Genomic DNA, 144,179 nt, shown 5'->3' on the forward strand with positions numbered 1-144,179 from the left:
GGCTCCCTTGGCCTGTAAAGCGAGATGAGCGCCTCAACCCCAGAGTCATCTGCGACTGGACTTAACTGTCAGGGGTCCTTTACCTTTTACACTGTTGTGAGACACACAGAGAGACTGGCTCCATAGCTCTGTCACCACAATCAGGTTTTGTAGCACCCTGCTTGTGGTTAACGCTTAGCTGGAATGAAATATTCAACGCAGCAATAGAGAAATTAAAATAATAATTTATTTGTCAGACAAATAAATGATAGGCACAGTGGTATATGGTTACCAAAGCTCTGCCCACTCCAGCCCTGATGGTCAGCACTTATATTTCCTCAGCCCAGCCCCCTTGCTCCTCCTTGGCTGCCTCTGTCCAATCAGCCTGGTTGAAATTCCTACTGGCTGTTTGCTAGAACCAATCATAAAAGATACACCCATTTCCTATTACCTTTTATGGGGGACAAAGAGCTATATTTCCTTCTATCCATAAATGGCAGACAAGTAGCCATATATCTTACATTTGCCTCGACAAGGCACCTTAATACCAGATCACCTTTTGCCCCTTTTCCCCTCCATTCCAAAACAGATGGCTAAAACAGATGGCTCATGGTCTTACATTTTGTTTAAACAGAGATCTTGGGTTCACATTCTCACACACCATCAATGAAATAAGAATCTAACATAAGAATCTAACATTTCTTACTTTCTAAATCCTTTGCACAATTACATTTAAGCCAACAAATCTCATACATTAACATAGATAGCTTTTTAGAAGAAAAGGCCTTTGCAAAGTAAAACTCTTCAGTTTACACCCCCCTTTCCTGGCCAGCTGCTTTTCCCATTAGCTCTTGCCCTTTAACCTTAGGAAAACGTGGCTAGTCTGATGGGAGGCACATGGTATTATTTTCTGTTAAACAATAAATCTTACTATTTACCAACTTTTAATTAGTGTTTTTGCAGCTTGATTGTATTCTGTAATATGTAGGGTCAGTATAACCTTTGCTCCCAGCCTGTAATTCCCTTTTACAACTTTGAGAATTTTGGCTCCTGCTATAAATCAGGGGGGGGGGCCTTTTTAGGAAGATAAACATCTGCCAAAGTACTTAGCCAGCTGCTTTCCTGCCTGGCATAAAACATTTGCAAATCTTGAAGCTCATTTTAAAATACAGGCCTTGATCAGATGCCTCATTCCCCCCTTTCAAGCTCAAGGACCTTCATCCCAAGTGTCCTTGATAGCTTGACCTTCATCATATTCCTGTGGTAAAGCTCTGTATAGGGCCATGATATGAAGTAGAGTTTCATTTGAAATCATCTTGCTAATTGTACTTCTAAAACATGAAATGATACATGGCACCATACATAAAACCATTACTACTACCGTCAAGAAAAACAAGCAAGACAATAGTATCCCTTTGAGTCCTGCAACATTAGGTAACCAATTGGTGAGCCATCCCATATCCCATCCTTCCCATTTTTGTACTGGGACATGTGCTATACTCTCCATCTTTGTGGCCAGCACACGGATTCCCTCACCATTATCAGAAATGTTAAAGCAACAGGCATTCCCTGTCAAGTTCAAGACTCCACATAGGCCTCCCTGCCTGGCAAGTACATAATCCATTCCCATTTTCAGCTGCAAAATGGTGGCTCTACTTTCATCCAACTGTTGTGCAATAAGTCTCAAACTCTGGGCCGTTGCATTGGTTACAAGTTCCACTACTGCTTGCAATCGAATTATTCTGTTTAGATTATAAATAGGATCCCGTGCCCCTTGTATGAGCTCATCAGGATTCCAGGAGGCAGGATCATAATAGGCTATAATGCGCTCTGGTGGCCAATCATCAGTATCGCTCCAACTTTGCGTACTTCCTCCTGCTATATGAAAAATATCAGCGTTTCTTCGTGTACGCTTGGCCGAGCTAGTGGGCATAATCCACATTGGTGGTAATACCCATCCCAGGAAACAAATCCCCCTCCATTTGGAAGGGAGTTGCTTGTATGCCCATTGTCCACATATCCACCACAACCATCGGGTCTGAGGTTTTTGGTACGTGGAGTGCATAAGGCGAAATATCAAAAGGGGTATAGAGTTCACAGTGCAGTATGTTAGATTGCCTTTTGCTGTCACAGTTATGTTCCACACCATTTTCCATGCATGAATAAAAGGAGGTCACATGGCAAGGTATTTCGAGTTCGATAGGTGGTACCGTTTGCCCAGGTTTGACTACCCTTAATATCATCCCAAGTATAGTGGCAATGAGAAGAGCCTACCATGGTAGAATCAGCTGCATCTAATGATTTACGTACACAGAATTCCCCTTGTACAGGTATAACTCGTATTGGTTTAGTTGAGTTCCATCTGGGGAAATTCTGTACTTCTGTTTGGTGTGGCATTTCGCTTACCATACCAATGGCACTTAATGGTATCGATAATAAGGGCATACCTCCCTCTGAATCATCTGGCCCAAGAGAGCAAACAAGGCAATTGGTCCTATTTGTAACATTGGCTACCATCTCAGCTAAGCCTACCCACATATTGTGGTCTTGGCGGAATCCATATTTAGAAAATTTGGTCAGATTCAAGGACCCTTCCCCTTCCCAAGGGATCAGGATTAATAATAAAATCATGTTGATGTCTAGTATATGCATTCCTTCCACAAAAGATTACCTTATTGTGATAGCAAAAAAATATTAGCCCCAATATAATTCCCCCAGTGACAGATTAGTAATGCATTGTAGAAAGTGTGATTCACTGATAACTATAAGCAGTGCCACCCCATCCAATATGTTGTGACCCCCTGTCTCCCTCCATATGTGTGCATAGTAGCACACTTCCTTTTTCTCCACCCCCATTGTTCAGCTTGGACACTGAGGTCCAGCGCCAAGCGCCTTCTGGCAGTTCCCTCATTGCGAGAAGTGAATTTACAAGGAACCAGGCAGAGGGCCTTCTCAGTAGTGGCGGCCACCCTGTGGAATGCCCTCCCATCAAATGTCAAAGAAATACAGTAAACAACTATCTGACTTTTGGAAGACATCTGAAGGCAGCCTTGTTTAGGGAAGCAGGTTTCCTGACTCCTTTCCCACGGCTTTGCACACTACCACCAATCACCCTGGCAAGCTGATCTTATGAATTTAAGGATACAGGCCCATTGATAGGAACTAGCTGTTAGATAGCTAAAAGCAGCAAAGAAATGCAGTTTGATGGGAGGGTACTAGACAACCCTTTGCAAGCGGTCGTCATACCTAAAATAAATGAACACAACAGCTATTCAAGAGCTGAGGGAGAGGAAATGTGAATTAACTATAAAATCCATGGATTTAAATGAGATAAAACATCCGTAAAATTGACAAAGGACACGAGAAGCTTGATCATCTGTATCATCCAGCCAGGGTTTACAAAGGGTATTGGCCCACATGAGGTATGTAAGATATATGACAGTTTTTAAGCACAATTATGTGTGAGATTAAGGAAAGTGGTTTGGTAGACGCACCCTTAATCTCATGCATAAGTGTGCTCAAAAGCTGTGTCATATATTTAGCTCAGTGTCATTCTCAAGACAGACCTCTGACAATCATGAAGGTGGTGTTTGTTCTCTAAATGAGGAAGCAAGAAAATAAGTCTGGTCTTTGTGCCCTTCCCTTAAGTAGCCCAACAGCCTTAGGATTCCCAGAAAAGATCACTGTGGCACAAACAAACAAACAAAGAAACAAGCCACCCTGAAGCTATACAGACTGCCATATAATAATCAACAACAGAGACTCAATCCCAAGACTTCCAATTAGATTAAATAACAAAGAAAGAGTGTCATAACCTTTGTTCTGCCTGATGCAATTTCAGTTGCGGTCCCCAGGATTAGGCATGGTTTGTACGGCATGGTGTTTAATGTCTCACGCATTAGCTCTTTAAACACTACCTTTCATCTTGAGCCTATCGATTTCAGCAAGTACAAACACACCGTTTCTGAGTCGTCTGCCTACTAGTTCCTGATGAAAAGAGGATGCTGGAATACTCAACAAGAGTGGAGCCGACACAGTATGAAAATAATGCCTCCAGCTTACTGGGTCTCATGTTTTCTCCTACTGCCTTTCAGACCTGCCCCTTTCCTTTACTTTGAGTATGCAAGTGAGGCTTTGACTGCCAAAGGGAATTCTTATTACAGAAGCCTGTATTTCAGAACTGATTAAAAATAAATTCTCCATGCCCTTCTAAAACTTATTCCACAGAGGGCCTTGTTTTGTGTCCATGCAAGTAAGAGGATCTGGTACCCGGTAGTTAATTTGATTCACCTAAGTCTTACCTCAGCAGAGTTAAAACAAATCATAGTAAGGTTTTCATTATATTGCATGCTTTAGCCATTTTGGTAAGTTTCATTGGGAACAAACTACAAGGAGCACAGCTTTGAAGAGTTCCAACACCCCAACCCCTTCCCTCCTTCTTAAGTAAATCAGAAAGATCTTGGAACAGTTATGAGGAAGCTTATCTTTTTAACTGCTTTGTAACATTCAGTGTTTTGTCTCATTCTCCAATGGAAAAATGCTGAGGAGTGTTACAGAGTTTTCAAATTCTAGCTGTCCATGTGGGAATAGATCCTAGGAACCTGGGGGGGAAATGAAAGTTGGCAGAATTTCCATGTGGAAATTCATTTCATCTGTTTTCGTTTTAAGACATCTGTCATGTTGTCTTATCAGTAAATGAAAAAGAAAAGTGAAATTCTGCCATATGCATTCTATAAATTTCAATTTTGCTCTCAGGTGTCACACTTGCCATAACTACGCTATTTGCTGCATTTCAGACAACAGGCATAATCATTCGCTTGTGGTTCTGCATTGTTGCCTAGTGGGACATCATTTATGGAAGCATTTGCGATAAAACTCACTAGCTTCTATATACATAATACGCCTAGCACTTGAAATATAGACAGTGGCATCAACCTCTCTATGGGAAACATATTGTATCAAGTTAATTAATTGGCAAAATTTATACCCTCTGCGCTTCAGCTGACATGTTTTGTGCCTTTAAAATTAACTGCTAAGACGTTTCATAAGAACCCCCACAATACAGTTTATTGTAATTTTACTTTACATTCTGTTGTGCACAGGAATCCTAGACTCTATACTTCATGGTCTTATGAGGACCTCTCTTGATAGTTAAGCACATTGTTTCAATCAAGGACATTGTAAATGAGTGGCTTGCAGATGGGAAGGCAATGCCCAAGCGTTTTGCTGTGAGACCCAAATCACTTCTACCTCCCCCCGCCTTTTAGACTTAAAAAAGGAAAAGGCTTTGCTTGTGGCAGTGGTAGGGAACCTGAGGTCACATTTCCTTCTGAGCACCTTCACCTGGGCCACATACATAGTGGTGGATGTGGCCAGAAGCAAAGGTGGGTGGAGCAATAGATACAAAAAGCTACAATCCAGAATCCAGCCATGCAACAGTCAGTGGTTTCCATCTCGTCTCCATCCAGGCAAATTTAAAACACTCATTTAAACATCCTTAAAATATCAATGACTTCCCTTCTTTTCTTTCCATGGTTCATTTTGCATATCATAAATCCCTGCATATTTTACAAAAACTAAACCATTCAGTATTCCATTATTACATCCATCAAAACTTATGTAGTTATTTACTTACTTACACTGTTGAATTTATCTTAGTGCTGCCAACATTTTCAAGTGTACATAATTTCCCCCCATATATTCAATAAACGTTTTCCAATCTTCTCTAAACATATGTTCTTCTTGTTCTCTTATTCTATATGTTAAGTCTGCAAGCTGCACATATTCTGTCAGTTTAAGTTGCCATTATTCTTTATTTGGGACCTTGCTCATTTTCCATTTGTGGGCTAATGAAACACGGGCTGCAGTAGTAGCTTAAATACCGTATTTTTTGCACCATAACACTCACTTTTTTCCTCCTAGAAAGTAAGGGGAAATGTCTGTGCGTGTTATGGAGGGAATGCCTACGGGTGGCATGCCTACAGATTTTCCTCCTCTAAAAACTACGTGCGTGTTATGGTCGGGTGCGTGTTATAGAGCGAAAAATACGGTAAATAACCTTTCATTTCTTTTCCAGCCAGGCAAAAGCCCTCAAGGTGGGTGTGGAACACAACCTCTCATGGGGTGGGGCCTGAGGCCCTCCAGGGAGGATTGCTACAGCTGGGCCACCTGTACAGCCTCCCCACACAGCCACGGTGGAACAAACAGTTGCGTGTTCAGACCCAGAGACCTCCCCCTAAATAAAGACACAATTGACTCAAATTTTAGTTTTGGTTTTTGGCAGAATTTAGGCCACAACTTTATTGATTACAGATAAGTGATTGGTTGCATGGGCTCTGGTTTGACTAGCTCCCTACACCCTTGCAGGTAGCGCTGAACCAGAGCTCTGTCATAGGTCAGCCAAGGGTGAACACCTGAGGCAGGTGAAAAGCCTGGGAACAGACTCTGTTCACACACACACACACCCGATGCCTTCCTGAACTCAGACATGGGCACAACGCCCTTTCGGGGGTTGACCAAACCAAGTTGAGTACCTGGATTCCTTTAATGGAATACCCTTCACATAGGGATGGCGAGACCGTTTCCCCATCCCTGTCACCTGAACCAGTGCCTATCCGCAACCTTACAAGTTGTGATGAATTGCTACGTAGCAGGCGAAACCCAAATGGCTACAGCCCATCAGCCAAATGGGGAAAATTCTTGCCATGCCCCTGTCCCAATGACAGGATCTCTGAAACTGTTTTCAATACTAAATATTAACATTTTTATGCTCTTCCCTCTGTTAGGAAAAAAAATCTGCTTGTTCAAAGCATGAGAGCAATATGATTAATGGAGCTATTTATGAAAACTTCCTGTGATCTGTAAGCAAAAGAAGAATTGAAGATCAATGAGGACTTTTGACAATTAGCTTTCTGTGCGTATTAGGCTTTATGTGGTTTTAATTGAGTGTCATTGTTTTTATATTTGGATAATGGTTTTATATATATCCCAAATAATCTGTTTTCTGTTTTATTGTTTTATGTGAGCCACTTTGGAGGGCTCTGCCTTCGAAGATGGCATACAAATGTCAGAATGAATAAATAAGCAAACAAAGAAATATCACACAGATAAATATGCGGTAGAATTCTTCTCAAGCCTTGGCAATATTGACCAGACTTCCAAGTGGCTATGTGCACTTTCACTTTCAGTGAATAGTTTTTGCCTATTTTGTATATACAGGACAATGTTCAGAAAGATCCATAAGAGTTTTTTTGCATGATGATTACAAAATATAAGCACCGGGTCTCCATCCCTCTGTGAAATCTAGCCGTTTCCAATAGAAACCGCAAGAAGCACACAAATGAACATCTGTAGGCTTTTCTGTCAAAGTCATATTTTGTATAGCATGGAAAGAATACATAAAGTGAGTGTTGAGAAAAGGCTGAAGACCTTAGCCACTTTTTATATATTTTTACCTCATATCACTTCATTTCGTTTCTCACTATTTCAAATCCCATGTACTTGGTTACCTCATGTCTGACAAAGATAACAACTTTTAAAGGAAGCGTTTGTTTGCTGTAATTCTTGCCAAGATAGGACATATTAGCACTTGTGTGAGAGAGTGTGTGTGCCTGTGTGTGCAATATAAATGTTAAATGGTAGAAGAAGCATAAGCCTTAAGAAATGAATAAATATAAGGACAATGTTAAGTGCCAGCAACCTCTGTTTTTAGTAGATAAAGGGCTCAATCTGGAAACACCTCTGCATGAAAGGGCATGCCAGATGTCTATGGCCATGTGTGGTATTTTGATATGGACACACATTTGCATCTGCATTAAGATGCACGTAGTTATACAGATCCACCTGTGCAATGAGATATACACATACAACAGTGATATCCATACAATACAATGGTGTCCATTTTATTTCTCAGTGTGGAAAAGAACTGCAAATTCACCCTGCCTGTTTCCATGAAATGCATCTAAGACATTCATGCAGTGGCATTCTGTGTGGGTTTCTACATGCAAAAAAGCAGGGCAGCCCTTCTTTTCTTCATGTGGTGGGATCCGATAAAAGGTCTTAGTTCACAAAAGAGATTGCCTCCCAAACAACAACAACAACAACAGAGAGTTAATTTCGGATTTGTGAATATATTATTCCTGGTGTGTGGAAGAACAAGTCTACATCAAAGTATTCCATCTCCACAGGTGAGTTTGCAAGGGAAGTACTTTTATTGGAAGGTAAGAGGTTCTGAGGGACACAGGTGGCGCTGTGGTCTAAACCACAGAGCCTAGGGCTTGCCAATCGGAAGGTCAGCAGTTTGAATCCCTGCAACGGGGTGATCGCCCGTTGTTCCTTCCCAGCTCCTGCCCACCTAGCAGTTCAAAAGCACGTCAAGTGCAAGTAGATTAAAAGGTACTGCTCCGAAGGGAAGGTAAACAGTGTTTCCGTGTGCTGCTCTGGTTCGCCAGAAGCAGCTTTGTTATGCTGGCCACATGACCTGGAAGCTGTCTGTGGACATATGCCGGTTCCCTTGGCCAGTAAAGCGAGATGAGCGCCACAACCCCCAAGTCATTCGCGACTGGACCTAACGGTCAGGGGTACCTTTATCTTTACCTTAAGAGGTTCTGAAGGAATACAGATATTGTTTCACCTTGTTCTCTTTTTCTCACACTCTCCCTAGGAAGCAACTGGCCTTATAACAAGATAATGGATCTGGTTGCTCTTTAAGAAAGGATTGAAGCAGGCCACCTAGCTGAAGTTTTGGTCTTAGGGTCGCCCTGGCCTTCTTTTCCTCAGAGCTCTCCCTGCCTCTGTAGCAAATCCCAACAAATTGCCTCATCCTACCAAGCATGCCAAAGCTTAGTGCTTTCCCTCATGTCTTATCTGAAATCCCATGTTCCTTTTGTGTCACTTCTTTTATATTTGTTGATTGTATGTATGCCTCCTTTGGTTGAATCCCAGGGTAACATTTTCGATAATATGTCTTTATTATTTTTAAATAAATACATTTATAGAAGGGAAAAAGAAAAAACATACATACAAACAAGCAAACAAACAACAATAATAATATAAAAAACAGCAAAATTAATATAACAAACATCATTTATACTCCCAACAATGCAAATAATTATGAAACTTGTAAAGAAGAAAAAATTAAAAGTGACTTCCAATTAGCCTCACTGTACTTTATCTATTGATTACCTTATACCGCACAGTTACTTATTTCTTATATAATTTCTTTTTACATCTCTGCGAACTTATATTTATACAATACAAGGGTCAGTCTAGTTCTGCCAAGAGGTTTCCTTTTATACCATAGTTTTTTTAATATTCTTTAAAAATTCTCCATTCCTTATAGACTATTTGTTTTGTTTGGCCTCTTATCCTTCCTGTCGCCTTTGCTAGCTGCAGGTATTCTACCATTAGGATTTGCCAATCTGCCGTGTTAGGTGTTGTTGTATTGTTCCAATTTCTTGCTACTAAAATTCTGGCCGCCGTTATCCTATACATGAACAATGTTCTTTTTGATTTCCCTATTTCTTTTGGCAATATGCTTAATAGAAATGTTTCTGGCCTTTTTTTGCATGTAAATTTAAATAATTTTTTAAAGTTCTTCATATATAATATTCCAAAATACACAGATGTCTGTACAATTCCACCACATATGCAAGTAAGACCCAGTTTCTCTATGACATCTCTAAACTCCAGAAAAACTTGCTAAAATGTATAAAAATAGATCATCTATATGCCAGGGTAACATTTTCAATACCTACCCTGCACTGATCAGCCATGTAGCATAGGCATAAGCGCCCTTAAATAGGTTTCCTTACTGGTAATGACCACACAATTTATGTATTTATTTAAGCTGTAGAGTCCTTGCTACTATGGAAGCCCATTTTATAGCCCTTGTCCCTGTGTTATGTGGGTGATCTGTGAAGGTAGGTATCAAAAATGTTACCCTGGAATTCAACCCAATTCTACTATGCTATGCCACGAGGCTTTGTTTCTCCTTGTCTGCTCACAGGCACACTGAGGAGCTCTAATTCTTGCCATTTTAGACTTATGAGCTTTATGTACCACCCTTCCTTTGTTTAAAAAAAATGTCTGCTTCACGGAGCTATTCCATACATACAGTATAATGTGTGGGATTCCCAGAATAGCCACTGCATAGCTCTTAAAATCTTTTTTGTTCTACTGATGGCAAGCTTAAAAAGAAAAAGAAAAAAGCACCATATGGCCTATCATTTGCATATAAAATTAAATACTGCCTATTTGTGCTATGTCTCCAGCAAAGCCTAAGTGCCATGTGTCTATTAATAAAGTTGTCATACCAGTCAAGTATTTCTTAAGAGTATATCAGTTACACTCTTAAAAACCAATAAATGTTGTCTGTTAAACCTCAAAGCACCATTCAGTGGGCAGTGCTTGTGCTCAACATCCATTATAGAAAGCATCTCCAGTCACACTCTTAGAGAAGCCTGATTGGTAGTGTATTCTTCTGACTATCCTTAGGCTGCTTAGGTGCAAGTTTCATTACTTTATGGAGTACAGCAGGCATCTTGCAAGCTTCTTTGGTAATCTTAAGGACTTTTTATGTTTGTGTCATTCTTCTTAAATGTGTGCAAACTTCAGTGGCCTAAAAGTAAAATAAAAAAAGTTATTAGTATATTTTCAGGTCTCTGGAAACAAAGCACACTCTTTCTTCAATGCAATTATTCCATCTGATTTCATATTCTACAAAAGCAAGGAACGAACAATGGTTAAGAGCCAGTTGTCATAGGTGTTATAGGGATGCGGGTAGCGGTGTGGTCCAAACCACTGAGCCACTTGGGCTTGCTGATCGGAAGTTTGGCGGTTCAAATCCCTGTGATGGAGTGAGCTCCTGTTGCTCTGTCCCCGCTCCTGCCAATTTAGCAGTTCAAAAACATACCAGTGCAAGTAGATAGATAGGTACCACTGTGGTGGGAAGATAAACAGCGCTTCTGTGCACTCTGGCTTCCATCACAGTATTCCATTGCACCAGAAGCGGTTTAGTCATGCTGGCCACATGACCCAGAAAGCTGTCTGTGAACAAACGCCGGTTCCATTGGCCTGAAAGCGAGATGAGTTCCACAACCCCATAGTCGCCTTTGACTGGACTTCACCATCCAGGGGTCATTTACTTTTCCCTTAACATAGGTGTGCACAGTGCATCTCATTAGGGTGTGCACCTAGCTTTTTAAAAAAAATGTTATTATTTAAATGAAGGAAGAAGGAAGGGGGGGTGACAAGACAAACAAGGAAGGCAGGAAGAAAGATGTAAAAAAGAAAAAAATAATTCACAAAACAACCACAACAGAGGGGATTACGAAGCCAAAATGGGAGAGATTTTCTGCAGAGAAAAAGATTCATGCCAAGCTGACTGCAGGGCTGAAAGCAGGATGTCTCCTCCACTTCCTTCCTTGCCACAAAAGAAGCCCCCTTATCTATCGCCACAATTCTTTGTCCACAGAATCATATGATTCCATGATTAAAGGCCAGTTTAGCTGTGTGGACTATATTGGCTCCACAGAGGGGCACCAGCCTCACCACTGCGCTGCCCTCAGTCATCATGTAACAATGCTGGTGTTGGGAGGGAAACTCTGTGTCCATGCCTCACTGAAGGCTGCTACTGGGGGCAAGACTGCTGCCAGCATCCACACTGGCAAAATGTGGGGGAAATGTAATAGCTTGGTAAAACTCTTTGGGACAGATGTTTAAACCATTTCATTTAGAATTTTGAAGAGATGTTGTTTTGTCTGGCAAGAGATACCCATAGCATAATAATTTATTTCAAATCTATATTTGGAGCTTGTTTTCCTCAAAGGTTTGCAGCAGCATGTCCAAACACTTAAGACAATTTAAATTATGATGACACAGAACCTCTCATTTCCAAGCCATTTTATAACTTTGCACAAAGATCCATGTCAAGGGGATAAAAAAAAACCCAATAACTTTGATTTCTTCTTCTTTGGGGTTAAAGTCAAATAATTCCCATTATTTTAACATTATTGTATATGCATGTGGTAAAAAATAATAGCCTTTCTAGATGGCAATTTTTACACAACGAATTGCTTGAGCAGCACTTGTGGAAAATTAAGCAATATTCCCCATTTCAGCTACACTGACAAAACTTGCATTTTGCAAACAATTTTCTCCCAGTTTCAATGTGTAGGGTCTCAGAACCCATTGATATGCTCATGTTTAAACTGTTAATCACATGCCATGATTTGTCATTATCTTGTGTCAAAGGTCAAATCGCAGCTTGTGTTCATGGGGTATGATCCAGTCAACCCACTCTCCTACGAGATCCAACCTAGCAGTTCGAAAGCATACCAGTGCAAGTAGATAAATAGGTATCACTGCGGTGGGAAGGTAAACAGTGTTTCCGTGTGCTCTGGTTTCCACTGCACCAGAAGCGGTTTAGTCATGCTGGCCACATGACCCGGAAAGCTGTCTGTGGATAAACACTGACTCCCTTGGCCTGAAAAGAGAGATGAGCACCACACTCCATAGTCATTTTGACTGGACCTAACTGTCCGGGGGTCCTTTACCTTTACCCTATGTGATAAAGGTGTGGAAAGGTGTCCAGCCAAATACAGAGTGTTTACATGAACTGATTTCACCAGATAAAAACTTTATCACTCCACCTTCCATTGGAGCCAATAGGGAAATTTCCACTGTTGGTAATGGAGCTTGATAAATTGTGCCCATTGACAATATCAATCCACCAGGTGTGTGAATAGTTCCCTTAGAATGACATTTGAAGCTGAAGTTTCTAATACATTATTTTTCTCCCTATTCTTCCTTGATTATATGAGGCATTGAGGGAAGACCATGAAATTATAATTTAAATATCCTGATAAGAATGGATTAGTTGTGTGCCATTTTTAGCTCTTATTACATTTTTGTCACTAGCCTAAGGCTGCAGATTGCGTATAAAGTATATTGGGCTTTAAATTCAATGATAAGTCATTCTTAGGAGGAAGAATTTTGTGATAACACAGGCACAAGATTAATCCACTCTGATGACAGCCTTACAAGTCTATCAGAAACAGAATAAGGTGTGAGATTTATCCATCCTATTGACAAGGACAGTGAAGGGAAGGGGAAATGGAACAAAATTAGTCTATTTGCATGACAACCTAAGACTATAATCATATGGTTCCACTCAAATCCTACAGTAATGGCCCACAAGGAAGCAGCATAAACAAGGCACATCACTTAAATCTGCAACGTACCCATCAACCTTTCCAGTCTTTCTATAGAAAGTTATCACCAGTGAATAAAAATTAATTGCAACTTTCCCAAATACATGATAAACACAGATGAATGTGTCCTACAACAACATTCTGTCTAGACTTCTTTTTACAAGTTTCAGAAAGGGAAGATCTTTGCAATGTCAGGAGGGAAAAGATGGCACCCTCTTTTCAACGAGCATAAATCAGCTCAACTTAGGAGAGGTTTATCACTCTAACCAGCTTTTGGGAATAGCCCTAAATCTCCCGTAAGAGAAGCTTGAGCTACATGGAAATAAAACAAAGAACTGAGTTTATGAGGGGTATGAGAGAATCTTTCAAATATGAACTAAACAGGTGACAGAAATGCAAACAATTTGAGAAAGTGAGTCTGACAATATGCTCTCCAAATCCCACCAAGCTATCAAGAAGGCTCTTAAATAAGGATAGAAGGGAAATTTGATTTGGTCCATGTTTAAAGACAAACCTATCCAACGCACACTTTCTGAAACAGATGAACTGAAGTACAGCAGGCCTTAGAAATCTGCACTTCTCTGAATTTTGCAATGTGGTTCTCCAGGAAAGTAATGTTTACAGAAATGCATAGACAAGGGTACAGTAGCAAATGTTCATGAAAATAACATAAGAAAATGCATTGCATTAGGGGGAAATTGCTTTACAAAAACGTTTATATTAGGAAAAATTGCATAAAGTTGCTGTTGAATTTTCATTAAGCTTTTTTGCTTTTTGTAAAATAAATAAGTAAAATAAGTCACAAACTGACATGGAAGTGTGGAGATCTGAATTTAAGATTGGAAAAATGAGAAGCTGAGGGAAATAAAAACTGACAGATTGCTCATCCCAAATCTTAAACACTTGGATAGTCCAGCTAATAATAATATCATTACTACTAAAATATGATATAATTGCATTTATAATGCCTTCCTTGCAAGTTAGCATTTGTGATACTTTAAAGAATATGGGAACTTGACACTTGGTCCTCACTGGAGTTACTTGATATCACAAAGAGGCCTCTTAAATGGCTGAAATGGGAAGAGGCAGGAATAAATTAAAGCAGCATGAACAGTGCTCAGTACTAAATTCAGAAATGGAAAACTCAACTCTTATCAGCCAGGACAAATCTAGATGAACATAATTTTGGAGGCAGTGGTGCAGTTAGGTAATAACAGTCTCCGGACTTAATGGTCTCATGGGGGTGGAGATGTTCTCAGATAATTACTTGCATTACTTCACATACTTCAAAATGTGGAAATCCAGCCCAGCTGCATTTGACAGCCCTCCTGCTAATTCTCGTGTGCGGTGCTCCATACCTCTGCCCTGAAAGTCCTGCCACAATGCACACCTGCATGTTTGGGCAGCAGTTTTCCATCCTTGGCTACGGTTGGACTGGGACCATCTTGTTTTCCCTTAAAGCAAAGGGAAGGAAATTGGAGTATCTGGAGAAAGCGCATTCCACATAAAATTGTTTGCCACACCATTTTAAAGTGTGATGGCTGATGAAGAATTTTGTACGCTATACAAATAAGAGTCGTTGTCACTGTTAATAAATACCAATGGCAACAACATATTCAAATGTAATATCACAGTGCAAATAGCTATCAGTGCAAGACTTCAGGAACTGTAAAATCAAAATATGTCTTTATCAGGATCTTTATAAACAGCAGTGCAAGATTGAATCCAGTCAGTAACAGACTATCCCTTGAGTGACTATAGGCTTTAAACTACAATCCTATGCAGTGCTACTTGGGAGTAAGCTTTTGCTGCATATTCTTCAGGTTTGTCTCTCGAGAGGATACATTATTTAATAAGTAAAATTTAATAGCACCTAACACTATTTCTACATGGTTCTGTGCGTCTGTTTGACATTTCCTGTGTTCTTTTGTGGGGAGCTATAGCAACAGGCATGAAAAAGAAATTATTAAAATCACAACTTTTTTCATAAATAGATGCTTATTTAATTTAAAACAGATCTTCTAGCTGAATGTCTATAAGATTTTACAACTTGAATTATAACTTTCTGAAACCTGGAGTTTCTTCTGGAAATGATGGCAGGCGCAACAATGCCAAAATTGTGGGTAATTGTTGTGCAGTTTGAGAGGTCAGAATGGCACAGTTAATAGGGGTAAAGGTAAATATTCCTGACACCTATTCACCTAATCAGTGAGGGGGAAATGGTGAGGTAAATGATGCTTTAAATAGAAAAGTAGTATGTTTGTTGAGAGGCTCTTTATGTGGGCAAGGAGCAATAAAACACAAAAGGGACTTTTAAAAAGCGCAAAAAAATACTGAGGCCTCTTGGATAGTTCACAGAAAACATCAGCTCAATAAGCTGTAGAAGTCGATATGGCAAATGGAATATGACAAACTATTAGAAAAGAAATTCAGAATATATAGCATCACTGTACAAATTTGCAGCTGTGCAAACTGCAAATCCAGTACCAAGTTAGATTGTGGTTGTCTAAATTTAAAGGTATGTGACCCAAGCAAGCTGATTTGCATGTGTATAGTCTCAACACCACTGGATGTACTGGGGGGGGGGGCTCTTGTAAAAAAATCAGTCCCATGCCAACATCTTGTACACAAAAAAGCTAATACATCAAAGAGTAAAAGCTTATTTTAAACAACTAAGTACCACCACTTTTATGCTACATCCTTATGTACACTTGCTTCAAGACTAAGCCCATCAAAACAACTTATATTTACTTCTGAGCAAACATATGTAGGATTATGCTACTAAAGTACTATGAAAGGTACAAGAGTCATGTTTCTCTGGTAAAAATGCCACATAGGGTATGTTTGTAGATGTAAACGAGTTATAATTATGGATCACAGAAATCCATTATGAGTGGTGTCCAATTGGCTTCGCCCTGTCAATAGAAGGCAACAATCAATGGGAAAGTATGGCAGGCAATTTTCAGCAATTCCCCTTCACCCCTGCAACCCTCTATTTAAAAATGATTTCATCAAAGGTTCTTCTCAGAGGCAAGTGACATTAAATCCAGTACAGTCTTTAAACTAAGATCTCTTATACTGCTTTGTCCAAAGTAAACACAGACACTGCACATATAATTTCCTGCTTGTTCTTCTATAGATGTATATCCATGAAAAATGTTATCTATGTTACGAAAAAGGAGCAATGCTGCTGAGTGCTCCAGATGGCTGGAAAGCCAAACAGGATGTTGATGTTATGGGAGTGTACCGTGGGAACAAAGGACAGTCTATTCTGTGCTCTGAGCACCGGATGTTAGCTCAGAGTGTCACATGACCCTGTACCAGAAGTACATGGGTGGAGTTATTCCCTCTCTGCTGCTGATGTGAGAGGGTGCAGACATGTTTCCTCTGCACTGCTAGAAAGACAGAAATAAAGGCATGTAAAGACATTTCTGTCTGTCTCTTTCCCCTCCCTGGGGATGGCAGGGAATGGGGAGGAGTGGCTGTGTTCTTCTCACGTTTGAAGAAGGATCGGCCGATAGAGATCTGGCCTTGTCTTGCCGGGAGCCGAGACGGGGGAGATCAACAAGGAATCAAGCTGGGCACCTGGAGAGTGGCCAAATTCCTCTGATATGGCTTGATTACAACATATGGTAGCAGAGGATGGTTATCTGATCCATGGGAATCAGCATGAGAGGTGAGAGGTTGATGGATCGTGTGCCATCCTCTGCACCAAGGAAAGAAGATAACGTCTGCATTGCAGCCAGAAGCTGAACAGACGGCTGGACACCGAGAGGAGGTGTTTTCCAAGCATCGGAGCCCCAAAAAGGTATGCTGAATATCGGACTAAAAGTGTGAATGCAGAATGATTTATTCTCTGGTTCACGAAAAGCTGCGTTTGGAAATACAGCTCTGAGAGCTAGGCTTGCATACCAGAAATTTTTGTGGTTAGATAACGAAAGAGAAGTATGCACAGTTGCTAAGCAACGACGGTCAGTCGGCTTGGAAAGTTACTGACACCTGGGGCTGGCTCAGTCAGAGCCGGGAAAGCGAAGTTGTTTTGACTGTGAGACAGCTTGGAGATTGCCTGCCTGAGAGAGGCAGAAAGACAGCTCAAAAAGGAGCTTTTGGATTTTACTAGCTCGAGTGTGAGAGCTGAGACTTGGCTTCAAAATGGATGCCAAGAAGGGGGGGCCTTGCCTTACCCGCCTCCCCTCACTAATGACAATTATTCATCTTGGTCTGTAAAGATGAAGGCCCTGCTACAGAATCAGAGGATTTTTGGGGTGATTGAGAACCCCATCCCTCAAGCACCAACCCGAGGTTGGGAATCACAGAATGTGAAGGCCAGGACAGCTATAATTCTGTGTGTCTCGGATGATCAACTTGTGCATATTCAGGATTTGGAATATGCGTGTGAGATTTGGGAAACGCTGCGTAGAACACACCAGAGAGATGCTGGTTCTTCAGCGTTGTTGTATTTTGAGAAGCTGACCAATCTGAGGCTTTCGCCTGATGGAGATGTTCAAGCGCACCTGACGGAAATGAAATATCTGCGCCAACAGATGGTGGAACGCAATTTCCGTCTGCAGGAGGAAGTGTTTTGCTTCATGATGATAAACAGCTTAAATCGGACTTACAAAACGGTTGCCAGTCAGCTGGGTTCCCTTCCGGCGAATGAATTGACCGTGGAGAGGGTGTCTGCCGTTGTTTTGAATGAACACGACAGGCTTGCTGCACTGGAGGTGAAGGACAGGGGGAGGGAAGAACGGAGTTCTAATTCCCCCACTGATGTAGCTACTGGAGAGGATGCTGTAGCTTTGAACGCTGTCCGATGTTACAATTGCGGACAGGCTGGGCATCTTCAGCGGAGCTGCAAGAAGCCACGCCAGCCAAAAGGAGCGAAGGGCCGCTCAGCAAAGCCTGAGGCAGCAGGCAAAGGTCAAACCACGTCTTCGGTGAAACCTGCAAAGGCCCTGATGGCGAAAGGAACCACGCCAGATGTTGGAAATTCATTTGTGATCGATACGGGCTGTAATTTTCATATGTCCCCACACAAGGCGCTCTTTTCAACGTTTCAGAAGCAAAGCTTCGCTGTGGAACAAGCCAACGGTCAGAAGCTGGAAGCGACCGGGGTTGGAACTGTGTATCTTAAGAGTCTGAACCTGACTATACGCAATGTTTACTTAGTTCCTGAATTGAAGTTCAATCTGCTGAGTGTTTCGCAGATTGCAAAGAAAGGACTGAAACTGTCCTATGATGCTGAGAGCTGCAAGATCTTCAAAGATGGAGAGTTGTATCTTTCTGCCAGAGAGAAAGGTGGACTGTATTTGTTGACTTTTAAGCAAAGTGATTACATGGAATGTAATTCTGAGTCTAACTTGATTTCTCTTGCAGGTGTGACCAAAACGAGCGCCAAGAAGGTGGCCAGGGTCGACAGAGCGTTTCAGCGGGTGTATGCTGATGTGATTGGTCCTCTAGAACCATCTAGAGGCAATGCAAGATTTTATCTTGTGTGTGTGGATCATTTCTCTAACTTTGTCTGGGTTTATGTGTTAAAGAGGCCACAGGAAGCCTTGGAAAGGTTTCAGGAGTTTTGTGACAAGGTTAGAAATGTGCATGATGCTAACATTGATTGTCTTTTGACAGATGAGAAGCAGATTTTTCTTTTACAGGATTTCCAGAGGTTCCTGCACAAGAAAGGGATAAGACACAAGGTTGCTGTTTCAGCGGAAGCGTGGAACAGGGGTGTCTGTGTACGGGTGAACAAAGAATTGCAAACGGGGATGAATGCGCAATTGCTTAGTTCACATCTGCCACATGAGTTCTGGGCGGAGTCACTCATGTCGTATTGTCATGCATGGGTGAGAAAGGTTTCGAAAGAGTTGGGAAGTTCTCCTTTTGAGAAACTGTTCCAGAGAAAACCTTCTGTTGCCCATTTCAAGGTTTTTGGGTCTCATGTGAGGACAGAAGCTCCAGGTGGAGTAAAGAATGCCAGAGGCATTTTTGTGGGGTATGAAAAGGGTCTCTACAGAGTAATTTTGTCTGAATCTGGTCAGGTGATTCTCACAAAATTTCTAGAGAGTGTTCCTGAACAGGAGAGAGTGATAGTACACATGTTTCCCACAGAGGACGATTCAGATGATGATGATGATTTCACAGAGTACAGTGGTACTGAGAGTGACAGTGATAGCTCAGACAGCTCTGTTGTCACAGTCATTGAGAGGAAATCTCACACAATGGATAGACCTTCACAAGTGAAGGATGAACCACTGTTTACTGTTGGAACTGGTTCTCCTAAGAGTCCTGAGACAGAACCAGTGAGCAGAGAGGATCAGCACCTCTTACGCAGGTCTGAGAGAGTCACAAAGGGTGAACCACCCAAAAGGTACTCAGAAGAGTTTGCTAACTTAGCTGTTGCATGTGTTGCTGTTGTACACAACCGAGGACAGGTTGGAGCTGTGTCTAAGTCAGAGACAAAGACACAACAGAGAGTTGCTAGCCAAGGTAATGCAGATGCACTCATTCCTTGGAAGCCAGACAACCAGAGAGGTACACTGGGGAAACCAGTGGCGGGTAGTTCCAAGGGTGGAACTGAAACAACAGGGGAGTGTTATGTGTATAACAACTGTTTGTTTTCTTCTCTGGATCACGCTTTGCTTGCCGCAACACGCATTGATTCTTTTGGGGGAGGTTGTTACGAAAAAGGAGCAATGCTGCTGAGTGCTCCAGATGGCTGGAAAGCCAAACAGGATGTTGATGTTATGGGAGTGTACCGTGGGAACAAAGGACAGTCTATTCTGTGCTCTGAGCACCGGATGTTAGCTCAGAGTGTCACATGACCCTGTACCAGAAGTACATGGGTGGAGTTATTCCCTCTCTGCTGCTGATGTGAGAGGGTGCAGACATGTTTCCTCTGCACTGCTAGAAAGACAGAAATAAAGGCATGTAAAGACATTTCTGTCTGTCTCTTTCCCCTCCCTGGGGATGGCAGGGAATGGGGAGGAGTGGCTGTGTTCTTCTCACGTTTGAAGAAGGATCGGCCGATAGAGATCTGGCCTTGTCTTGCCGGGAGCCGAGACGGGGGAGATCAACAAGGAATCAAGCCGGGCACCTGGAGAGTGGCCAAATTCCTCTGATATGGCTTGATTACAACAATCTAGCCTACAGTTTCAATTTCTATAATTCAGCAGTACTAACTGTGCCTTATCCAATAAATACTTATTGCTCTTATTTTTGGTATGAGTCCCTTTGCTCAGTAACGTGTTGTTGAAATTTGGTTCATTTAATATGCAGTTTCCTACATTGCAAAGCTAACGACAACAGCTACCAATGTTCATTCCTGTGTGAACAAAATTGTGGATGTACAAATGTCATTGCAAATTCATGTTTAATTGGTATTTAAAAGTACCTGCTGTAAAAGTGATGTGTAATTCCCCCTTGAATAAAATCAATCAGTAGGGACTAACTTTATTCAAATGTCCAGGCACTCATTAAGAATTTGCTGTACAGTTTTCAGTAGTAAGCCTCTTTGTGATTAATAGGGCTTGCTCCCAGATAAGTAGGTACAGGATAGAAGCTTATTCTTCTTTTTAGGATTGGTATTAGGGAAAACAAGGCTTTTGTGCCTTTAAAAGCTCTATTTCCAAAATCAGGACCACCAGGACATAGCTAACCTACCATGGTAAATATAAAGTTGTTTGGGGACAGCGGGTGAAAAATTGGCAATAACTATATCTGAAACTTTCAGTTGTGTCATTATCCCTGGCAGCCATTTTGTTATGCCATGCTGGGGTTACCACATGTCAGGGAAATCCCAGACATGACCTCTTTTGGGAGGGCAACCTGGCTACTCAAGAGATTTTTTTCATTTTTAACCAAAAGGGGTTTGTTTGTTTGTTTTTAAAAAATGTGTGCAGGCAGCTCGGGCTTGAGAGCAGTGGCTGGGCTCTGACTCTGTATCGGCTCTGTTTTTTTGGTTTTTTTACTTTTTTGGGCACCGGTGTCTTGGGTTTAGGCTTGGGCTTGGGCTCTGTATTGGGCTCTGGTGGCTCCAGTTGTGGGGGGGTTGTGGGAGGGCGACTTGGGTTCAGGCTCTGGCTTGGGAGCAGGTGGTTGGGCTCTGGCTCCATATCATGGTCTGGCGTGGGTGGGTGATCACACAAAAAAAATTCAACAAGTTAGGGGCTCGATAACTGTCTGGATTTTTACGTGTTCAGACCCAGAGACCTCCCCCCTAAATAAATTCACACTTGACTCAAATTCTAGTTGGTTTTTGGCAGAATTTAGGCCACAACTTTATTGATTATAGAAAGTGAGTGGTTGCATAGGCTCCGGTTCGACCAGCTCCCTGCACCCTTGCAGGTAGCAGTGACCGAGGGCTCCAGCATAGGTCAGCCAAGAATGAACACCCGGATAGGCAGAAAGCCGGGAACAGACTATGTCCGCCACCCAGTTATCCCCCTGGACTCAGGCACGGGCACAACCCCCTCTCAGGGGTTGACCAAACCATTTGAGTCCCTGGATTCCTTTAACAGAATACCCTTCACATAGGGATGGTGAGAGTGTTCTCCCATCCCTGTCACCTGAAGCAGAGCCTATCCGCAACCTTACAAATTCTGACAATTTGCTACGCAGCAGGCGAAACCCAAATGGCAACAGGCAATCAGCCAAATGGGGGAAATTCCTGCCGTGCCCCTGTCCCAATGACAGATGACACACAACGGCATAGCAAGGTCAAGCGCAAAAGCCCTAAAAGTAGGGAGAGGTGTTCCGAATGCACGCACCAAAAAAGGAAGTTCTGGGTCACGTGCATGGGTATATATAGGTCCCTTGATCCGTTTGGACTGTGCCCCATTGGCCAGATTGAACCCAACATTGAGGGACCTACCAATCGGGTGTTGTGGCTGACCAATCTTACCCACCCACAACACAAGAGGTCAGTCTCCAGGTCTCACCGCAACACGTGCCCTCTTTGAGGGAGGACACGATTTACTTCTTGAAATATGGCAACCCTATCATGCCTCCATGACAGCCATTTTGTGACTGACTCCCTTTCTCACAATGTACCACCAGGTCCAAAATGGTTGGCAACCCCTGAAATAAACTTATAAATCAATAGAAAGCATAATTGAATGCACTACAAGCAATAACATTAACAACAACACTAACTGATGACAACCCAAAACAGATTGCTATGCTACATAGAGGGATGGACAGCTCTTTTTCTGGTCTATATTTTTACACATGATTCCATTATTTGCTACTTCCAGATTAATCTGCATTAAAAACAACAGCCCTCAAACTACTTTGAAACCCAAATTAAAATGAATTGTGAAGTGTGCATTCTTTCCAAATATATATTCAAATGTGTGTTTTCTCTCAAAATAAAGTTTTAAATTCATCTTTTGATACATTTAGACTGCTGACAACTGTTCTTCAACATTAGCTCAATTAGCTAAGTGCCAATTGACACATTATTCTGAGATGTGTAAATCAGGTAATTTCATATGGGAATTTGCAAAGGCCAGATTCTGCATGTGTTGTGAGCTAAGTGAGTATCTCTCGTTGTTTGATAAATGGGATATAAACTCTCCCTTGAGATTGTGAAATTCAGTTTATTGAAGCCTGGGCTTATTGGACAATCACCATCAAACATTTTCTCCAAGCTGGCCTTACTTTCTGAAGAATCTATACAGAGTCTCAAATTAAAGATAGCAATGAAGTGGGCAAGAGACTAATGTGAATGGATGTTACTTTTGTTTTTCACAGAATTTCTACTGTCTCTGGCAATACAGTTGCCCCTTGCATTTCCTAATATATAATTAACATTGAGACCATTTTTGCAAAAAATTACACAACTCTTGGAAATAACTCTCTTTCTTTCTCTATATACCCATCTCTAAAGTTTTGCAGATTCTGACTGCATCAGGGATTCCCCCCCCCCATCAGCGGCTACTGAGATTTCACAGCAATAAGAAAGTCTTGGCAACATTGCAGATTTCGAAGGCATTTTCTCACATGGTCTACTGTTCCTTCTCATGTGTCACTCCACTCTTTATCCCTATATACTGGTAGATATTATCACTAAATCCAGGTGGTTTTATCTCCCAAATGTCTCTAAAATCTTCCATTTCCTCTTCATTCTCACCACAAAAAATATAAAACTTGTCAAGTCCATCATCCTCTTCATCCTTGATTACTGCGACCTCATTTTCTTCAGGCTCCAGCTGATACCCTCAACATTCAGTTTTACCACTAATCTGTTGTGAAAATAATCCTCCATTAAGATAGTGCTCTGACATTCCCAAAATTGTCATCTCTGCTGGCTCCCCGTTGCCTGCTAACATCTGATGTAAGCTTCTCATATTATCCTTAATGGTTTTATGAGCTGACCCCTTTCCTGCTCCTCTCCGCTTTTCACCTTTCATTCCTACCTTCTCAGCTCATCTAAGCTCCTCATCAAGATCTTCTCTCTTTTTTTTCTCCTTTTCACCTATGAGCTTCTTATGTGCTTTCCTCCTCTTTGTCGGTCCTCAAAAAATACTGTTGAAATACTACTGAAAATACACAGGGAACAGTTCCTGTGCATGTGTATATCTAACCAATATGGTAAGTTTCCCATTGCAAAAGAGATTAGAAATATGTCTGTTATGGAGCACAAGAATACAACGTGATTCCTTGGGGAAATCTTTTTGTGGAGAGACACAAGCCAATTCTTAAACCCAATTCTTAGAAGGCTCGGAACAAGTAGGGTCAAAGTTGATATAGTCTATTGAAATGGCTCATCAGGCTAGTAATAGTGGAGCTGCATGTAGATTGGATATTAGGGCAACACCCACCCAGACAGGAAGCACCTATCAGAAAGTGCTTTTGCCATGGGCCAGCAGTCGGCTTCACCTGCTGAGCAGCAGCCTGAAGGAGCAGAAAGTGAAGTGCCTCCACCTGCTGCTAATCAGTCTTCTTGCTCTTGATGAGAACCAGCTAGCTCCAGCTTTCTTAAGCAGGGTTTCCAACCTCAGTCAGTTGCTGGAAACAACATTTGTCATTCCAGGCCAAACCTTGCTGCTTCTTGCTTCTTGTGATCTTGGCTCCTCAGGTTTTTTTTTGACCCCCGGATCGTCTGGCTACATGAACTGAGATATTCCTGACCTTAGGACTGGACTGAACCTTGTATCCCAGGTGTAGGCAAACTCGGCCCTCCAAATGTTTTCAGACTACAATTCCCATCTTCCCTGACCACTGGTCCTGTTAGCTAGGGATGATGGGAGTTGTAGTCCCAAAACATCTGGAGGACTGAGTTTGCCTATACCTGTTGTATACAGACTCTGCCTCCAGGTGAATACCCCCTGAGACTCGGCTGGTTGGCTGGCTTCTCCCTCCATTGAGCTCTGCTGTGGCTGGCTGCACAGGGCTACAACAGCTTTCATCCCAGAAGTAGAGCTTATTACAAAGAACAACTTCATGTCCTCTAAACTTCCTGGTAAAGTTGAGTCATTTCACTTCACATTTATTTGCTTCTGCAAGTTCCAGACAATCAAGCAAAGCAGGGACGGGAAACTTGGTGCAGAATGATGTCATGTCACATGAGTCACTATAGTCCCATCCTAGATCCCTCACTTGATGAGGAAGAGTTGGGATGAGCACGCTAACTTCATCCTCCCAGGCTGTCTTCATCACCCATCCTGAGGTGTGTTGGGGGGGCAGGTTATGTTCTGTAGATTGGAGGCTGCTTACCTGTGTAGGTTCCCTTTTCAATTTAGGACCATGGAAGATCATGGTTCTAAAATGTGGAAGAAGCTTACACAAGCAGAAAGGCTCCCAACTTTAGAGGTCCCCACCATGGTGAGAAATTTATAATGTCTCAAGGTTTATGTTATGAGAGGGGAAAGGGAAGGTGAGATGTGAAGTTGCTGTTTTCAGCATCCTTCATAACCACACCCATGTACAGTTGAGATATTATGGTTGGGAAGATATTTCACACAATACTTTACACTATTGCCATAATAACTCCCAACAACAACCTTTCTGGTTCTTGGGGAAATAAGAATAGTTCCCAGCTGCATGATGTGAGGACACATTAGTGCCTTGAGGGGGGTAGTGGAAGAGAATTAAGTGCATGACAGCATGCCTAGCACCTGCTCAGTTGTGTGCTGTGGTGCAGAGGGACAACAGTGTGCCACCAGCAGAAGCCGTCCCATCTTCTGGCTAAATAATTCAACCCTGGGTAACATGGCAGGAGTTGCAACCTCAGCAAATGGAAATAGAAATGGCTTCTCTCCACTCTATGCCTGCAGACTACACTGTAGTCTGATGCAGGCAATGAGAGTTTCGCCTTCATAGAAAGAAAGCTGAATTTAAAAACGGAGGGAAATGTGCTTGCGGCCTCCAGCCTACCAAGTAGGTGTGGAAAGCGGAAACACTGTTTTCATATTACTTTCTAATTTTCTCTTGCAAAGAGAGATTTCCTGTCACTGTGGCTCTTGCCTGCTGTTACAGAGTTGGCAAACTTCCACATGTAGTGACAGAATGGCTGCAGTTGTGAGATGTGCTTTGTCTCGCATAGCCTTTCAGAACATCTTTTTTCAGAAAAACAGTAGTGCCCTCCCAAATGGGCTCCTGTCTTCCATAAACGTAGGAGAGAAAGTCATGTAGATGGATCTGAGAGGCCTGAATTCTGTGATGACCAGATGGATATGGCTCTCAGAGATCCAGAAGGAAGAACTCTTTCACCTCATCAGGGAAAACTAACTAGGGATAAGTCAGGTTTAGGGGCATAAACTATGGATGTTAGAGGAGAAAGTGACCCAGCGGATGGAGCCAAGCTTACCAAGACAAGCTGTTAGGTGAAGAGAGCACAGGTGTGGTATTTCAGGGTCTGCCTACCACACCTCACATTCTGCTGCCTGAGGTGCAGATAGCACTGGCAGGCTGTTAGAAGACAGAGCTGTATGTACCATGTAGACCATAGATGCCCCATAAACTAGCCTCCTGCCTTCAGGTGCAATGGAAGGTGAGGTCCGGTAAACAGTGCTGAAAGCCTCCAAAGTCTAAAGCCTGACCTGCCATCAGGACGGGAGCTTCCAGCAGTTCTTTTGGAGTTATAACTAGTGTGGTTTTCACAATGCAAAGTCACCCATGACTGTGAAGCTGGTCCACGCCTAGCACCACACTCAGTTGCTGCCTATCCTCAAAAGAAAAAGTTGTGTGGTTCTATTCTTGGGAACTGTGCACTCCCTGATAATATCATTTATTGACTTCATACACTATTTTCACTTTCGGGTTTTTTTTTTAAATCCAACGCAGTACAGAAAAATTCTGCATGTAGGAAAAAATAGTGTGTGTGTGTGTGTGTGTGTGTGTGTGTGTGTGTGTGTAGACACTCAAGTAATCCTAAAAGTTCTAAGCATTTCTTTTCCACACATCATCTTACCTTGAGCACTGCATGTTTTTGCAGCTGAGTTCCAGTGAAATCAAGGGTACTATAAGATAGCAGCAGCAGCAGCAAGGTCCTTTTCCCGCCATAAACAAGTGGGATAGAAATATATTTTCAATGATAGTAATAATAGAATACAAAATTTGAAAAAGGTATATAGCAGGAAGCAAAATATATCCAAGTGAAAGAGACTGGACGTGTTCTTGCCTGCATTGTGTTGCCATATCCCCCCCCCCCCCCATTCTCTGTTAGGTGTAGCAAAATTCATCTTCTCATTTTTTTTAATTTCTAATTAAATTAGAATTAAATTTCAAATTAGAAACAGAAGTGCTAGAACCTAAAACTAAAATCATGTCAAAAATGTATAACTTGCTGCTGAAATGGAATACACAGGATGAAACAGTTAAGTCAGCCATGATTAAATGGGCACAAGATCTTGGACATAACATCATGTTTGCTGATTGGGAACAGTTATGGACCACAGGTATGAAATTTACGGCATGTAATGCCCTAAGAGAGAATATTATGAAAATGATATATAGGTGGTACATAACCCCAGTCAAGCTCGCAAAAATATATCACTTGCCCGATAATAAATGTTGGAAATGTAAGGATGTTGAAGGTACATTCTTTCACCTTTGGTGGACGTGCCCAAAGATTAAGGCCTTCTGGGAAATGATTTATAATGAAATGAAAAAGATATTTAAGTATACTTTCCTGAAAAAACCAGAGGCTTTTCTCTTGGGTATAGTCGGCCATTTGGTGCCAAAGAAGGACAGAACTTTTTTTATGTATGCTACAACGGCAGCAAGAATATTTATAGCAAAGCACTGGAAGACTCAAGATTTACCCACTCTGGAAGAATGGCAGATGAAGTTGATTGACTGTATGGGACTGGCAGAAATGAGCGGCAGAATCCGCGACCAGGGAGAAAAGTCAGCAGAAGAAGATTGGAAGAAATTTAAGGAATATCTACAGAAATATTATAAAATTAATGAACTTTGAAAAGATGTTGGTTTGAACTTTGGTGGTCTCTAGCTGCTATGATAAAGATAATGGGGATTATAATTGTTTTTGTTATTAAATTTTAAAAAGTTGAGTGGAAAATAAGGTGATATTCTAAAAGGAATGTTAAGAGATTAGGATTTGCTGAATTAACAAATTGAACTAGAGAACAAGAAGGGGAGGTATGAGGAAGTCAAAGAAACATGTGATTGAAAAACTGTTATTGAAACTGAATTGTTTTTAATATTTTTCTTTTTCTTTTTCTTTTTGTGTTTATATAAAATTGAAAAATTTAATAAATATTCATTAAAAAAAAACAAAATTCATCTTCTCCCCACCCCCAATATTCTTTGCCACTTATCCTCTAATTATGATTACATCACCCCTTTAGGGCCTTAACACGTACCTCCCTGCTTTGAGCCTCCCTGCTGGTCCTGAAATTCCTTGCTGCACATTTGGCTTCCTGCCTCCTTCCTCCCATGGCTTTATATCTTTGTTTTCCACACAAAAGAAATCTCAGTGGATTTCCTGTGCCTCCTTCTCATGCTGCTGCTCTTAAAGTGACCGAATTTCAGACTGCGATTGGGACATCTCTGGATAGCCAAGGAAAGCAGTCGACACGGAAGCAAACTACAGATTTCACCAACTCTTTTGGGGCGCTAGAATTCTGATTTGCTCAACCCATGTCAGGCAAGGCTGGTGGGATCCTGGTAACTGTCTCACCATTTCTTAATGCTCATTTTTCATTCCTGGTCTACTCCCCACAGCTTTCCAAGTCCATTGTGATCTCCATCCACTGTGCTATCCTCAGTCTTTGGTTCTATCCCTGTATCTTTCTTAAATCTTCTTGTTAGTCCCTAACGCTCCATCTCCCTAAACTCTGTACTCATGCCTGTCTCCTGCGCCTATCCTCACTCATATTCATTCATCTGTTTGATCAAACTTTCTATACAGTTCCTTTACTTTGCTCTCCAGCTGATTTGCTGTTCAGCATTTTAGCTCACTTCATCCTTCCCTCAAAATATTTGAAGAAGCATACGGACAGGCAAATGGCAGAATAAAGAGCTTTGGCATTTCGCCGTGATCCCCTCTTCTAATGGGCATGTGCAACCCTTTAGCCCACAATCATACATTTTCCAGCAGGACCAGATATTTTGTTACAAAGGGATTCAAGACTGAGCACTTCTTAGAAGCACCACCCATGAAACTTCTACTGGTCCTAGGTAGGTAATTTTATTTCATGAATGGTTAAGTTGGATGTAAGAGACAAAACTGGTGGGCAGGGTGTGGAAATAGGGAAGAGAAAGTTTGGGAGATCCATGTGGGACAACCAAAGCACAGTAATAGAGTGTCCCTGGCATCTTCAAGTAGGACTGGGATGGACCAATGGTCTGAATTTCAAGTAGTTTCTCAGGTCCAGCTTTGGAAGTTGCTAGATTTGTCAAAACCACCTTGGCAAAGAAACTCTAATGTCTGCAGAAGACTGGCATGCATAGAAGTTGACGACAATAATCCCGTGAGCTCAAATGAATTCTGACCTTGAGAAGACAGAAATGCTATTGCATTGGCGGCGGCAGTGGTGAATGTGAATATTATCCAGTTTGTTAAACCAAGGCCACATCTCACAGATGGCCAGATTCAGAAATAATAATAAGAGGTTTTCTGTAGGGAAGAAGCACATAAATAATGCATAATGTAATAGAGGAAGGGAACAGAATTATATATTTACAAAGTTGTATAATCATGACCTTTAAAATGTTTTTGGACATTATTATTCATAGAAAGCTACTTCTTGTTTTTCCTGCAGTAATTAATCTTGGACATAAAGCACTAAGATGGCGATTCAAATATTAGAAAGTAATATTAGGGTTAGGAGAGTATTGTCCAACAACTGCTTACTTTATGAAGTTTAGGCTGCAATCCTAAGCACCCTTAAAAGATAGTAAGCTCCCCTGAAGTTACAGGGATTTCGTCTGAGTAAATGGCTTGGTCTGTGTTGTTTGCATTCTGTTTCCTTTTCCTTTGTGTTAATACATTTATTTATTTATTCAGAAAATAGATTTGCCACTCTTCAGGGGGAGAAAGGGAAGCTCAGAGTGGCTTATGTGAAATAGTAATAAAGGTTGCCATTATGGGGAAATGAATTTATACTTAATGTTTTCAAAAGCAAACTTTCATAATGCTGAAACTCGTTGCAATCACCAGACGTAAGGAGAATTTGAAAATCGGCCTGGGCTCCATTATCACACTCAAGATGAAGCAAATAGCTCAGATAGTCATACTGTAGCCTTGAAAAACAGAGAAAGTGTTCCGAAATGATACTGCTATTGTGTGTAAATGTAATCTTCCATGAAGTTACATAGTTGGACTAGTGCTATTAAAAAGTAATGTTAAAATGCTTGTTGTGGAGAGGGGAGGTGTCCTGCAGATGCACAATGTTTTTTGTCTCCTCTGTTGTGTTCTTTGGACTAAGAACTATTTGCCACTTTTGCCCTGTGCTGGGAAACATGGTAGAATTAAACACTTATAGTTTATTCAAAAATACTGTGGAGCTTTGTTTGATGTGCAATATTTTTGTGTTTACTGAACGCACTTGAAGGCTGACGCTTTTCAAGACAAGTCCACATACCTGAAAGCCTAGATATTTCAGCTTAAATCATTCATTCAGGAGTTATAATTTTGTTTTCGAGCCTTGTTCAACAGGACTCTTTAGCAATAAGATTTTTCAGCTTAATGCCAATTTTATTTTGTCCCAAATGTGTTTGCCTAAAACTGATTTCAGAACTCAACAACTACAAAGGCCAAACTCACATTTCTTTTAAATTCCATTTAGTGTTCACGTCCACGCTGGTGGACAGTAGCTACTCCTCCCAGAACTGTACCATCCCATGTGACGAGCGTGCAAAATGTGAAGTTCGTAATGGACGCCAAGGCTGTTTTTGTAGCCCAGGATTCAGTGGGCCCGGCATAGAGAAACCAGACAGAAATGGATGTTATGGTAAGCAAGCTAATATTCATGGAGTTTCTTACAAATCATTATTTATTTTATTTTACTGGGTTATCTTTAGCAATCTCTTCTTCTGACAACCTTGTCATTCCAGCATGATTTGTAGATGTAGACACAGGAAGGTCGCATGATTATTTTAGACTTTGTTCCTGAGTGCTAACAAGATTGGGACCCAGGTGGGGTCTGTGAAAGAAAAAAGCCAGGGTGGAATGAGCATGCTCTGGGAAACCCTAGGGTTTGCAGAGTATGAGAAAATTTTTAAAATATAATTAAGAGATTAATGTTCACACACATATACACCCAAACAAATCAATGAGGAATTAGCATGCTCAGTGGCCATTGGGGGGGGTAGAGTCATTTGGAAAGGAAAAGCAGAAAAGATGGGTTGGGAATGGAATAGGGTATTCTGGTGTGGGCTCTGGCTAGCTGGCTGGATCCCTGAGGCTAAATGGCTAGGTTGCAATAAAAGTCATGAGACGAAGAAAGTGTGCGGGGGGGGAGGGTTGCACAGCCTCAAAACTGTGCTTTAAAAAACTTTTTTTTTTGCAAATAATTTTTTATTGTTTTCAACATGTAATTCTTTTTCCAACAATTCTTATTGTCACATTATAATCCCTTTGACTCTGCCGAGTCCTGACTTCCCTCCCTCCCGACCGCTGGTATATACATCACATACTTTTTGCGTATATTATTGTCATAACTATACTGTTTTACATTGGAGGTGTTATTCCAGTCCTGCTAGTGTCTTAATATTTTTGTTGTTCTCCTTTATATATTCAATAACTTTAAAAACTTTAAAAAACTTTAACGAATGAAGCCTGGGATAGCTCAGTTGGTAGAGCATGAGACTTTTCATCTCGGAGTCATGGGTTGAAGCCCCACATTCGGTGAAATATTTCTGCATTGCAGCGGGGTGACCCTTGTGGTCTCTTCCAACTCTGATTCTATATACGGTCATACCTTGGAAGTCTAACAGAATCAGTTCCGGAAGTCTAAAACGTTCAGAAACCAACGCACAGCTTCTGATTGGCTGCAGGAAGCTCCCAGAAAAGTGCCCAGCCACAGGAGTCCCATTGGACGTTTTGGTTCCAAAAGAACGTTTGCAAAACAGATCATTCACTTCCGGGTTTGCGACAATTGGGAGCCAAAACGTCTGAGTACCAAGGTGTTCGGGATCCAAGGTATGACTGTAGTTTGTACAAAATACTGAAAGGCTTGATTTATTTCAGCTGAAGATTGCTTCGGATATCCTACCGAGCCAACATCTCTCAAAAGAAATGTGGGGCTTTTTCAGTCTTCTATAATGACTCTCTTATTTGATGAAGTTCGATTGTTGGCATCATTTTGATGCATCTCCTCTTTCTTTGCTTCTTTCGAAGAGAGCCCCGGATCGGAGGACTCAGGTTAGGAAGTCAGGATGATCTCCGACTGTTGGTGTTGATCCCTCTCTCTTTCCCCTCACTTAAAGCATTAATTTTTGAGAGTTTGCCTTCATGTAGAATACCTGAGGGGATTTCACAGGAAGATCAAATGCAATGGATGAAAGTAGCTCACTTTCTTAGAGGGGTCCCACCAGGTTCTCACTGGATTTCACCTAAATAAAAATGGAAAGTGAAAAATGATGAGAGAAAATCCTCAGTGGGGGGTTCCATTCATACTCGCTCCGCTGTTGTTTCCCTGCCAGAGCAAGCCTATTCTTTCTTACTCGGACAAAAGTCACACCTTGTTCAATAAGGCCTGCTCCCAGAAAAGTGCCCAGCTTTTCTGTCCATGACTCCCTAAACCATATTGACCCATTTGTTTTTAAATGTCAGATGTTTTAGTTCTTCAGTATCTGTGAATAATAAATATATGGGGAGCTACAGGGATCCATTCCAAACATTCAAATTAATGTGCATTGGTTGGGGTAGAGCATGTTGCCCCAACACCCATTCCTTATCCATAAATACTGAAATAATTTCTATTTTCCATGAATACTAATACTCAACTATGCATTCCTAAGCAGACTTTTGCATGGATAAAAGAAAAGAGCCCCAAGGTGGACGAAATGGCCCTCCCAAAACACACTGAATCATAGAATTGTAGAGTTGGAAGGGACCCTGAGGATCATCTATTCCAACCCCTTGCAATGCGGGAATATGCAGCTGTCCTGTACGGGGATCAAACCTGCAGTAAATGAATAAATGAATAAATACAGTAAATGAACAAAAGTACAAAGATTCACAAAATGCGTACCCCCCAGAAAAAAAGCACTGCACGCACACGCACACACACACTGCTAGTTTAAAATTTAAGCATACAAAATCTGGCCTTTGAAATTTGCTGTCTGTGGGCAAATGGACACCTCTGGTCATTTCAAACCCTCTGCTTTGCCCAAGCCTGGCATGACGGGGGTTGGGATTGCTCTGATAGTAGGTAGTGACTGGAGAAAAAGCCTTTTCAGTGGTGGCTGTGGGTACTTCCCCAAGGTTACTTGCTTTTAGGTGCTAGCTAGAGATTATTTCATTCTTCTCACACTACTTTGAAGGATGAATTATGTGCACTTACCTGGGAGTAAATCCCATTGAACTGTTTCTGTTTGCCTAGCCTTTGTCTCTTTTATTTTGGATATACTGTGTTTTTTGTTGTTTGGTCACTGCTTTATTGTGGTTTATGGTCAAGGACATCTTCACTGGCTTTGGCAAAGTGAATCATCTCTTACATTAGAGAACTCCAGGACGCCATTTTAAATTTCCCCACAGTACCCCATAGTGAGTTATATAGGTTGGTGGCTCCGAGGGACCGCATCAATGGTGGTTCCTGGCAGAGTTCATGAGCCCCAGCAGCTGCCCAAGCTTTCTGGGTGAAGGTGGGTAAGATAGTAGGAAATTTCTTTAAATGGTTTTTACTGAAAATTTTTCAGGAATAACAAAGCTACATATAGCGTATCTGTTTTCAATTCATAGTCTTTTCTACAGGTTGGTTACATTTGGTGTGAGACATTGTTATCGTAGGCATTGTGAGTTTGTGGAGGGAGAGGTGTAGGAAAGAAGGGGGTAATGTTATTTCCTCTTTTTGCATAGTGTATGTGTGAAATTTTGTGTCAGCATCATGTGGATGGGTTCTTTATCTATTCATTCATTGGTTTTCATTGGTGGTGCAGGACATATTCTTGGGAAGCAAAAAAAGGGCATTTTTTGAAGGCAGTGGATCGCGCAACTCAGCTAATCTTCTTTGTAGTCTTCTAAGAACATATTTACCATCTGCTTTTAATTGGATAAGATCTTAAAAGGATTAAAAGATAGTCAGGTTAGTCATCAGCTTGAAGCTAAAATAAGTGGAGCAGTGCTGTGACTTAATGATATGTTAGATCTTGGAGTGTGAGTGTGTGTTTCTCCTCTACTTTTTTCCTAGGAAGGGCTTCTGGAGATAAATGCCTGTTACTCTTCAATTTATAATGTTTGCTTGCTAGTACAACAGTCCTTCTGTTATCATCAATGCAGATTCTCTTTCATGTACGCATATAAGCCGCAGCTCGCCAAATGACACACACAGTGCAAGCATGTTAGTTAGATAGGTGGCAACGCTCACTGTTGCTGTCATTAGCAGCAATTTAACAATTTTGCACCTGTTCAGTAATAGCTGGCTTTTAATGATATCCTTAATGATGTTATTTAAATACCTCCCTTCTCCACTCTTAACTCTGGAGCTTTGTGTTGATATAATCAAGGACGCTGTAGTAGCTATTGGTTTCAGAAGTAACATTCAACCTTTTTTAAACAAAGGATCTGTATGATATTTTTGAAAGCAAAAAGAGGTGGAACTGACAGTTGTCAGTTTAATTCATTTAATGTGTACACTGCTATGAAACTGTTCTTTATTCTTTAAAGATACAGTGATTCAATAACGCAATCAGTCTTCTCCAGATTGTCCATGAAAGGAACTTTGTCGAGTAGGATAACTCAAGCAGGGAATGGGATCTAAAGATCAATGTGTTGTGTCCCATGTTAATCTCATTTAGAGCAGACTCAGTGAAATGAAAGGGCATGACTAACATAGGCCCATTCATTGCAATGAGCCTCCTCTGAGTAGAGATGGAAGGATCTGTCTTTTTTGTTTCTCCGAGATTCTCATTTTTCCGATCTTAAAAACAGATCTCAACATTTTTGCAGCTAATAGCAAATTTTATTTTAAAAATTCTTGTGCAAGTTCTGCAGCATCATGCTGCAAATTTTTAAAAAGCATTTTTAAAAAGGCAGTTATCAAAAATATAAAAAGAGCAGATGAAGCCAAGGACACCAGCAAAGGTCACATTTAAACAAATGTTGTAAGATGAGCCATAAATAAATAAATATATCCTAATCTTATCGTTATTCTTTTCATGTGGTGGTTGCTAAAGTTGCCAAATGCACCAGGAAGCTATGGTTCAGTTTTCAGGATGGAAAGACTCCTGTTCAATGCTCTAGAAAGCCAACACTGCTCACAATATTGGGATAAATCAGGGGTGGAAAACCTTTGTCCTTCCAGACGTTGTTGGACTACAACTCTCATCATCCATTGCCACTGGCTGTGCTGACTGGGGTTTATGGGATTCGGAGTCCAACATAATTGGAGGGCCACAGGTTCCCCATCCCTGTCATAGTGGGGAAAACAAGGCCACCCAAATCTCATAGGTGCACATTTTTAGGAGGATTGCTGTGGATAATGTGTGTGTTCGTGCGTGTGCTAAAATCATGAAGAAATCTGATGGTGATGTTGGATGTGAAAGAGGATGGTAAGGAGTCAGATGACGAATTCAGATTAGAGGACTGAGCTGCTTCTTTAAATTGCAATTACAGCTTTAGGTATGAATATAAACCACATCTAAATTACAAAGAAATGGAACTTCCGTGCAGCAGATAACCCAGATCCAGAAAAATAATTCAGACTCGACTGAATAACAGTAGGTGACAAAGAAGCCAATTGAAATGCAATGTTTGGGAATTTCCCCTCCTATATTAGGGATAAAACGGGCTGACATACTTGCAGCTTTCCGGTACTGTTGTATAGTTTTACTGCTGGCTGCCTGATGACTGCTGACTGCCAATTTGCTGTTTCGCTGGCACAATATTGAAGTAAACAGCGTGATCACAGTGTTTACTTTAACTTTCTAAAATATGGCAGGACAATGAAGCTGAGCTGTTTGTTCTGCACAGGCCGGCAGGCAGGAAGGGGAAGAGACAATAGCCACAAGAATCCCTTGTAAACGTCAGTCGCAATTTACACTCTGAGAGATGAATCAATCTCCACACTAGCAGCTCATCCAGCTATCGTGAGGCTGCATAGTTCCATATGACGTTGGAGCTCTGAAAAGCCATCGTATGTCTCCTTTCCAACTGCACAGCAATTATATTTGCCAGAGTTTTTGAAGTAATTGTACAGCCCGTGTATATGTAACCACAGCTGTCCTGTTGCAATGATTTCCCAGACACAGCAAAGATATTTTGAAAAGCACAGGCTGCACATAATACATGAAAACTCAGAACTCCCCCCCCCCTCCACATACCAATCAAGTCAGTTTATCTAACTTTAAGATCTCTCAAAACTCAGTGTTGGGTTTAGGGCAGTGTAGGCAGTTCCCATGTACAGGGTGCCTAGCCATGGAAGCACAAAAGTAGTAGGAATAATAATAATAATAATAATAATAATAATAATAATAATAATAATAATATAGGTACCTATTGAAAAGATCCATTAAAAGGCAACTGGACCCAAAGGAATTATTGTGAAAATATGAAATATTTAGGAGGGGATCCACAAAATTTTGTCCTCACTCACATGCCATATTACCAAAGCCCGCCCCTGCAGAACTTAAAGTGTTAACTGATTCCACTGGAAGACAATGTGTTTTCAGCAGGTATTAAGATAGTGCTCTTCAAATTCCTGAAGACTGTTGCCTTGTAAAAAGGCAAGGACTTGTTCTCACCTACTCCAGAAGGTAGGGCTATATATAATGGGCCCTAAGTTACAGGAAGGTTGATTTCAATTGAGCATTAGGATAAATTTATTGACAGTTTACACTACAGTGTTACCAATTAGTTGTAGGGGTGATGGCTTTGCTGTAGCTGGAACTTCAAAAAGCTGGATCTCTTTGCCCTAGCTTAGATCTTCAAACAGAGATGGATAGTCAACTGTTGAGGGCGCTCTGCATTAGGGAGGATGGCCTACAAGACCCCACCCAACACTATGATCACATATACACCATATATTTTAAGCACCCGGCTTCCCCCAAATAATCCTGGGAACTGTAGTCTGTTAAGTGTGCTGAGAGTTGTGGGGCAAACTATAGTTTACAGAGTTCTTTGGGGGCATGCCATGTATTGCATGGATGTGATCTATGTCAAAGTTATACATTTAATGTACATAAAATGTATGTTTGAATTCATTGTATTTGGAATGCTCTAAAGAGGTTACCTTTAAAAAGTTTCACTCTGGCAGAAGCTGATCTGAATTAAGCTAGCTGGTGACTCAGCACTGGAAACAGGAGCAGCAGAGCTCTCACAGAAGGAAGCTGAAACTTGAGAAGTCAGTGTGTGCTTGTTGGTGATGGCTAGTGTAGCTTTGCAGACAAGCTCTGCAATGCTGAACAAGCTTAGACTGCAACAAAATGGAGAATGGAAGAAGCTGAGAGCAAAAACAACAACAACACATACACAGGAAAGAGACCCAATAAATTCAAGCAGATACTTTGCTTTTGTCCCTGGCATAACTATTTTGAGTATTAGGACCCAACTGAATCAATAAAAAATAAGTACAGTGGTACCTCGGGTTAAGTACTTAATTTGTTCTGGAGGACCGTTCTTAACCTGAAACTGTTCTTAACCTGAAGACCACTTTAGCTAATGGAGCCTCCTGCTGCTGCCACACCGCCGGAACACGATTTCTGTTCTCATCCTGAAGCAAAGTTCTTAACCCAAGGTACTATTTCTGGGTTAGCGGAGTCTGTAACCTGAAGCGTATGTAACCTGAGGTACCACTGTATTTCAATAAGTTGACTAGTTATGATAGAAAATAGTAGGATTTGAATATTTTTGTTCTTTAATTTGTATGTGTAACCAGAACTCGGTGATATACACACAAAGTATATTTTCTTAGAGCACATAAAGAATATGTTCTACAAACTTGAAGGATCTAAAGATTGTAAGGTGAGAAAGCATTCTCTCTCTACATGACTTCCCTGGGAGAGCGTCTACCACTCAGTGTAGATGATGCTAAGGTAGAAGGACCACACTGGTATGACTCAGTATCAAGCAGCTCTTAATATCTTCTTTCTATGATATGTCTGGTCTTTCTCTTATGAGAAACATGTGGGCTGAATGTCTAACCTAGCTCACATCACCTTAGCCTGAGGTTACAAGCTGGTTCTTGCAAAGTCTGGCCCGAGGCATAGCTCCACAGCATGGAACTGTAAAAACATTCCGAAAGCTAGTGATTATGGAGGCTCTTCACACTAATTCTCTTCTCAACCTGAGTTCAGACAGACTCTTGTAAGGGTTCCCTGCATGCTTGGAATTTTATCAGCATCTACAAAAAGAGCTGCAGTTGAGAAGGCGGCCCTCCATAGGTCAATTAGAACATTCCCTTCTTGGAACACAAAAAGGGGACAGTTTGATTTTATAGCAGTCTTCTGATTTTGACTCAATAACTGCTTACCAGTTAAGCAACACACAGCAAAGCGGTTTATTAAATATGAGGCAATAAGTCCTGCAAGATAACCAAGTGATACAAAGACTGACTCTCCCTTTCTTTCTTTCTTTCTTTCTTTCTTTCTCTCTCTCTCTCTCTGTGCGTGTGTGTTTATTTTACTTTTTTAAAACCACATCTTCAGGAAGTTTCGTAGCAATGGTTCTTTTAGATAACACTGAAATAAAAACAGAGTCCTGAACTACATAAAGGCCTCTTATGATTTTTATCATAATAAAACACAGGACTTCCAAATTGCCAAAGTGCAGTAGTCGGTCCCACTCTCTTTCACTTAATTAAACAGCCTGGCTAAGCCACAACTCTGAGTTTCAGAAAAGCAAATTCTTACAGTTTGGAGCGAGTTAGTTTGTCCCAAGTTCTTCTAGTTCTCGTAGTTCTTGACCCAGGAAATATTTTCAAGATGAGGCCTAGAGATGGGGAAGAAATTCAATTCAGTTTGCATAAACACATATACTAAAGATTTCATTAAAATGCATATATATGTGGTAAGAACATACAATGCATTTTTGTATCATGAAAAAACAGCTTAGTGAAAATATACGTTAAGCAAAATCGCTTACAAAATTTTGTATATTTGGAGAGATTTGCACTAAAATGCTGGTTGATTTTCATGACAACTTTTTCAAACAAATGGCACAAACTGATGTGGAAATGTAGTGAACAGAGGGGAATCATAATTGACAGGGCCACTTATCCCTAAGAAGAGCACAGGAGCACACCTTCAGGTTTAAGAATTTGGGTGATGTTTACTTTGGCAGAATAGATGGACCAATCCAGTTTCCCTCATAGGAAACTAGATAGGCTGAAAAAGTCAAGTTTATTTTTTGTGCTCACATTATTTATGAAGGGAAGCTTGCAGGAAATTAGAAGCAAATGATAACTGCACAGTGAAAGTTGGTTCATTAGTCTTGCAACACAAAGGAAATACAAGGTGTGTGAGTAGGGAACCTCAGGCCTGGGAGCTGAATGTAGCCCCCCAAGCCTCTCCATCTGGCCTGGGGTATTTGCCTCAGACCACTCTCCCTTCCCAATCACTTCTTCTACTGGCCTGGCTTCACACCCTCTTTGAATGTTTCTGCTTGGCTGGAATGTGTCCTTGAAATCGGCTCCACTTTTTTGTGGGGGCGGGTTGCAGTCAGGCCTCCTGGCCACCCCACTCAGCAGGCGGGACGGTGTCCCGCGTCATGCTTTGGGAGACCCCAGCCACACCATGTAGCCAGGTGGCCAATCAGGTCGCTTCGGGGGGCATAGTCGGGGCTGATTTAAGCTGTGGCGCGACTCTGAGGCTTCCCTTTCAGCCTCACGCATTAACAATAACTTAAAATTCTGTGTCCTTGTGTCTTTATTCTCCTGGGGGGTGGCTTGGGGGCCTTGACATGCAACACTAATAATGCCTCTTGCTTCCAGGTAGAAGACAGTCCATGTAGAAACTAGTCTACTGAAGAAAAGGTATCATGTGGATTTATGATTCTGCCACTTTCGTCTCTGCCCCACCCACTTCTGGCATGTGGCCTCTGAAAGGTTTTCCATATGAGAATGCGGCCCTTAGGCTGAAAAAAACTTTCCATATTCCTTATCCAATTCTGCAGCTTATTCTTGAAGATATGTTCCTTCTATTGAACTAAGCAGGAACAACACTAAAAATGGTTGGATCTGTCTATTTTTGGCTATGGCTCCATCTTCCTGCCTCCTACCCTACCAGTCCCAATGGACGCTGACTACCACTGTCTAAATGATAAGCAATGTCTGAGTACAGGTTGCAATTTAGACTCATATTTAACTGTTAAATAAAATAGTTTTAGATTTGACTTTAAAAAAATGAATGACTTGCAATTTAGGGAATCCAGGGATGGGGAAGTAGATACTTTTCACTACATCCTCACTTTAGAAATTAAATGTTGTTTTTGAATGTTAATTTTCAGATGTCTTCGTTCCTCCCCTAGCCAATTACTACAAACATTTCTGCTTTCTTCAATGTAACTTAATGTAGTTACATTGCCGCAACATGAGGGATTGGACATTTGCAATGCCATATGAATCCTGTTAGTCTTGTAGGATTGGCACAGTTCATCCATCTACAGGAGAAGCTAGTGTTGGTAAAGCATTCTTCAGCTACAACTGCTTTTTTCAGTTTGAGTATAGAGTGAAGTTGAAAAAGAGGCTTCCCTAAATTTGCACTTTTAAGCTGCGGTCCTAAATACATTAACTAGGACAGGGGTAGCTACTATGCTGCCCCCTTCATATGTTTTTGGACTCCAATTCCCATCAACACCAGTCAACATGTTCAATGACCAGGCTTGCTGAGAGCCATAGAACAACAACAACTGGATTCTGAAAGGCATCAGTGCTGACTTCCCCTGAACTAAGAAGTGAGTCATATCGAACACGGTAGGACTTCAAAACATAGGGATGCTCTGCTCATTATTCTGCTGCCATAGGAGCATTCTAAATTGTATAACAAGACATGATACAGAAAATCCAGTTCCTGTTTCTTTGAAAAGAACCCACAATTTTCTATAATCATTCTGCTATCCGTATAGATTCAGGCACATCTCTGTAATTCAACATCTTTAACCTTTTGCCAATTGTTGTTCCATTTCCGAAGGGAAGTGTCTGTTTTCTACTTCTTGAGTCAATCAGATTAAGTTTAAAGAGGATGTTCTAGGATTTGCTTAAGAAATCATAAATGTATTAACTGAACATCCAGTTTATCTTGTGCCTACCTGAGAAACATATTGTTCCATTGACAAATAGCAGTGTAAAGAAGAGCCATTTCAATACGCAGCAAGTAGTACTATTTCCCTAGTTTCCAGATCTGAAATGAAGTCAATGGGTGTGTAAGCAGAAGGTGTTGTGCATGCTCATTTGATTGTATGTGCAAGAATACAGTTTACAAAATATCTATGAGCAATGAAATCATTCCCAAATGCCTGTCCTGCAGCCAAAATGGCAAAATTCACCCAGATGCCATTTTTACACCTGAAAATCAGGGCATGTTAGAAATTTTCCTGACATATGGCAAGCCTAACCATCCACATACAGAGAAATGCAAAATTAAATAAAATAAAAATTGAGGAGGGGGAAAAATATGGGGGAGTTAAAAAATCCCCAAATCCTAATGATGACTAAGAATGCTGAGTGGCTACAGATTGCTAACTGTTTGTCAGGGAGAGAAGGGGGGAAATTTAGGGGCAAAAGGAATGGAATTGAGTATTCTCAGAAAAGTGTGTGCTTGTCTGGAACCCTGAACAGGAGCACAGTTCCACTCTGAAACATATTCTTGAAGGTACCACTTTTTTTCATAAAGCAACTTTTGATCTTGAAATATGACTGCCAGTTTCAAAAGGAGAATATAAATTTCTTAGCTAGCTGTACTCCACACTATACCACCTGAAGGCATTTTTCAAACTTGGATGCACTAGGTTCTTATGCTTTAAACAATTATCTAACGCAGTGTTATTGGGCTACTGTACAGAGTACCACCACCTCTTTCTTTGATGCTCATGGCAGTCATTTTGTGCTGGCTCCCACATTACATTTATCAAGGTATGTGTACCAGCACACCATTCCCCCCCCCCCCGCTCCAAAAAGCACAGCCTATGCATGAGAGGTAATTGGAGTTTGCCCAAAACTTTTCCTACCTAATCCACTTAATGGCACTCCTTGTTCTTGTTTTGAGATGGGGCTTGATTTGGGGTTATGCATAGACTCTTCTTCTAAAAGCTCATTTCCAAGCCCCTTTCTCTTTGCCACGTCCTCTAGCCATCTCCCACTACAGCTTGAACATGCCACCTATCAGAACTTTGGAGAATTATAGCCTACAGTTTGAAAAGACAGTACACAACTTGTGGAGTAGGCAGTATCTAATACAAACTGATTCTGTGGCAATGGTAGCTGCAATAATGGGTTCTATGTATATTGGAAGGTCAAAGGAAACAATAGATGTTTGGAACAAATTTGTTCTTTCACCTTGAACTCTTCCCATAGTGTGGGAAGGAAACTGCTGGTTTTGTTTTGCTTGGAGGATGAGGAAACTTAATAATCTGCCTTCGTTGTTGAAAAGTGGGATCTTATGGGAATTACTTCAGTTGCATGATAGCCTATGTAAGAGTTTGGAGTATTCATGCCATCACTGACTATAAACATAGAAGAACAGAAACTCAGGGCTGTACTTATTTTCAATAGATTCAGTACAGATTTCCTTATATTGATAATAACGAAAATACACAGCCCTCTACTGCATCCAGAATGCTTTATAGTTCTTAATGGATTGAGTCATGCAACCATTGAGTTATAAAAGGGTCTAAAAACTACCTGATCTTTTCATTGTGACAGGGCAGCAGGTCTATCACCTGCCCTCCATATCATCTGTCCTCATCCATCCTGGCTTAGCTCCCCTCTTGAATTGGATTTATCCTGGCTATAGTTTCCTCCTCAGGAAGACTAACTGTCGTGAATAAGGTTTATTGTGGCCATGCTGCTTTCAGTCTGGTCACATTTACCCCCATCCCCCGCAGTATGGCAATAGCAGGAGAATAATTGGCTGTAACTTGTTTGATCCTCTCATTTTTTTGAGTACTTTAGTGACTCTTTTTGATAGCCACTGTAGATCCTAGCAGACTTCTGGAAAGAGATGCAAACAGTGGCTTGTTTGATTTACGCAAGGTTTTAATTAATTATATGGTTTTAAAAACACCTTTGCCTCCTCCATGTGTGTCGTTTCACCACTGCGGAGATGATTAATGGGTTCTTTTCCTTTTATGCTTGGAGTGGATGTAATGTTGTCTGCATTTGGTGTAGGGCATAGATCACATGAAAACAGCATACACACACACACAAGTTTGTACACAAATAGTTCATGGAGGTCAAGGATGGAGCACGCTATCCCAAGCCCCATCCGCTCATTGATTGCATCAGGATTTTAGCCCTCTCTACAGGACTACAGTGGTACTTCGGGTTACATACGCTTCAGGTTAAATACGCTTCAGGTTACACACTCCACTAAGCCAGAAATAGTGCTTCAGGTTAACAACTTTGCTTCAGGATAAGAACAGAATCCGGCCTCCAGCGGCACGGCGGCAGCAGGAGACGCCATTAGCTAAAGTGGTGCTTCAGGTTAAGAACAGTTTCAGGTTAAGTACAGACCTCCGGAACGAATTAAGTACTTAACCCGAGGTACCACTGTATATCCATTGCAAGATACGTATGGTCAGTCTTTGAACAGCCTGTTAAAAACAATGAAACTCAAGCTTAAATCCACATGTACAGAACAGTTTTGTACAAGCCAAAGTGAGAACTCAATTCTTTTTGTTATGATTTAATGTTGCACATTTGTTACCTAGACACAAAGATCTTGTTTTTGCAAGAAGGAAAATGAAACTTGCCCCCAAAACACACACCACAATAAATGGCTATTTTCTCCCAAACAGTTGAATCCAATCTTTGCTTATTTTAAAGGCAGCCATGTAATGGGTGCTGCAATTTGAAAGAATAGCTCGAGTGGATATGCAGCGGTTTTGATGCTTTATTCATAATGAAGGCTGTTCACATGGCCAGCCATCTAAACAAGTTATTTTGAGAGTGGACATAAGCTTCAGCAGTGACTAGCATATATCTTTATTTAATATATGTTTCTTGCAAAGAGCCTAGATTTCTTTGGAAAGAAAATGTGTCTCATACAAGCTTTGCTCAGAGAAGGGAAGAGAAATGACTCAGACAGCAAGGTCACATTGTTGCTTGCTCAAAAAAGTAGCAAGGGGAAGATTATTTCTGAAATCACATCCTGGACACTTAAGTGGAAGAACAGATGCTTTGCTATTCCACTGGCCCTGGCACATAACACTCATACAAAAAGGACAATTGTGCTGGCATTGATCTATTCAAAAAGGAGTTCACCAAAACAGAATAATATAGCCTAGGTAATGTAACCTCTGATTACCTATAGCTCCTTCAATTCACTTCTATTACTAATGATATTCATAGTATTTTTTAATGTGCAGTGTTTTGCAGCTTTGGAGGGAGAGCTGTGTCTCAGTGGTAGAACATCTGCTTTGAACACAGGTCCCAGTATCAACCCCCCAAAATATCCAGATAGAGCTGAGAGAAAGCCCTGTCTGAAATCTGGAGTGCTACTACAAGTCAGTATAGACAATATTGAGATAGATGGATGAATGGCCTGACTCAGCATTAGACAGCTTCCTATGTTATGTCAAAGGTCCCGATTTCTTTACTGCTAAGCACTGGACACTTTGGCTATGGTAACATCTGGACCATGACTAGAGATTCAGTGCACATTTAAAGCCGAACATATCCAATTCAGACTTTTGGAACAATATGTGAACCAAAACACAGCCATCCTTCAAAACACTCTTCTGTTTTGACTGTCTTGGCCAGCTTGGCTTGCCAGTTTTGTGTTCTTCTGCTTATAGATTTGTCTGCATTTTTAGTGCTGTTTATTTGTTTGGTGAGTGATATTGCTGGTGTATCTTTTTTAAAAAATGGATTATTGTGTTTTGTTTTGTTTTAATTTTGTCATACTGATGATTTTTCTTTTTATGGCCAGCAGCCTTGAGCAATATTCCACTGGAAAGATAGGATACAAATATTCTTAACAAATAAAACTTAATAGTGATGTTATTTCCTTTGCTCTCAAGGTGCATTCAGATGCAGTCTTTGGTGTTCGTAGGATGACATACTGAAGTGATCCTTTAGGTATCTATATGAAGAAAATCTAGAGGGGCAGTGCATATAATGTCACCATAGACAACTAAGGATCTCATTATTCTAGCAGGACAATCCTCACACATCTCATAAAAGAGGTCATCAATTGAAATTGGTATCCATCTCTCCATTATTCTGATGGGAATAAATGAGTGATCAACACTGGCTATGCATATTTAGCTTCATATTTAACATGCCAAATGTACTTTCCAGGGAGATTTTTATTTAGTACTGAACTTGGGATACAGAAAGCTACAGTCTAGGTATGAGCAGATATACCCTTCAATTCCATTATTTTTCCATAGATTCATTCTAGATTGATTTCATTTATTATTATTTATGACATTTGTATCCTGCCCGACATTTGTATCTCCGCCTACCTCATGAAAATACAAAATGTACAAAACAAAATACATACCGATAATAAAACAAAACCAAAAACATCTTATAACCCACTTTCCACAAATATTAGATGCCCTACATTCAGCTTTACCTCTTTCTGGTATATCTTGGACAATTTCTTAAAATAAATTTCAGTGCTTGCACATGAACAGCCTCTCATAGTTTTCAGTTCCCATCCTTTTCCTGTTACTTATTATACCAATGTGCACAACTACCAATGCACCCTGATTGCAAACCAGTGCATAAAAGAAATCTTCAATGTGATGGAATGATTACATCAGTATTCCTCTTTCTGCAGTGTGTTAACTGAGGCCCAGATGTGCTTCTGCACATCAACCACAAGCAAGGGAGAAAAAGACATAACCAAAAACTGCTACAAAGCTTGCATGCGCAAAAGACCTGAACAAAACCTGCTAATGCATGGGAAACAACTTCAAAAAATAATTTCAAATCATTCAGAATCCTAACAACTGGGGAGACATTCAGATGAGGAAATTTCAGTGTGATCCATCTTACAGTACAGATGTTCATTACATGTTTGCTAGAGTCATGCTCAGTATAAAATCAAGGGGTTTTTTTTGTTCCTAGTGAATCACGAACATAATATTTTAATGATTGAAATTTAGATATTTATCCTTATTGCAGAGACAAGAGCAATGTGGTATAAATGTTTAATATATAAAGTTTAGTCAAATACGTGATATCGGTTCTGCAGTCTTATTGCATAAGCAGTTAATAGTGCATGCAGAAAGAATCTTATTTCCATAACAACCACAGTGAAAATAGGAAAACAAATAGCTTCAAATGTGTATTGACTTGAAAGTCTATTCACAAGAACACTTTTCAAAGTTAATATGACTTTCCATCTAGAGTAGTCGGAGGCAGGAACACAGGTAGTAGCTGTTAAATGAAAAGGAAGCTCAGATCTATTTCTTTCTAAAGTGGACATCAAGTCGAGCTTGGAGTGATTTTGGGCAGTAATTGTGAAATAGTTTTAATTGACCTGATTTCTTATTATGATAAGTTTGCCGGTAGTAAGAACTGGCCTCCCACAGTGAACTCCACCCCAGCTTTTTCAAAGCAGAGCCAAACAATTGTGCAACATTTTTACCAAGAGTTCAGTCTTCATAGCATGATAGAACTTTAGCATAGGACTACAAAAGGATTACAAAAGCCATATCCTGACTGGGGGGGTCTCTGTGTGCCCAGTCTAGGAAATAGATATGAAGGGGGTGGAACATGTAAACTGACACTATTTATACAGCTGCGTAGCGTAAAGGAAAGTCTCATTAGCTGAACATCGAGTACATCCTATTGTATAAACAGGTAGTTGGCTCATGCAAGCATGCCTTGTGCTTACATTGCCCTGGCAGATTCATATTGTCATTCCAAGTGTGCGTGCAGAAGAGATTATGTCCTCTTTTGGCATGTATTCTGACCTGCCTTTGGGAATAAAGTGGCAGAAATGTAAATAAATCTATAAATCAGACCAAGGCAAACAAAGCTTGACAGTCATGTAGATTGGTCCCTGAAGTGCATGACAGCTCCCCTACCCCACAGGTTTAGCAGCCCTGCCCTCCACAAACCAGAGACTCTACCGAGATATTTTACATGCCTGGAGAACTATCTTGGGCTTGGTGTATCTGCCAAAGTTCACATTCCATAAATGGACCACTAAAGACCTTCCCCAAGAGCCTTCTGGGTCTGCTTCTGCACTGTTTCTTTCTCTACATCTCCCCACCTTTAGGTGAGCCAAATTAGAAGCAGCTGATCTGGTGGAGTGGAACCAGAACCATAGCTTCCTGGCAGTGGTTTTCCTACTGCTTTCCATGAGGGGTGGAGCAGCATGGAGGGAGGTATGCTGCTGGTGGATTGGCTCCACCAGTGCGCCCACACATAACCTTCCCTGGTATTTTGCTGTCCCCAAATATGGGCCTCAGCGCTGCCAGGGAAAGGTGCCCCATGTTTATTGGCATGGTGCGAGGCGTATACTCCTTGATTGTAGGGGAAAACCTCAAATGAGAAGCAGCAGGCAGCAGGCAGGAGCCACCCACTTGCCTTACCTTCTACTTCTTGGCAATGGTGTGGACTTGACTCAGAAGGAGACCACATGAAAGTGCAGTGTCCAGTAGAAAGGAGAGGGCTCTACTCAGGGGAGGGGTCCAGTAAGGGTGACTTGTGATCCAAGGATTGCACAAAATCTGGAACTAATACTAGACCACAAATTGTGTAGTTCTGGTGCTAAATAAATACCACATAACACCTGCCCCTTATCTATCCCAACTTTCTGCCAGTATTTGCCATTGCTTTTCTATTGCCAAGTGGGTCTTACAGCTATTATTAAGCAAAAGCACTTTAATGAGAAAGGGGAAATAATTCAGTAGACTTAGATCTGCTACTAGTAAAGCTTCCTCTGTCACAGGAGATTCAATAATTAAATAAGTAGGTAATATCCTCCTTATTGAGGAGATTTAGGAAATCGTAAGGACATTATCTTACTGCAGTGTTTAACATCAGTGAAGGGAGAAGAAAAGCATTATGGCTGGTTTTATTAGTTGCAATACCCATGGAGCTTTTTCTTATTTTGAGCAGCACAGTGCTTAAACAGTTTCTATGTCTGCCTTTGTTGCGGAGGTTCATTTCTTTGGTGGTTAAAATATACATGAAACTTGCTATTAAAATGGAAGCAGTAAAGAGAATCCAAAACATTGTTCTAAATATCATCATTCCAGTATTATTCATCTATGCTGTTTTGGTTGTGTTACTTTTTTTTTTTTAGTACGTATTTTAAAATAGTCTCGCTGTTGTTCAGTTACATTCCATATCTGGTAAATAGCCTCTACCTTAATGCAATTTGATTATTAAGAGAAAAGGATATATATTATCCATAGTAGCTAAAGAATAAACTTTATTCATTGTTCCATTCAGCTAAATTGCAAAAATACGATAAACTGTGCACTTTGAGGGGAATTTATTGCTTCATACCCAAGACCACTTGCTTTTATTCTAGCCTTAAGAAACTATCCTCTGATTCCTAGTCCAATCATAGGCACACATATGAAAAAGTTGGACGTATCCCTCTCTTTAGAATGATACTGTGATCTTAATGTGATCAATGTGTGTTAAGGAAAGTACTCCTTTATATGTGTGTGTCATTATGGGCCTTTTCAGCATCCTCGAGTGAATCATTCATTGCACAACTGCTGTGTAAAGTAGGTGTCTAGGGCCATGTGCCAACTCTAGGGGGTCAAGGTGTCTTTGGCCCATCCATATTTGTTGGAAAGGGGCCAGTCCCCTCAACATTGAGGGGGTGAAGGAGGCCAAGAGCTGAGTTGTGGCACAGCTTTGGTGGCCAGCTCCTCCAGAGTACTTGACCTCCTCCAGACAATGTAACACACACGCACAACATGTGCCGGGCCCCCTCAATCATAGGGACAACTTGTCTGGGGCTGGCATATAGTGGCTGTGAATTTCTTGCGTATACTCATCTTCAGAATAGGGCTGTATTCACAGCAACTCCCTTTGGGGCCTGCTCCTCAGAGATATTTCAGCAGCCTTTCTGAATTTTTATCTGTCTTTCTTAAGAAGTAAATTTCCACCCCCACAGAGCTGCAATTCCCAGAGTGGTTTAACAACCAATTCCTCTTCCTAGGGAGCTCTGGGAATTGTAGCTCTCTGAGGGCAATAAGGATCTTATAACAACTCCCAGCATACCCAACAAACTACAGTTCCCCTATTCTTTTTTTTGGGGGGGGGAGGGAGCCATGACTGTTTACAGTGGCATGATATGGCTTTAAATGTCTAGTGCAGATGGAGCCTTAGATTACTTGCAGTCATTTTAAGAAGACAACAGGATTTTATTTGATTTTACTAAGCATGCTTCTAAACATTCATTTTGATTTGTTTGCAAATATTTTGCTGACATTGCATCTAAGCAAGCATTATTCCACACCTTCTGGTGCATTTTATCAACACTTTCCTTATATAGTCCAATCTTTGGGGGAAGTGGGTTTGTTGCCAGATATCTCCCAATCAGCTATAATTGTGTAGCCTGGATTTGCTGGTATGTGATTCAGTCCCACCAGAAAATCATGACAGTCTGGAAGGGCCCCAAATGACAACAACACAGGGGAGATTTGGGTCTCTGCCACAGATGACTGCTATTTGCATTTCCTTCAGATTCAATAGCATTGCCATGTGTTCTAAAAATCTGAAAGTCAGGGCAGTGGGCAAAGGGCAATCTATTCACTGGAAGTGGATGCACTGAAAGAGCTTTATGAAGCAAAACATATTTTCCTTGCAAACTCATCCTTCTGCATATTAGGCATGAAAGGCCTTGTGCAACCTGTTTCTCTGACAAAGAAATAGAAGAAAATAGAGTTAAGAGCTCAAAAGCCAACTTTTTCTGAAAACACTGCAGCGCACACAACAAGCATTGAAAATGGCCTCACATGCTGATCACCATGTATACAACTACTTAGCATTTGGATTCCTGCAGTCGTGTTTTGAGCCTCTAGTGGCTGCTGCTATCAGGGGCCTTGAAATAGCTGAGATCCCACATGGGATGCAGTTCTATAAGTTTAGACTGAGGCAGAGGTCATTTATCAGAGGGGAGCCATTTTTCAGCAGCACTCCAGGCTAACTGTAATGTGTGTTACGTGAGAATAAAGAAATTACTGCTTAGCATAAGAAAATGTTGCAGAAAACAGGGAGCTGAGAGAGGCAGGAAATATATTAAGTGTTTGCACTTCTGTACATTGCGTTCCGAATGGACAAATTAGTCTGTTTCAGCCTTCTCCAACCTGGTGCCCTCCAGATGTTTTTGACTACAAATTCCATCAGCTGGCTGGGGCTAATAGGAATTGAAGTTCAAAACACCTGGAGGGCACCAGGTTGGAGAAAGCTGGTCTCTTTCCAGGTCATCAATGCACGTATTTATTCCTGACTCTGTCTTTCATTGTGGAGGGATCTTGAAATTCATTGGTTGGCTTCTTCCCTGTTATGGAACTGTCTTGATTGAAGATTGACCTGAATAAAAGTAAAATCAACTTTAGGAAGTGTTGTGAGATCTATCGTTGGAGAGGACTTTTAAGATCCAGGCTGTCAGTGATGGGTGGAATCTCTGACATGGTGTAGTTTGCTTGGTGCCATTTTTCTGGAGTTCTTTTGTTGCTCTAAGCCTTTGTGGGGGGGAAGCTTCAAGAAGAGAGAGATCGAGAGATATGAAGAGCAATCTCAAGTTTACTTAATACAATGGTATGATCAACTTTGTTTTGAATTGAGAACTAAAAACTGGGTGACACATTCAATAACCCACTTCAGCATATTCTGAATCCACATTATGTGAATTAGGGAGTGGTTTACAGATACAATATTTGGAGGACTTGAAGCAGAAAATTGCAGTTGTGTAAAAAAAGGTCAATCTTTGTAGATTGGTCATAAAACCCCATGAGAATGGGAAGCAATGGCAAGCTTAGCAAGTAATCATACTTTATTTGTGTCCACTTCTGACAACCGTTCATACCACTACATTTGTCATTGTCTAATACTCCTTCCCCTTCTCCTGAATCAAGTCTACATTTTGTGAAGTTGCACACACACACACACCCCGTTTGAATGCAGCATAGATATCCAGAGATGGCCAAGTTGAACTTGTCACATTTCATGCAACTATGTAACTTTTAGGTACACAGGAACCTTTTCTGATAAACAATGGTAGCAACTCTTGCAATGTCCCAGGGGCTTATGAACATGTTTCTAGCAGGCCTCAAACTTTCTTGCGGGGGCATAAATGTGTGTGTTTGGAGTGGGTTAACTACACGAAATAACATGCAGAATTGGAATCCAAACATTGGCTTGCTCAGTACCAACTTTGGCATGTCAACCAATTTTTTCTCCCCTATTTCTTTTTAAGGAAACATGTTGAAAATACACTATCTTAACTTTCCTCCCCCTTCCTCATCCTGAATGCTCTCTTTTCTTTAGTTTCTAGCTTTAGTTTCTGGATTACATGCATCATAAGAGAGGCAGCAGCAACAGGTTTTACTTTGCATAGAAGTGCCTGTGGAAACAGTGATGTTGAAAAATATGGTTGACGTGAAAGGGCAATTTGATCACGTTACATAAATCCTGTTCTAGGTCCTGGAACAAAACATGAGCTCACACAGGAGGACCCTGTTCCTTCTAGCGATAGATGCCTTACATTTTTAAAAAGAAAAAGAAGACAATGTTTCCTATGGGAAGCAGATAATCAAAAGTGTTGATGTTGTCACTTCCCCCCACTGGAATTAAGCTGTTCAATTAATTAAGATCATCTGTTTATATTATCAGCAAGAGATTTCACAGTAATTGTACAATTAGTAACTGTAAACATCTCCTACATAGACTTTTGTGTTCACTATGTTTGTGTTGTTCAGATTTATCTTTTCTTAGTGACAGACTCCTGATTTCCCCATTGTTTGAGGCCATATTCCTTGGGGAAATATGACTTAACACGTCAAGATCCTCTGCATTGTTTTAGTGAGTTATACTGTGTCCCAAAGTACCACATAATCCCCGCTCATAGAGGGACGTCATGTTCTTTTCTCCACCTAGCCCTCAAACTTTAAAATGGGAGCATGGAAAACTAATGCAAGTGTGCTCTTGGGAATGCAATCATGCAGTCAGTTCAGTTCGTCTGGATTTCAGAATGCAGATAAAAATACTTCGTTGCTCACTTCCTGCATCTGACAAGCTAGTATGTCAGGGTAAAAAACTATGTGAAAACAGTTCTTCCTGATATGCTAGCTTTCCACAGGCAGGAATGGATTGAGTTGCTTTTTTTCCATGTGGTAGCTTTCAAACATTTTATTCCTCATCCACACCACAGGCGATTGTGGTACAGGAGGGTTTAACCATATATGCTGCAATGTCTCGTCATCTTGACTTTAACCAGAATTACCTGAAAGAAAACAAAAGCTTTTCACTTCATGAATCATTCCAATATATTAGTCTCTTCCTGCCAGAAGCGTGTATCTATCCCTAATAACCAATAGCAATAGTGTGGAGAAAAGATCACACACATTTGGGCCCATGATGAGTGTCATCCACACCACAGTGAGCTCCACTTGTGATCTTAATGTGGTATTGAAAACATTTAAATTGGTCTTTAGCACTGCTTGTGGACAGATCCATATTCTTTCCTATGAGTAAGAAGAATACTATGTACACAAAGAGAGATCAGCCCATTGGAAAATGGTGTAGCTTGGCAGTAGAGCACATTGCTGGAGCCTTGGTTAGTTCCCTTGGAATCTCATGTACCAGATGGAGGAAAGGCCTTTGACTGATACCTTACAAAGTCACTGTAATCTGGACTAGATAATTTAGGGGGGAAATGACATGGTAAACCAGCATCTGCACAACGGATGCTTTCTTCTGCCCCAGCTGCAACAAAATACGCCTCTCCCATATTGGTGTCTACAGCCACAGCAGTCACTATAACTCTCGTACAGTTTGACTTAACCCCTGATGGCGCACTCTTCCATCGTCTCCTGAGACAGACAAATACCAACCAATTTAGTATAAGGCGGCTGCTCCTAATCATTGCAAGTGTAGAAAATTAGCCTATTTGTGCAAAAGAGGAAGAAATTCTCTGCTATGGATCTCTAGAACTTATTGTGACCTCTGCATAGGTGCTGTTGGCCTGGCTTTCAGAGATTCCTTATCCGTTGCACAAAGCAAACAAATCACTATTAATATTAGTTCAGGGTGAGTGACATGGATGCTGTGACATCACCTGAGTTCTTGTCAGTCCATTCCACACTCCACCGAAAGAGTCGTAACCCATTTCTAAAGTGTGATTCCTCCATGACACTGACATGGAAGCTTGTATGACAATTCATACCCAGCCAGTGTTTGCAAGCATGAGATTAAACAAAAAAAGTGCTGAGCTTATCAATTTATTTCCAAGGTGATATTGTGGTAAGATACAGATAGAACAGTAATAAATTGACTGTTTTGGAATTCAGGAGGTATCCACCATGTCAGAACAGAATTTCAATGGAAAATTAAATGGGCTTTCATACTATTATTATTACACTAGTTGTTTCATACCGCAGAAATGGTTTTCTTTATTAGCTTTCAGTTTTTATACGATCTAGCCAGGCATGTAGAAATAAGATACATACTTGTGAAAGGTGAATAATTCATTGTGAAGAACAATGAATGTAGAAACTAGTTGTTGCCTATCTCTGCAACTGCATTTTTATATATATATAAAAACTGGATTGGTTTTTAGAATTGGGTTTTTTAAAAGTGGCTTGCGTGTCTCAATTAAATGTTTTCTCTGAAGGAACTCCTCTCTCCCTCCTTCTCTCTCCCTCTCTTTATCTACTTCCTCCACCCCACCCTTGGGAAAGGAACACAGACAAACAAAATGACTCTACAATTATGTCTTGACAGGAAGAAACTGCAACATAAACCATGTGCCATTTTTCTCAAATAAAAGTATGATTATTACACTGGTTGTCATTGCCTGCAAACCACATAAACTGTTCCTGCATCCATTCCCAATTACGTTGTTGATAGTTCTGGTCCAGTAACGGAAAAGCCCAGAGCTGTAAAAGCAAAGCGGGGGGGACGGGACACAATATAATTTTATCTGATGAGGACAACAACACATCCGCTAATAAAATGCTTGTCATGGCCAGCCACTGTCTAGGCAAAGAAGCTGGGAACTTGAGGATGCCCTTGGTGGGTCTGGCAACTTGCAATTATCTTGCAACTAGCACTTCTTTGTTGTGATTGATGGACAAAAGAATTTGAAAGAATCTTTCTGGCTGGAAAATATACTGTAACACTCTGATTAGGAACCGAGAACAGTACTTTTCAGGGAACAAGGAAGGAAAAGGTATTCGATTTGTTTATGCTGCCTTGGGTGTCCTTGCTCTGTAGCTCCTGTGTGTCGCATGTGGGAGCGTAAACAACTTAATTCTAAGCTTCATGCATTGACCTTTTCCTTGCTTTGATCTAAGTAGTGTCTGAAATACAGATGAGAAACCTGGAATACTGGCAGTACCCTTTCGCAGAGGAAGAGATTTAAATGTGAAAGTGCACAGTGACGAAGGCTCCAGTTGCAGTAGGCTTTGAAAGGCGTGTAGGAGAAATGTACAGAAGAAGAATGATTATCTTGTGGGTTATGAATAAGGCCTACAACTAAGTATAGTTTTGGCCTTTGGATTGTCCTGCTTTCCTGAAGGTAGAAAGTAAGTTTTACCATATCACAGCAGAGCATGGAACTTTTTGATCTGCTCTTCTGGGTCAAGAGATTAATTCATGAGAACCCACTCTACATTCACATAATAACTAGAAATCTTTTGCTGCAGCTATATATCAAATAATGAGGTGATAAAGGGAAAGGAAATGTAGGTGACACTGTATTTAAAAATATGTGTCAAATAACATCTTTAAAATGTGTTAATCTAAAATATATGTCGCCTGTTTAAATCTGACCAATAGATACTAGTCAAAATGGTTATACATTTGCTTTAGTGATGACATTCTGAGATTTTAAGTCCAAAGACAAATTGATCCATCTAAAAGAATTTACACTGCTGTGTCTAGGAAATGATCTGTTCTGAATGAGTCTTAGCAAGCAAGCCAATAGCCAACCAAAGATCAGCTGAAGGGTTTTTAGAAGCAGCGCAAGAGTTGCTTCACAGATGCAGAAGGAATCCATGCATCCAGGGAATCCATGCATGGCTGGCCTATAGAGGCATTTTATTCTGTTTCTGGTGTTTTGCATAAGTGCACAAAAAAATGGAGGGCTTGTGAGCAACGTGCAATAAATACATTTCCTATATTTACTGACAGAATTTCAGTTCAGACAAATATCTGTATTTTTCCTATTAAATCTGGAAAAATATGTCCTATGAAACAATTAAATTGTGCTTCCTTTGTAGCCTTTTATGTGCCTTTCTTTGCTGCGTTCTCTGGAGCTCTCTGAGTCCTTTTTATTGGTAACTGCAGAGCAGGAACAGCTGTGTGCAATATGTAGCAGTGTAAATGGGATTTCTATGGGGATCATATAGAAAAGTCTCCCTGAAACAGTTTTCTAGAGAATTAATCAAGTAACATAACCATCCTTCTTATGCACAGGCAGGCAAATGATTAAGAGAATTTACTGTATTTCTAGATGTGTGAAAATTTCACATGTAGTTATTGTGATAGTACCAGGTCAGGTTCTCATATCACGTTGGGAGCCTGCATGAGTAGAGGGGGCTTCTCACTTCAGACCTTTTCCCTTAGACTTGTGGAGACCTCTAAAATGTGTATGGTTTACATGCTGCAGGGGGGCAGGGATTGGCAATGTGCCCGTGATTCTCATACAGTTAGAGGGTTCAGTGTGTGGAGGGGATGCAAGCCCTTTCCTGCTGGCCCCACTTCCAATTACACATACGGTGTCATATGTGATATGCACATGTTGAGCAAAGACCTCTTTCTGCAGAGAGAGAGGCTTCCTTGCTTATAATAAGCTGAATGCACATAAGCCCTCCATATAAGGCTCCCCAATAATGGAAGGGTCTCAGCTGGGTGTCTAAACCCATTTTGCTAAACACAAGCCCCCTTAAGTTCTCCCCCACGCCTCAAAAAAATTATTACTTAAGAAAAATGAATGAAAGATAAAGAGTATAAAGAAATGCCCCCCTTAAGTTATTATATTTTCTAATTATATATTCATTGTATTAAATACCACTGGATAAGCTTATCAGCTATTTTAAATGTCAGCCGCATTAACATTTGCATTCGTCCAATGATTTGTTTCTTTGTTTCTGTGACTGGTTAGGGCTGAGAACAATGTTGATTTCATGATTATTGTGGCTTCCTGAGTTGGGAACATTTGGTAGGGGAACATCTCAAATGTGACATCCCATTGTGAGGTCTTGCTCAACATGTTTTTTTCTGGGGGAGAGCTGTCACTTCTTGTAGCGTACAGAAGTTGCTTCTGCTTTATACTAAATCCATGAAATGGATTCTGTAATCGACACATACTTCAAATTACTCTTAGACGTATGACTGAAATGAATGAGGAGTTGTTAGCAAATGCACTCTGCACTTCTGTGAGACTTAGGCAAACTTTGGAGCTTGATCCTTGATTCGTCAACAGTTGGTCAAGGGAAGATGAACTTGTGAACTGACTCCACAGGAAAAGAAATGGGCTTGCTATGTGAAACTGTTATCGTTGATGTTCAAGATCTTGACCGGCTCATTCACACTTGCAAGTCATTACCTGTGCATATCACGCCCCCCTCGGCCACTGCCGAGGCTCACGGGTTCCCGTCAAACTTGCCGATTCAAATGCGCCAATCTGCAGTGGCCTCAGGGGGTGTGGCTTGGTGAGTGGACCTGAGGGAGGCAGGCTTCATTCAGCTCCACTTGCCAACAATAAAGCTTCCCTTGCCCTCCTCATCCAGTCGGCCGGGAGAGCCTCTCCTCTTCAGGGAGGGGAGGAGTTGTGAGCAGGAGCCGTTTCCCGCGTTGGCAGGGGGTGTTCCGCTCCCTGCCCAGCTGCTCTGGCTGCCGCACCACGCCCCCAGGTGGCCGGCGAATCAGCTAGAGGCTTGGGGTGGGGTTTAGCCGCTCAAACACAGCCCGGCAGCATGTCTCAGCCATTGTGCTGCTGCTTCTCGTCGGAAATCGCGATATATGAATGGCCAAGTGATTCAACATGCTGACATCTGGTTCAGTGAATGGTCTTTATTTCGCGATGACGGAGTTCACCTTTCAAACCTCGGGAATGATATTTGGCTGGCCAACATCATCAGAAGCCTTAGGGATTGGTTGCAGCTGTGAGGGTATTGGCAGCGAGCCTCTTTTGGCTCGGGTGGCGGTTAGGCATTGGAATATGGTTGTGTGTTGGAGGGCAGGGTGTGGTTATCACCTACCCCTCCATTTTATGGGTATTCTGGTAAAGGAATCTGGCGGTCGTGGATCCTGTCCGACGCCCTTGCTGGTGGCTAGGGCCATGGCACGACCCCCAGTGGCATCAGGGCGAGCTTTCAGTTGTATTTGCATCAACAGGCTCCTCCCACTGGTGGTTAACCCTTGATAGACTCACCCCTCCCTGAGGGGGTAGAGTCACGCTCTGTTGTTTTATCCAATGCCTAAGCCAATACCTCTCACATGCTGTAATCAATAAAGTTGTGGCTTTTTTTAGCCCATTAACCTAATATACTGTGTCCATGTGTCTTTCTTATCCTCAAGCGGGTGGCGGGTCCTTGAATCACAACATCACCCACCCTTTCCCCACCCTTCATTTAAGTTGTTTGCTGCTTTGACCATGCCCAATTCCTATGCCAAGGCTTCCTACATCTGAAATCAATAAAGTTTTGGCCATTTTAAACCCCAGTCAGTTGTCTTGTCCAGTTATTTCACCCCCTTTAGCAGTTGGGCGTGCTGGGTGGGGGACTCTGTGGCTGCGCACGCAATTTCAGTTTTCAGACCCCAACCAGTAACCCATTCCCCAAAACCCCATTTCTAAATTGTAACATCAGGCTTCACATCAGAAATAGCATGATTGGGATGAGTATTTCTCAAGAGGGAAACAATTTGGTTAGCCACAAAGACCAATTCAGCCTTACTTAGGAAGTATCATTAGAATAAAATCTTTCATTTGTAATCTTTCATTTGTACAACATAAAAAGAGGAAAACACATTAAAGCGCAACTCAGCTGCAAGCAAAGTATTCAGTCGGCTAGATATCAAGGAAAACTCAAAAATAAAGTAGATGAGGAGCTAGATTAATCAAGTTAGATAATGAGAAATTACAGTATGGGCATGAATCCATGAGACAGGAGGGAACTGGGCAAATTATGTATCAGCATGTATCTTCTTTCCAATCAAAATTGGAAATGTCTTTATAGGAGCAGCTGGCAGAGAGCATAGGTGCTGCTTCCTTGGACGGTGTGGGGAGAGGCAGTGGCAAGGTCAGTGCTGTGCAAGCGCATGGGCTGACGCAATATAAATGTGTGTCCACCAGTGCACCTATGCAGCCTCCACCTCATAGTCTCCATTCCCAGTTCCCACACCAGAAGTAAATCAGCAGTAATGTTGCCATCAAAAAGGGAGCTGTGGTTGATTTTAACTTTGGTTTGTTAAAACAAGTTCCTAAACCATGCTTTGAAATTGGATTGCTCGAGTAAAGCATAGTTCAGACTAACCACAGTGATTTTGTGTGTGGTTAAGCTCATAACAGTCTGATTTTTCCTCTCCAGGTATTTGATGTGTTAAAGGATCCTTTTCAAATATAAAAGGATTCTGTGGACAATAAGGAATTTATTCCCAAGTGAATTTTCAATACAATGTTCCCATGCTTCATGATTTGAGTAAACATGCCCATGTTCATGTGAATATTCATGTCCTGATACAAATGATTATTCTGGTCTTCTACTTTTTTAAAGAGTTAACCTCACTCTTATCCATATAGATTTAAAACTTTTATCCAAGGCACCACCTGAAAGAAAGGTGAGGATTAATCCGGGCATTGCGGCCGTGAACTTGTTTTGTCTTCTGTATAACTGGAGACTCAGCACAGCAGCACAAGGGGTAATATATGTCAGACTGCCCACTGTGCTGAGACCTCTACACAAGCTGAGCACAGCAGGGTGAATGTCGCTGGGATTTGTTTTACAGGAAGCCTTCATTTCCTTGCTTTGGAGGGGTTAAGTGAGCCACTTCAACCACTGCTTCCCTTTGGGGGCTACAGTACGTAAAGGCAGCTCCAGTTTTCCCCAGAGGCTATGCCAGCAGAGAGCCGCTGTCAGAGGAGAACAGCAGGATGCAATGAATCAATGTATTCCCCAGCTGCCTTGGCTCTGCTTACTTCCGAGGCAGGGCTGTCCAGTTTCATGCTGTGATGGCCCCTCAGTGGCCTCCAGCCTGAAGCTGTCAAATTCGCCCCCGACAGGTTTTGGCCACAGGGGACCTGGTGTCCAGGTTTATTCTGGATGGAATCAGGCTGAATTTCATCCTTTTGCCTGAACCGTCTCTCTTGTGGTAGTGGAGGAAAACTGACTATAGAAACTTTGGACAGAGTCTATCAAGAACTACTCCAGTAGAAGCTCCATTTAAGTGAATGTGGGCATTCAGTAAAATGAGTGTAATGTTTATTACCTGTTAGCTGATAACTTGGCTGTATGGGGCGACAAATGAAAGACTGGGCCGTCTCAGCAGCAGCCTAACAGAAGATACAGGCTGTGTTGTGGGTGACTGAAAGCCAGCAGTCCATCCTCATCCCCATACCTCCTCAACAGCAGTTATGGACCATGTATCCCTATCCTTCCCAGGATGGCAGTGGCAACAACAGGCCAATGCCGTGATGGCATGAGAGTAGGAATTGCAAAAGAGGTGGGTCTGGAGACTGAGCAAGGAGCATTGGTGAGAAAGAAGACTCAAGTCATCTCTTGTAGAGCTGAGAGTAACCAAGGCTATGTTCTTGATTATATTGCTGACCACTCAGAATAACAGCCGAGACAGACTGTGTTAATGAAAAATGACTTCCATGAAAATATTTCCTCTTATCTCAGCTGGGTTAGATCATGTTTTACTATACATCTTAAAACTTACTATGTAAGTAAGTACATACAAAGTACCTGCTCTATGTAGAATACTAACCATGAGTGCATTAATTTTCAATTATGATTAAGGGTAAAGGCCAACAATTTGTTTTAAACAATTTGGGCTAGAATACAAGAAATAGGCTGGCAGAATCCGTGACCAAGGGAAAGAGACGGTGGAAGAAGATTGGAAGAAATTTAAAGTTTATCTTAAGAATTGTTGTAAAATTAATGAATGTTAAAATGTCTTGGGTAATGTAAAATAGAATTGCAGTGACAAACAATTGGATATGAAAAAAAAAGAGTTAAAGAAGGTGCTATAAGAAATTGAAATTAGGGGTTGCTGGAATGATTTAAAACAGGGATGCAGAAAGGGGAGGTATGGGGAAGTCGCTGAAAGAAGGTTTCAAGAAAGAAAGATCAAGAAATTATACGTGTTTATCTGTTTGTTTGTTTATGTATTGTGTTGTATTGTCTTTTAATATGTGTTGAAAAACCAATAAAAATTTTTTTTGAAAAAAATAGAATACAAGAAATAGGTTTACAACACTACGCAAATTAATCTATTTTTAGATTCATGTAGCTAGGATTTCTTAGCATATTTGTGTAGCTGTAAGTCCCACTATGTTAACTTGGACTCATTTTTAGTAAGTAGCCACAGAATCACAGTGTGTACTATTAACAACATAAACAACAACAATGCTGCCTTTATCAGAGGCAAGATTTGCCACACCCATGTAGGGAGCTCACGGGATGGCACTCACATGTGGGAAAAAGCCAGTGGAGTCTGGCAGGGCAGCACTGCTTACCTGGCTTCCCAACCCCAATGAAATCAATGGGACTTACTTCTGAGTGGATATTTATAGAATTGCACTGTAAATGTTATTCTATTTCAAAAATGTTGGGGGCGGGGTTTGAGTTGAGGATTGCTCTGCAACATTTGGAACTGCAAAACCTAATGCATAACTATGGTTTGTAGCCAATGCTACATGAGTAGATTTCTGCTTGCATAACATGACTTCCCCTTATCCTCTTTATGCATGCCCCCAAACTCTGCTCTGGAAGGTTTCCCAAATCTATGAAGCAGGTGTTGAATATATGTAAGGGGCTGCAGGAGAGAGGAGAGGAAGGCAGAGTTCCACTGAGCAATGCTATATAGTTGCAATCAGCACATTAGTCCAGAGTGCACAGATAACTTTGGGCCATATTGGAATTCACAAATATTGAATTTTTCAAACATCTCTAGGGTAAGATGAGTTAATCTTATGATCATTTAACCCTTTGGATCAAACCGTCAGATTATTGCACTGTTTAAACACTTGCCCTTGACATTTTGGCTTTTGTTTAACCACTCATGGCCACTCAATCAATTTCATTGGCTTCCACACACATTTAGAAGAATAATTCTTATAAATCTATACATATGTCGCCCTTAAAGGCAACCTGTGCACTGTCAACCCTCAGTCATATTCTCTGAAGAGCATCTAACCATGAAACCAATGGACTTGACTGCCTTGGCGCAGATTTAGGCTTTTAGTCTACTTAATATACAGGTTCAGTGAATGAAAAATAGATATTCAGCGGTATGCCATATGATGGCAAACACATTATTTAATAGGGAGTTCTTCAAATGATGAAAAAGCTCTATCCATGATAGGTAGCAAGTGCCCAAGCCATCCCTTGATAACTTCTGACATCATGTAGAAAACTGTATTTGTATTACTCCATATGGATGATTCATGATTTCCTGGCATTGAGACATTTAATGGGAACAAGGAGGATGCAAACAATACACCATTGCCATCAAATAAAAATATGATGTTAATAATTTGCTGTACACTGTTAGAATTGTATCTGAATTCCATTAGTCCCATTGATGCCTTAAGCCCAATGGCATTTGACTGTAATGACTTTACCATCCCTTTGAATGGAGGGAGCCAATCAATGTGTTCATGCCTTTTCATGTGTCTCAGGCAGAGCATCTGAGCAGCACAGAACTCCTGAAAGAACAAAAATGTAGAACTGATTTGAACATAGCTTTTTTCACTAGCAAGTCAATATTTACCGATCATTGCTTGTCCAGTAAAGTTTTCTTTTTTCCCTATTTAAAATAATAGTAATAACAACAGCATTTCAGTTATATCTGGACCTTTCACAAATTTCCAGTGCATTCCCCAAACGTTGTTTTGCAATGCTTGAGAGGTCTCTTTGCCGGTGGTTATTTGGTCGTGCATAATTAACCCAGGTAGTAATGCAACCACAGAATGAATGCCTGATTGCTTTCAAGAATATCTGCTCTGGCCAAGATGAGAAAAACAAACTTGTTTACAAAGGTTCCAAAATTCCCGATCTATAAACCCTGCAGTTTGCTGCTTCCCTCAAACCATGCAGCATTCAATAGCATTGTAAATTATGATAAAAAATTTGAAGAATAAATTTAAGCCCTTGGGTCCCAGAATTGATTTGTGTTATGCGTTTCAAGACTTTGATTTATTAAGAAGCATGTTGTTGACTAATATGTTTTGAATATATTGTAAGAAATGAAGAGGACTATTTTAGGATAGATATTCACTGTCCTTATATATTTTTTCCATCCTTTTAAAAAAATTAAATTTTGCTTAGAAAGGTCAGATTTGCTTATGCCAATAACAACAATGGTTATAAATGTAATGTTAAAAAAAATATGCTCGCACATCCCATTCACGGAATGACTTCTGCTTGCACAATGGAACAATTCCTCTCTGTCCTCTCATGCACCCCAATTTTTCTCTAGATTGGAGGAAAAGCCATAGTATATTTAGAGGAGAAAGTAGAGGAAGAGGCAGTTCCATTGCACAAGCAGAAGTCCTTGTTCAAATGGGATTACATCAGTGGCCACAACCCACTCCTCCTGACTTTAGTACAACCATTCACACATGGCTGGTGGATGCTAAACCTAGGGGCGGTGCCTAGGAAGTCACATGAGTGGTACCCAGGAGGTCACATGGGCAGTGCATGAGAGTTTCCCATTCTCCTCCTTCGAAAAAGAAACAATGCACACTTAAACAGTAAAGTTGTATAAGTACTTAGTACCTAAAGTGCTTTGCCTTACTTAAGAAGGCGTCCCTGCTTTCACAGCTATTTCTAGGCCAGGAAAACTTGCTTGTGGCCTCTACATCTTCTGTTTCTCATCCTATCCTTCTTCTTGTTTGTAAAGAAACAAGAGACACTTAACAAGCACAAGAGTACAATTGTTTGCCATTGAACTCCACTGAAAAGTGTCATACCTTGATTCCATAGAGGTTTAATCCTTATGTACACATACCATATGTGACAATAAGCTTTTCTTTTGCATAGTGTACTGGAAGAAAAATAAATGATTTCATTAAATAATAATTTTTAGGGTTAGGATTAGCATTTTGTCCCAGTCTTCAGCCTTAAATAATTCCCAGAGTTGCTTACAATAACCAGTAATATCCAAATAAGAGTAGGCAAAGCCTAGTCTATTCTCCTACCTGTGGGATGGCCCTCCAGATGAGAGGGGAAAGGTCTACCAGCTCCTTCTGAACATCACTAGCTACTAGTTGTTTCTATGTCAATTCAAGCAATGCTTTAGACATGCAAATGTGACAGTCGTTTTTTGGCAAGCAATTTCTCCTAATGTAATGCAACTGTGTATGATAATTTCACTAATTTATGCCATTATTATTATTAATGCACACTTTTTACCAATTTACTCATTTTTGTATGCATTATTGGTTGGACAGCTGCCTCATAAAATTTGGATAAGTGTGGATTTCAAGGATACCTACATTTAGGGTTATATATTATTTCAGGAAGTGCAAATAGCAGAGGTATATATCAAAATGTAAACCAAACTAAAAATTTCCACACACCCCATTTTTATAGACCCACTTATTTCCTGTGAAAATAAATGGGTATTTGGAGACTGGGGGGAAGGTGGGTGAATTCTAATATTTTGAGGAGGGGGCAGATAGCTTACTATGATGGACAAAGCAGCAGAGGACTACATTTTGCTCAACCGAAAATTGCTGCCATTTCAAGGGGTGGTAGAGTTGAAATAAATGGCAGCTTGACAATGTTTGTTATTAACACCAGAATAGTTTAGTAGAAATGATACTGCATTATAGTATATAGAAAATGGGCATAATAATACTAATCCACCTTACAGGTTCAATTTATATGAAGCACTTTGAGCACTATACAAATGCGAAGTATTATTGCTGCCTACATCCTTTGGTTTAGAATGTGAGTGTAAATTAAACTAAAAGGAAGAGATCATGATAAAGCATAGTTTTAAGGGGGGAACTGCTTTAACTTTTTCCAGGCACTTGATTACAGAAATCCTTTTCTACCCTATTTATACAGGGCCTGAGGCTGACGCTGAAATAAATCAAGAGTAATATTGCTGGCGCAACTTCATTGGCTTCCTAGTATTAAATAAGAAGGCGCCTCTTAGAGCATGTCCATTTAAGTCCGTCATTCCTGCAGATGGTCATTGAGTGCAACTTAATTCCACAGGAATTTAGTCAGTCAGGCCCAGTGACTAAACACAAGCCAGCCTTGTAAGGAAACAATAAAAGGAGCTTGTTTCCTTTTAGAAAATGGAGGGAAATAGCAGCACTGGTCTAAAACGAATTTGTGAACAGGAGTGTGACCACTGTATATGAGTCTCCAGTAAAATCTTTACAAGCATCTAGTTGAGGGAGTAATGCCAACACCATGATAAAGTTAATTAGCCAAAACTGTAAAAGTTTTTAATAGTGAACACCATACGAGACAATTTATACCACTTGGGAGTTTTCCTTGCACCCCTTGAGGGTTGTAATAAAAGCATGTTTTCTACACTGTGCCACTTATATCTGAAGTTGAAGGTGGGGGGAAAGCATGTTGCAACTTTTATACTTGAATCTTAGCAGAGGAGAGGGTTTGGAGGAGGTGGATACAATAATAAGCAGAGGGTTGAAAGCAGCCATGTATTCTTGAAATGAAATAAAGGCTCACATTTGCAGTGTTCTTGCTCATTCACTTAAGAATTGAAGCCCATCGTTTTCTTAAACAAAATGTCAATTGTCCTTCACATAAAGAACGATTAAGATTCTATCTTCTACTGTTTGATAAACCTCTCACATTCAGTGAGTGACTGAATGCTTCTCCCTTCAGTCAGCACAGTGCCAGGAATGGTTCCTTGCTTGAATAGGCTGACAGAAACTGTCTGTAACATGACAGTAAATGGGGAAAACCCGGCACGCATGTTCTGTAGGCATTTCAATGCTTCTGTATATGCAAGCAGCCTTGAATAAGCAAGCTGGTATGAATGTTGTTGATTAATTGTCCCTTGGGCAACACTTTAAGTTTCTGGACTAATATTCAAAGTTGTGCTTCCCCCCTGCCAAAAAAACACCTTATGGTACCCCAAAACTCCTACCACGTCCTTTGATTGCAATCTGAGGTACACAAATGAAGGCAAACAAGGCCAATGAGAATATCAGCAGATTGCTGAAATATACAAACTATTTAGTGAGGGGACTAAGGGGGTGTAACTCATCTGGAGCAGCCCATTGGGAAACGGGTACACTAAATAGCTAAACATGTGCCAATAAGGTCCAGCCACCAATTGCTAGAAACATATGTATGTTCCTACAAAAAAACTATATACTTTCATTCATTGTCCTCTTGCTATCTCACCATGTTGTTGTTTAGTCGTCTTAGTCGTGTTCGACTCTCCGTGACCCCATGAACCAGAGCATGCCTTGGAAACTGTCACTTTCTTCTCAGAGCTTCTCCTTTTTTTATGTCCATGGAGTTTTCTCAGCAAAATACTGGAGTGGATTGCCAGTTCCTTCTCCAGGTGGATCACGTTAAGTCTAATCTCTTGGCTATGACCTGTCCGTCTTGGGTGGCCCTGCACGGCATAACTCATAGCTTCTTGGAGTTATTCAAGCCCCTTCGCCACGACAAGGCAGTGATCCATGAAGAGGTATCTCACCATACTCAACTAGCAAATACCTCCTTTCTGTACCTTGCATAGTCCTGCTCTCTGAACACGTTCATCATCTCTATTAGTTTCCAGATTTTGAATTTATAATTTTCCTGATAATTCAATTATTCCATCAAAAGAAATGTGAACTACATTATTTTCTTAAAACCTGTTATAAAAACCAATGAATCATTTACAAAAAAAAAAAAACCCCATTGAGTAATGGCAAGCAAATTAAGGTTGCAGTCCTATACGCGTGTCAGTGAGACTAAGTTCCACTGAACACAACAGGGCTTACTTCTTTGGAGACGTGTAGGATTGCAATGCAAAGATCTGAATATGGAAAGGGGGGGGAATTATATATATTGACATAATGTGGGTTCAGATTATCTAGGTTAGTATTTAGAGACCTCTGCAAATGTGAAAGTCTCAATTCTATTTTATTTTTAAAAGAAGGTGGTGGACTCCTGTTCCTTGGAGGTTTTTAAGCAGAGGTTGGATGGCCATGTATGAGCTAGTTGTGATTCCTGCATTGCATTGGGTTGCAGGAAGTTGGACTAGATGACGCTCAGGATCCCTTCCAACTATACAATTCTATGAAAGCTGGACACTGTGTGGGTTCTCCATTCTCACTGATGGCTATAGAGCATTTACAATTTACAAGTAATGAGTATTTGCCATAAACCCACAAACAAATCAATGTTTATTGAAGGATTCTAGTCTGGATAAATATTGAATCTGTTGTTTGGAAATGGATTCATCCTTTCTTCAAGCATTTCCATCAGTAGAAGACAGAGTCCTGTCCACGATATAATTTCCTGGAATTCTGCAGAAGAGGAGAGAGATTTGAACAGAGAGCTTGGGAATGATTTGCTTTTGTTTCTTTGCAGATGACAATGAATGTACAAATGTCACACAACTTTGTGGAGAAAATGCCAACTGCACAAATACAGTAGGAAGTTACTACTGCATGTGCGTACCTGGATTCCGGTCGAGTAATCGTAATACCACCTTTGTGACCAATGATGGGACTTCTTGTGTAGGTAAGATACCAGGAGATATGCTTCTTTTGCTGCGTGTTTTCTCTGGTTCGATATAAACCACCAAAAATTGTATGGAACTGTAGAGCTTAAGTCTCTTGTTGCCAGTCATAAAACTTCTACTTAAATATTCCACTCTATTTTCATTCAGCTTCTGAATCATAAACTTGTAAATCCTGATATCCTCCCATAAACATGATTCAGTTAGCCTCAGCTAACCTTTTTCAGTCATCCCACAAAGAACACAGGACATTTCAAGCATAATAGTTCCACAAATAGTTTTTTCTGCCTTATCCTTTTTTGTCTACCATCCACTTGACTGGATAAGTAATAAGAAGGATTTCAACCTCACATTTCCTGCCATGAATTGGGGAAAGGGGAGGCCGACCCCATAGCTGATGTTCTAAGGAAGTTAAATGGAGGTTTCATAGTCACCCATCATTGACATACCCTGTCCTGATGGAATTGGAGCTCTAGCAAAGAGAAGGAAAAAGTAGGGTTCGGGTATCTGATAAGGCTACAGGGTAATATCGCTTACATTGCCCCATACCCGGGATTCACACATAGCAGCGGGTGTAGCAGCAAGGCCCATTCCTGAGAGATGAGCCTTTGGAAATGGTCCTCCCAGTCCAAGCTTCTCAGAAGAACTATGTTCACCAAGTTAACTTCATACGTCTTCATATTCACCTACTGTGTCTTCTCACTAGTTGAAGGATCCAGGAGTCCAGGAGAAGTGCATTGAAACAGGAATATGGGGAGCTGCCTTATACCAAGTCAAACAATTGGTCCATGCATATCAGGGTTGTCTACACTGACTCGGTGTGGCTCTCCAGGGTTTGGGGTGAGGTTCTCTCCCAGCCTTACCTTGGGAGGCTGATGACTGAACCTGGAACATACAGTAGTGCATGCAAGGCAGGTGCTTAACACTGAGCTATGGCTATGGTGTTTCAAAGGACTCCCCACTCACTGCTATATCAGGAACAGCTCTGTGCTCTTATTCATTACAGACATGGATATCTGCTACCTTAAATGGAAAAGCTTGCCATGAACCCCATTTGTCTATTCAACATCCTATCAAGCTCAAACCACAGTTAACAAGTAAAATAAACATAATATACTGTAGTCTACCCTTCTACAATATGTTACGTACTCTTTGGAATTTACATATCTGAAACAGAATATATTTAGGATATATATTGAATAAAAATCTACTAGAAAAAAGGTATTCTTTAACCTTTTTATAGACCCAATGGATTCCTCTTTTCTGGAAGAACTATATATATTGTGTTGTTGTTTTTTTCTTCTTCTGGCATTTTTTCTCATGATGCTGGGCTGCCCCCTCTGGGACTAGGGAAAACATCAATAAATCCACATTCTTTTGGCAAGTATATTATGCCTGTGTTGATTGCAGCTTGTTTGAGATACATCTCTCACACTTCCTTGTACTGGTTAATTAATTCTTCTCATTGTACACCCAATATAAGATAAATGCCTATGGAGGTGACTGTTTAACTTTTTTTTTAAGATTGCTTCATACTTCTATGAAACTCTTTTTTATTAACACTGTTGACCCCAATGCCATAAGTATTTTGTTCTTGATTTTGAGAATGTGAGGCCCTGTTGTCCATAAATGGGATTCATGGCTTGATAGGAGATCACACAGAGAAAGTGGTCATTATTATTATTATTATTATTATTATTATTATTATTTGTTGTTGTTGTTGTTGTTGTTGTTGTTATTGCGTGGACAGGTGGAGACCCCCCAACCCCAGGCGACACCCGGGTGAAATAATTACTCATGTGCTATGGGATTGAAATTGGCCACAACTTTATTAAAAGATTCAGATGTAGGGAGACCTTGGCTTAGGCATTGGGCGTTTATCCCTCCCAGTCCCCAGCCGGGGATCTGGGGAACATCAGGGTTATCCTAGTGTGGGGATTGGGCTGGCTCTGGAAAACGTATGTTTAAGCAGAGAGTCCGCCCCCCATTTCGCTGCAACACAGGGGAGAGCACTGACAACCTATTGGTGTATGGCCAATGACTCCCCTCAAAACAACCCCTTTAACAGGGAACTCTGGGATCACCCCCGTAGAGGGGGCATGGGTCACCGCTTCACGCCCCCCCCTTTAGGGAAGATAGACTACAGGATTCCGCCCAAGGCCTGAAACCATCAAAGTTGTGAAGTTTTGCTACAGGGAAGGCTACAGGGAAATTCCTTCCCGGTCCTTTAACAGCAACCAATGATGTAGCAGCGCTCGCACACCTGTGAAGAAGAGGTTAACCTGCAAAAGAAGGCATAACTGAGGGAGGGCAGGGTGGGAGAAGCTCTGAAGTCAATTGAGGACTCCCAGCTAAGTTTCACCCTCTATTGTGTGGGTAGGGCAGACCAGTTCCCCTGGAAACGCCTCCCCAGCTGGGATTGGTTAACTGTCTGAGGTTAGGTGGGAACCTCCAGGTATCCAGCTTGGGGGGGGTGGGCGAAGCCAGACAGTATTTCCGGGGGTCACGTAGGATCAGGAGGGGCTGTGTGCGACCACACAAAAAAGCCCCCCATTTGACGTGAGGAGCGGTTGTTGTTGCTGTTGTTGTCGGCCAAAATTCCCAGGGCAGTTCAAAACATGACATACAAAATGAGAATACAAAATAAATAATAAAACAAACAAAAACAACCCAATAATTCCCCTTCCCACAAACACATTTAACAAAAATATATCTCTGGACTCAACAAAAAAAAAAATAGCAGTTTTGAGAAGTAAAGGTAAAAGGTAAAGGACCCCTGGACGGTCAAGTCGAGTCAAAGGCGACGATGGGGTTGTGGTGCCCATCTCGCTTTTGAGAAGTAGCAGAATATCAGTGGCAGACAAAATGGACACTGGCAGCACAGTCCTATGTATCGTTAATTCCATTGTGTTCAATGGGGATTACTCTGTTTAAGGTTGCCGTTTCAGATCCTACATTGATCTTGTAATCTTTGACCGTCAGCCATGGCAGCACTTAATTGGTTAAGGGTGTGGAAATGTGAGCATGCTTGCTTAAAACCCATCTTCTCCACTTCCACCCTGCAAAAGATGATCAGAGCTGTCTTTTTTTTTTTTTCATAATATTTTTATTTTTTCCATATAAACACAACATACATAAACATACAAAGACAAAAACAGAACAAAAAACATGTATCATTTCATATCCTAATTTCTTATACCTTTCTTCCCCGACTTCCTCATGCCTCCCTTTTCTGTATTCCAAATTCTTATCGATTGTTCAGCAAATCTTCCCTTATTTTAATTTAAATTTAGACTAGTCTTCCTTATTCTCCTTGTCTTAACCATAGCTAATAGTAACCATTTACTTTCCAGTCCAACATCATTCTAACTTTCATTAATTTTGTAATATTTCTTTAAATAGTCTTTAAATTTTTTCCATTCTTCTTGCGCTGCTTCTCTTCCCTGGTTTCGGATTCTGCTCGTCATTTCTGCCAAGCCCATGTAGTCTATCACCTTCATCTGCCATTCTTCCAGTGTGGGTAGCTCTTGCGTCTTCCAGTACTTCGCAATGAGTATTCTAGCTGCTGTTGTAGCATACATAAAGAAAGTTATATCCGTCTTTAACACCCCTTGGCCGACAATACCCAAGAGAAAGGCCTCTGGTTTCTTGGGGAAAGTATATTTAAATACCTTTTTAAGTTCATTATAGATCATTTCCCAGAATACCTTAATCTTCGGGCAAGTCCACCAAAGATGAAAAAATGTACCTTCAGTTTCTTTACATTTCCAACATTTATTGTCAGGCAAATGGTAAATCTTTGCAAGCTTGACTGGGGTTATGTACCACCTATATATCATTTTCATAATGTTTTCTCTTAAGGCATTACATGCCGTAAATTTCATCCCGGTGGTCCACAACTTTTCCCAATCAGCAAACAAAATATTATGACCAATGTCCTGAGCCCATTTAATCATGACCGATTTAACCGTTTCATCTTGTGTATTCCATTTCAGCAGCAAATTGTACATTTTTGACAAATTCTTAGTACTGGGTTCTAACAGTTCTGTCTCCAATTTTGATTTTTCCACCTGGAAGCCGATGATCAGAGCTGTCAGTGGTAGCCACTGGGTGAGAGAGAAGAGATTATTGTGCAACCTGGCAACTTTCTATTTCACCTTAAACAGTCCTAGGCTAACTGCAATATTCCTGGACTGCCACAGTAGGTTTATCTCATCACCGCCCAAATTATCAGCTGCTGCTGCTCCTCCTCATCCTCTTCTTGGCTATCACTTTCTGGTTGCTTGTCAGACAGGGCAAGCAAGGCATGGGATCTACTGCCCTTCCTTTTCTTCCCTATATAGTATGGGCTAGAGTGAGGAGCAGATAAACAAACAGGATCCAATGGTGAAGACAAAGAGTAGATCTAGAAGGTTCATGACGACAGTGGTCCCCCTGCTGGATGATCGGCATTTTGGCAGATGGCCAGCATGCTTGGGCATCCTTGAAGCTCACCTTAGATTTCCAAAGACAATTCGATGTATTTTCTTATTGGCCTCAACTGGCCAGTCCTTGTGTAAGCAGTTCTTGAACTACACCTTGAGTTTATTAAAATTATGAATTATATGTTGGGGTGGGGAAGGAATTTATAATAAATGATTTATAGTGGTGATTAACTTCTTCCTTTTGTGCTTATAATTTTGAACTACGCTGAATTATGTATAACTATCTTTGCACAGTGTTTATCGCATTTGGGGAGAAAGTGCTGTTAGTATTAATTTATGCATTAATTTTTAATACTCTATTTATAAGTGCACTTCTAAACCTGATCGATATGCAGTATATTATTTTGTCACTCAGCTTAAAAGGCATTGCGGGCTGTTCCAAGTTTATCTGTCCCTTGGTAGAAAGCCATTTATTTGTATTTAGGAATCCAGCTCCCTTTTTTTTTTTTTTGCAGCTGACATGAAGAGAAAAACCCTTGTAATAATAAACTGATCTCCAACTGATCTATTCAACCATTATGAAAAGGGATGTTTTGCCACGGTTTCCTTGTACTTGACACTTGCATTTTTTGACAAGTGAATCTATGTTGCAGCAGTGTGTTCTACATTATCCTGCTTATCAAACTAGTCTTGTTTACAGTTTCCTACTATGCAGAGGTTACTTGGAGCCTATTCTTTTATCATGTCGAGAGAGGAAAAGGTGATGCTGCCTGTTGGAAATTTTAACAATGGTATTCCATGCAGCATGATAAATGGAATGACATTGAGCTTTATATTGTGCCCCCTATCCCGGGATAGGTAAAGAGTGCTGGCTGGAGATCAGGATTTCAAGTGAGGGCAAGGCTGGGATTGAAGGACTTTGAATCCTTCTCACGCCGCCCTGCCAACCCTGAGCCACTTTGCGAGGCTGGGATCATTCAGTGCTCCCTGTGCACCAGCATACCACGCTACACCACTGCAATAAATAAAACATACAAAAGTACCCACCAAACATCAGCATAGTGCATTTCTGTCACACAGGGAAACCACAGCTAGTTCTCGCACAATCGAGATTAGGGGCCAAGATTTCCTGTCAGGTACAGGTAGGTCCAGGGCCGGATTTAGGTTTGATGAGGCCCTAAGCTCCTGAAGGTAATGGGGCCCTTTATATGTCCAGCTGTCCTTTGTCAACAACAAATTGTTGCTGTTTTTTGTGTTGAATATATGCTATATGGTCATTTATGGACCTAATAGGTATTTAAAGCCATTTGCACATAACAAAGTATGTATTTTATCAAAGTAATTGTTGGACTGAAATACAATTAAGAAGAAGTATATTAATAGTGAAATAATTATTAAGCTGTAACTTAAAATGATTTTTTATTCATAACAAACTTAATACAGTCATTCCTCATGTTACGTTTGCTTCAGGTTGAGCATTTTCAGGTTGTGTCCCGCGGTGACCCGGAAGGGTTACTTCCGGGTTTCACCACTCGTGCATGCACACAAAATGACGTCACTCGCATGCGCAGAAGCGGCCATTCACAACCCGAGTGTGCATGGATGTGGGTTGCGTTCTTTTCAGGTTGCGAACGGGCCTCCGGAACAGATCTCGTTCAAAACCAGAGGTACCACTGTAATGCAAACACATTGGCATTTGGCAATAACAAAAGTTCCTTTAGAAACACAGTTTACAAAGACTCATAATCTACTCTCTAGAAACTTGCTATAACATGAAATAATACTAGGTGTAAATATATGATCAAACTACTAATAATTAGAAATAGCAGAGTGTAGGCATGAGCAAACCAGTGATATCTTAGGGAGCAGGCTAGCAGGCGGGGCCCATTTCTTACATCATAGGGGCCTATACAACACAAAACACTGTTGCTGTATATAGGTTTTATTTTGTTTTTTTATCTTATATTTTGGAATTGTACAACCAGGTTTTTTTTCCTTTAATTTTTTTGGGGGGCCCCAAGAGAGTGGGGCCCTAAGCTATAGCTTGTTTAGCTTATATGTAAATCCGGTACTGGGTAGGTCTACTTTTCAGTCACACTTGAGCCACACTGCTATCTCCATTTTTTGAGATTTAGCCCTGCTCTCATTCCCTTGACTTTTATCCTGCAAGGCACTATAATTGCCTAATTGCCACACATGTTTCTGTTCCATTTGATCAATAGCTTTGCTTTCTGCTGCTGCTGCTTTTTTAAAAAAAAGATGTAGATGTGAAATTTCAATATGTGATTGCTTGCAGCACATCAGGCTACTACCAACAAAGCGGCAAGGTGTTAGTATGTAAAACCTTTTTTAAAATTCAATTTCTCACAATATTTGCAGATATAGATGAGTGCGCTGAACCAGTAACTGCTGCCTGTGGAGATCATGCGAAATGTGAAAATGTGTATGGAGGATATAACTGCTCCTGTAAGGAAGGTTATCAACCATCCACAGGAAAATTACAGTTTAAGCCAAATGATGGCACTTCCTGCCAAGGTAAATGATATTATAGAGCTTTATGTGTTATTATAAAACTATATCTTCTGAGAGGCCCACCGGTAACTCTTTATCTTCAGTTAGATTAATCAGCTGGATATAAAAAAGTGGCAAGATGTGAATACCTGCATTATTATTATGCTTTTTAAAAGAGGAAGAAAAGACTGATAGGTGTGTTTGCTGAAAAATAGAAGTAGCCTGTCGTATATTATAAAATACAGAACTGATTTTCTTCTATTACTTACCAACCAAAGTCCATTAACCGTTAAGGGGTCAAATACACTATATGATTGTAGCTTTGCTTTTATCAATAGAGCCTTAGAGATATTCCAAAGTTGTGTTACACTTGAGTAAAGATTGGGCAAAACATGTAAACAGAAATGCTAACTTGGTACGATGAAATCACCTTTGCTTAATCTAGATTCATGCAGGTGTCCTTTTGGTTCAGATTGAATTTTTCATCCAAGTCGGTTTAAATACAAGTGGCTTTTAAAATAAAAATTTAAAAATGCATTGACAAGTATCAGTGCATTACAGTGAGTATGTGGCTGTCACACATTTAACTGCACCTGCCATAACATGCAGTATTGCTTACCTCATGTTGTGGCATCACCATGATATACCATGTTTTCCTCACCCTCACTCCACAAAATTGGCTGCCACTGATTGGGGCAGAGAAATGCAGAATGTTGTGATGTCACAGCATGGATAGCATGGAGCTGCAATGCTGTTACCTCATAGGGTAGCCACACTTGTCGGTTTTGACCATTCAACATCTATCCCTAAAAGGTTCAAGACACCATACAATCAAATTTACAAAACCACAAAAGAGAAAGAACAAAGCCAGGCATGTCACTGATTTTTTAAAGAAGCTTCATAATTAATCAGATGAGTTCCCATCAAAGGTAAAGGGACCCCTGCCCATTAGGTCCCGTCGTGGCTGACTCTGGGGTTGCGGCGCTCATCTCGCTTTATTGGCCAAGGGAGCTGGTGTACAGCTTCTGGGTCATGTGGCCAGAACAGTGCACAGAAACGCCGTTAACCTTCCCGCCGGAGCAGTGCCTATTTATCTACTTGCACTTTTGACGTGCTTTCGAACTGCTAGGTTGGCAGGAGCCCATCTATTATTATAGCTACATAAATCTTAACTTTCATAAAACATTCCTGGATATATAAGAGCATTCTTAAAAATAAAAACAAAAAGTTTGTAAAAGTCACAGCAGTAGCAGCAGCTTAGAAAGGGCATTCTGCCCTGTGTGTGAGAGGAGGAGAAATGCATCTTCTTCGAAGGTAGCTGCTATCCATGGCTTTGTAAATGCTTTTAAAATAGGAATGGGTGATATTCGTCTATTTTGAGTCCAATTCAATTTTGGATACATGCTGAGCGTATGTGGTTTGGTACATATCTCTCCCCAAAGAGATTACCCTGTGTTCAATCCTGCATCTCACAGTTAGCTATGAATGAATATATGTCGAGCCATTCACAATGCTGCATGCAAATCCAACCTAATTTAACCAAAAAAAGTATCTCTGGCTTTTAAAACATACCAAATGGGGAAGTCTGGAGCTTTAGTTATCAGCCAGACTGAAATGACTGTATGCCAAGACCTTAATATCCCCTTTTAATATCAGCAGCAATCCCAGCGCCAAAGTGTGAACTGAACTATGACTGCATAGCTGAAAATATTAACAGAACCTTAGCCAAAGTAAGTAAGACTCACATATTTATCTATTGTCAAATCTTATTTTTACTTTCCCTCTGTCCTGAAATGATACTGATAATATTTCTGGTACTACAATCTTAAGAAGATGGCAGCTGCAATGGCATACGTTACTTGGGCTGTGGGGCTGCCTGACAGTTGCAGTGCCATTATGGCTGCTTATTGCAGCATATCAGACCAGCACCAGTCCATCTATGGTGCCACAACTGCCTCAGGCAGCAGGATCCACGGGGCAGTTGCCACCATTGTTCATGATGTAGATCTTCACTTACCCCTTCTTTTCTGGTGGAGAGAGGCACCATTTTGTCATTTGTCTCAGGTGCCAAAATGTCTTGGACCAGCCCTGCACCTGGCACGTCCTGTGTTAGACACACCTGCTTGTACACTGGGTTTTCCAGATTTATTTTTACAGCTACCCTATATGGTACAGTCTATATGGAAAGATGGGTACCTACACAAGGCTACCCAGTGAGCCAGGTCTGGGGAACCTGTGTGCTTCCAGATATTATTCAACTACAGCTCTCATCATTCCTTGGCCACGCTGGTTGGGTCTGCCAGGAGCTGGAATCCAGTGACAACGGGAGGATCACAGATTTAATACCCCTGCAGTAAGCCATGAATAGACTGAGCCTTGAGCCTTCCAAGTCGACATCCAATATTCTATTCACTCTTTCATGTCGGCTCATCTTGTTAACTAATGTTGATAAATGAATATGAATGTATATGAATTTGACTGTAAATGTTAGGAATGTCATGCCTAACTGTTTCAACTTTCTTTCAGATTAGAAAAATAAAAGAACCCCTGGCTGTATTACAAGAAATCAATCAAAACACTGTAGGGGAAATTTCACCTGTGGATGTGATTTCCTACATAGAAGCATTATCTGTATCTTCTCCCTTGCTAGCCATCGTGAATAACACGATTTTTGACAATGAAATGCTCTATAATCTAACTCTTAATGTAAGTGAATTGAGCCATGCAGCAGATTTGATCTATTTTTGCAGGGTGGGGAGCACTTATAAGATATAGTACATAACCTAAAGTACTTTTTTATTATTAATCTAACAGGAATTCATTAATACTGTGAACAATTTTGTTCAGAAGGATAAAACTGCAGCGTGGGAAGCTATCCCGGAAGTTAACAGAAGAAGAAGCCTCACTAAACTGATGCATGCTGCAGAAGAAACCACGGCACTCATGTCACAGAGCTTTCAAAAGACAACAGAAGTGGAGGTTAATGCCAGTGATTTAGGTATGCAAAAGGGAGCAAATGATTTGAAAACTGTTCCCGTTTTCCTTCCAGGACAGACTGTTGATATTGGAAGCAATGTTGTGTGAATGCCTTGCAGAGGCTGTTGCTGTATAGTCTCAATTAAGACATTTGTCTTCACACTACTCTTCTGTCCAGCTCTCTCTGTGTTTGGAAATCTAAAGGGTCTCTTCACTGTGCCTTCTGCATGTGTCTTCCAGGAGCTGCATCATGGCATCACAGGAACTCATATGAGATAGGTCAGCATCAGACACAAAACTGAGACAGAGAGTTTGCAGTTGGCCATGGCTAGTTAGTGAGTAGTAACCACAGCTGTGCCATGCCATTGCAGAACTCAGTCTATTAGAATACAGATTAAGGTTGAGGACCCCTGGACGGTTAAGCCCAGTCGAATTTGACTATGAGGTGTGGTGCTCACCTCCACTTTCAGGCTGAGGGAGCCAGTGTTTGTCCACAGACAGCTCTTCAGATCATGTGGCCAGCATGACTAAACCGCTTCTGGTGCAATGGGACACCGTGAAGCCTATTTATCTACCCACGCTGGTACGCTTTTGAACTGTTAGGTTGATGGGAGCTGGAATAGAGCAACGGGAACTCACCCCGTTGTGTGGATTCGAACTGCCGAACATGCGATCGGCAAGCCCAAGACGCTCAGTGGTTTAGACTACAGCGCCACCTGCGTCCCATTAGCATACATCACCCAGCTTTTCACCTCAAAATTTCATCATAAAACTGCAACACTTCATCATAGAAGTGCATAAGCTGCAGGCTGCCCCAATAGGAATTACTTTTTAGGCTCTGAAATGGCTGCACACCTTTTCCCAGGTGGGTGAGGGTTTCGAAACCTCCCCCCCCCCATCCTAGCCGCCATCCCTGGGTGGTCAGAGTTCATGTTGCCAGCTGCCTACCTGGGAATTTCTCTGGTTGGCCGGTCTGCTGGGCGTGATTGCCCACCCAAACCTGAAGTTTAAATGGGCCAGTCCAATCAAAGACTTTGATGGTTGGCCAGGCATTGTCTGCTTTCATGCCTGGCCGGCCAGTGATGCATATAAGTCAGCTGTGCGGGACAACCTTGGCAAGAGGACCTTTGCTCTCAAAAACATTTGCTGATATTTGGTTTGCTGGAAACTTCAGATCACAAGGGTGTGTGCTTTCTGTGCTATAAGTAACAGGCAGTCCAGCTAAGTAATTCCACCCCATTAGTCAAATGCTTGTTTTGCTTTGCTTTTAACCGTCTGATTGACCTTTCTGCTGCCTTATGGGTGACTGAAGCACTACATTGATCAGAGCAAAGCAACAAAAAGGACTCTATGCCCTCTAATGTCCTTTTTTTTTGTCCAGGGTAGTTCATATTAGGTTGCTTTCTTTGGTTTCAGCAACAGACATCATTAAAGCGCAGTGCAGCTGTACTCTGTGTAGCTGTATCTTTGTGTAGTAATAATAAAATATTCATTTCTACCTCCAAATATTATAAAATAAAAACTGTTCAATGGTACTATGCTTTTAAAGATGGCAATTGATATTCCATTTCAGAAATGCATTCTTAATAAAAAGGTTGTTCCTTTGAAAGTAGTTTCCATTATTCTTTAGGAAATGCATTGAACGCAAAGCAAATTAGGGGCTGCATTTTTCCAAGGAAAGGTACAAAAATGGAAATAAAAGATTTGTGCCTACTAGAACTAACGAACTCCTGAACAAATATGAACCACACAATGGTGCGTGTGTGCGTGTGTGTGCATGCGTCTTCGCTCTTAAATTACCTGGCTGGACTTTGTGCTGACATCTGTAATAAATGTTCAGCTGAGTGTAAACCTAATTGCAGAAGTGTGAGGTTTAGTAGGCTGGGATGTAATTGTGATTTCCAAAGGAGTTTTCCCCCTTTCTTCTTTTCTTTTGCAGCTTTCAAAGTTCTTGCCTTTGATATACAGCGCATGGAGCACATTCACCAGCATGTGCAGTTGGGAGGAGAGATTATAAAGGTCTCTGCAAAGAAAAAGGAAGCAACTACTTCTAAAGGTTAGGGAGAGAAACGTGACTCAAGGAATAAGACTATAGAAGTGAAGTTCAATGGGCTTTTCCAGAAGCCTCCTCCTTTGCAAAATTCAGGAAAGTAAATCCTTCAGGATTGTTTGGGATAGCCAATCCCAATGATGCAATTTCAGTGATTTCTCAAAGATATTTCACTAGAGATGCACCCTTGGCAAGGATCAAATGCCTGCTCTTGGAAATATTCAAAGCATAATTGCAAAGCAACAACAAAACAAACCTCTGGAATAGATCCAGTTAACTTCCATGAATGGACCTGTACACAGAAGGAGCCAAGGCCCAACAGATGTTCTCTGCTAGGAAAAGTGGGGAGGTGATTTTCACTCATTTCCTCCTTCTCCCACCATCTCCCAAGCCACTTTTTTTTCTAGACTGCAAACTTCTCCCAAACACTTCAGAACAGATTTTCACTGGCACAGGGTTGGATCCAGAGTTCACGTGAGCAGATTTCTTCTCAAAGGCAAAAACATGGTAGCTCAGTCAGTAGAGCATGAGACTCTCAGTCTCATGGTTGTGGGTTCAAGCCTTACATTGGACAAAAAGATTCCTGCATTGAAGAAGGTTGGAATAGATGTTCCTCATGGTCACTTCCAACTCAACGATTCTATGACATCAGAGGAAAGGAGGGGCAGGTTTTGCTAGTTTCCTCCTCCCTGCAGCTTCCTGTTCCTCCTGAATATTTCCTCTGGAAGTTTGGGGGAGAGAACAGTGTGGGAGGTGGCACTGGGAGCTGCAGGAGCAATGGAGGAAATTGCCAACAGCAACAACAAAATATTCCTCCTCATTTCAGCAGGAGCCTCTGCTGGACTTCAATGCCTTCTCTGAATCAAAGGAGCCCTTCCAGTCACAATAGGGAAAGTTTGGACCCATCTGCTTTATTTTGCATCACAAACACTAATTTTTAATACTGGTGGGTTATATTGTCTTGAGAGGCAGACATTCTTTACTGTCTCTTAACCTTTTCAATAACTGTGTTGCAAAAAAAAATCCTGTTATGCATATTTCATGCAAAATAATTACAGATATCTATTATTTGTCAGTTCCTTATTATCTTCAGGGTTGTTAGGAAACAAGCTACAACCCACTAAGCACAGTTTGTTTGATTGATAGGCACCGTTGCAGTTGTGTTTCTGCGGTACAGCAATATTGGCTCTCTCTTCTCATCATCGCAGAACTTCTCACTGGAGGAAAATTCAGAGCATGGAGAGACAGTAGGGTCATCAGTTATAGCTGTCGCAATTCACTCCACGCCACCTATGCTGTACCCAGTAGAGAAAATAACATTGACTTTAAAACATGCACAGGTAGGTTTTCTTTCTAATGATCGCCTGATTAAAAGTAAGCCTACAATTATGTTGTAACAAGGAGCTACTCTGTTTTCATTTGGTTGTTCACTCACACCTATGTCATTTGCTGATATGTGTATATAATATGATTAGAGGGGAAATTACAATTCTGATTTCCACTCAGCAAGTGCCAGGGAGGAAGTGTGTTAGCGCTGCAAAGTGTTGATAGGGATTGACAAGACTAATAACTGCATGTTGGTTCTACTACACAATTGTCAATAATTGGCTAGCGTAATCCGAATCTCCTCCTCACCTCTCAACATTCTCCATTTACAAGCTGTGCATCTGTTGCATTTGCCACGTTTGCCTAGAGAGGCAAAAGCAGATGAGCAAAATTTAGCAGGGCACTGAAGTTAATGGTCCTGGTGCTGCATTGCACAAACAGGTGACGTGGTGGGCAATCAGCAGTAGATTGCTGTAATCTGCTGTACGTGGGCTGCCATTAAAGGCTATTTGGAAACTTCAGCTGGTACAGCATGTGGCAGTATGAATGCCTGAGGGGGACAAAGAATCAGATCACATCCCACCTACTGTATTGTGTACCAGTCACACTGGCTGCCTATTGTTTGCGGGTCCTATTTAAAGTGTTATTTATGACCCTAGATGTTTGTAATCAGGTTTTCCAAAGGGCTACCTACATCAATATGAGAATGGGATATTGGGATAGCTTGGATGGTAGAGCATGAGACTCTTAATCTTAGGGTTGTGGGTTTGAGCCCCAAGTTGGGCAAGAGATTCTTTTACTGCAGGGGTGAACCAAATGGCCCTCACGATCCCTTCCAACTCTACAATTCTATGCTTGAGCTTGAAGATCAGCTTCTGGGGCTCTGCTCTCTAGCCTGATGATCAGAAGTTGCTAGATTCAAAAGATGTGGCCTTTCAGAAGCAGCCTCACATCTGTGGAATATCCTCCCCCAGGAGGTATTTATAGTCCCACCACCGGAAATTTTTTTTTTAAAAAAAATCTTAAAATCTTTTATTTCAGTCTGCTTTTCATTAGCTGCTGTGCTAAGCCTGGATAGAGCCTGGTGCTGATAATGCCAAAGGTGCAACTTCAATACCTGTATGGCAGATTGTCCTTCCAAATCTGCAATTCAATTATTATTATTATTATTATTATTATTATTATTATTATTATTATCTAATTTTATTATTTATACCCCGCCCATCCAGCTGGGTTTCCCTAGCCACTCTATGATGAAGTTACTTATCATTTTCAGGAGCATAATTTTCTGAGTTTCTTTTTCTATATTGCTATTTTTATTGTGCTTGTAGTTCATTAACTATCTTGTATCTCTTCTTGGTAGGGCAATGGACCTGAAAGATGACTCAAAAGTCTTTTAATTGGGGGGCGGGGGCAGAAAAAGAACAGTTTCACTGAAAATTTAGAGAAATTCATATAATTACTTTCTTTCCTCCTGTGCTAAAAGACATGATATTACATAGTGTATGATAGACAGAAGTTGATAGGAAGTAGAATGGCATTAAATCCTGTGATTAAATCCTGACTCAGCCATAAATCCCACTCAGTATTCTTGGCGAAGTAACGATGTATTGACCTTGTCTACTACCTCCCAGGGCTTTTGTGAAGAAGTCATCATGATTTGGGGGGGGGAAGGCACTCAAGATCCAAATATAATAAATAAATAAAAAGTAGAAGATTAAATGGGTATGATTCAGTATGCACCTTTAGCAGGTAAGCCGAGGAAAGGTTTTTGGTTTTGATGTTGTTTTGCAGGAGGATAAGGGCAATAATATGGACGATGAAAGTCCAGACTAGGCAAGCAGTATCATAGCACTTTAAACAGTCATGACTTACCCTGAAGAATCCTAGGAATCATAGAATAATAGAACGGTAGAATAGGAAAAGGGACTCTGAGGATTATTTAGTCCAACTCCCTAGAATGCAGGAATACGCAGCTGTCGCATACGGGAATCAAACCTGCAACCTTGTCGCTTTCAGCACCATGGTCTAACCAACTGAGCTATCCAGGCTGACCTTAGCATAGTTGGTTAAAGTTGCTGAGAGTTCTAAGGCCCCTCAAAGAGCTACAATTCCCAAAGTGGTTTAACAATCAATCCCTCTTCCCAGAAGCTCTGGGAATTGTTGTTCTGCGAGGTAATTAACAGCCTTCTGCCAACTCTCCACTCCCTTAATGAACTACAGCCCTGATTGTTAAAGTGACATGATGCTGATTTGAATGTATGGTGCAGATGGGACCTAAAACAAGAAAGATGGGACATTATTATTATTATTAAGAGTTATAGACCGCCCTTCATCACAAGATCTCAGGGCAGTTCACAGAATAAAAATATTAGGTAAAAACACAAGTAAACCGCTTCTACTTCTGAGTGGGGGCGGGTTGCGGTCTCGCCGTCAGGCCCACCCCCACCTCAGCGTTGGGGCGGGACTGTGTCCCATGTTAAGCTGAGGGGGCCCGGCTATGCCAGGCAGTGAGTGGCCAATCGGGCAACTTGAGACTAAGCATTAAAAAGGACTTTGAGGACTTGTCAATAACCTTCGACAAAATGGCTATTTTATGGTCACAACTCATGGAGAGACACATTTGGCTCGCTGCCCAGCTGCCACTAACAAGGCCAGGAAACTCTTGGATCATGCTGTAACATGGAAGGTGTTGGCACTGGGTGGCCATGTGATTTGCCACCCAGGAATTGCCTACAGCAATGAGGCCCTCTATTGGGCAGATGGCGTTCATCTTTCCAATGGCGGAAATGACGTCTGGTTGGCTGATATTATCAAAGGAATAGGAGTTTGGTTGCAGTTGTGAGGGTATTGGCAGCAAGCTTTGGGCTCATGTGGCGGTTAGGCATTGGAATAGTGATGTGTGGGGGAGGAGAGGTGCGGCCATCACCTGCCCCTCCATGCTCAAGGGTATTCCGTTAAAGGAATCCAGGGGCGTGGATCTCATCCGAAGGGGCTATGGCCACGCCATGACCCCATTGGGAACCCAGGGGATGCTCGAGTCGATCCACATTGGCGGGCTCCCCCCACTGGTGGTTTACCCTTACAGACTTCCTGCAAGGCAGGCAGGAAGTCAGATATAGTCTGTTGGTGCCAATGCCTAAGCCAATATGGCTCACATTCTGTAACCAATAAAGTTGTGGCCTAAATTTTGCCCATTAACATTAACCTAAAATTCTGTGTCCTAGTGTCCTTATTCTCCTGGGGGTGGGTTGGGGGCTTTGACACACAAGTAGTTAAAACAAAAACAACAAAACAATGACCTCTCCTCCCACAAACCCATTTCAAAGACTAGAAGGTTAGGTGGTGCAAAAAGTCCAAGGCCTGTAGTACAGTCAAATACACTCTCTGTAAAGAGAAGAATTAGCAAGTCCTGGTCAAAATAAGCCCACTAGAAATGGACAGGAGCAAACATATTAATTGTACAGACATTTTTAAATCCATTATTTGGACTGTTGATTTCTAAAACTCAGGAACAATGTTTGAAAAGAAGGAGAAAGCAGGTGTAGTTTTCCTTCCTCTCTTTAGTCTACCTTCTTTTACCTATCTTGTTTCATCTTTCTGTTTTGATTTTCTTTGTTTTTATTCCTGTGTTTCTCCTGAACCTGAATTATGAACAGTTCAGATTCTGGGTTTTGTGGAATAAAGGCATTGTGATGAATTGCCTCTGCTAATGTAGCAGATACTTCTTATTGAGTGGCTTTTTGCCTCTTGCCATCCATTAAACATTTTCCTTCTGTTCCAGACTGTAGACAAAAAAGATGTTAAGTGTGCATTTTGGAATTATTCAGAAGACACAATGGAAGGAAACTGGTCTACAGAAGGATGTGAACGAGCACATTTCAATAGCACCCATACCACATGCAGATGCAATCATCTTACCCCTTTTGCTGTTTTGATGTCCTCAAACAACTCTGAAGTTGTAAGTGCTCTTTTTAAATATAGTGTTTATTAATTTCTTTAGATAGTTTGTGTGTAGAACCAATTGGTCTCTGCAGTTAAATTGTTACTTCCTTCCTCGCTTGGTCTATCACTTTATTCTCACCAAGCAAATACACAATGGGATAATTCTTTAGCAGCAGTAGATATTTTCATGGTTAGGATGTCCCTGAACTTCACACTGTGAATATTCCATTATAACAATGTAAAGGTAAAGGTAAAGGGACCCCTGACCATTAGGTCCAGTCATGGATGACTCTGGGGTTGCGGCACTCATCTTGCTTTATTGGCCGAGGGAGCCAGTGTACAGCTTCCAGGTCATGTGGCCAGCATGACTAAGCTGCTTCTGGTGAACCAGAGCAGCGCACGGAAACGCCGTTTACCTTCCTGCCAGAGCGGTACCTATTTATCTACTTGCACTTCGTGCTTTCGAACTGCTAGGTTGGCAGGAGCAGGGACCGAGCAACAGGAGCTCACCCCGTTGTGGGGATTCAAACTACCGACCTTCTGATTGGCAAGCCCTAGGCTCTGTGGTTTAACCCACAGTGCCACCCACATCCCTATAACAATGTAATGCACATGCTATCTCTTAAATGGGTGCTAACTGCTCTACTCTCCCCCCGTTTATTATTTGTTTTTAACTGCCATTGAGCATTTTTCAACTCCCATAATATTTATTATCCGTATATTATTCATGCTTATCAATAACCCCGAGACTTAAGTCACTACTATCTTCATTTTACAAACAGAAAACGGGGCAGAGAGACCATTCACGGTCACTGAGCAGCTGTAAAAGTACTATTTATGCCACTAACAGTCACGGTTTCCCCCATGATTCCCAGGCACTGTCGCTTGTTAAAGGTGTTGAGAGTTTTTAGGCGACCCCTATTCCCCTCATAGAGGTACCATTCCCAGAACACTTTAACAATCAATCTTCCCAGGAAACCCTGGGAATTGTGAGGGGAATAGGGGCCTCCTAATAATACTCAGCACCTTTAACAATCTACAGTTCCAAGGATTGTTTCGGGGAAGCTAGGTTGGTTAAAGTGGCATAAACTATGTAAGATGCAGATATGACCACAGAATATGCAATAGGCCAATTTTTCTCAGAAGTAAACCTGGCTAAAGAGAAATGTATGAACAAACAGAACTTCAGACTTTTCAAAACCATAGTGCTTTTTATTTAAAGAAAAAGCCAATGTAGAATGATACAAAAAAGTGGAAATACTTTATTGTGATGGCTGTGTGTACCCATTTCCAATATGTAGCACTTAGCATTCAACAAAGACAACTGCTGTGTATAATAACATTAATATTAGACAAGCATATATGGAATTGTAGTCATTTGCATATATAGTGATATAACATACCATCTCCCCTCCTTTTAGATTTTTTTATTCACTTTTTTATTTCTATTTTATTTTGTTCAGTTGAAATATTCTCAGTAAGAAATTTAAAAAGAAGTACATAGCTGAGGATCAGATTAAAGGAAGATCGCCATAAAATGGACATGGATTCTAAATACAGGCCAAGTGATCACAGAGAAAGAGAGAGAGAGAGAGAGAGAGAGAGAGAGAGAGAGAGAGAGAGAGAGAGAGTCAAAACGCTTCCTCAAAAAACCCCTCACATTTGAACTGAAATTGTAAGTTGCTTTTAGCAACTAAGAAGCAGAATCTGTCAGCATGAAGAGCCCAGCATGTGTCAATGCAATGTGTTTGTGCTAATACTCTCAAGTCGGCTAAATCCTCTGTCCAAAAATAAAAAGCTCCCTCCCTTGAGTTATACTTAGACTCCTTTGCAGCTCATGAGGAGTCCTCAAATACAAGAGTGTGTTTTGCATCTGCGGGGTGTTTACTTAATTTGGGTTTAAAATATTAATCTGAAAGCAAGTGAGGCGCAAGTTACAAGACAAGTCAAGAGTGAATTGTTTTCGTTTTCTAAAAATAAAATTAAAAAAAACCCAGATCTATGCTCCATCTCTTTGAGTGGGATAATTTTCTAAGCACTTCAAATGATATCCATTACATTATTCTGTCATAAGGTATTAACGGGCAGTTAAATTAATGACAGCTACTTGGAAAAGAAATATGCTGGGCTCTCTGGCTATTGGTGACAGATAATTGCCAGTTCAATCTGACGATCTCTACAGTCCCTGAAGAAATCAATATCTATATTTATCCAGGCATACCAATGCAAAACCAGATAACAGATATCCTGCACCTCCACTGCACTCCCCAAAACCTGTTCTGGGGTTTCCCCCAATCCTCCAGAGCAAATTTAGAAGGCACAGGCAGAGGGGGAGATAAGTCCTATCGTCCAAGTTCTATGATTTTTCCCTGCACACTTCCTTGTGCCAACTAGTACCTTAATAAAATCAATTAAAAAATGTGTAAAGCATTTCAACCAATAACTTGGCTGGGTATTTTAACAAGGAGTATGGAGGGGGGGAAATGAAATAGAATCAGAACTCCATTATCAAATGAGGTTTTAAAGAAGCTATTCTTTAGCCATTCTCTCCAATATGTTATATTATTATTTCCCCCTCCCAGGATGACAAAAATTATTATATTCTCACAAGAATTACTCAGCTTGGAATAATTATCTCCTTGATCTGCCTCTCCATGTGCATTTTCACTTTCTGGTTCTTCAGCGAAATTCAAAGTACAAGGACAACAATTCACAAAAATCTCTGTTGCAGCCTTTTTCTGGCTGAGCTAATTTTTCTTGTTGGAATTAACATGAACAATAATAAGGTACGTGGCCTTTCCTTATGCCATTTCATGTTGGGTAGGAAAGCAAATGTGTGCTCTAAAGTGCCTTTTTCAGGGGTGCAAGTAGCATTTACCAGTTTCCCCGTGAATGTTTTACCCACAAGTAGCTGTGGATAAAACACTCATTTAAGGATTCCAGGAAATCCCATTCAGAAAGTGTAAGCCTCATTGAAGAGAAGGAAGGGTCTTCTGCCAGAGGTCCACTCTGAGAATGGGAGCCTTAACTAAGACAAAATGGAAGCAGATTTTTAACTGAGTTTAAATTGACCATGTTCCAATAATATCAGAAGGTGTTACTTCGGTAGGGGTTGTCTTGGTCTTGTTTCAGTGTAAAAAGGGACTGCTTGTATACACATGTGGAGCAGGGGGGTATATATAAGGTTGAACACATTCTGTGGAAAATATATATCATCTGCTTCGTCAGTTTGTGTATTTCATGTGATTGTAGGCACACAGGCAAAAAGAAATGAGCATGAGGTCTGAGATTTAAAATGAAATGGGTTTGGTGGTTTCCTGTGTACTTACAGAAAAGTAATGACAGGGCCTGGGCCATTTTCCTATCGAGACAAATTTCCAGTGGAAGAGGTTTTGCTGGTACTGTACTATGACAACATTTTTAACCTGCATTGCAAGATATGGAGTCTTTTATGTTATTCACTTACGCTTTTTTCTGTTTTCCCTTCTAGCTATTCTGTTCAATCACTGCTGGATTACTCCATTACTTCCTCTTAGCTGCGTTCGCGTGGATGTGTATCGAAGGCATTCACCTGTACCTTATAGTTGTTGGAGTAATCTACAATAAAGGATTCTTACACAAGAATTTCTATATCTTTGGCTACGTGAGCCCAGCAGTGGTGGTTGGCATTTCTGCCGCACTAGGATCCAAATACTACGAAAGAACTGATGTGTAATTCATTGTTTACATATTGACTTTAGTTATAGTTAGTTCTGACATGACTTCTTCCTGCATCAGCCCACTGAGATGTGATCACCTAAGCATGTTTCTGATAGGAAACTATGTTCACATAACAGTGAGTTGCCTGCCACTCCTGTGTACATTATATTGGACTGTGACTACCCATCAAAGAAACGGTTGGCCCAGCCAGCTTTGACGACTATGGTGGTTATTTTTCAGAAAGAGATGTGTGGCCTCTCTGCAACTATGAAAGGTGTATGCAATCTACTCTTCCCTCAAACAGATTATTGAAGCTAATGCTCACAACCCCTGCCATTTTGTCAGTGCTGTGCACACTGGTATCAATCCAGTCTCTGGATATTCTGAGGCAGTTCTGAGTACTAGATGAAGGAATCTAGCCCCAGACAGATGCACGTTTGTGCATGAAATCCACACCCACCAGGGTATGAATGCATGGACACTTGATTGCACACATCTGCTTCTTGGGTTGCAGGGAATACATACTGTGATACTTATGGAAATTTTCACTGTTAAGTTCTAGACACAAAGGCATATGCCCTGATCCAGATGGGTTTTTATGCTTGTGGTAGCTCAGATGTGCAATCCAAGCTGCCATATCTATAAGGAGGTGGGCATATCCAGTGGCGTAGCGTGGGTTGTCAGCACCCGGGGCAAGGCAAGTAATTTGCGCCCCCTAACCCGTGGATTTGCGCCCCCTAACCCGTGGATTTGCGCCCCCTAACCCGTGGATTTGCCCTAACCCCAGATGTTGCGCCCGGTGCGGCCCGCCCCCCCTGCACCCCCCACGCTACGCCACTGGGCATATCATGCCTGTACAGAACTGCCCCCTTCTGTGAAATGAATGGTCCTCTTTTCCTTCTGCTGAAACCACAACAAAATGGTTTCGCAGCATTGATAAAAGAATCTCGCAACACTCAGAGGTTGGGGTGTTGTTCAACATTGTTTTATGATGACTATTATTTTGGGTTTGACATGATTTGTTGGGTGAAAAAAAATATCACGCAGGGTCACTAGTCTGGTAATTCAGACAATCAGGCTTGTGGCTTCCCTCAGCGATAGGCTTCCCACAATGAGGAATACCACATTAGTGGCCATAATGTAAGAACACAAAATGAGCCCGGTAGACTCAAAGCCTATCTAAGCCAGCATTTAGTTCCCTCAGAGGGCAACCCGATACTTATGGGAAGCCCACAAGCAGTGTCGGATTTACATATAAGCTAAACAAGCTATAGCTTAGGGCCCCACTCTCTTGGGGGCCCCTAAAAAACTTAAAGGAAAAAAAAACTGGATTACATTTCCAAAATATAAGATAAAAAACAAATAAAATAAAACCTACATACCTATTAGGTCCATAAATTACCATATAGCATATATTCAACACACACAAAAACAGTGACAATTTGTTGTTGACAAAGGACAGCTGGACATATAAAGGGCCCCATTACCTTCAGTAGCTTAGGGCCTCATCAAACCTAAATCCGCCCCTGCCCACAAGCAGGCCATGAACTCAATGACACTGTTCCATTCATGTTCTCCAGCAACTGGTACCCAGAAGCATACTGATTCTGATACTGGAGGTAATATATAGTCATCACAACTAGCAGTCATTTCCAGTCTTCAGAAACACCTGATTCCAAAGACAGGCGTGATTCATCTGTAAGCAAATTTCAAACATTATGCGCTGTTTACTTTTCAGATGTTGGCTCAGCACAAAGAACAACTTTATATGGAGTTTTATAGGACCAGCATGTCTAATCATTCTTGTAAGTATGGCTTTTTTATTATTGGGGTGCATAAAATTGATAATAAAAGGTGTATAATAATCACTAACCCATCGCTGTCCCACCTGTGAGTGCTAATTATATGGTAAAATGAACTATTTTAGCTGTTTTTAAATAGCCACGCTGAAATATGCTTATCTATTACTTTGCCTGTCTCGCAGACATATGTTTGATTAACTAATGTTTCATTTGAGGGTCTGTTTCTTTCAACCTGACGGCCTGAGGGAACGGCATTCTCTGTAGCAATTCTGGTATGTAAGATGTAGCATCTTTACATGTCAGTGATATCTCTGCAGAACTCAGCAGGAGGGATACACAGACACTATGCCAGGAGACAGATAATCTGGTATTTCAAATGCTGAGTTACTTAATCTTTTATCTGTGATCGGTCATCTTTGAAGATTAGGCTGTCATCTTTATGATTTTATCATTCGCGTGTACCCTGCCATCATCAAGGCTATTTTAAACAAAATTGCGACATCAGAGACAAAAACCCACTATTTCACATGGGCAGGCAAGTCAAGAATTGATAGCCTCTATTTCTTCTGGGAAAAAGGAGCCTTTTTAATTCCTACTGGAAATGTTTTCAGGTTTGATCTTTCTGAAACTTTTGGTGTCCCATTATAAACAACAGCAGCAAAATATGGTGTGTGTTTTTTTAAAACAACAACACGCTCGAGTGCATGAAGATATTTTCAAAGTGCCGCTAAGTTACACATGTAAAAATGGATTGAGATCAAGTAAGAAATGTTAGAAGGCAAAGCGATAGAGCAGATGCTGTGAGTAGGCAATTAAGCTGTAGCTTCTGGTCCTTATTTATTTGTTAATAAAATGTGATTAAAGTAGCACACAATACTGCAACTATCAATCTATAAAGCAGTTTGATAGATTAGATAGATGATAGATGATAGATAGATAGATGATAGATAGATAGATAGATAGATAGATAGATAGATAGATAGATGATAGATAGATAGAGGGCTGTTTCTAATAGGGATCTGCCAGTTTCAGTTTCTCTCACTTTCTCATTTTTCCAATTTTAAAAACTTCTCCTTTTAACCTTGGTTTTTGGGCATTAATTTGAAGAATTTCAGGTATTTGTAGCCTGCTTTAGTGGGGTGGGGTCTGTAAGACCAGTCTTTTATTGGTATAGTTGGATTGTGAGGTTTTAATGGTTGGTTACTTGCTTTTTACTGTAATACTGTTTTCGTAAGATGCTTAGAGCCACTTTTGTGAGGAAAGCAACTAATAGATAATCATAAGCATGATTGAATTTACCCACAATTTGCACTTTTAAAATAAAAAAAATCCCTCATTAAATTCAGTGTGAATTTCTCCTAATAAATACAATGTTGTGTAGTTTTTGACTATCACTGACATCTCCCCCAGTAATTCCCCCTAATATAATTTTCACAAATATATGCATTTTCACAAATATATGCATGTCAAAGCACATATTTTGTACATATGGTTGGATAACTGCACTGCAAAGTTTAGAAAAGTGTGAATTTTCAAAGATATATGTGTTTTAGTTTGTGTATTGGTTCAAGAAGTGTGAATTAAGCAGTTTCTCATGAAAAGGCAAGCAAAATAACGCACACACCCATCTCTTGTATCCAATGGCATCCCTTACACAGACAGAAGGCTGTCTTTGATCCGACAAAGGCTTCCATTAGTGGAAAGGGAAGGGTTTTTCTTACTGATTTCCTCTCCATACTTCAGCTACTCTGTGTTACTTCAACCTTTCAGAGTGGATAGTGGTGGTGTCTTCATTAGGAAAGAAGAATCAAATCCTTATTCCACTAAGAGAAGCTTTGGTGAACCAATGTGCTGAACACCATTAGGACCAACCTACATACAAGCTCTTTCAGATTATAGCCAAAGGATAATTTGGTTTTTCCTGATCCAGGGACCCATAAGTACTGCCCCACACATGCCCAGATGCCTGGAGTTCATGCACACATTCCTGAACTCATCAGCAATGATGTTAACCTGACAATCAAAACATCTTGAAATATTCACAAGTAAATATGGCTTAGTACCCAATTGCAAACAAGAATTTCAGGTTGAAGAAGTGAAATGCAATCCAAAATATAATGGCAGCTGTCATTCATTGAGAGGCATTGAGTTATGGGTAACCCCTGCTTATAGATTCCGTATGGCAACATTACAAATTTTGTTAACATAAATATTTGCAGTGTTCTGTTTCAGTAAGTTGCATTCCATTTTTATTTTTGGCCTGGATGGAGTGAAGAAGCTATTTTGAACAAGATGGCAGAGGTTTTCAGAAATAGGGCACTGTGTTGTTTTATGGAGCAGGAATTAGAAGAATAACTGAAACCGCCAGAATGAAACTGTACATGATTGTGGCTTTCAAGCACTAATGGGTAGATAGACTGGAAAGAGAAGTTGCTGAATTGCAACTTATTACCAAACTTAAAACCATGGAGAGACCTGGTCTGAATAGAGACATTGGATTCTTAGCTCATTGTACATGATAAAGCTATTTTAGCCATCTCACCCCTTGCTTTTTCCTGTAAGACCAATTGCAGTCATTAAACAGTCGTCAACAGCTTTACCACACCTATCAGCCAATCACCTGTTCCCACCTCCCTTCTGAGTAATACCCCTCCCCACCCAGTGTTGTGTAGTGGTTAAGAGTGGTAGACTCGTAATCTGGTGAACCGGGTTTGCGTCGCCGCTCCTCCACATGCAGCTGCTGGGTGACCTTGGGCTAGTCACCCTTCTTTGGAGTCTCTCAGCTCCACTCACCTCACAGAGTGTTTGTTGTGGGGGAGGAAGGGAAAGGAGGATGTTAGCTGCTTTGAGACTCCTTAAAAGGGAGTGAAAGGCAGGATATCAAATCCAAACTCTTCTTCTTCTTCTCTCACTATATATAAGGGTCTGGTGACTTCTGTTTCAGTGTATCTGAAGAAGTGTGCATGCACACGAAAGCTTATGCCCAGAACAAACTAAGGTGCTACTGGAAGTAATTTTTTTGTTTTGTTTTGTTTCGGGTAGATGGCAACAATTTCATAGCCTTTTCAAAGCAATCTTTTCTGGACTTCAGCTCTCAAGTAAAGCACACACAAATATGCCACAGCTTTACTGCTTTCTTAGAAACATTATACCTTTAGTGAGCAGGAAAACATCTCAGCCAAGATCCAAAGAACTCCTTGGGGTGCACCAAAGGGCTTGGACAATAGACGTGGGCCTAGTGGGACTTTTCATCTTACTCCATTTAGAGGCTGACCACTATGCCAAAACCCAACTGTTTTTGAACTATCTTTCCATTGCAAAAGAGAAGTATTGAAGAAACACAAGGCCAAAGTTCTCTTGGGCAGACAGAACTATTCACACAGTCCTGTAGATACAAGGTGTATATTTTAAATAGATCTTTTTGCTATTGCAAAGACCTGTGTTGGGGGAGTTTATTGAGTTAGACTATGCTGTGATATTATTTGAAGGCTGCATATAACTTAATGAGTGCATGCCTGTAGATTTCTTTGGGTACTTCAGATACTTCTTTTGAGGTAGATCTGACATGGCTTCATAGAAAAGCCTAGTTCACTTAGACATTTCTCTAAAAGCACTTGTTCTTCTCTGAGCATATCAACAACACCTTTTCCCCTCTAACGTACGTACTCATTAATACCAATCTGCCATTAGAATTCTGAAGTGCATGCCATTAGCCTCATTGATCATATCAAGCATTTTTTATTGTTATTCTCTGGGTAAGTATACATGAAAAGGACTGGGTCAGACATTTGATAGATTGAACTACAGGGGGAAAGGAGTACTTTAAACCTGCATAAAACAAGCTGCAAGCTAAAGATAATTTCCCCAACTTGTTTCTCTTAACAGCCTTTCCAGCACTGCAACCAATATATCTAAGGCTGTGTTTCAGATTAGATCAATGCACACAAGTCATGTAGGATGGGGGGGGGGTTGCAATTATCTAATTTTAAAACAGAGTAACGAAGGTGGTGCAGGAGATTGGGAAATAAAGAAAAGCTGCCAGCATAAGTAGGGAAGAATAATTATGATCCATGGACAAGAAGTGCTATAAAATGATAGGGTGAAATAATTATTATATTTATTTAGGGGTTAACCCAAACCTTTTCCAGCAACAACAGGGCTTGAGAGACATCACCATTTTCGCAGCCAGTGCAGAAAGTGGGGGCAGGGACAAATACACTTGAAGTTGAACAGACTTCAAGGCTGGTATGGTGAAGAGGCCTGGATCAGGCCCATAGACATCATGCAACAGCAGCAAAGGGTGCTGTTCCAGCTCTGCCCCCCAAAATGCCCCATTTGTGGGTTTCTTAAATAACTTCCACTGTGGGAGGACTGGATTTCATCAGGCCCATACATAGGGGAAAGGGTTAAACATGAAACTTTCCCCTGCACACAGTGCTGGTGCTGAATACCAACTATTTAAACTTCCAATCATGCAATTAATGTCATGTCTGTTTTGACCCCTGAAGCGCCTGCATGTCTTACTCAAAAGCAAGTCCCGCTGAGTTCAGTGGGATTTATTACTGGTATCTGTGTCCAGTTTTTCAACAATATTTTTTTTTCAAAAATTAGACATACCCTTCACAAAACCTTTAATCTCTTCTCCCCTCTTTTCTTTCCCCCTCCCAGTATTTCTTCTTGTTGTTGTTCTTAAATATTTTCCAGTGCTGTGTCAAACTAGAGGAAATAACTAAAGCATTTGGGCAGGTGTATTCATCAGGGAGATGATAATGAGAGAAATCAGACAGCAAGACATACCTTTCATTGTTTGACTGCCAGCTTGTGTGCAATTTCAGGCAATTAATATGGCATACATTTTCGTTTTCCGGCTTAAGCTGTTGCATTGTTATCAGCTTAACTCCCTTCCATCCTGACTGAACAGCACCGAAGCAGCATTTTCACCCATCCGTTAGCCAGAAGACAGAAATCTGTCCTCATTCATGCCAGATTGCACATCAGAATTCAAGCTTGTTAATTCTAACATTGATAATAAGGGTCATTGGGGAGAATGATGCCTATGCAGCTGCTCCTGAACATCAGACGTTTTTGAAGGAGCCATATCTAATATGATATTTTTTTAAAGCAAGTATATAACTAAAAGAGCAGCAGGAGACATCTCTCTCCCCACCACCACCATCCCCGTTTTTCTAAGATTTGACATCAGCATATAGATGGTTTCATCAATTATTGAGCGAGAGCCTGAGAAAGTAGAAAAGAGATGATTTGGGAGCTTCATTTTTGAAGTTTTGAATGTGAAGCACTCAACAGACTCAGAAGTAGTGTGTCAAAATCTTTAGAATTAGCTTTCCCTTTCCTGGGTTGTCTCTTTTTTTGTAGAAACAGAGAGCTGCAGAAGGTCTTATCCATGAGAAGCTTTGATACCAGACAGTTTTCAGTAGTCTTCTATCAGAAGGTGGGGGGGGGTACAAAAGGGGATCGTCTCCCTTTGAATTTGCTTATATTCAGAATAGTTGCTTTTTGAATTGTTCAGCTACAGTACAGTTTGTAAAGGATTGTTTTGATTGCACTTGCCTCCAAGCAGTTTAACCTTAATTATTTTTATAATGCTCCCCCCCACACACTTTCTGCACTGTTCAGCTTCATATTTTTTCATGCAGGTACAAAAGAGTGTTGTTGCACATTACAGAAAAGTAAGAATGGAGCCGAGTAAAATTGGAATGCTTTTGCCAATTAAGATCTGTATAAATTGTAATAATAATAACAGTTGCAAAACGTATAGGGCATAAAGATGCAAAAAAATTATAGCTTGCCTCAGTGAGAGGAGCAATTAAGACTTGGCCTAACAATGGACGTCGAAGTAATTCCTTCGGTCTCGATGGGATATTTACATTCATATATAATCCACTAACATCCTATGCCTATCAGAAGTCCTACTGAGTTCAATGGGGCTTACTTCCAGGTAAATGAATATAAAATCACAGGCTAATTCAAGCAAATGTTGGGCAACTTCTAATTGCATACTGGGGCGGGGGGGTGGCTTCACCAGCATCTGCAGGTCCCCAAACCAGTCATTTGAGATTGCTGCCTACATCTGCAAACATGCCACCCACAGTAGCCTTTCTGAAATCGTTGGGACTGCACAAGGAAAAACAGCAGGAACAATAGCACCTTGTAAGAGCAAGCACTCTTCTTACTGTGTGAAGAAGAGGAATGGGGGGGGACACCCCTATCTATGATTAATTGATTGGATGGGTTCTACTGTGACTATGACTCCAAGTCAACACAGATCTGTTGCATATGCATTAACAGATTTTTGTGTATTTTAAAACCCTTAGCACTCAATTAAAAATTATGGTTGGTTATGCTAACTCTAGAATTATTTTACATAATATCAAGTATTAATATATGTACTCGTAAGACAACATCAGGGCATTCTCCTGCTCTGTGAAAAACATTGTGAAGACCTATCATCCCAATGGCTAGCATTTTAACTGTACGAACAAGTGAAGGCTTTCTTCTGGGTTAACGGCGCATTATGTGCAAATGCACATATTAGAACCATGATATAATCCCCCCTTTTCTTTTTCTTTCTTTTCAAAAAGCAGCTTCAGAGCAGGCAATTGAAAATGGAGAAGTTGTGCATTGTGTGAAGATAATTTCTTTTCCCACAAACTACCCTTCTGCCTTGCATCCTCCAAGCTATGTTTTCCCCTTGCGAGATTTGTATTGCAAAGATGCATTTGAAAGTGTGCAGGGAGAAAAGCCATTTTGTGAGGCAATTTAGGAGGAGGCAAATGAGACTTACCCATTTTGAGAAGAGGCAGCAGGAGATTCTCCAGTTTCTTTCCCATGACCAAAGTGTTTGTCACCAGTTGAAGTACTGTCAGAGTTTCAGCCAGCAGCTTCACAGCACTGAACTGACCCACAGAATGGCCCAATGGAATTTACACACATTGTTCCAAGTGACTTTGCCGGTGGACTTCTGGTATGGATAGGATGGTGTTCTTAGTGAGTCATGTCTGAATTTAAATATCTCATTGTTTTGCCCAACAATGGCCAAGGGAACAATGTTACATCATGACATTACATCATGACATAGCTTCATTCCCATTGGGTCTTTTTTAGGACATTACAGCACTACTGATTGCAGTTTCACTGCTGCTCGAAGTGATGGTTAATGGAGAGAAGCTGGAAGCTTTTTGTCATTGCTAAAGGAAATAAACTATAAAGCAATGTCATGCACCTGCCTTTCATTGAATGGGCTTCTGTTGGGTTGTTAGCAACTTAAAGCAGAACATGTCATGTTTCCCATCCTGTTCCTAGTCATATCTTTAGAAAGCTGCCATTCATTTGTTTCAGTGTAATTATATCCCATCTTAAAGACTATGGGCAGGTAAAAATAACAACTATTTTCTATCACAAACATTCACAATTATTACGCAGGCTAAATGAGAAAACAAAGGAAGGGGATCAAAAACATTAGTAAGTATACGCTTCCACTATCCCTGCCTTAAGTTAATGAATGCCAGAGACTGCAGAAAATTAACAGTAACTCTTTTATTGTCTAAAAGTTACTGCACAAGAATCGTAACAAACCCACTAAGGCAAAACATTGTAGGGCTTTCGTCTTAGTTCATATGTAATTTTGCATGTCATACTATATAGGGCATTGCCTAACTGCTAAAGACCACATTTCCCCTAGTGCAATGCCTACCAGATTGGGACAGGGGAGAAATCTGATCTACATTTATAGAAGAAGCTATTTCTGAAACAATGTGTGAACCAAAACCCAGTCATCTTTTCACATTCACACTTCTCTGAATTTTTCAATACAGTTGTCCGGCAAAATAATGTGTACAAAAAATGCATATATAAGGGTAAAATCTGCATGGAAAGGCATATGTTTGTGAAAATAGCATTCAGAACTGCATTATATAGAGCAATATTGATTTGCAAAGGTATGTGTATTAAAAGATGTCTATCAGGAGAAATTCACAGTAAAAATGCTGCTGAATTTTCATGAGAACTTATTCAAAATATTTGAAACTGATGTGGAAATGTGGAATGCTCAACTTAAGAGTGGGAAATGAGAATATGAGAGAAAGCAGAATTGACTGATTCAGCCATCCATCCTTAACTACCAGTCAGCCAAGACAGTGTATTATGCCTATTCTAATATCCTTTCTTCTCCCTCATTCTTCAAACTGAGGTTTCCATCATCAAAATTTGTCTTCCTCTGTTAAATGCCACCCATTACCACAAAAATTACAGCTGGTGGATTTAATTACTCTCCTCACAGCAATTTAACATGCTTCACCCTCCTCCTGCCAACACCATCAGATTTCCCATAACCCACTATGAATAGGCAGGAGAAATTATTCTCCTTTGAAGCTGAGGTGACAAAATCTAAGTGAAGCATTCATATATATGTACACCAAAAATTGCTCTAGAAAACTATTAGATGCTCGTGGCCTTTCTTTGGATAATTCTGAACAAAGTCTATGGCTAGGCAAATCAAAATTCAGCTCTTCTTCCTGTATGCCAGCATAAGGCAAGAAACACATTCAAAGCCAGCTGTTTAAGCAAACTGCCAACAGAAGATGAAATAACTTGTATTCCTCAGATGTGTGCTCAATATGGAGCTGTCTGGATGTCTTACAACTCAGTCATGGATCCTAATGCAAAATCTAACAAGCTAGGATATCATATGGTCTTGTAATTCTCTCTGAAGGAACTTAGAATTACAATGATTCATACTTGCTGTTTTTTCCATCTGTAAACAGGCACAATAGTACATTGGCAGGTTTCTTTGTATACTGTAGTGTTCAATAGCTTTTCATTTAAAAGATGTTTTACTTTTTTGTTGTTTACACAGAAAGCTGTGGAATCAGATATTGCTAAGAATATAAATAAGCTACAGTATGGGCAGCTATGCCTTGTCAAATACCTTTGGGATCAAGCAGTTTGAAATAGTTTCAGGGACAAATACAAATCGCTACCCCACAACAGGCTTGGCTGTAGCTGGGGACCACAAGAATGATCCAATATCCTTTGTACCTGGAAATAATCCAGATTCACGTTCTCATAACTTGAGAATCTCGATTCAGTCCATTCAGTATTCCTGTAATGCTACCAGTACATCTTTCTCTATGACAGCTAGTAGAAAGAAAAAATGTTGCATGCTGAGACCCTGAGACCACCCCCTTGTTGATGAATAAGACACAAGGACATGGATATTAGGTTAATGTTATTGGGCAAATTTAGGCCACAACTTCATTGGTTACAGAATGTGAGCAGGATTGGCTTAGACATTGGAATTGACCCGACTGTATCTGACTCCTGCCCATCACGTTGGGAGTCCAGTAAGGTTCAACCACCAGTAGGGGGAGCCCTGTCAATGCAAACCAACTCAAGCTCCCCCTGGTTTCCCGATGGGGTCGTGGCATGGCCCTAGCCCTACCCCAGGCTTCGGACAAGATCCACACCCCCAGATTCCTTTAATGGAATACCCTTAAGCTTGGAGGGGCAGGTGATGGCCACACCTCCCTTCCCCCATCATAAGATCAATCAGTGCCTAACGATCGAGGAAGCGAGCCAAGAGGAAGCTCTCTGGTTCGCGCCTCAGTTTAAATGGGGCCCATCCATGCCCGTCCGCCCCGCCCCCTGCCAGCAGATTGGCTGCCTGGTGAATGATGTGGCCGGAAACCTCTGGGTGATGTGGGACTTCGTCCCCTGCTCCTGGAGGGGAGTGGGTGGCCACGTGGTCCACCGCAACTTCTCCCCACTGGGAAGTGGAGCGGATTTGTAGGCTACCGTATTCTGTCTGCATTCCCTGAAAAGCCAAGAAGCCTTTTCTTTCTGAATCTCCTTCCAGGAAGCAATCTCGCAGTTGGACACTGAAAATGGGTTTCCCTGCTGTTTGAGAGTAGCCCTACTTTAATAAGTGTCCTTGGCTCTCATGGATATCTGTGGAAGACAAGCTTCTCAGCTTGTTAACCCGAAAGGATCATTTCACCACAGCATTGCCTGTTGAGCTACTAAACAATACTCAGCCATACCCCCTCCCCTTAATTCTTTGACTATGCACACACTCCCATTTAATCTGCATCCAGTGTGTTCCCACCACTGGTTTGGGAAGCAGTGTACACATGACATTAGCCACAGTCCACATCTATTTTGTCATTTCCTATGAAGCACTGCATTTTGATGTGTTTGCCCCCAAACCAACTTCAACGGGAACAGAGAAAAAGAACAAACTAATTGCACTTTAAGCTGGTCATGTGTTCACAGCCTTTATCATGACATAACCCTTCTCTCTTCTTACCTCTCTCCTTGCTGTGTTTTTTTTATAAAAAAAATCATATGATGGATTCATATGACCTCAGTTGGTAGAGCATGAGACTCTGCTAATCTCAGGGTCATGGGTTTGATCCCTATGTTGTGCAAAAATATTCCTGCACTGCAGGCAGTTGGACTAGATGACTCTTCTGGTCCCTTCCAGCTCTCTGATTCTCTGATTCTGTGACCTTTTTCCCAATATAGTTTTGTTTTGAGTTTTTCCCATTTTGGAAAATGCAGTGTAGAGTTTTTCACTTGATTTTGAGACCCACACATATCTGACCCATCTAACCATGTATATGTGATAGATTCGTTGAATCCTTTCTCCCAACTCAAAGGGGGGTGGCTTTGGAGGGGAAGTGCATTTGGGGGGATGTAGTGGAGAGTTGTGCTACCTAAACATAAAAAAATTAGGCTAATTTCATTGCTGCCCATTTAGATTTTGCATTCACATTACTGTTGAGGAAAAAGCATAAGCCTTTTCGTGTTGATGTAAGAATGCAAAAATTGCAGATTTCAGTCTCCTGCATAACCTATCTTTTTACAGCAGCTCATTATTTGTTACCACAGATAATGATGTAAAGAGGTAATGAGAGCTATGATACAGGACATCGAAATTACAGCAGGGCACATTTGACCATGCTTTTGCACATCTTCCATCCGTCATTTAATGTGTTCTTGAGGAATACACATGGTTTCAATGGGACTTGTGCAGGAGATCTTTCCAGTGGATTGTGCCTCATGGGTCGCATCTCTGAACCTCCCGCTATTAACATCATCCCATTATTAACAGCATTATTTGGACCCGACATGTCATTTCACCCAATGAAAAAGAAAACAATAAATACTAGTAGCCATTAATGTTAAACAGTCCTAACCATGAACAGCACACAATGAAAGTGAATGATTATACTAGTAGATCTCTCACAAGCAGAAAATTACACCATTAGGACCAGAGTCATGTGGGTGGCTCTGGGTTGAAAGCTACATTCTTTTGTATATGAGAAGCCATGTATTTGTTTATTTAATTGTACAGGAAAGTCCAAGGTTTTTCCTTTGTCAAGCAATAGGAATTATAGTTGGCTCTTGTCCAGAATCATCTTGCTTTTATGAGTGTTCTTGGTGTATTTAAAACTCAGACGATAGTTTCCAACTTTAATTCTCCCTCTAGTACACTTCAACTACTCACCCACTTACAGCAGATGGTGTAAGACCACAAAATAAAAACAGGTGGGAAGGGGACCCACCTTTCTAAGAATATATTCAAAACTGTTACTTAAACACTTAAGAACTTTCAAAGGACATCTGTAAATTCCATACGAGCTTAGAAACTTTGATATATAGTGTATCTCAAGCACCAGGACTTTGGTGTGGCACAAAATATGGGGAGGGAAATGTGAGCATTAAAATACTGTCTCCAAATCTACGGAGAGATAGCATCCATTGTTACAGGAACGTATCTTGAGAAAGCACTTAAAATGACATAATCAAATTTTCAAAACAGAGGGAAGCAAAGAAAGATGCATGGCAGAAGACAGAAAGAGAGGGATAGGGCATGGAAATTAAGGGAGATGATGGCAGGTATGTTTAAAATGGAGAAAAGAAGAATTAAACATACAACAGGAGGCACACTGGGTTAGATCCAATGGTGCCCTTCCATCTGTGGAAGCTCCTACCCATGAGTCAGGAAGCAATTTTCTGGATTCCCATTTCCTCTGGTAACCTCTCACACTACTTTTCACACTATGCTTGAGGGATCCTTACATTAAAAAGTAGATGGGAGGATGCATGGTGATGGGTAAATAGGGAATCAGTGAAATTCACCTCGTCTCTTCCATGAGTGCAAACCTGAAATGACCATTCCATGAGCAGAACTACACTCCAAAACCAACCCATAATTAGGACAGAGACGCATGAAGTTGAAATTAAATTCCTAGTTTGCCACTTAGATGCCACCTAGATGTCAAAGAGTATGAGAGCATTGTCTAGACTAGATGATTAGGCTGATGCCATTTACATTAGCTATCTAGTTTCCTAAAACTTCATGCATCCTCCAAGTATCACCCTTTTGTGTTCCGACTACATTTTGCCCCGCTTATAATAAGAGCATTCCAAACTCACATTATGCCAGCTAGAGATAAAGTGAATAATTTCCTCTGTTATTCACCAGAATATGTATATTATATAAAAGCCTGCATATAATTATTATAATGGTCAAATTAATTGTATAATTAACTTCAAGAACTGTTGGTTTCAGAAGTATTATGTATATCAGAATTTTAAATATTGGTGCTAATAGCAGATTCCCTCCAAACAGCTTCTTCGGGGTTTGGTGTTAGGAATGCAGTATGCATGGGAAAGGCCTTAGCCCCATTTTTCTATCTGCCACATTCATATTGACCTCCACATTTATTGTACATTAGCAAACATGTATTTAACAAAGTTAATATATTAAATGTGTTAAATGCATGACATAAACTTCCTGGCCTGGACTTCTCTTCTTTCGTCTCCCTGCCCCCCACCCCCAAGACTTTCTTCAGGTCTTTTAAGTAGCCCCTGAAAAGATGGACTGTCTCAGGTTGTTTCTTCACTAACTACCTAGTAGTTATTACTAAGCACAAGGGATTGTGAACTGTTAAGTGTGGTAATACATCATAGAGGTGTTTTGCCCCCTCTTTGGGCATTATGCCTGAATTGGAAACATCAGTCCATGTTGGGGGTCACTGTTCCAAACATCCTTATGCCTGCCCACTTAGTCTCAGACGTTTTGATGTTGAACATAGAAGGTCTGAAGGGGATTCTATCCACATCCACTTGAAGGTGAGTAGAAATCACCATACAACCACGAGCTCTGCTAAACTAGCCTCCCTACTCTGTGGATACCACCCAAAACTGCAGGTAGATGCTCCCATCAGATCTTCTTTGCTCAACACAGGAAGGTATGGAATAGAGAGATTTTACAGTCTGCACACAGAGAGATGTTGGAGGCAGGGCTGGCACACATAGCCCTGGGTCACCTACATTCAGGATTTTCTGTTCAGAAATAAAGCATATGTGTTTCTAAAATAATGCCTTTGTGATCAAACCCAGACTGTGGTTAAGACAAATTCTTAATTGTCCACCCCACCAACATCTCCCATCTAGGCTTCCCATCATGGACCCTACAATGGGCTTCCAATTGCTGTTTTAAATATGAGTGGGGTTTTCCCCCCCCCTTTCTCTTGAAGCATATAGATGAGGAAACAAGTGGATGTTACATTAATATTACTCAGTCAGCAGATGCAAATCCATAAGAACCAACTGGCACAATTGCAATCAAGAATTCACAGACAAAATGCAAAAAGCTAGCCAGCTGAAATGTAGCTCATTCAGTATATTTTTAGAATTTCACAAATCCAAGGGGAAAGATGAGGGGAAGGGGTAGGACACCAGCAATGGCCCACAACAGCAGGAGTCCTCAGGCATTGCTCCACAGCAGGCTCTCTCTATGTGTCCACCTACCAGCACTTTTGGTCTGGTACAAACCCACTTAGGGTCACTGTGTAAACTGAGGTTTGTGGTGTTGGGTAAATGAAAAAGCAGGTAGGACTAAACTCAAAGGATGTTTTTCTTCGGAAAGGAGAATCAGGGTGGGGTAGGAAGTCAGGAAACAGCTAGGTAAGGCTTGCAGATGCATGTGCCTGCAACAGTTCCTGTTTATTATTGTGGTTCAAACACAATTTTCTCTCTGGGTTACTTACTTAATGGAAAGATATTTATTCCACTTTCCCACTATAAAAGCATTCAATGTAGTGTACAACACCAACAAATGAAAACAACACATTTAAAACTAATTGAATAGTTTTATCGATAAAAAGATGTCCCAACTGGTTAATATCAATAGATATTATTCGCCACCATTTTCACCAGCAGCACCTCCAATTAAAGCTGACAGTTCTCAAGTGAAAGCTTTTTGACTTGCCCTTCAGTTATGCCAGATGGATTTCTTTATCTGAGGAACCAATTCCATGCACGCTGGGGAAATAATATGTGAACAAGTTTGTGGGCACATACAAACTCTACTTGTGTGGGCTTTGCCTGTACAGTTGTGGGCCCCTGAATAAGTAAACAAATCAAGCAAACAAAGTCTATTTGCATACCATTTAGATTGTGCAGGCCATAGTTTCCCCAACTTCCCCTCCACCGACCATTTGCTTAGGGTCTTGGTGAACCACTTACCTCTTTCTGCACATAGTAGCACTTGAAATACACAGGCTAGATGCTGTGTGAGTTTCAGATGTAGTTTTTATTGTGTCTATTATTTGTTATATCATATTTAATTGCATTACAATCTGAATACCATAGAACTCTATAAAATTAAAATATTAAGTGTCCTTCACAGATATGTCAGAGACCACCTGAAGGAAAGTCAATGGCCACTGATTGTCCATGGACCATAGTTTGGGAACACCTGGTGTAGGATCTTTCACATAAACAAGGCAGGGGGGTGAAGCCCTGTGCAAACAATTTGTTGTTGTTTGGGGTCTTGGTGGACCACTTACCTCTTTCTGCACATAGTAGCACGTTTAGTTTAGGGCACGTTTAGTCGTGTCCAACTCTTCATGACCCCATGGACCAGAGCACGCCAGGCACTCCTGTCTTCCACTGCCTCCGCAGTTTGGTCAAACTCATGCTGGTAGCTTCGAGAACATCCAACCATCTCATCCTCTGTTGTCCCCTTCTCCTTGTGCCCTCCATCTTTCCCAACATCAGGGTCTTTTCCAGGGAGTCTTCTCTTCTCGTGAGGTGGCCAAAGTATTGGAGCCTCAGCTTCACGATCTTCCAGTGAGCACTCAGGGCTGATTTCCTTAAGAATGGATAGGTTTGATCTTCTTGTAGCCCATGGAACTCTCAAGAGTCTCCTCCAGCACCATAATTCAAAAGCATCAATTCTTCAGCGATCAGCCTTCTTTATGGTCCAGCTCTCACTTCCATACATCACTACTGGGGAAACCATAGCTTTAACTATACGGACCTTTGTTGGCAAGGTGATGTCTCTGCTTTTTAAGCATACAAAGGACCATAGAAATATTGGATGGGGGATACTCAGGCACTGATTCTTCAACTAGAGAGAATTATACATATCCAACTGTCCCTATTTTACTTTGTGGAGTATTGTACAGCTTTTATAAAGCACCAAAGACTACTTCAGAAGCTTTCTTCAGGCAAACTTTGTCCAAGGAATGTGCTGTTGTTATTGATAGATATTTTTATATCTATCATTTTATAGATATCATGGATATTTTTGGTGAATAACTGCTGCTTGTGAATAGCTGATCAGACGCTTCCACTTACTTCAAACACTAGCATAACTTTATTGAACAAACCTCACAGGTACCTAACCTAGCGCTTCCCTGCTACTTTCTAAGGAGCACTTCCTATGTGGGAGAGCTGCTTTCTTTCAAAGTGAAAAGCACCTGATCTCTAAGATATATTGGTATAAGATATTATATCGGATACTATATTACATTATGCTGGGTATTGCATACATTTGGACATTTTCTTTTCTTATTCCATGTGATATATGCACTCAACAAACATCAGTGAGGTTCACAGGTACATTTTTCGTGGCTCACGGCATTCACATCAAAGAAGATGTGAGCATTGCAGGCCCTGAATTCTTCTGGCTTAATTAAAAATCCAAGGCATGGAGGAATTCCTGGTTTACCCCCCTTCCCACCTGTTCCACAACACCCTTTGTCTCCCTTTGGTTTAGACTCTACCTACAAGTCTGAGTTGCCAGCAATGGCATCAGCAGCAATAATGACATTCCAGTCACAGGGAGAGAGAAGAAGGTATGGTCTCTCCCTACCTTCTCCAAAGCCTGGAGGCTTTGGGGAAATGTACTGCACCTGAGGGCCATCAGCACCATTTTTCCTGGTGTGCCCTCAAGGGAAGGGAAGGTGTAAGTTGTGGGCTTACTATATGCTGCTACTGTTGCCACCAGCAGAAAATGGGACAGGAGGATTGGGGGATCAAAGGGCTGGGTGGCTAGGAGAAAGAGGGCTTTGACCCAGAGATAAAGCAGGCTATTGCTCATTTTTGTGGTGGTAGCTCAGACAAAGCCATCACTGCTCAGTAGTATCATTTGTGGTTGGCTCATATGTGGTTCGCTCTCTGATTTATGGTATACTGTTATTTGTTCCATGCCTCGTTTCCATATTTTTCTGGCTTTTTCTTAGTCAAACAAATGCAAAGCTTAATACCAAGTCCATAGTATGTTACCCTTTTTACCAAAAGTACCTTTGAAATTCAAAACTTTTCACTTGTATCTTTTACACCCAAAGATTTTAACGCACCCTTGATGTTGCTAATGTTACTTAGTAGGAAACAGTGGGTTTGTATTTTCAAATGAATATAATGCCTAACCGAGAATACATATTCCATACATCTACTTTGGGGGAGAATTCTGATCCAGAACCTAAAGAGATTTGCCAATAAATTCAATAAACATTTGCAGACTGCTGTTAATTATACACTTGAAAGGATATAGAGTTACATTCGTCTTTGACCTAGGTTACTGTAGTACTCTTTGTTCTATTAAAAGGATCAGAATAGCTCTTTCCTTTCAACAGAAAGAAGGGGTTTGATTTGTTTGCTTTAAATATGAAACACAGATATAATTCCAACGTTCATCTTGTTAAACTGAATACATATATGTATATATTTCCAGGTTAATTTGATTGCTTTTGGTGTCATTATCTATAAAGTATTTCGACAAACAGCCATGCTAAAGCCAGAAGTTAGCTGCTATGAAAATATAAGGTAAATTTCAACTTTGATTCTTTTTAAAAAATGAAAACCAGTTGATTTGAAAACAGCTACCCACTGATGTAATTCTATATTAACATCACTCCTGAAGGAAAGTGTACGTTACACTGCATTAAGGCTTTTTTTCTTGCTGACATATGACTGTACTTGGGTGTCCATTTACCTGTGAGTAAGCCCCACAGAACTCAACAGGATATGTAGCGGAACTTCCCCACCTTCTCCTCCAAGAAGGGCCCAGCAACTCGGCCACCCTACACCACAACTCACCTTTCCATATGATGTGATCCGTTGCCCCATCAACGGATCTTGGCACTTGGCACTTCTTCGGTGCCTGGAGAAGACACCTCACATGTGCATGGCAGGGAAGCAGGCAACTTCCCCCTCAGGGCTGCCAGCAACTGCCCACCGCAGCCGCGGCTGATTCCCACACACTACCTGTCACCCCAAAGCGGCCAAAACCCTGACCATCACTGCCACAACCCTGACCAACGAATGCCTTTGTGGGGGGGCGGCAAAGTTGTTGAGCTTTCTTTGAGGGGAAAAGTTATCCCCCAAAATTAAGTTTTTAGGCTTTGGGGGGATTTTAAAGAAAATCATCATACTTGTTGCCATATGTCCTTTCCCCCCAATACATTTTGCTAGGGGAAAACTCCTAAGCCAAACTCGAGGCATAGTCCCAACTTACAGTGCAATCCTATGCATGCCAACACAGAAATAAATTCTACTGAGTTCACAGAGACTTACTCCCCAGTAAGTGAGTACTGGATTGCAGTCAGGATGCCCATTTTTTTCACTACGGGAGAGCTCAGAATTTGTTTCACTCTCCCATTGAAATCAATGGGGTTGAAAAAACACTTCTCTTCTGTCCCCTTGCTTTCTGGGTGATGCACTCTGTTGGTTGAGGAGAGGGAAATAGGGGGAGGGTTCAACAAACCTGCCTTTTCATTTGTTTGTCTCTCGGGATTGTTTAATTATTATTTTGTGTGCTGCTATGATTTCCCGATCAACTCATTTTCTTTAAAACTGATTTATAGAGACCTTGAAAACCGTTTGTGCTGGCAAGGCTGGAGTGTGTGTGTGTGTGTGTGCTACAGGGACCACTGAAAACAACTTACTGTTTTTGTTGCTTAGAAACACTCCTGCAGTTTCAACTCGCTGCGTTAGATTTATAGTTAGGATTTAGCAATTGTTTGATTGATCACTTTTCTCCTGTTCCTCGCCCTATCAGCTTCACACAGTGCACTGCTTCTAATGAAGTCAAAAAATTATTCATTTTTCTGGAAGCAGCACCAAAAAAGAAAAAGAAAAGAAAAGAGGATTGGGGGGGAGAGAAAAGGCTTTCTTGCGGAAAGGAAGTCCAGCAACTGCTGGACTGAAAATGAAAAAGAAAAACTAATCAAGGAGCTCATTTGTGAGACAACATGGTGTAATTTGTCAGAGTCCATGAGCAGGGCTGGGTGTACTTAGACCACAGTGTGTTAACAAAAAAAGAGGGTGGGGGAATCAGAGGCAATTGATTTGTATGCTATTAGGACATCAGTATTCTGACCCTGCCACAATTTAAAGTTCCCTTGCATTGTAAAAGCGAAATCCTTTTAATATAAAGAGAAAGTCTGGTTTTACAGCCAGCACTATCTCCGAGGCTGAAACTGAGAAACAGCCAAAAGATCCCTTTGATGTCATGCACATGTGCTGACCTAAGAGCATACTATACATTTTTTCCAAGGTTTCTTAGGGGGTATACTTCATAACAGACATATGTTTTACCTTGGGGAATTACACTAACAGTAGATTTAAAATCAAATCATATGGCTCTGCAATACACCAGAGAAAACAGATTTGAAGATTAAGACAGGCAGTGTTTTTAAAAAACCGTCCACTTTTTACACTTTCTTCTGCGATTTTTGTTGCTGTTGGTTTTTTTTCCCGTTTCGTTATGAGAGCAAGAGAATATCATTTCGGCAACAGCACCGCAGCACACCCTAAAGGAGGAACCATGTAACTGCCATGCAGCGTTTAGGGATTTTTCAATTGCAAAAATCATTTCCTGCATATGGTGGGAAAGGGAGGGAGGGAGGGAGAAAATTATAACTCTCTTGCTTCTACCTAGATCTTGTGCACGGGGGGCTCTTTCCCTCCTCTTCCTCCTTGGGGCGACGTGGATCTTTGGCGTGCTTCATGTCATCCAGGGATCAGTGGTCACTGCATACCTTTTTACAATCTTCAATGCATTTCAAGGACTGTTCATCTTCATATTTCTTTGTGTTTTGTCACGAAAAGTGAGTACTTCTTCTACCTAGAAATGCTTCATGTGGCATACCTGTGCCAAAGCCTCCCTTGAAATTTGTAAACCGAAAAGTCCCCTCCTTTTAAAACATCCCTCTCATAAGTTTTCTGCCCCCCACCCTTTAACCTTAGAGATTGCTCTCCCACAGGAGTCATCCCAAAAGGTACAGGCATGGGAAAGCTCACCAGGTAGGGTATTTAAAGGGAAGTTAATTCAGCTGACCCCTTTTTTCACCCCAGCTCGGGGATTGTGCTGCCCCTTAGCAGAAGGCAGCATGGTGTGCTCTGTGTCTGAGAAGCATCAACAGAGAGAAAAGGGTGAAAGATTGTCAGAGGCAGAGAAGCTAGAAGATTTACATTACTGTCCTATCCATATTAGCTGGGCAGTCCCATTTATTTAAATGGGCCGCACTTAACAAGTAAGTGTATTAAGGATTGCAGCCGTAGATGAATAAAATAATTCGTGCACATACATAATTCACAATCATGTCCTAAGACTCTGAAATCTGATTTATGTCTCACAGATCTACAATTTAAGAAGCAATGCATTTCAGATTGTACAGCAATAATCCTATGAAATAATTAAAGAGGTTTACTAACTATAGTCATCTGATTCTGGATTGAAGCCTTTATGTAAGATCCTGCAGTCTGCATTCTGAAAACCCCTTCAGCATCGTCCCTAATCCTCTCTGAGGCCAAATTATGTAAAAACCTTTATAACAGAATAAGCCACACTCTCTGGAAGATGCTTAAAATACATATATTTACCTGTTAATAAGCCACTGTGTTCATTCCATCTTTTCATTTCAGATCCAGGATGAATACTCTAGGTTGTTCAGAAACGTCCCTTGCTGTTTTGGATGCTTAAGGTAAATTGATGGAAAGCTAAGATGAGCAGCACCGTGGAAGAAAGGAGAAAACGAGAGGCTTTAGAAAAATTGCTATATTGTGAAAGTATGAAATGAGCTACTGAGCTGTCATCTCTCTTAAATCAATTACTTTCTCTCCAGTATAGATATTGTACTTAAATGTGCATTCAGGCACACTATATTGTGTACAAACAGCATATCTATACAAGACAGACTGGTTTATTGTGTAACAAATAAGGCTTCTAAAGGAGCTCAGGACTCTTCAGGGCTAATGGTTGTAACTCAGAAGGGAGCAAGCCCAGTGTGCAAAGCTGTTTCTGAGAGTGGCTTTGCTATTAATGTCATACCTGCTGACTTGGAAATGAAAATAATTTAGCTTATTGCTGTTTAAAGAGAGTAAATTCCATTAGAGTGTTAATAAAAAGATTTTACTTTTATCAAAACTCAGTGTCCACTGTTGAAAACAGCTAGATTAAAAATAAGGTTTCTCTCTCTTTCTGTAGATATAATTGTGTGGTTCTGTGTGTGCATCAATGCCTCATTTACATGGAAATAATTAAGGGGCTTGCATCACGAAGGCGGTGCACACATTCCCATTTATTCCAGTTCCAGTGCGCTCCCACCACTGCAGTTTGAAGCCGAGTACACAAGATGTTAGCCACAATCCATACGTACCCCGCAGTATGCCACATTAACATTGTACTTAAGCTGAGGTGTGGGGCAGATGGTTTCATCAACCTGTGAACATAGCCCATCTAAGATAAGGAAAACTCTTATCCTCAACCTCCCCTGCCTTGCAGAACATCTTAAGTAGAAGAAGAGGCCAAGGAGTCCCTAAGATGGTTGGATGGAATCTTGTAACCTCCTTCTGGCAACTCCTGCAGCCAAGCTGGTGCCAAATGTATTGCTCTGCTTTCCTTTGGGCTACATCAGCGAGGCTGAGAAGGGGTCTTGATGTCTGGGAACCCCTGCCTGCCAGGTTTACGTCCTGCTAACACAGCTACTTGCCTTCAGTCCCGGAATCTCATTCCATCAACTCTCGAGACAGATGGGCTTCTTCTCTGAAACGCTGGAGCATAACTGCTAGTTTGTGTAGACAATACTGAAGTTGATGGACCAATGGTCTGACTCAGTGTAACACAATTTCCTGTGTCTGAGCAAAGTATCTTGCATAAAACAATCAAATTTGATTCCAATAAGAGCTCTCCATGTCCAATTTAATCACTGACAGATTGATTTCAAGGAGTCAAAACTTATTTGAGATCTACAGATAGAGAGTCCTTCAGAAGCGCATAGTTCCTCCAGGAGGGTTTGGTTAAAAAAAACTAAATTTACAGGACCGTTCAAATGGCAGGTGAACATAAATGCTTAGATTTAAGTATTAAACTCTCCGCCTATTCAGTGAAATGAATCCCTTCTATTAAATCTGTCAATAAGAGTGCTGCAATACCAGAGTGGCTGCTAATAATGTTGATGATGATAATGATAACAGATCAGTGTTCAGAAAAGAAAACTTAGCTCTACTAAAAGTAATTTGTCCCCTCCCCGTCCACCATTCCATTCTGTATTTGGAACTGACTTTCAAAGACCCTGCAGTTATGTAGGGGGCTAGCATTTAATTATGTTTACCATAAACAAAACACTGGAAATTTCAAGCAGCAAGTGTAGTGTTGCAGAACAGATGCCCTGTTACCACTGTCTGATATGAAGAGCATACCCCCAACATTTCTCTGATGAAAATAGGGACATCCTGTTCCATATTAATAATAATTTTACTATTTATACCACACCCATTTGACTGGGTGGTCCCAGCCACTCTGGGCGGCTTCCAACATGTATAAAACATTTTTTTAAAAAAGCTTCCCTATACAGGGCTGCTTTCAGATGACTCGGGGTCCCATCCAACATTTCTTCGATGAAAATAAGGACATCCTAAGGAAAAGAAGGACATTCCAGGATCAAATCAGAAACCGGGACAGCTTCTGAAAATTGCATAACTGAATGCTCCTCAATATAAAAACAAACAAACAAAACCACACATAGAAAAGGAGCATGTGGTGAGGAAATTAGGCTGGAACTCTTTTCTCCAAAACCTACAGTTGCAGTATTTTTATGATTATTATTAATGAGCAACATACAGTCCCCACCTGCAATGTGAAGTTGTGTAGTCTAATCACAGGTTTTCAATCTCCGTTAGAACCACACCTTAAACACTGAATGCTGTTTTTTCTTGACTCTTCCATTTTCTGCTGAACAACCGCTTCCCACTGTGGCCATTCTAGCATTCAAACCTCTTGGCAACCAGAGGATTATATTTATATTGTAATACTAATGTCAAATGTCAATTTTTGTTTTGTTTTTTTGGGGGGTTGGGGGGTTGTTTTTTGCTTTAAAAACACCTCTGGACACACTAATTATTTACTCACCTTGTTGTAATCACTCCTACTTTCCAATTCCAAGAACCATATCTTCTATTAAACACATGTATTTTTTTTTTCAGTGCACCTCACACATGGTCCCTCCCACACCCCCAAACTACACCACCATCCCTGGCAAAGCATGGGGAGCTCTTCAGGTGTCCAGAAGCCTTCCTTGACAGAGCCCTCCTTCTATGTAAGGGCATGTTATTTTTATGTAACATGCTAATTTGCTAACTTGATGAAGGGTTGAAATCCCTTCTAGATTTCATGGTTTCAAAGCCGCATAAAGAAATAATCAAGGGCCTAGGATTCTGTTACACAATTCAGCAGGAAACCAAAACAATCCAGAAGGGAGTCAACCGCTGTACAGTGGTACCTCGGGTTAAAAACTTAATTTGTTCTGGAGGCCTGTTCTTAACCTGAAACTGTTCTTAACCTGAAGCACCACTTTAGCTAATGGGGCCTCCCGCTGCTGCTGCACCGCTGGAGCACGATTTCTGTTCTCATCCTGAAGCAAAGTTTTTAACCAGAGGTAATATTTCTGGAGTCTGTAACCTGAAGCGTATGTAACCTGAAGCGTATGTAACCCGAGGTACCACTGTACCTCTGCCGAACCTGCTACACAAAGTCTGCAGTACTGTATATGCTTTCAGCTTATATGCACGTAGGCTCTTTGTAGAGACTTGGATCAACATACTGAGGACAATGGAGGGTCTGGCAGGTAGGATAACAACCACTTCTCACGTGTTCATTTTCCAAAGATTAGAGGTTCAGTTCTGAGCCAATAACACCAGCTGAGTTGGGGTTATTTAACCATTTTGGGGACAAAAGGAAATCCCTTGTGAAAATTGGGGGGAGATGGGATATTTGGCTTGTCTTTTGTTGTTGCTGTTGGTTTGGGCACTTGGCTTAGTCATCAATGGGTTGTATCCAATGTTAGTGCTATCCTCTTTGCTGTCATTCCCTGACAGCATTGATAGTAATGAGAAGGAGGAACTGCTTCCACTTGCCTCATCTACTGTTTGGACTTGCCTGAGGAAGCAGGATGAAAGAAAATGCACAGGGGTCACAAGGTGTTGGCACACTTCAGGAAGCTCACCACTGTAGACATCTTGCCCCAAATCCCTACAGAACTTTGAGAAGGCACGGCCTGTTCTGTACAGAAAGTTCATGTGTGGTTAATTAATTCTCAGCTATCCTAATTAATATATATATATATGGCCTATGCGAACTTGTCCCACCTAATGTAAGCATTGCACAAGGTCCCGAATATACCGTATAAGAAATACGAAGAGCTGCAAATGCACACATCTGGGGGAGATAAAATGTTAACCAACCTGTCAACTGCTAGACTTTTAGATTAGATCTACGTTAAGTCAAGACATAGCCACAGCCTGGGCCTGTCTGGAAAAGCTATTTATAAACAAAATGAATAGAAGGGGAAGCATAACATGTTCAGTACATTGACACTCCATTTAGCCTTGGCTAAAGTGTCAGATGCCAGCATAATAAAGTTGTTCGCAACATTCGGCTTTCTTCATGTTTCTCTGCCAAAAGGATATAAGCCACGCTGGTCTTATTTAGTCACTTACTGTAGCAGACTTCACCTAATCCACCTTGTACAAAACAATTTAGTCGTGGTAAAGTTACACACTCAATTTTCTAGTGAAATACAATGCTATCTCTTTCGAGAAGAGTATGCTCCATTCTGCTTCTAATCCAGTGATAATTCTTAGGAGCAGGAAATGTTTCGCATAGCTTTCGAGTAATAAGAAATATGCACAAGGGGAATCAGGTGCACCTCCAAGACGGCAAGAGCTGTTGAAATCAATTAGGGATGTCGCCAACACTGATTTTTCCCAGCTTGAAAATATGGACCATGTCACTTTCAATGCATGCCTAAAGTGCAAGCTGGACCCAAAGGCCACAAAAATTCTTTTTCATCTTTAATTTGGAGAAGAATGCAACTCCTTTGGTCTTCCCTTCCTTCCATCCACACATGATCCTTCCAGATCCTCTCCTTCCAGAAGGGAGGTCTTTTCACTTTTCTTATGCACTGGGCCTAAGGTAAAGTTACTAGATTTTTTCAGTAAATCCAGGGACACTTTTCAACTTCAATGGATTTCGTATGGGACTGATCTGTAAATCCGGGGACTGTCCCCGGGAAATGGGGACGTCTGGTAACCTTAGCCTAAGGTAGACCTGTAAAATGAAATTTTCTGCAAGGGTTCCTGATATTAGCCAAATCAGTTTTTGCCTTGCTTGCTTTTGGGCACAGTACAATACACAAAGGTGTTTTTTTCCAGCCAGAATTCACCAGAACTCAGTTCCGGCACCTCTCAGGCAGGTGCCAATGCCATTATAAGAGAACAAGGGAGGTGTTCGTGGTGGGTTCCGGCACCTCTTTTTCTAGAAAAATAGTACTGTGGTGGTATTCAACTAAGCTTTACTCAGAAAAGACCTGTTGAAATTAATGGCCCTATTGAGGTCCTATGCATTAATTTGAATGAGTCTAATTTGAATGAGTAAAGCTTAATACCATCCTTGGGCACTAAAATTGGGGGAGAGATTGAAAATTTAAATTATTAGTAATGATTCAATAGCCAGTGTTTTTTTAAAAAATGAAAATGCATGAAACATACCTAATACTAAAAACCCTAAATGTCTACTCTTCATGAGACAAATATACTTCATTCATTCATTCATATCCTACCTTTTGTAATACAGTGGTACTTCTGGATGTGAATGGGATCCATTCTGGAGCCCCGTTCGCATCCTGAAGCGAACACAACCCATGTCTGTGTGTGTGCAGGTTACGATTCACCACTTCTGCGCATGCACGTGACGTCATTTTGAGCATCTGCACATGTGCGAGCGTTACTTCCGGGTCACCGTGGAGCGTAACTTGAAAACGCTCAACCCGAAGCTACTTCAACCCAAGGTAAGACTGTATTCCTATGATGTTTTGTGAAGCCTATTTACTTTTAAAGAAGTGAGTGCAGAAATATTTTTTACGGTAAAAGGAAGAGCTACCCTTAAAAACAAAATCAATGGGAGCTCTGCTCTCAGGTGCTCAATAGTCCCCAACCCCCTTTCTTCCAACACTTCAATTAAATACCAGGGTAAAATGTCTGATGAGGCAATAAATGAGGCATTTTTGAAATCAAGAGGTCCAAGCAGCTGGTGAGGCTGCAAAGTTTTGGATCAATGTAAGAAAAGCACTCATTCAGTCCACAGCCACTTGGTAATGATACCTTAAATTCAGTCTAAAGAAATTCTAAAGCACCATTCAAAAGAGGTTGAAAATAGCAGCCTCTTTCATGGGTGAATACAACTTTTTAGGAAATTGGATGAAAGGTTTTGGCTAAGCACAAGTTTATTTGCAATCACATCACAAAATTTAAAGTGAGGATGCCAACACAGATTCTGGTAGCTATCCCTCAGGGAATCCTGATAATCTGAATTAAATTTTATTTTTTTTTCAAAGACCAGCTTCTAGCTTCCACATGAGCAGGCGATGCAAAATGCTTTTAAACTAGAAAATATCCCTTAGCCAGAGTGTAGGACCTTTGCTCTGCATGGGTCCTCGTTCCTTCCCCTGCCTTCTGTTCTCTATTCCCGCTGTCCCTAAACACTGTTGTTAACATCCACAGAGGCTTAAATTCATGCTAATTCCATGATGCAAAGTTTAATAGTGCAATGTAACTTGAATTTTCCAAGTCACAAAAAGAAGTTAACCTAACAGGAATTGCTGGGTCGTATCGTGCTTTGAAAACATAATGTTGACCTTTCCCTCCACAGATGCTGTGCGATGCACTCTTTGTCCCACTTCCCAAGAAGAAAGGCATGGCACATTGTTGGCCACAGGAAAAGTCATGGTTAGACTCTAAGTCAGGGGTAGTCAACCTTTTTATACCTACCGTCCACTAATACATCTTTCTTGATGGTAAAATTTCCTTACCGCCCACCAGTGCTCGATGGAAGGAGGATTCTGCTTATGCCCTAGAACCTCCTACCGCCCACCTAAAATCCTGAAATGCCCACTAGTGGGCAATAGGGACCAGGTTGACAACCCCTGTTCTAGGTGCTTCTCCATGGGTATTGCTCCTTTCCTGAACATTACAGTGCAGGTAGGGGAGCGTAGGTTAGGGATACTGCTGAGTCCCAAATTCTGCTATCCTAACCCTGCTTGGGACGCGGGTGGTGCTGTGGTCTAAACCACAGAGCCTAGGGCTTGCTGATCAGAAGGTTGCGGTTCAAATCCCCGCGACGGGGTGAGCTCCCATTGCTTGGTCCCTGCTCCTGCCAACCTAGCAGTTCGAAAGCACATCAAAGTACAAGTAGATAAATAGGTACTACTCTGGCAGGAAGCTAAACGGCATTTCTGTGCACTGGTCTGGTTCACCAGAAGTGGCTTAGTCATGCTGACCACATGACCCGGAAGCTGTATGCCGGCTCCCTCGGCCAATAAAGCCAGATGAACGCCGCAACCCCAGAGTCATCCGCAACTGTCCCTTTACCTAACCCTGCTTACCTCTCTGTCTCACTGAATTCAATAGGAATTACTTGTGAGTAGATATGCTTAGGACTGTGCTGTAAAGTATTGTGGGAAAGAGAGCATTACCCAAATCGGTGCAAGGAAAAGAGGGATGGCTACTTCACTTAGGCAACGGCTGCCTTGCTGATCTCAAAGACTGCATAAGCATAGGCTCTCTCTGTGCAATCAAAGTCCATGCATTGCAGATGAGCTTTGTTCCAGCCATGGGAACAAGGTCAGGAGCAAAGTCCCACTTCTCCATACAACATATTAACGCTATGTCTCCCTCAATCAAGGGCTCATATAGTCACATTATAACTAGCTTTAGTTCCTACACACACACACACACACACACACACACACCCCTAGTGTCTTGGTGAGGGGGCTGGGATCTGGAATTATATCCAAAATCAAAGACTGCAGAATTATCTCATTTAGAAACACATGGTCTTTATTTGCACACGACAACACAAAAAGAAAAGCACTGGTGGTAGTGGAGGAAAGCAGATTTATGAATTATTGGGGAAATGAGAGATGCATTACATGATTGCAGTTTGAAGGGATATCTCCCCTGAAGCTAAGCAAAATTGAAAAGGCATAGGACTGAAGCTTAAAAAAAACTCCAGTGATATCACATATTCTACCTTTTTAATAGATGATTTGTATGCAACACTTCCAAGAGAGATGAGGGTATTAGAAGCTACTGAATCGGACACAATTGCCTTGTAGACACAGCATGAAAATGTTTTGCAGTAATGGGGAAAGTCTATGAGCCTAGATTTCAGCAAGCTGTCTTCAAAGCCACCATCTTTGCAAAGCTTTGGACTAATTAGATCTTCAACACATCTTCTAGTTGAGACCTTTGACCCCATTCCCTTTGCCACTGCTTTGTGAATATTGTCAACAATATGTTGGTCTGAGATGCCATCCTTTGAGACATAAATATCACATGGATTCATTAATGTATGGCTAGTGACTTTGTAGTGGAAAAACTAGCGTGATTTTTAAGACTTCATCCTATTATCTGCCATGCCAGTTGTTAGGGTATTGGAGTTGGCATAACAAAAATGATCTGTGGTTTTTGGATGTTATTGTTGCAAGCCAACTCAAGACACCACCACCAAGGGATTCGGGTGGATTAGGACAGTGCCAGATTTACATATGGGCTGAGCAAACTGCAGTCCATGGCCTCATAATCTAAAGGGAGGGGGGGTTGGGCCTCTTGCAAACTGTTTTTTTTAACAGGCAGATTATACTATCTAGGCCCAGTTGGTTAGTAACAGTAAAGAAGAGAACAAGGTTTTGTTTCTCATGATCAGATGCTATTAAGTTTGGGCCTCCCAAATCCTCCTAGCTCAGGCCTTCCTAGATTTAATCTGGGCCTGGGTTGGGCCATAGAGCTAAGGGAAAGCTGTAGAGGTGCAGCTCCTGATAACCACCCACTCATATAATGTATTTAGTGCTATTTCAATCTGCACCAGTTCAAATCTAAATGCAAAACACAGAGTGACAAACGTCATGTTGTCATTTTTTCGGGGGGAAATAGCAACCAAACTGATAACCACCTTGCTATTTCTTCACAATTCTATATGCAAAATGAAACTCCATAAAGAACAATATAGTCATGGTGTTTTTGCTTTCCAGTTTTTAAAACTCATAACATAATAATATTTTCCCCTCATTTGCCAAATCTGTTTTGTGGCATTGCCTCGATCGTCAATTCTGTTGCAAAATTCTTATAAACAGTTTGAAGTAGGTTTAAAAGCAGAGGACGTTATAGGAAAGGGTAATTTGGTTTCCTTCATTCTGTTGAGGTTCCTTGTTTCAGTATTAAAAGAAAGACTTTGTAATTCTTTACCGCTGTCTCATGATAACTAGCAATTTAGTTTACTGGGATTTCACCATGACTAACGTTATTGGACCTAAAAGCCAAATTACAGCTCCCACATCTGTCATTTATCACGGCAGCAAATCTTTGGAGAATTCTGAAGGCCATCTGGAACCACGGTAACCATAGTCTCTGGAGACAAGTGTCCTATTAGAGCTGATGATAAAGCTAACTAGAAGGGAGCCTTTGCATCAGAACCTCCATAAATGAAGGGTTTTATTTCAAGTAACGTATCTTTTCCTTCACCGAGTTTCTGCTTTTAAAATCATGACTTACTAAAATATTATAAGCATAATGATTGAATCATAGAATCATTGGGTGGGATAGGATCTTTCATATACCTTCTGGCTTCAGTGGACCACGACACTAAGCCAGCAAAAAGGAAATATTGATGTAGCAATACCTTTGCACTGACAGGAGACTACCACTGGCATGGCTGAGGAAAAGTAGATGCTCTACAGAAAGTTTACTCAGAAGTCAGCCCCACCCCTAACAGCAGCATAATAGTAAACAGGTGGGTGTATGCAGTGGCATAGCATGGGTTGCCAGCATCCAGGGCAGCTCTGAGGGAGGGAAACAGATGGAATACGCATGCACATTCAACTGCCTTAGGTGTCTGCATCACCCAGGGCATTACAGCTGCAGAGATAAGAAACGAAAATTCGTTCCATTGTCTGGCGCAGTCACTTCCTAGTTCACGTGGAGAAGCTGTTTTCAACAGAGCCTGGTGACTGAAGTGTGCAGCTGTACTGAGGCAACACCAGGTGTTGAAATTTTGTGCCCCTAACAAATTTTGCGCCTGGGGCAACCGCCCTGTTCCCCCGCCACGCCACTGGGTGTATGTTAAAATATTTCCAAATAAATCAATGGAGACCCCCCTGGTTGAACCTCTCCCAAATATTCCCTCTCTGCCACACAGGCACAACAGAGGATATGATTGTGATTTACTGTGCACTCAATTGTGGCACTCCAGTAAGGGTATACATAAGAACCATCCAACAGATACAGTCACACAGTTGTAGCTGGGGGGGCAGTGTTGCTTACCGGGCTTCCCAACATGGAGGTCACTGCTAGTAACCAAGAGGGTAGGAACAAGGTTACAAAGAAGTTGGTGTGGTGTCATCACAGTGGAAGGAGCATTGGGTTGCTTCTGCTGCAGCAGCTACACCATGCCAACCTTCCCACTGTCTTGCCTTGCTCCCCCTTGTCTTGCCTTGACCTCTGCATTGGGAAGCCCACTCCACCCCATTCTGCCACACTGATCACTACTGCAGTCACTACAACCTGCATATGGATGACGCAGTCTTACACCATGCAGGGTCCAAGTCTAGACTAGGAGTGCATAAGTGAGCACAAGGATGATAGGTGACTGAGTACTTTGCTAGAAGGGAATGCTTGCCACAAGTGTCAAAACACCGAAAAGTGACAAAGACAAAAGAAAAGGAAAGGTAGATGAATAATGATTGAATTTTCAGAACCCTATTATGAAATCAAGTGAATTCTGATTAATTTTGACAAGGGTAGCCTGCATCAGCTGAATGAGGTTTCATTCCAATAATAAATGGCGGAGGAGAGGCAGCTCTGCCATTACCTCGAGGCAGATCTCATCTCAAGCAATAACCCCTGGCAGGTCTATTGTTCTCCACAACTTGCTCCCTAATGTCCTGTGCTCCTCTGGAAAAATCACCTTCTAAATTGAGAAATCATGCCTTAAGGCTCCTTCCTGCCTAGAAATTCCCCAGGAGTGTTGCTTCAGCTGAATGTTAATTTTTACCCTCCGTTGCTATCTCAGGAAGAGGTAGGATTACTGGACATTTCAGGTAACTTACTCTCATTTATCAGGATCCCGATGGCTAGGAAGATAAGGTTTTTACTTTGTCTTTAAATTTTAAACCCAATTTGAGCGTAAAAGAGGTGATTGTCATATTACCAACTAGGGTCCCAAAGAGACACCATTTCACTCCAGAGGAACTCTCTGGTGGTCTTCCTCCTCCTCCATCACTTTCTGTTGGCTAAAGAGGTGCCACACCAAACCCCAGCCTCATAGAAAGGGCAAGTACAAACAGGTTTAAAGACTCTCTCAAAGCAAATCTTTAAAAATGTAGTATAAACACCGACAACAGGGAAACACTGACCTGTGAGCGCTCCAATTGGAGAACAGCCTTTACCGAAGGTGTCATGGACTTTGCAAGCACTCGAACTCAAGACGCAAGGGAGAAATGTGCTAAGAGGAAGGAACACTTGGCAAACTCTCATCGTGATCAACTCCCATTGGGAGTCCCCACTGTGGAAGGACGTGTGGATCCTGAATCGGCCTCCACACTCACTTACGGACTCACTGTAAAAACCATATTTATGGAAGACAATCTTACTCGGCTGCAAGTGATCGCCAAAGAAGAAGAAAGAAGAAGAGTATAGGAACATGACTGTTATGTTGAATTAGCCTGGTGTAGCAATAACCCAGCATACAGACACAATGGGATCCTCCTCTCTGAGTGCACCACTGGAGCAATAAAAGAAAACTGGATGTAGGTCTTTATCCACAGTAGTTGAAAGGACACTGCCTGTCTATTGTTTTGGGAAAGGCAGGGGCGTTGTGCTTCAAAGATCAATTCTCACAGCAGATGAGTGCTGGATGCCTCTGTTTAGTTATTAGCTTTTAGATGTTTTGGCTTGGCACTAGCAAAATCTATTCTTGTAAGAAAGATATGTCTCTATTACATATTTGTTTAAATGAGTTCAAAAGTTCTTTGCTTCCTGATGTTTCCCCCCCTCTTTTGTCTTATGTCAATCGGTGGCAATTTTCTAGCATCAGCCTCACTATCTTATCGTCAGATTTACACTGTCTGGTTCCCCAGTGCCTTTATCATCAGATCACAGTCAACTGAAACATGAAATGGAAGTGGTGGATGTTGGGTCATATAAGATACAATGGAGGGTTAGACAGGAACAATTTGAGAGCAGGCAGGCAGTCCAGAGCTCTATCAGGTAGTCACATAATAAAACAAAGAGAAGCAAACCTATTATCTAGGCTACCTAACTATTCTTCTTTGACACTAGTTCAACATGCTTCCCATATATACTTGGATCCAGGGCTTTTTTTCAGCTAGAACTCATCAGAACACAGTTCTGGCACCTCTCAGGTGGGTACTATTGCCATTCTAAAAGAACGAGGGAGGTGTTCATGGGGAGTTCTAGCCCCTCTTTTTTTCTAGAAAAAGAGCACTGCTTGGATCCATCCCAGATGGGTGGAGGTACCACTCCTGAACCTGATTTATGTTCAGATGCACCCCACTATTCTAACATTAGCTCTGGTTTTGTAAGCACCCTGGTTAAATACATTTGGGAGCTCCTGTTGTAGCTTGTGCAGGACGTATGGATGAACAGATCTCTTCTGGTCCATGCCACTTTCACGTGTGTCCATTCATTAGCCTGTTTCATCCTTCTCAGGTTTTTAAAAAACACAGCCTTAAAACAATACATTTTTATATGCATAGTAACCTGCATCTCTTGGTAGTTGCATACCAACAGCTGCAACCATTTGATCACTACTCAAAGTGATATGCAACTGGCAGTGCAATGAACAGACTGCTGCACTGGAGGAAGATAGCCTAGTCAAAGGTTTGAATCCAGGTAACTGGCTTATTTTTTGAGTAAGCATGAATAGAATAGGAAATGGAATGGGTTGCCCCCCCCCTTTGCAGATACATTGGTTTTGTTTTGTTTATTGCTTTAGGATTTTCTTCCAATCTGTGCCAGGACTTACTTTAAATGAAAAGCAGAATACACATTTTAAAATAAATAAATTGCAATGCAATTAACTATCAAGGCAAATCTGCAAGTCAAATTAACATGGTATTCTTGTTGTTGCTAACAAGAATATAATAGAATGGCCTTCCAATCTGAAGACGATTTTCTAATAATAAAATTGCTGCATTTGTGTTGTTGAATCCGGCTTTCAGCTTCTGCCAACCACTGTCAACAAACTCCTTGTTCCCCTTGGCAAAACAAATTATTGCAGCAATGCTGCAACAGCTTTTCACTTTGTTTTAAAGAAGAAGAAAAATGTATTCTGTTTCACAGTTTCATCTGGACTTCAGAAAAGGGGGAAAATATCCTATGCATGTATAGTCAGTCGTAGATCTCATTGAATTCAAAGGCACTTACTTCCAGGTAAGTGTGTTTAGGATTCAGGACTCAGTTCCTGCTTCAAGAAGAATAGTGGTGGGGGTAGTTGTTTGGAGGGAACAGGCAAAGCAATGCAGTACTTGAGGAATTGCTTATGATGTGAAGCCACAAGATGCAGATCAGTAACAAAGAGGCATAAAGAAGTCTAATAAGAAGAACAAAACTAACTTGGTTACTACTTCATTTCCGTCTGTTAGCAACCAATGGGTACCTGCAACTGTCCGGGCTGACCCCTTCATGAGTTGGAATGAGTCAATCATCTCAACCATCTCTCACTGCAATGAAACAACGAGCTACCCACTTACCAGAATGCCCCTTTGCACCATGCCACATGCAGCTGTTGTGGCTCTGACATGGCCATGGTGGGGGCTGGACTTTGGCATGGTGGGAAAAGGCACTTCCACCTCCTCTTGCTGTGCCAATTGCAGAAGTCGCACCCGCATGGCCCTTTGGCCAATCGTGGGCATGTGATGTGGCAGGGCTTGGGAGCAGACCTCAGAGGGAACCTTTTCTCTCTGCCCCGCTCCCTGGCCATATAAAGATGGCCATGCCAGGGCCCAGTCATCAGTCTACACTGGATTCTCCACCTTCAATTTCAGGATTATGGGCCATCTGATACTTAGGAGGAATGGCCTTGTGGGACTTTGCTATGGATTACATTCCGGGCCAGGGAGGAATTTTCCTGTCTGAGAGTTTTGCTTGCCTCTTAGCAATCATCACATCTTTTTGGCAGAAAAGGCATTGAGGTGGGCCAGTGTGGTGTGGTGGTTAAGAGTTGTAGACTCGTAATCTGGTGAACCGGGTTGTGCCTCCACTCCTCCACATGCAGCTGGCTGACCTTGGGCTAGTCACACTTCTCTGAAGTCTCTCAGCCCCACTCACCTCACAGAGTGTTTGTTGTGGGGGAGGAAGGGAAAAGAGAATGTTAGCCGCTTTGAGACTCCTTCAGGTAGTGGTAAAGTGGGATATCAAATCCAAACTCTCTCTTCTTCTTCGGCCACACAGGCAGGGTGTGTGGCCACCCTGCTCTGCTGTCATGGAGTATCCCAATACGGAAGCCTGGATGGATGCTTCATGTCCAAATATCCAGCTGAGGGGTGCATGGGTCTTAGGGAAATATCCTCTCAGTGATCTTGGTGAGTCAGCCAGATGTGACGCATAGGCTGACTCTTAACCTTGGTCAAGCCTCTTTAATGCTCAAGGCTGATATTGTGATACACACCCGATGCCTGTGTCAAACCACCTGACATCTGTAATCAAAGAAGTTGTGGCCATATAGCCAGCCAACTGACCCACCTGCCTACCACTTATCTGCTGCTTGTCTGCAACTCACCTGTTCCCTCCCTCCTACCCACCCACTGCTGCTACTCTTCCCTTCTTGCCTGCCCACCCATGCACCCTCACTGCTGCAATGCGGGCATTCCTAGCATTGCCGAGAAAGGCATTGTGAGGTTGCCCAGTCAGTATCTGCCGCACTGCATCTGTAAACCACAACTTTATAGCACAATCTCCTTAAAACTTTGAAATTGCAAGGAATGTTCAAAGTGTTTTTTAAGATGTAGTTTGAGGTGGAGCAAAGTGCTGGATGGGGGCACCAGTGCTCCCAGGGTGACCTCACCCATAGTGCCTTGCTCTGAGCAAAGACCCTTTTTCCGAGCAAAGCTAGCAATATGCAAAGTGTAGAGATGGCAGTATTGGGGAGGGGGAGATTGAGTAAATGGGGGGAGAGTTAAGGAGATAGTGGATGAGATGGTAGTGGAAGGAAGAGGGTCGGAAGTAGGAATGGTAGCCGCTTGGCTTGTCTAAGTAACCCAATGTCTTGCACTGACTCTGACTTAAGCAATTAACAATCACAGGCCTGCAAATAAGGGTTGTCCAGGGATTAAATCTACAACATCTGACCAAGAATCAACCAGAATATTTAAGAAGAGGAAGGATATCACTTTTCATGGAAGAACTCCCTCTGGTTTCTCATCAGAGAAGTGAATTCATGGAGAGGGGGAGACCAGAGGGAGATTTTGGGTCACATGACTGGTATTTTTATTTCCCTTCAAAAGAGGCTTGTCAGCTACGCAGATGTTTGTATAGCTCAGTCTATTTTCATCTTTCTACTTTTCGGTAAAACTTTCCTGCCTCAGGCAGTTAGCAAAGCAGATTCTCCTCTCCCCTTCATAAAGTATCAAGAAAATCAGCTACAGATGTAATCCTTAGAAGGCCTGCCTCACTCACATAGCCCTTCATGTGGCAATCTTTTCATGAAAAGAATGGATCTCTTCGTCTGATTAGTTTAAGTGAGTTTGTGCTGGGAAGAATTTGTTGTCTTGCCTCTGTGGCAGGAGTTATCTCATGAGATTCAGGGATTTGCACATATAATTTGCATTAACACTAATAGGCCATGGAGTATGTGTATAATTCCTTCCTCCCCTTGTTTCAGGAAGAGAGATTCTCTTGCCCTGAGGATATTAATAAATATACTATTTTATTTCTGGTTCCATGCAGATTTTCTTTTATATCACATTCAGCCAGACATAACAAAGGACTCTTTTCAGAAAGCATACATTTACTCTCACCTCAACACATCCCTATGACACACCTTCTCTCTCCTCTCCCCAGCTCTGTTGCATTTCTTTTCTTTCAAATAGGAAGGCCAGCTCAAGATAGTTACTGAAAGATCTTTAAAATACATATAGTGAAGGAGCCTTTGTTTGCAAGTACACCTTTTCCCCATCTTTACAGCCTTGTGACATTTGAAATGTCATGCCATATCATTTTACTGCCATCTGCTGGATAATCCTTGTGAAACAACCTAAACAGCAGAAATGGCTGTAGGTGGAGAGTTCTAAACCAAACATGGACTAAATATTGTCCCCCAGTTTTCAGGGAGGTGGTCTTGCCTTTAAATACGAGAAGACCAATTGTCTTTTTTAGTTGCTTTCATAACACAATAACAAAGATTTGAAATGACCCTGAGAAGACGAATTGTTGTTTTTCCTAAATCTACAAAGCAGAGGCTTGACAACCATATGTCAGGAGTGCTCTGATGGTGTTTCCTGCTTGGCAGGGGGTTGGACTCGATGGCCCTTGTGGTCTCTTCCAACTCTATGATTCTATGATTCTATGATTCTACAGACTGGGATTTTGTCTAATATATACTGTATATTATAATTGTAAGCAATTTCCCCCTAGCAGAAAGCTTATACACACACACACAGACACACACACACACACACACACACACACATTTCACTAATATATGTGCCTTTGTGCCCACTTTATTTTAGTATATGCATTTTGTACACAACTCTTGGCTGGAGAACTGCATTGCAAAATTCAGAAAAGTGTAAGTTTTGAACAGTGGCTGCATTTCAGTTCCTGTACTTACTGTTTTAGGAAGCATGAATTCTGTATGTTTGTCTTTAAATGCGAATTGATATGAATTTCTCCCTCATTTCTATTCTTATCCCACCCAGCACCCAACAATTCTGCTCCATAAATGCTTCCTCAATGCCGCTTTTCCTCACTGCGGTATTTCTTGCAGTCTCAGATCCAGCTGGAGAGAGGGCAGCAAAAAAGAAATAGAGATGCAAGTGCCCCTTGCTGACTTTCTCCAGAAAAGGTAATCCAATTGTCACAATGTTCTACAAGGTGCGTTTGGGGATCCTGCATGTTGGAAGAAGAAGAAGGAGAAGAGTTTGGATTTGATATCCCGCTTTATCACTACCCGAAGGAGTCTCAAAGCGGCTAACATTCTCCTTTTCCCTTCCTCCCCCACAACAAACACTCTGTGAGGTGAGTGAGGCTGAGAGACTTCAAAGAAGTGTGACGGGCCCAAGGTCACCCAGCAGCTGCATGTGGAGGAGCGGAGACACGAACCTGGTTCACCAGATTACGAGTCTACCACTCTTAACCACTACACCACACTGGGTTGGACATGGGTTCAAAAGCACTCTGCCCACCTGTGATTCCCAGCAACTGGTATTCAGAGGCATAATGCATCTGACAGTAGAGGCAGAACACCATGACTAGTAGCCATTGATAGCCTTGTCCCCCATGAATGTGTCAAATAAATAAATAAATAAATGTCTGTTAGAGCTATCCAAACTGGTGGCCTTCACTACCTACTGCAGGAGCAAGTTCCACAATTTAACTATGTACTTAGTGAAGAAGTATACACCCAAATTAGAATTATGAGACAAAGGCGAGACAGAGAATCCAGTATATGCTTCAGAATGTGCTAGGAACTACCCTATGTACTTGGAAGTAAGCCCCGTTGAACTCAATGGGGCCTACTTCTGAGCAGTCATGTATAAGACGATACTGTTAATGTGTTTGGGGACTGTGGTGTTTCGATAAAGGTGCTTTGTCATAAACACTTACATACCAGCCTTAGGAGCCATTGAGCTGACATAGCTTTAAAGGAAAAGATGGCCCAGAAAGGGAATGCAGCTGTTTCAGTAGAAAATAAACACTCTTGAGCTCTAGAAAAGACTCTCATATAAAGCGTCCCCTGAGGTCAGTAAAAGAAGAAGCTTAGAATCTGAGCTAAGCACCTTCCATCAAATAATATCTCAACAAAAGCATTATTTTAAGTGGTGCCTCTTGGGGAAAAGAAGGCCCGGAATCCATCAGTGTGGAGAAATAAAAAGCCAGCTTTCAGTAAATTCAGACACAATATTTCTGATCTTTGAAACCACAGCATGGAGGATCAGGAATGGACTTGCAGTTTGTCAGCTTCCAACCATGGTTTTCCACCCTGTCTGGAGTGCATGTTCAGACCACAATTTGCTGGTTCAGTTGTAATATAAAGATATATCCCTATACAGGCATTGGTTAATTATATCTGTGGAAGGTCTGCCTCTCCACCTTTGACCTTTTTGTATTGCTTGAGAAGATCTGAAGGGCAGCTGTACATTCAGTTGAACATTTCTGCAGTCTCTCCATGATGGAGAACCCCACACAATTGTAGGAATGTCCGAGGTAGAGGGGATGGGTCCTGTGCCATAGTCCCTTCGTGGATACAGTTAACAATGACTGATCTGGATTTGCCTGAATTAGGAGAATACAAGTGTAAGAAGCGGGGGACACATGAGCACAAATTTTCTCCTTGATATTCGTTTAGAATACTGGTAACATAATGTGTGAGAGAATGACAAAGAGAATTCATTGTTTATTATGGTAACACGCATACACACAAAGAGCTTTGTCATGGAAAAAGGAAACACTAAATTCAAACCTTAGGGAAGAATAGTTCACTGTTTTCTGTTTAGCTATACGCATGAACGTACAGAGGTGTTCCTTCACCTCTCCCCCTTCTGATATCAGGCATGAAAGAAACAACAGAATAACAAAAGAATTGGTTGGGGAAAACAGTTGGGCTTTTTTGGATTCCCAAAAAATCCCCTGTAATCCCTTTCTGGGGCACAGAGGCAAATTCTGGGGGTGGGAAAGATTCTGAGCCTTATGCTGTGGAATGCTCTCTCCAAAGAACTTGGTGTGACTACTTCATTGCTGATTTCTGTACATGTGGTTTTTTAATGAAATGATTTGGGACTTGTTTGGGCAGCCCAATGAGTTAATATTTGGCTGCTCTTGACTGCTCTTTAGTCCTTTTCTTTGAAAATTGTGTTTTTTAATGGTTATATGGTTTTATGTTATATGGTTGTTGCGAGTTGTTCTGAGCACTTTATGGAAAGGTGGGATATAAATATTGCCATAACAAAAGGAATAAAGGGGAGTTGCAGGGAATTACAATGACACTTCAAGGGAATTTAGATGATATTTTAAGGCACAGCCATAAATGCCATGCGCTGCAGAAGTAAACAGAATTCTGTCCACCTGCTCTAAAATGCAAGGAAAGTACTTCTTTCAGCAAAGTGACACCTGTACTGGAGAAACCAGGAATTATGTCTGCGAATGAAGTCAGTGATTGCTTTAGCTTTGTACCTGTAAATGCTGTTGGGTCACCCTGAATTTCTTTAAAATAAAATAAAATGGTATGTTGGCAAACTCTGCTTTTAAGCAAACTTTCATCAGACCACTTTGACCTGTTCTCTGTCTCCCTGTCAGAATTATTTGTTCTTTCATGGTGCCCAGAACAATTGCAGGGTAAAGGTTTGTTTACTCTTTTGCATCCTATTCAAATCATTTACTTTTATCGCCGTGCAAAGCTGTTCAAGGGGAATATGAGGTGAAGATATAACTACAGACCAGGAATAACAGCTGCACATTTAAAATAACCAGAAACAGAATTTTAACCATTTTGGTGGCACTGAAATCGAAAAATATGTCATCATATCTACTATACTTGCATTTTGGTCATGAAATTAGTTCAATTTAGTAATAGAATGGTTGCCGGCAGGGATAGGATATTGTATTGTCCACTTAATTTTTAAGTGCATTATTATAACAACAGAAGGGTTCTTATTCAGCTTATGTTTTGGATCTCTTGTATACAACTGCCCAGCTATTAAGAACTTGTTATATTGTATTTTCTATTTATTGCTCCCCAAAATAGAAGGTTGTTGTTATTTAGTCGTCTTAGTTGTGTTCGACTCTCCGTGACCCCATGAACCAGAGCATGCCTTGGAAACTCTCACTTTCTTCTCAAAGCTTCTCCTTTTATGTGGCCATGGAGTTTTCTTGGCAAAATACTGGAGTGGATTGCCAGTTCCTTCTCCAGGTGGATCACATTTAGTCTAATCTCTTGGCTATGACCTGTCAGTCTTGGGTGGCCCTGCACGGCATAACTCATAGCTTCTTGGAGTTATTCAAGCCCCTTCGCCATGACAAGGCAGTGATCCATGAAGGGGGAAATACAAGGTATGTGGTGTCAAATGTTCATCCCAAATAGCCCATAGCCTATGGAATGGCTGATGTTGGTGTTCCAGCACTAAATCCACTTGAAGTCGGAACAGAGAAGGAGGAGGGTTTTGCCACGTGGTCTAAACAGTTTGCTCTAAGATCAGCCCAAAGTGCTTATAAAGGAGACCTGAGGAAGCACCATGGCCTCTTGCTGCAGTTCATCCATCTCCCTTTCAAGACTCTTGCACTGTGTGTCTTTTGGGAAGCTGCAGGCAAAAGAGGCCATCTTTTGCAGTCATACCTCATGTTACGTTTGCTTCATGATACGTTTTTTCAGGTTGCGTCCCGCAGTGACCTGGAAGTACGGGAAAGGGTTACTTCCGGGTTTCGCTGCTCACGCATGCGCAGATGTGGAAAATGACGTCACGCGCATGCGCAGAAGCGGCAAATCGTGACCTGCGCATGTGCAGACACGCCGCTGCGGGTTGTGTCCTATCCATGTTGTGAACGGGCTTCCAGAACGGATCCCGTTCGCAACCAGAGGTACCACTGTACTGTATATATCAGCTCTGACAGGCTACTTAGAAGATCCAGTGGAAGCTTTCCCAAATAGGAGAGAGGAAGGCAGTTCCCCTTATTTTCCCCCTTCCCTATGTAGCCCATTGGACTCCCCCCCCCAAAAGAAACACCCCATTGCTCCAGAGGGATGGAGGATCCCTTGGAACAGTTTGGGAGGTGAAGAGAAGGAGGGAAATTTGCACAAACCTCTCTTTCCTCCCCCTGATTACAGAAGCCTCCTCTAGAGCAAAGAGCCTTCCATGAATGAAGAAAGCAACTGGGTTGAAGCCAAAGTATATAGCTTCTTCACCTCATTTTATTATCTGTCAATCTATCCAGTAACCAGTCTCCTGGCCGGTCTTCAGTATGACAAGCATGACACATACACATTGTTCTCTCAATTTGGGACAACTCATGGGACAAAGATCTTCTTAAAGAAGTGATGGCATCTCACTGTGTGTACCGCTCTCTGTCAGGCTGGTTTCTTTTTATAGCAAAATTGTAGTTTGAAGATTTCATACAGTACAGCACAATGGGAAATGTTATGAGGTTTGTAATTTCCATAGGCTCTCCTGCCTGAAGTCAAAAGAGCAGCAGAGAGCATAAGACAAAATTGTATGTGCACTTGTTCCAGTCCAGGAAAATAATTGACGGATGGAGTATGAGCAGCCCTCCAGGAGGCAAATGGAGTTATTGGTGATCATGTCAGTGATCATGTTGATGCTAAGGATTCACCATTCATGCATTATTTAAAATGTTGTTAATTCTCCATCAAGCAATCACCTGCTTAAAAATTGCTCTGACTGTGGGTAATAACAGCAAGAGCCGTTTCAGCCTCAGACATGTGTGCTTGGGACACACTTTACATTGGGAAAATAATCAAGTGTATTGCTCATAACTACTGCATAAAGCACTGGATTGTATCCTATGCTGAAGTCATTTAATGGTACACTTGCTCCACTGGTGAACTGTTTTGAGCCAGTGTGACATTGTTGTGCAAGAGAATGCATAAGCAGGTTTCTGATAATTTTACTGCAACGAGTTTCCACCAGTGCAACTGCTGCTTTGGATTCTTCTGTTGTACAACATTAAAATTCACCCTTCTGCTAATGCAAAAGACCTTGCAAAAAAACTTCAAAACTACTGTGTAATAGGAACTGTTTGCTTCCTTTGGCAGAATCCTTTCAACAAAAATTGCAGGGAGATAGCAGCAGAGAGCTACAGTCCATCATCCTAGAACATCTATGGGAGTGAATGCCGGGATGCTTCGTGATCCACCAGAATTACAACCTTTCTCACATCACATCAAGCTCCCAACTGTTCAGATTTCATTCAGTAACAGGGCAGAGCCCAGAGAGTCTGTAAAAGCTTTCCATTCAAATGCAATCTATATAGGCAAAATGCATCGTCTTGGCTGTTTTATCCTTTTTCCAGCCACCTTCTGCCATCCCATTGCTCTGCTGTCTCTCATCGAATCACAGTCCTTTCAATGCAACTTCATTCAACTCATTTTTACCATACATCCAGAGTCCTTCTTGTATCCTGTCTGGAGTTGTTTTTCACTCTAACAATCAGCATGGGGTTCCTCCTAAACTGGTTTTTACCAGCTTTGTGGTCAGGTTGTTTTCTTGCATACGTGGCACTGGCCTCACTGATAATGGGTTTTACAGAATTCCTACATCATCAGCCCATCCCTCTATTTCTTTCCATGTACTCACTGGTGAGGCTGACCTCCATACACAAAGATGAGCAGGGAAACATGGTACATTACAAAAAAGGTAGCACGGTCAATTTAACTATAGCATTTTTTAATCAACTGGCAGCCTTAACTGTTTTTACGATTATTGGCAAGCAGATGTTTTGGAACATTTGGTTTTGTATTTTGTGCACTTAAACAGATGCAGAAAGGTGTTAACTAGATATAGGAAAAGCTTGCAATGTGAATGCTAAAATGAAATCAGGATGCATCCCTGACTATCAGATGTATTCTCAATGACACCATTCTTTCCAAACCGTATCATTCCAGCAGTTACAACAGAAACAAGCACTACTTTCCCTCAGCAGTGCACTTTGCCCAGTGCTATGTGAAATTTAGCACTTAACACATCTCACTTTCTCCTCCACCTTTCCCTCTTGCCTTATTTCTTGTCATTTTTCAACAGTTTTACTTGCCTTAGATCAAGGGTTCATGCAGCACATTGGAGCCTGTCATGTGGACTGGCAAAAGGGACATTGCTACGTATTAAGCAGGGCAGCATAAACCAGGTCAGCAAAAATGTACAGAATTTAGTTCACCTGAATTACCTACAGAAATTGACACAGTGCAGGTTTTGAATGTTATGGCAAGAACCTGTAACCACAGGACACTTTGTGGGAAATAGAAATACATTTTCTCGGTCTCTCAATAACATGCCAGCCTTTCTAGGTTTCAGCATGAATACCATGCTTTTCTAGCATGGAGTTTCTGTGTTACTTTATAAAGGAAACTGCCAAGCCATTGGTTCTCTCCCAGCCAGAGCCAGAGCAGAACCGACCAGATTGCGCCCCCTACCCATGGACAAATTAGTTCTTCTTTCTGCCTCTTCTCCAACCCCTGCCCTCCACCCATTCAATTCACCCTCTATTTAAAACATTTTCTTATGAGGCAATAATCGATATTTTTATTTATAGAGATATTTGTGGACATATTTTAAAGCTGATTTTGCACACACACCCTCTCATCTGCGCCCCTGGCAGGGGCTCACCTCACCACCTGCTAGCTATGGCCCTGCTCCCAGCCCTACCCGGAGATTGCTGGAGATTGAATCTGGAACCTTTTGCGTGCAAGGAGAATGATCTCCCAATATGCCATGGACTTTCCCCATGGGGTCCAGAAATAGCTAGAAAGATGTTTGTTTGTTTGTTTGTTTGTTTGTTTGTTTGTTTGTTTGATAGACTGATTTCTAGACGGCCCTTCAACCAAAGATAACAGGGCAGTTTACATTATTACAAATGTGAACACTTTTATACTGAGCTTCTTCAACAAGCAAGATCAGGGTTGTTTTTTGTTGTTTAGTCGTTTAGTTGTGTCCGACTCTTTGTGACCCTATGGACCAGAGCACGCCAGGTACTCCTGTCTTCTACTGCCTTCCGCAGTTTGGTCAAACTCATGTTGGTAGCTTCGAGAACACTGTCCAACCATCTTGTCCTCTGCCATCCCCTTCTCCTTGTGCCCTCCATCTTTCCCAACATCAGGGTCTTTTCCAGGGAGTCTTCTCTTCTCATGAGGTGGCCAAAGTATTGGAGCCTCAGCTTCACGATCTGTCCTTCCAGTGAGCGCTCAGGGCTGATCAGGGTAGGGTGCAATAAAAACACAATAAAACCCAACAATATGCAAGGCTGTATAAAAAACAGCAAAACCAAAGCAGCAATTGTTCAACAACAAAGCAACAAGAGACTCTGACCAAATGTCGAGCAAATTTCTCACTGAAAGCCCACATGCCTTCCACGGCAACTCTGCATTAAACTAAATGCTTTAGCAGGGCACATTCCCATTTTGCTTCAAGCTACAAAACAATATGTGCTGCAGAAGGGTGGAGTTAAGTTTCAGATTTGTCTCTTCCCTGGAATAGACATGTGACATCTGTACAACCAAAGCTACCAAGTCTCTGTGCTGTATTCTCAGGCCGGACCTGCCTCTGACGTCTCCTGCATAAGGTCTTCTCTACAGTCGTCCATATGCAATGCAAAGATATCATTGGCTGTGGAAGCCCAAGCATGCAATATCAGTAAGAGAGCCAGCAGGATGGCTCTCGTTTTACTTCAATTTGTCAGTGCCTTACACTGTGACATTCTTCTCTATCCACAGGCCTCATATGTGCTACCCACCCTTTCGCAGACTATTTCTATGCCCCATTACAAAGGCCATAACACACAAATATCCTACATGCATCTAACAGACTGGAGGTGATATCTAACCAAGCTAAGACTTCCTAGTTTAGGTGTGGAAAACTTTTTCAGCCCAAGGGCCACATTCTCTTCTAGCGAACTTTCTGAGGGCTACATTCCAGTGACATACCCTCCAACATTCTTCAGATGAAAATAGGGACATTCTATTCTATATCAGTACCCACTTGCGCCCCCTATATACATGCACTTCCGATTGAATATGGGGAAAGGGTGGGGCTGGCTGAGCTGCCCCAATGGCTGATACCAAGAGGAGCATGTAACAATACTCTGCCACCAAATGGCTTGGTTATATGCGGAAGCCTTGGATGATAAATGCCAAAATCATGAAGCGTCCATCAGCCAGCCTTCGGCAGCAGTGGACACACCCACACCAGATGTTTACAAGGCTGCAATTCCACACCAGCAATGCAGTCTCTATGGTCAGTGAAGGGCCTTTGTGTGCCTGCGTGAGTGAGGAGCTGGTGCCCTAACCTCTTCTCCGCCTTACAGGTCCTGTTGCACCACTGTGAGCGGCCAGGCCTCCGCCATCTCTGCCTTCCCCTGCACGTCTGCATTCCGTTTCTGCATGACATAAGTGGCATAAATGTTTTTGTGATGGGCCCACCATTTGGGGGCAGTTGGAGATTCTGCAATGGTGAGGCAGAGGTGGCAAAACCAGCAAAAGTGGGCAAAGCAGTGAATGCAAATGTTACCTTTGCACAGCTTCCTCGCAAGCTCACACACTCTTCTCTGCATCCAGACAGGCAAGAGGCATGATCAGAATTCCAGAGCACATTCCAGGCAGACCAAAGCGCTTGGGTGCAAATCAGGGCTTGCAAGGCCTGTGGCCTGGGGAGAGAGCCATGCAGCAGATAGAGAATCCTGCACAGGCAACTTTGATCCCTGTGTCTGAGGTTCTCCATCCATGTTCTAATTCAAGGAAGAGGCATTTGATATATGGTACATTAACCCTCTGTTAATTTTCTGCTTTGCTACAAGACTCCAAAATATTGCTATGATTTATTTCAGCATTATTGCATTTGTGATTTTAGTGTGTTTGGTTATCAAAGTTAAGGCTATTTTGCCTTTAGTTTGTAGTGAAGCTGTGTTAAGTGTCTACTCACTAGCAGCTCCAGGTGTCGCTTACTTTAAAGCACACTTCTTGTTTTACCGACACCGTCGCTTTCACTCCTTGCATTAAGTACCCCCTTTTCCTAGCATTGTACTAACTCAGCCTGCTCTATTGAATTGCAATCACACACCCTTGTCCATTGTGTTAGGTTAGCACCTCCTTGGCTATAATAAGTCTGAAAGAGGGAAAAATCCTAGGCTCACCTCATCAAATGGAACTTTTCGGCGACTTATTAAAAGAACCCCTGTGGTACTACAAAATGCAGGTTTGCTGTCATCTAGCTAAAAGATCCTTTTAAAAACCCTTCATTTTTATGTGTGTAAAGGCAATTTTTCTACTCAAACTATTTGAATTAAGACTAAATGAAATCAAGTGTTTCGATTTTTATTTTTTTAAGGTGCCCCAAAGGCTCACTCGTGTACTGTTGAATGTAAAGAACTATGAAGCTCTCACATAGCTCCCCTTCAATGAGCTCATAGAAAATGATTCCTTCATTACTCACCACCAGATTTTTGTGAAATTGAATAAAATCAGGTTTAGATGGAAAGTAAGAGCTCCATCCTTCTTGATCATGAACACAGCCCTCTAGAGAAACCTCTCTTCATGATTACCTGTTCCGTAATGAGGTTAATACCTACTGCAGGGGGAGAGTTCCCAATTAATGTGGAAAGGACAGGGGAGGGAGCAGAGCTATAAAATTATTCCCGGTGTTAATCGGTTTCCTAACATGGGCCTGCTGTTGTTGTTTGTTGCTGTTGCCAAGCAAAATGTTAGAAAGATGCACATCTTTCCTGGCATTAAATCCTGAAACCTAGTAGCCCCTGCTTGCCCATTCTGGGACTTGCCAGGCTCCTTTAATGCTTCATTCACCTTCTCTGATTCCTGCAACTGTTGACATCCGATGAGCACTGTGTAGCATGATAGACAACATCTTCTTCTCTGCTGTCATTACTGAACCCTGTGCCAATTCTCCTACCTTAATCACATATAACATGCCTTGCTACCACTGAATTACAGACCCATCTAACCTGACTTTGACTGTATCCTGACCTCTTACTGCATGCTAGAATCACAATCTTGGGAAGCCCATTTTACTTCAAAAGCGCCCTACATGTGATTAAGATGTGAATGGGGCTATTGCTTTGCATACTTCACCCAATAATGATTCCAGCATATGTGATAGTTCCTGCGTGCCTGTTGAAATATTATCAAAACAGGAATATTTACTTAAAAGATGGCTTGCATTAGTCCACCAGTGCAGCTATAATAAGCAACTCCCTGTTCAGATCTACTGTGTGCACAGAGCTCCTGCAAATACAACTCTATGGAGAGGTCATCTCTATTCGCAAATGCATGGTGGAATATCTTGACTTAAAACTCTCACAGTGCAGCCGGTAGCTCCATTGCAAATCTGTATGTAAAAATATCAGCATACTCTAAACACATGGATTTGTGCCTTCTTAGCTAATATGAATATTAAGGTTGCCATATCTTGAAGAGCAAAAAAGAGAAGAGCCAAGCTGCTACCAGCCTGAGCCAGGGAAAGAGGTGCATGGGCGCCGGTGCATGGGGCCACCATGCCTGTGCCCCTCTTTCCCTGGCACAGGCTGGCAGCAGCCACGGCGTGCGGAGTAGTTCAAGCCGCCCAAGCCCTTTAAAATGTAAATATCCACCCAGATGGGCAAGTTGGCCCCCCAAAAGAGAACATGTCCAGGTTTTCCCAGGCTTATGGCAACCCTGGTGGACATAACCTTAGCTCCTCTGTGTAATTTTGTCACACTGGGACCATTTTTTAAAAGAAAAAAATTAATTACTCTTCAAAATAATGTGCAATTTGAAATTGGCAAATATTCTTTGGTTCTCTTGAACTGGCCCAAAAGTGAATTGGTTTGTGTCTTTAAAAAATCAGAAACAAATCAGTTTATTTTCCATGTTCCAGCCTCCTAGGAAGACTTACTACAAAGAAATGTGTATAGGATTACACTGAGCATCTATAACCATCTGCATGCTTGTTTTTGAGTAAGTCTGGTTGAACACATCTGGGCTTACTTCCATGTAAAAGTGCACAGCATGCTGTTTCTTGATACTCTGCAATCATTCTGTCCTATTGCTTGTGACCTGCAGTCACTGTGTCCATGACCAATATTTGTACTGGCAAATCCATGCATGCTGCTGTCTTAATATTTTATGGTGATTCTCTTATCAGTTGAGTCACTGTGACCTGGTACCGTAAAATCCAAAGTATCATATTTACCATTTTACCCATCCATAAGCAAATCAAAATTGAACACATAACCAGCTATTACATAATTACTTTTGCTTTCCGAAAGAGGGGAGCTGCTAAGTGCACAGGGCTAAACTGGTTCTATACCCAAACACTGACTTATGGTATCCATCACCAATAAGTGTTCAGAGAGCAAAACCTATTGAGGACAATTTGCACCCTGCCTAGGTTTTTAATAGGCTGGTGTGGATTATGTTGCTTGCGCATTAAGAACAACAGCAGGGAGGGGAGCTTGTTGCATTTCAGGAGGAGGGGGACATCATCTCTGCCTCTTGACCCTCCTCCCATGTGCTGTTTTTTAAAACTGTGTATGTAAAAGGAAAACTACAATGTTTTTTGTGTGTCTAAATTGGACAACAAGCACAAAGGCCTGCTCCAGCCAGTAAACCAGAATAAAACTGGCCAATTATATGCCTTGGCCAAGAGAAATTGATGGGCTCACAGCCTGAAGCACACCTGGGGTTAGGAGGCACATTAAAATGCCAGTCAAAAGAATGCCTGGGCTTATGTACCCAAAGCTGGGCACTTTTGGTACTGGACCTACAATGCAAACCTGGTCAGTGGGATCCTAGGATTATAATAGACTGCCTGGATTTATAATTGATGCCCAGGGCAGGTTGCTAAAGAGCAGGCCACATAACTACTGTTCCTCCCTAGCAGAAGGCTGTGCATTGTAGCTCCTGTAACAAAGTTTGATCCAATGTGGGGGGAGGAGCCCAGAGATGGAGAAAAGGAAGCTGTGAAAGCCGCTTGCTATATACAGCTAAAATTCAAACCAATGTCCAAGAAACAGGCTGTGAATTTTTGTTTTCACATGGTGCATTTCTGCTGCTGCCATTCTAGTCTATATCAGCAAACCAGCCTTTCTCCTGGCTGCTGTGCACTCAGCCCTCCCTCCTCTGTGCTGCTAACAGCTGTCCTTGGCTGCAAGACAGCATATCTCTCTACATTATCTCTCTCCAATGCAAAAGAGGGAAAGGGGTGGGCACAGCTCGTGCCTATGTGCCCTCAGCTGCTCCACTCCTCATGTTGCCACATACTGCATGCTGTGCTTGAGGGTGCCCATTCACCTACAAGCAAGATGGAGGCTGGGACTTCTTCACCAGACTGCAAGCACACCCTATGGCCTGATACAGGATTGGGCATGAAGTGCAAATTAAAATGCATTGTGGAACACATTTTAATTTATTAATTGAATGCTTTTTTAAAAAGAGAGAGAATCAGCAGTTAAACATAACATAATGCTATTGTATAAAAAGTAACACATTCCTTCTTTATCTGTTAAAATATAGTATTGTGACTTATTTATACTTTCCCAAAACCCATGGATTGGTTCAGAATAGACTTCTGGTGATTCTAGGTTAACCTAACAGGAGAGTTGGCCCATCTCTAACACACACACACAATGTGAACTAGAGAGTGCAACAAGAATAGGGATCCTCAGAATGCAACTCTTATGCGTATATTTAATGTGTGGGAAGGACATCAGGACCATGCCCACTGAACACAGAGGGTTCCCTTCACACTGGCATCCTCCTAGCTAATTTCCCACTCAATTTCTGGACATTGAAGGGTAAGGCTAGTAGATGCATGGAGGTTATGGACCAGGCAAGCAAGCAAAGTCCTGCAGTCCTAGCAGATGTTGGCTATAAGCCTGTAAGGGGTTCTTCTGAACACTAATAATAACAGTCATCATTTGAGCTCAGTCACATGGGAAGAGAAAAGTCTGCAGCAACTAACCAACTATTGATACTGTAATTGTAAAGAATCCAGAAGTGAGAAATTGTACTCTGCAGTGTAGTTCGTACTTTCTATAGCTTTTGTATTATAGCTATAGAACCGCATTATCGTATTTGTATTATCTTATTATCATATTTGTATCTGTATATTATCTGTATAACACACTGCACATTTAAAAAACTGAACTCTATCTACACTGCTTTCTAGTTCTTCCATGGTTAGATTACAAAGGCTCCAGTCTTAACCTGGGAATAAACTTCAAACACAGTGGGACATACTTCTAACAAGGCATAACATTGTGATGAACATAGCATGGTTGGAGATAGTAAGACTTACTACAAAGGAAGTGTGCATAGGATTACACTGGGAGTCTATAATCATCTGCATGCTTATTTTTGAGTGTGACTGGTGGAACACAGCAGGACTTACTTCCATGTAAAGGTGCACAGTGTGCTGTTTTTGATACCCTGCAATGATTCTGCTGTCTTACTTGCAATCACTGGGTCCATGCCAATTATTTGTACTGGTAAATAAGCAAGTGCAGCTGTCTTAATATTTTACACTGATTCTCTTATCAGTTGAGTCACTCTGACCTGGAACAGTACTGAAAAATCCAAAGTCTCACATTTACCATCTTGCCCATCCACAAGCAAATTAAAATTGAGCACACAACCTGCTATTACAAAATTATTTTGGCTTTCAAAGAGAAAGAGCGGTGCTAAGTACACAAGTACACCTGCTGAGGGGTACACTGGGTCTGTGTGATCCACAACATTAAAGCCCGTGCAGAGCTTGTCTGAGGCCTGGGGCAAGAACCTTGATGAAATAAAGTTATAAACTCAAACAAAAAAGCAGCCAGTCCCTGGTGGGGCCCGCTGGTCTGAGGCCCAGGGCAATTGCACCTGGCTGTCCCCCTTCTGCATGGGCCTGACAACATCACACATGCTGCCATATTGGCCCAGTCAGAGAAACAGTTAGGAAGTGGGTTGTGTAAGTGCACTAACACAATATAGAATCCCTATCCTGTTCTAAGTCACCAACACCAGGTCCATTTGCCCAAAATGAGTAGACTGCAGGGAAGGGAGAGAAATGGGATCAAGAATGACGACAGCAAAAACTTCTCCTCAATACCCACTGTGACTCTGTCTGCTGGACTTCCTCCCTATTTTGGATTTTACCTAATATGGGGGGGGGGCGCATTTCAGGTGAACCTCCAACTGAGGAAAGGGTTTGCAGAAAAGGTGATCTGTACCACATTGAGAGAGGGGTTACCATGGTAGTGGGGTGACTTCTTATTTTTCCAATGCCTTTATTTTAAGATTTAGAATCTACCAGTTATGTTGATAGACCTGGCATTGTGAGTAATAGGGCAGAGCTATGGTCACTGCTAGGGTCCTTCCTTCCTACAATGCCTCTGTGAAGGGCACTAGCGTGTCCATTCAATTCCATTTCTTTGTTCATTATACCATTTTATATCCTACCCTTTCAGTCAGGTTCCTAGGGTAAGTTACTACAAGATTTGAAATTAGGAGACAGTTTTTAATACTAAAAAAGAACATCTGCCAAAATTCCTCTATAGCAAATGGTTCCACTTCCAGGCACCTGGGGATGGAAATATCTGTCTGTTCTTTCAATTTATCATATTTCTTCCTTTTCTTTTTTCAGCATTAATATTTTTATTAAAAGTTTTTCATGATTCAATAAGATATAGAAAACTAATGTAAATTTAAAAAAAAAAACACAGAAAAAACAGCAAGGAAAAAAAATAGAATGCGGAGTCCTCTCTTAAATGTACCGTATTTTTCATCCTATAGGGTGCACCGGTGCCCATAGGACGCACCTCGTTTTTTGGGGGGGAAGTGAATAAAAAAAATTATTTCCCCCCCCAGCCACGGCTGCAGCCCCAAGCCTTGCGCACACCTGCCCGGAGGGCGCTCCGTGCTTCGGGCTGCAGGCTGCCGCCCCAAGACTCGCGCGCCCAGCGGGACCTCCCGCTGGGCGCGTGAGGCTTGCGGACACCCACCCGAAGCAGGGGGCGCCCTCTGGAGGGCGCCCCGTGCTTCGGGCTGCAGGCTGCTGCCCGCAAGCCTTGTGAGCCTGCGGGAACTCCCGCCGGGCTTGCAAGGCTTGCGGATAGCTTCCTGAAGCCTGGAGAGCTAGAGGCATCGGTGCACACCGACCCCTCTCACTCTCCAGGCTTCAGCGAAAGCCTGCATTCACCCCATAGGACGCACACACATTTCCCCTTCATTTTTGGAGGGGGAAAAGTGCGTCCTATGGGGTGAAAAATACGGTAGTTCTTAATCCTTACCACCCACAGAAAGTAGTAAGGCCCTTCCTGCTCTTGGCTGGTATCTTTCCTTTCTCCTCCCACTCTCTCTCTAGGAGACCAATATTTTACAGCCTTCTACCCAGGGCCCCTCCTTCAACAATCTACCACCCCCACACAATTTCCAATCTTAAATTCAGTTCCCCGCATTCCTGCAGCAATTTATGAATTTTTTTAATGCTCTAGAAAATTCATCAACTTTTTTGTGGATTTCTCCAAATAAACACATTTGTGTATGCAATTTTGACTAAGGTACACATTTCTGCAAACAATGTTTCCTGATATAATGCATTTTGTATGTTATTTTCTTGGATATATTCAGTGTCATGCACATTTTATCCCAAAACATGATTTTTTGTAAACATGGATTTGTTGGAGAATTGAATCACAAAATTCAGATAAGCGCAAATTTTAAGATGTCTGTGTTTTTGTTCTCACATTGTTTTGGAAAGTGCAAATTTGATAAATTTGGCTTTGATTGCAAACATAATCTAATTCCTCCCCCATTCATACTCTGCACTTTCTTTTCTAGTATGCTTTGTGTACAGTTTAATCCAACCTGAATGATGGCTGCCTTTTAGGATAATGTCAAATCAGAGATGTTTGTTGAACTCTTGTCCTAACTTGTCCACTCCCTTTCTTTAGCACAGGTCTGTGCCGTCTTGGCAGTTTATATGTTGAGACACAATGTATTTTAATTTATTTATTGAAGGCTTTTTTTAAAAAAGGAGAGAAGCAAACGTGAGTAAACATAGCATAAAACTATTGCATAAATGTAACGTATTCTTTCCTTATCTGTTAAAATATAGCATTGTAGCATATTCATGCTATCCTTATTTTACAATATATATTTAAAACTAAACTCTGCCTTCAGTTCCTTTTGATTTTCATATGTTTAGATTACTGAGCCTGCAGTCCTAAGTGCACTTACTTGTAGTATTTCTGATTGGACCCAGAAAAGACCTTCACCCTCCAGGTAAATATGCACAGAATCACACTCTGGGTCACTGGATGCCCCTGTTGTTGCTGAAATCCTGGGAGATGGGTTTTCATTGCCTTTAGATTAATGTTAATACCTATTATTTGTACTGGCACAAAAATGAGTGTCGCTGTGCACATTTTATCAGTGGAGTCTCGGTGACCTGGTACTTTGTGATACAAAGTGACATATTTCTTTTTATTTAAAACGTGGGTATACTGCCTGATAATATTTTTAAATATTAAGCTTAATTCTATTGGCCCTCACTCATGCCTTACTGCATTTAGGCACTGGTTGAGCATGTCTGCAGTGTCAACCAAGGACAACGTGACGCACATCTGGGTGTCATCAACACACTGGTGACACTTCACCTGAATCCTCAGATACCCTTTCTCAGAATCTTTATATATGAATGAGCATGTGGAATAAGCTGCATCCTTGTGAGACCCCCTGCAAAGGCAGAAGTCCCCCAGTGCAACTCTTTAAAGTGACCCTGTCAGTAGGAGCAGAACCAGTCTAGCATCATGCTATGAACTCCTAACTCACAGAGCCAATCCCGAAGGATACAGTGGTCCCTGGTATCAAAAGCTGCTAAGAGGTCAAGGAGAATCAGAAGTGTCACACTTCCCCTGTCTCTCTCCTAGTAGAGACCATCTATCAGGATGGTCGAAGTTGCTTTGGTACCAAAACCAGGTACCTACAATAAGATTAAAATTGGTCTCAATAATCCATCTCACCCCACAGAGTCTGGAGGAAGATGGCCAGCATCCACCTGAGCACCTTAATAAAAAAGGGGATATGTGTGATTGGCAACACTTGTTGCAATCACCTGCTTCAAAGGAGGCCTTTTTTCATGAGCAAGAATGATGGGTGAGAATTTAATTGATACACTATCCTTTCCAGAAAGATTTAGATCCATCTAAATTTCACCAGAAAATGATCTAGGAATGGGGACACTCCTACCTCCACAACTACTAACAACTCCTTGTTCAGCACCAGGGCTACCATATGGCCTGCTTTGTGTGTCAGAATGATATGCTGGCATAGCCCCATGGCTATCATGATGATTCCTCTTCAGTTTATTGGCCCCCATACAGTCCATCGCTGACTCCAGACACCTGTCCAACACCTTCACAGCATCTCCTGATTCAGATGGAATGGAGAGATGGGAGTGCATGCTCTCAACATACTGATGACACTGTACTCCAAACCTCTGAATGAGAGCTCCCAGTGGTTTCATATAGATGTTAAACCGCATAGGAGACAGAATGGACCCTTTGCGAACCAC

General features: G+C 41.4%; 1 protein-coding gene across 3 annotated transcripts; it reads left to right on the plus strand.

Annotated features, from left to right (window-relative positions):
- Positions 1-28,127: 28,127 nt before the first annotated feature.
- On the plus strand, positions 28,128-110,551 carry ADGRL4 (adhesion G protein-coupled receptor L4). 3 transcript variants are annotated; one of them, XM_083620880.1, is made up of 17 exons: positions 28,128-28,319; positions 28,585-28,832; positions 30,443-30,607; positions 66,922-67,074; positions 73,876-74,031; positions 75,664-75,737; positions 76,534-76,713; positions 76,822-77,005; positions 78,923-79,039; positions 80,180-80,373; positions 84,144-84,320; positions 86,887-87,090; positions 87,795-88,015; positions 89,742-89,808; positions 106,856-106,947; positions 109,064-109,232; positions 110,050-110,551. In XM_083620880.1, exons 2-17 carry the CDS (start codon positions 28,706-28,708, stop codon positions 110,110-110,112), a joined length of 2,343 nt encoding a protein of 780 aa, XP_083477006.1. In that variant the 5' UTR covers positions 28,128-28,319; positions 28,585-28,705; the 3' UTR covers positions 110,113-110,551. The 3 variants fall into 3 exon arrangements, with proteins under 3 accessions (XP_083477006.1, XP_083477005.1, XP_083477007.1); XM_083620879.1 differs by having other exon boundaries at positions 28,128-28,832; XM_083620881.1 differs by having other exon boundaries at positions 28,128-28,832; positions 75,667-75,737.
- The last annotated feature ends 33,628 nt before the right edge of the window (positions 110,552-144,179 follow it).

The sequence above is a fragment of the Podarcis filfolensis genome, assembly GCF_964270895.1.
Source record: "Podarcis filfolensis genome assembly, chromosome: 6".
Taxonomy (NCBI): domain Eukaryota; kingdom Metazoa; phylum Chordata; class Lepidosauria; order Squamata; family Lacertidae; genus Podarcis; species Podarcis filfolensis.

What these genes read in the sequence shown, in the direction of transcription:
- ADGRL4 (XM_083620879.1), top strand. Translation starts at nt 28,706, where the DNA reads ATGGGCATGTGCAACCCTTTAGCCCACAATCATACATTTTCCAGCAGG. An exon ending in GAAACTTCTACTGGTCCTAG is followed by an intron (nt 28,833 to 30,442) that starts GTAGGTAATTTT and finishes AATTCCATTTAG; the next exon opens with TGTTCACGTCCACGCTGGTG. An exon ending in AGCTGCTATGAAAATATAAG is followed by an intron (nt 106,948 to 109,063) that starts GTAAATTTCAAC and finishes GCTTCTACCTAG; the next exon opens with ATCTTGTGCACGGGGGGCTC.